Raw genomic sequence first — 142,789 nt, forward strand, 5'->3', positions numbered from 1 at the left:
ATCTCTGTGCATTCAAGGCCAGCCTGGTCTGCAGAGTGAGATCCAGGACAATCAGGGTTACATCGTGAGGCCCTAAACGAACAACTTTAAAACAAGAACAACACCAACAAAACCAACAAAAAGGCAAACAACCAACACGGGCAATGAATACTCAGGCCTACTCCAAGGATTCCCTGCCCCCAACAACAAAGCCCTCCAGAGGGCTTGGAACATGAAAACACACACCCAGACCAAAAACACAAAACCAAAACCAGAAACTGTTGACCAGGATCAGGAACTCTTGGTCTTTTGGTTGCCAAATAACTAGCTTCCTCATCCTACAAGGGAGGTCATTGAGTGCTGAGTGACAGCAGATGAGTGGGCTCAAGGCTGCTCACATGTAGGGGAAAATGACAGAAACCTTCATGCAATTGCTGGGCCCCTGAGGAGCTGTCCCTAGAACCAGAAGAGGGAGATTGTCGCCCCCTGGTGGCAAAGTCAGCAAGAAATAGAAAAAAAAAGTGTGTTTAAGGTTGCAGGCATTACTGGCACTCAAGGAATCTACAGAGATGGTTGTGGGCTCTGATGCCTGTGGGAACTGTCTCACATCTATGTTACTTCTTCCTCGCGTTGCTTCTGGGTATGAGCTGGTTGGGTGGTTTTTTTGTTTGTTTGTTTTTTTGTTTTTTGTCAACTTGACACAAGCTATAAGGTCATCTGGAAAGAGGGAAGCTCAGTTGAGAAAATGCCTCCATTAGATTGGCCTGTATTTTCTTGATTAGTGATTAATGTAGGAGAGCCCAGACCATAGTGAGCCATGCTACCCCTGGGCAGATGGCCCTGGGTTTTTTGTTGGTTTATTTGTTTTTGTTTGTTCAAGATAGCTTTCCTTTGTGTAGCCTGGCTGTCCTAGAACTTGCTGGCCTCAAACTCACAGAGATCTGCCTGCCTCTACCTCCCGAGTGTTGGGATTAAAGGCGTGTGCCACCATTGCCTGGCATGGTCCTGGGTTTTATAGCAAGCTGAGAGAGCCACGGAGAGCAAGCCAGTAAGCAGTGTTCCTCCGTGGCCTCTGTTTTAGTTCATGCCTCCAGGTTCCTGTTCTGCTTTCCCTTCATGATGGACTACCTATCAGCCAGATAAGCAAATCCTTCCCTCCTGGGCTGCTAAGGTTATGACATCTCTGGCGGCGATCCTTCCAGAACACGTCTTCTGCTACTGTGGCTTTGCTGAGAATGTTTAGTGGTGAACAGCATATCAGGAGTGCAAACAGTCATGTGGAAGCCGAGGCTGTCAGGAGGAGACAGGAAACAAAAATGCTGCTGGAGAATGGACTCAGTTTAGTTCCACAGCTGGATCTTGGGGTAAAGTCTGGGGCATCATCCGGTGGCAGGCAAGGTAGCGCTGTCCTCTAGCTCAAGTTTCTGAAGTCACTAGGATAAGAATAGTCTCCGCTTCAAAGGGTCTGTGTGAGGCCTAAGTGAGGTCATTCTAGAACAAGGCCCTAGGTAGGTACCTTCACAGAGACACAGTGGGTAGTAGTAAGGTGGGATCAGGGGCTGTTTGCAGCCAGGATCAGAAACCCACCGGGGAGGGCTGATGGGTGTTTCCTCACCCAAGAATGCAGGGGTCACGGGGCTGAGAGCAGGAGCCACGCCCCAGCTACTGCTCTCCTGGCCATCTGGACGACCTTGGGAACACCTGAGAAGGGGACATGGCCAGGGGCTGGCCACAGTGCTCTCCACGAGGCAAGTCTCCGCGTTGCTGGGATTGGGGCTCTGCGGGAGGGGGAGGGGCCCGCAATGAGAATGCTAAATCCCTCTGGAGCCAGGGAAGGAAAAGGTCACCTTTTGTGCTGTGTCCCAGCAGAGAAGCAGCCACCCCCACCCGTGCTTAAGCACGTGAGGCCTGCAGGTGGCACTCTCCAGTTGCCATGGGGCTGTTATTACACTTGATCACCAGCTCCTGAGAAGAGCCTCCCTCTGTGGTGGGAGCTGTGCCTGGAGCCACTTGTGCCCGCTCAGGAGGGTTGATGCTCCGGTTCACCAGAAGTCTGACTGCCACGGGGTGGTGCACACCTTTGATCCCAGCACTGGGGAGGGAGAGGTCAGCCTGGTGTGTAGTGGGTCCCAGGACAGCCAATACATAGTGAGACCCTGTCTCAAAACAAAGAAGTCCGCCTGCCTGTCTTTAAGCACCTGTGCTGTGGCTGATGCTGGGGTGACTCACTTTGACTGTCACCCCCACTGTGAGGTGCTGAGATGGGATCAGAGGGGACCCTTGAAGGGTGAGTGGGCCAGGTGACATGTGCCTGTAATCTCTGCACTCAGGAAGGTTCACCCGGGAGAGTGTGAGTTTGAAGGCAGCCTGGGCTACAAAATGAGACCATGTCTCAGAAGAAGTGGGGAAATGGGAGGAGGGGGTGGGAGGAGGAGGAGGAGGAGGAGGAGGGAGGGAGGGAGGGAGATGGATTGGGGAGGATGGAGAGGAGGGCAAAGGACAGGAGGAGACAAATGGATTCCAGGTTTGTCTTTCTGCTTTCTCACAAGTTTCTGTGTTCTCCACCTGCCCCGGGTGGACAGGCCTTTGGGTATCCCCACTCCAATGTCCAAGTGAACTGCAGAGAACGTTCAAATCTTACCGCTCCTACACTGCGCAGGGAAGAATGATGAAGTCCTGACTGATGGTAGAGCCCTGATTGATGATAGAGCCCTGACTGGTGATAGAACCCTGACTGGTGATAGAGCCCTGACTGATGATAGAGCTCTGACTGATGATGGAGCCCTGACTGATGATAGAGCCCTGATTGGTGATAGAGCCCTGACTGATGATAGAGCCCTGACTGATGATAGAGCCCTGACTGATGGTAGAGCCCTGACTGATGATAGAGCCCTGACTGATGATAGAGCCCTGACTGATGATAGAGCCCTGACTGGTGATAGAGCCCTGACTGGTGATAGAGCCCTGACTGGTGGTAGAGCCCTGACTGGTGGTAGAGCCCTGACTGGTGGTAGAACCCTGACTGATGGTAGAGCGCTGGCCATGCCCTCCTTGTTGAAGCTTATTTAATTCTCACATACTTAGCATATGGTTGGTGCAACTTATTACTCTATTTTATACATGATAAAGTGAGCTGTAGAGAGGGTAAGCAAGTCTCTACAAGACAACCATCTGGTTGAGGCTGGAGTCCTCTCTTAGCCATTAGTTCATTGATGAAGAAGGTCATAATCTGATCCTGACCTCTGGGAAGCAACTCAGCCACTCTCCTTCCTGAAGCTTTCATCTAGCGCATGGTGTTGATCTTAGTCACATGCAATAAAATTAGTGTGGCCTCATAAAACATCCTGGGGCTGGGGAGACGGCTCAGCTGTTAAGAACACTTGTTCACGAGGAGGACCTGGGTTCGGCTCTCAGAACCTGTATGGCTCACAACCCCCCATAGCTGCACTTTCAGGGGATCTGATGTCTTCTTCTGACCTCTGAGGGCACCAGACAGAATGTGGCACACAGACATACATGCAGGCAGAACACTCATACACATACACATAAAATAGATAAACTGCCCCAGGGGTTAACAACGCTAAACACTACACCTAAGACACAGAATAGGCCCTGACTCGAGACCTTTTGAAAACTTTTTCCCTTAGTTTTCCTTATTTATTTATTTATTTATTTTTGAGACAGGGTTTCTCTGTGTAGCCCTGGCTGTCCTGGAACTCACTCTGTAGACCAGGCTGGCCTCGAACTCACAGAGATCCGCCTGCCTCTGCCTACTGAGTGCTGGGATTAAAGGTGTGCGCCACTATTGCATGGCAGTTTTTAATTTTTAAAGGGTGTGCATGTGTAATGCAGGTGCACACATATCATAACACGTTTGTGGAGGTCACAGGACAACACTCCAAAGTAGGTTCTCTCCTGTTACCTCGTGGGCTCTGGGGATCAAACTCCAGTCATCAGGCTACATAACAGCACCTCTACCAGCTGAGCCATCCCAGCAGCCCTAGGAAATTGTAATGAATATACAGTACTGTCCTGGAGTTAATGATCCACTGTGTCATTGAGGTGACACTTGTAAATTAATCAGTTATTAATTAGGAATTGAGATCCAGCTATGGCATCGACTCAGCTCAGACTGGTGCCTAGCTGGGTGAGCTGGGTACAAGCCTGGAGTCCCAGACACGGAGGAGGGAGGGTCAGGGGTTCAAGGCCATCCTCAGCTACAGGGTGAGTTTGAGATTTCAAGAGAGCTGGGCAGTGGTGGTGCACGCCTTTAGTCCCAGTGCTCAGGAGGCAGAGGCAGGAGTTTGAGGCCAACCTGGTCTACAGAGTGAGTTCTAGGACAGTCAGAGCAACACAGAGAAACCCTGTCTCAAAAAACAAAAAAACAAACAAACAAACAAACAAAAAAGAGAGATATTCAAGCCTAGTCTAAGCTACATGAGACTTTCTTAACAAGCAAACCAAAGGAAAAGAAAAATGAAAAAAGCTTCACAGCTTTTTGCAAGATGAAAACAGTTACTAGTCAGCTTTGCCTTACTCAGGAGCTACTGCTACTCAAGGGGAGGCACGTGATGACGACCAGGCTGTATTTAAAACAATTTCAGGCCCAGCATGGAGGTGCACGCCTTTAATCTCAGCACTCGGGAGGCAGAGGCAGGTGGACCTCTGTGAGTTTGAGGCCAACTTGGTCTACAGAGTGAGATCCAGCTTAGCCAGGGATACACAGTGAGACCTTGTCTCAAAACAAATCAACCAACAAACAAATAAATAAAACAATAAAAGTTAAAACATCTAAGGCTGGGCATTGAGATGCATGCCTCAGTACTCACTAGGCAGAGGTGGATTTCTCTGAGTTCTAGGATAGCCTGGTCTACATAGTAAGTTCCAGGCCAGTCAGGGTTGTCTCAAAGAAAATAAAATAGAACCATCTACAGAGCAGGGTATCTTGGGAGACTGAGGCAGGAAGACTGTTATGAAGGTAAGACCAGCCTGGGATAGATAGTGAGTTCTCTGCCAGCTTGTGCCACATAGTCTCAAAACAAAACAAAATAAAACAACCCCAACCAAAAACAAGCCAAGCTTTCAGGTAATGGATATGTTAATGAGCTTCAGCAATTATTCAACTTGGTACTAGAAAATAACATCACTGTATAAATGCATTCAACTATAATTTGTCGATTTCTAATTTTTTTTTTTCCGAGACAGGGTTTCTCTATGTAGCTTTGTGCCTTTCCTGGAACTCACTTGGTAGTCCAGGCTGGCCTCAAACTCACAGAGATCCGCCTGGCTCTGCCTCCCGAGTGCTGGGATTAAAGGCGTGCGCCACCACCGCCCGGCCTGATTTCTAATTTAAAAAAAAGTCAATGACTAGTAGAAGACTGTTAAAGGAACCCAAAGGGAAGCCACACGAAGGCCACAGAGGAATGGACAAAACCATAACCAGGCCTGGGGCTAAGAACCCTGCCAGCCAGCCCCAGACCATTCAAACCCATGTCTGCTCCTGAGGCCACTCAGACTGCAGGCACTTGCTGTGGCAGTGTGGTACATTAGCACAGTCGGCAGCCCAGGGTGAACTCACCCTGCCCCGATGTTAGGCTGCTAGGCTAGGCTTCTTTGCAACAGATTTTATTTGTTTTTATTTATTTATCTATTTATATTTTTTGAGACAGTCTCTCTACATAGCCCTGGTTGTCTTGGAATTCACTATGTAGACCAAGCTGGCCTTGAACTCAGAAAGCTCTGCTTCCCAAGTGCTGGGATTAAAGGTGTGGACCACCACTTCTGGCTGCTATGCATATTTTTAAAGATAAATTTATTGATACTGTGAGAAGATTCAGTGGATAAAGGCCTGGTGATCTGAATCTGATTTCCAGAACCCATATGTAAAGAGAGACCAACTCTACAAGATTGTCCATATATCTGCCATGTCATGAATTCCTCCATCCCAAACAAGAAAAATAAACAAACAAATAAAAAAGCTAGGCCCAGGCATGGTGGCACATGACTTTAATCTCTGCATTCTGAAGGCAAAGACAGGTGGATCTCAAAGAGAACTCTATGAGTTCAAGGCCAGCCTAGTTTATTTACCTGTTCCTCCCACCTTCCTCTTTCTTTTTTTCCAGGACAGGGCTTCTCTGTGTAGCCCTTGGCTGTCCTAGAACTCGCTCTGTAGAGCAGGCTGACTGCAGAAACCTAAAAGGGACCACTTGATTGTGGTGCAGAATTCCAAGGTGAGCCAGGGTGCGGCACAGCCATTAAGTAGATAAGGAACACAACGAGCTTCATATTCTAGCACAGGCAGAGGGGGCGGGGAGAGGGAGCAAGAAGGAGGCAGAGGGGAGGAGGAGAGGGGGGAAGGAGGGAGAGCCTTAACATAGGGACATTATTATACAAGACTTCTCAAGAGAGTTTCAATTTTAAAAATTCTACTTCCAAGTTGGGCACGCCTTTAATCTCAGAACTCAGGAAGCAGGTGGATCTCTGTGAGTTCAAAGCCAGCCTGGTCTACAAGAGAAACCCTGTCTTGAAAAATAAAACAAAATAAAACAAAACAAACAAACAAAAAACTTGGGCTGGGGATTAAGCTCAGCAGTAGAATACTTGTCTAGCAGATATGAGACTCTGAGTTTATCCCAAGTACCACAAAAAAACAAATGAAGGAATACCACAACCAACTCAGCTATATGTGCATACACACAGAACATGTGATCAAATAAAAGAAAGAAAGAAAGAAACAAGGAAGAAAGAAAAGTGCCAAACACACTGTCTCAAAACGAGAATGAAAGTAAAAGGCTTGAAAACAAATGTTCAGTTTTTATAAAATAATTTTTTAATTTTTACTTTATGTGCATTGGTGTTTTGCCTGAGTGTGTGTCTGTGTGAGGGTGTCACAACCCTTGGAACCTGGAACGGGAGTTCCAGACAGTCTTGAACTGTCGTGTAGGTGCTGGGAATTGAACCCAGGTCTTCTGGAAGAGCAGCCAGTGCTCTTAACCACTGAGCCACTGAGCCACTGAGCCATCTCTCCAGTTCCCCCAAATTTTCTGTTTTGATGTTTAACACACTCTCCTTAGATAGCCCTGGGTGGCCTTGAACTCATGATTCTCAGGGTTGGTTCCCAGAGTTATGGGATTACAGATCTGAACCACCGCAACCAGGAAGGCTTTGAAAAGCCCCCAAGGAAGCTGATGTATCAATACGATGTAGTTCACAGTGATTAGAAACAAAGGCAGTTTCTTAGCAGCTAAGAGCAGAGTGCTCCGGATGGTTAGCCTCCACTCAGCTTGCTTTGTGGTTCCTGTTTCTCCCCTCCGAGGCTGAAATTCCGGCAGACACCACACCTGTTTGGCCTTTTATGTGGGTTTTGGGAATTCAAACTCTGGTCCTCACAAGTATACAGCAAGCCCTTCTAACCACTGGGCCATCTTCCCAGCCCTCTTTCCTTTAAAAAAAATTTTTTTTTTGAGGATTTCATACAGGGTTACTTTATTTATATCATCTCCACCCTACAGTCTGCCCCGTCAGCTCTTTCTATGTCCCACAAATCCCTTTCAGCTCCAAGACTTCTTTAATTACACACACACACACACACACACACACACACACACACTCACACACACACAACCTGAGTTCATTGAATGTTGCTGATATGCGGCGTATGTAGTTAAGGCTTCCCACTTGGGACTGTATAACCTATGGGGGACTCTTACCTGGAGAAGACTGATTCATCGTCTTAGCATCTAGGGGTGGAGTCTGGTGAGATTCTCCCATCCATGTTGGCATGTTAACCAGTGTTGTCATTATCTTTTTTTTGGTGTGTGTGTGGGGGAATTTGAGACGGTCTCTCTGTGTAGCTCTGGCTGTCTGGGACTCATTCTGTAGACCAGGCTGGCCTTTAACCCACAGATCCACCTGCCTCTGCCTACCAAGTGCTAGGACTAAAGGTGTGCGGCGCTGCCGCACCTAGCTTATGCAGATATTATTTAGGCAGCCATATTGTTGAGATTTCATGAGTGCTGCTTCCTGTCATAGACAGGACATCATTTCACAGCAGACATCCTGGTCCTCTGGATCTACAACTTTTTTCATCCCCTCTCCCATGGAGCCTCTTTTTTTTTTTTTTAGGTGACTATTATTATTGTTTGTTGTTGTTGTTGTTGTGTGTGGTCGGGCATACACAGCACACAAGTAGAGGTTAGTGGACAGCTTTTTGGAGTGATTCTCTGTTTCCGCCTTGGTTTCTAGGAATGGAACTCAGTCTGTTGGGTTTGTCTTTTTCTTTCTTACTTCCCCTTTCCTTCTCCTGCTTTTTTAAATAGAATCTCATATAGCCCAGAACTCAATACATAGCAGAGGATGACCTTGAACTCTCCATCATCCTCCCTTCTTTACCACCTGAGTGCTAGGACAGCCTGCTCTTTTTTTTTTTTTCCTGGGCTGGAGAGATGACTCAGTGGTTAAGAGTACTGGCTGCTCTTCTGGAAGAACTGAGTTCAATTCCCAGCACCAACATGGCAGCTCACAATCTGATGACCTCTTCTGGTGTGCAGATATACATGCAGATAAAGCACTTATGAAATAAAATACATAGATAAACCGGGCGGTGGTGATGCACGCCTTTAGTCCCAGCACTCGGGAGGCAGAGGCAGGCGGATCTCTGTGAGTTCGAGTCCAGCCTGGGCTACAGAGCGAGTTCCAGGATAGGCTCCAAAGCTACACAGAGAAACCCTGTCTCGAAAAACCAAAAATAACATAAAATAAAATACATAGATAAGTAAATCTTTAAAAATTATATTGTGCTGAGTGGTGGAGGTGCACGACTTTAATCCCAGCACTCAGGAGGCAGAGGCAGGTGGATCTCTGTGAGTTCGAGGCCAGCCTGGTCTACAAAGGGAGTTCCAGGACAGCCAGGGCTACACAGAGAAATCTTGTCTGGAAAAAAAAACAAAAAACCTAAACTAAACAAAATTATTTTATGTTTGTGTGTGTTTTTCCTTGTATGTATGTATACCATGTGTGTTCCTGGTGCCCATAGAAATCAGAAGATGGCATCAGATCTCTTGGAACTGAAGTTATGGATGTTTGTGAGCCACCATGTGGCTGCTGGGAACTGAATGCGGATCCTTTGCAAGAGCAATAAGTGCTCTTAACCACTGAGCCATCTCTCCAGCCACTAGGCTAGTCTTTAATTTTTTTATTCTATTCATATTATTTTAAATTTTTGTATATATGTGTGGGTCTGTACATGTGACTGCAGATGCCCTTAGAGGCCTTGTAGCTCTTGGAGCTGGAGTTACAGGTGATTGTGAGGCACCTGGGGAAGGTGTTGGGAACTCGGAACTCTGCAGGATCAGCAAATGCTCTTAACCACTGAGCCATGCCTCCAATCCTCTCTCTCTTTTTCCCTTTGGTAACAAAGTATAGGAGTGATAGCTTTCCTGGTTGCACTGTAGAGTTTGAAACAGTATCCACACAGGGCGTTGTCCCCCCCCCCCCACCACCCGTCTTGGGTTTTTTTTTTTGTTGTTTTTCTTTTTTTCTTTTTCCTTTGTGGGGATTGAATCCAATCAGGGCCTCATACATGCAAAAGCTCTGCCATGAAGTCTTCAAACTTGTTCTCTGTGTACATGTGTGATGGTGCACCTGTGTATATGCCCAGGTGTGTTCGTGTGTGTGTGTGTGTGTGTGTGTGTGTGTGTGTGTGTGTGTGTGAGGTCAACTTCAGAAACTGATTCTCTCCTTCCACCTTGTGGGGCTGGAGGCTCACATTCAAGTTGTTAGGCTTGACAGCAGGCACCATGACCCACTGAGCCTTCTGCTAACTTTCTTTCCCTTCTTTTCTTTTTCCTCTCTCACTGAGTCGCTCAGACTGTCCTGGAACTCCTGGTGTATCCTAGGTTGGCCTTGAAGTTTTGCTAACCCTTTGTCTAAGCCTTACCAAATCCTGAGATTACAGGCCTGTGTCCCCTCACCCGGCCTTCAATCCCCATTTCCCTATCACATCACAAACAGTGGCTTTGAGTAACCTCACGTCCTGCGTCTCCTTACACCTGGTGCTCATTCCTGTGGCAGCGGACGCTGCAGCCGAAACTGCTGGACGGGAGGTCTACGCACTTCGTAGTGGAGGACTGTTATGGAGTTGCCCTCAAGACGCTGCTGCAGCTGGCACTCTCTGCCCCATGTTCACTATATTTTAATATATAATAACTGCGTACGTGTCCCTCTCCCCCACACCCCTGAAGGTTAAGGTCCTCTCAGGAAGGAATGTGCTCCATCCCTATGTCAGCCTTGGCAAGTCACCGAGGCCCAGCACATGTCCTCTGTGTAAGAGGCAACATTTCAGCACTGCGCTGGAAGCTCGTTAGCCCAGGAACTCCTCCAGTAGTTGGGACTGTTACTCCCCATTTGCTGCTAGGGAATCGAGGTTCCCAGAGGCTGTGACTCCAGGCAGTGAGACCCTAATGATACAAATTCCATCTGCAAGCTGGCAGAAACTCCACTCTCTGAAAGTCTCCTGCCAACTTAGAAATGTTGCATCTGGCCCATGGTGATGGCTGTCAACTATTTCTCTTTTTGACTCTTGCTTGCTGAATTTAGGAATGTTTAGGATTAGTTTAAACGACAGAACGTTCATGGAATTCAACAGTATTTCAGCATCTTCCAGCACGGTGTGGAAGCAGGAAGATCAGAAATTTGAGGCCTTATCTCAAAAAAAAAGTCGTCCTCATGATGTAATTATGTCCCCAAAACACCTCCTCCTAACAGCATCACCGGGGGAATAATCGCGCAGCATCCGAATTGTAGGGGTGCAAGATCCAGGCCAAAGCATCCACCAAGCAGACCAGTGCTGGATTGGGCTGTGAGAGGGTAAAGCAGCCATTTGACTTGGAAAGAGGCAGTGCAGGCACAGACCACAGAGCTTTCCAGCTGTTATTGCACTGGTCCATGGGAGAGCTGCCGCAGGAATCTGAGCTGCAGAGTGACTCCTGGAGCCAGGCTTCAGGGAGAAGGTGCTGGAAACAGGCACAGGACAGACTGGGAGATCACCATAAATAGCTCGCTCAGCTATCAACATTCGCCTCCTGTTTTCCACTTTCTAATAATGGCACTGCCATTCTTCAGCCTTCCAGAGGGAGGTCTGACTCACTCCAACTCCTCTCCTGCCAGGCAGCCTGTGTTCAGGCAGTTGCTGCTCTACCTCTGCAGGCCCGTCCTTTTTGGAAGTCCTCCAGGACCCATGTCAGACTTGTCTTTGGCCCAGGGACTTAGGTCTCTTCCCAGGTGAGAGCCCCTGCCTCTCAACACGCCTTTATCTCTGTTTTGGGGAGCCTACACTCTGCTTACAAGCACACCACAAAACGCATGCCTGGAGTGTAGGTTGGATGAAGCTTGAGGCTCCCCCTCCATCAGCCTGTGGTCTGGACTCCTCACGTTCTTAGTGGATATTCCACCCACATACACACTCCCAGGGATGCTCCTCCAGCACAGGGGACTTTCTTCTGGATGTCTCATATGCCATCAAATCTCCTCTTGGAAGTAGAGTAATCTCAGTCCTGGGAAGTGGACTCAGGGGGGCCAGGAGTTCAAGGTCATTCTCCAGTACATAGTAAGTTGGAGACCAGCCTAGGCTGCGTAAGACCTTGTTTAGAAGCAACAACAAATAACAATAATAAAATGAATAAGGAAGGAAGCTCTTGGGATTCTCTTCTTGTCCCTGGACCCGTGATGACTGTGTCTATACACATCGAGTTCTAAGAGGGTGGAGAGGGAGCAATACAGGCATTTTTGCCCCTCCTTAGAGAACTCGTAAATAACTTCAACTCGATCATGAAGTGGAGTTTAACTTTAAAAACAGGGGGCTGAGGAATGGCTCAATGGGTAAAGGGCTCGCTATACAAGTGTGGGTACCCGTGCTGACTCCATAGAACTCACCTAAGGCCAGCACCGTAGTGCATGTCTGGAATGCCAGGGCTTCTGTGATGAGATAGGAGACAGAGGCAGGAGAATGCCTGTAAGCAGAAACAAATAAGAGATACCCTGCCTCAGATAAGGTGGTGGGAGGACTGACATGCAAGGCTGTCTTCTGATCGCCATGCTCATGATGTAGCATGTATACGCCACTACTTACACACAGGTACAAGCACACACACACACACACACACACACACACACACACACACACACACGCCTAGTATCCCAACTCTTTGACTTCAAATTGCAGACTCTAACCCCATTTTCTTTAAATATCATCACAGGCAAAACTTTCAGGGTCAAAAGTTACCATGTGGGGCTGGAGAGATGACTCAGAGGTTAGGAGTACTCCTTCCAGAGGACATGGATTCAATTCCTAACACCCACATGACAGTTCACAACTATCTCTAACTCCAATTCCACACTCTCTCTGGCCTCTGAGGGCACCAAGCACACATGTGGTACACAGACATACATGCATCAAAACATAAATACACATAAAAAATAGTAATAATAGTAATAATAATAATAATAATAATAATAATAATAATAATAATAAAGCCGGGCGGTGGTGGTGCACACCTTTAATCCCAGCGCTCCGGAGGCAGAGGCAGGTGGATATCTGGGAGTTTGAAGCCAGCCTGGTCTACAGAGTGAGTTCCAGGACAGCCAGGGCTGTTACACAGAGAAACCTTGTCTCGAAACCACCCCCCTAAAATTTTTTTTTTTTAGAAATGACCATGTCTAGTAGCTGCTAACATGAATAACAGAGGTCCTAGTTTCTCTCTTGTATAGTTAAGCGAATAGTGGACTGTCAGTCAGGTATTTGGGTTTGAACTGGAGTTCTGCTACCCCTTGACATAATGGCTTTGAACTGGGACCTAACCTCTCTGAGCTCTGCTACCATGAGCTGCCTTACAGTCACTGTGTGGAGAAAGCTGGGAAGGAGTTGGAGCAGGCAATGAGGGGCAGTTTAAAAAGTGACCTTGCCTCAGCGGCCCCCAACTGATCTGTGCTTGTAAAAAACACAAAGACTCTACTTTGATCCCTCAGCAAACAAACGTCAGAGTCCACAACACACTGAGGCTGCAGGAGTGACCTGCCGGGCCTCTGAGATCCTTGTCTGCTGAGTAGGGGAAACAAGAAGCCCCTTGTGGAGATGGATAGCAGTGGCAGTATGGGCAGATTGCATCTGATTGGTCTGTTCTCCAACCTTGCAGATGTGGATCCGGAAGCCCAGGGACTTGGTATTGCCAGAATGGCATGAAGACCAAAGCCAGCAGCCTCTCCATGGTCTTTACCATTTTATGCAAGAGAATTGGGAACCCAGCGAAAGAATTGGGAAACCCGCTGTTCTGGAACATGCTGCCCCAAACCAGGCCTTCCTTTGACTGAGGTCTCAGACTCTGGAGGGACCCAAAGTAGCTTCTCCTGGCCTACACTCTCTCTACTGGCTCCTAGAGCTAAAGCTGTAGCTCAGCCAGCCTGAGACTCCAGGAGGGAAGCTTTGATGTTAGCCGTTCAAGGTCACTCTCCTGGCCCAGCTCCACCTGGCAGTCAGGCTGGGGTGAGGACCGGGAGCATAGGGCAGAAAGGTTGCTCTCCTTTGGTGTGACGGGAAAGCTGGGGTGGCTTTGTTAAGATTTTGAGACACAAAACCAAGCCTTCAAGAAAATGGGTGCTGATGGATTTAGGTTGTCTGCGCTAGTTTTCTTGTTTGTTTTTTCACGCAAACCAAGCAAAACAGGAGCTGTTGGGCCGCAGGGTAGCTGGACCTTTGCCTAGGATGTAGGAAATACGGGCTCTCCTTCCGGACTGCGTACCTACTGCCATAGAATGTAATTCACTTGAACAGCGGTTGTGCTGTGAAGGGTGCCCGCACTTCAAACCTTTTACACACATAATGGCACGTAAGCCTCCTGGCAGCACTCTCCGGCCCAGGGGAAGCAGGTTCTGGCCATGCTGAGGGACTCTGGGGCTAGAAGTCCTGTCTAGTAAGGAACAAAAGGGGGATTTCAAACTTTTGCTTTGTTTTGTTTTTGTGACAGGGTCTCAGGTAGCCCAGGCTGGCCTTGAACTCCTGAGCAGAACTCAGGATCCTCTTGCCTCCACCGCACTCGGAATTTCAACTCTCGATCCTGGTTAGTCCACCCAACTACCTGGAGGAGACCCAAGATGCCATGGCCTTGGCTCAAGAGCGCAAAACTTGTCAATCGGCTAGACGAATGCGCCTGGGCCGATCAGTCAGCCAAACTCGAAGGACGCAGGGGATTTAAGGCGACGTGTCCACCGCTGACATCCTGGTGGAAGCGGGGGGAACTGTGACCCCCCGCGGCCCATATGAGTCTCTCTGGCTCCTGACGCTTCAGGGTTGGACTGAGGCACCCAGAAAGCGCGGGCTCAGCGCTGAAGCGCCCGGGGCTCTGGAACAGGCCCAAAGGTGGCGGGCAGGCTCCTGCCCCGGCCCTGGACCCGCCTTCTGCCGGGTGAGACCCAATGGGGCGGCGGGCTCCGCAGCTCCGCCCCGGTTGGGTCCCGGCCACCCGGGCCAGCCGAGTCCCCGCCGCACAGCCTGGTGCAGCGGCGCGCTCGGACCTCGCGTGTTCGGGATGGCCGGCTACCTGCGGGCCGTGCACTCGCTCTGCAGAGCCCCGGGCCCGGCGCGGGCCTGGGCACCCGCCGCCCTGACTGTCCCCAGCTGGCCGGAGCAGCCACGGCGCCACTGTGAGTGCCGCAGCGGGGGTGGGGGTGGGGGCCGTGCAGCGCCGCGACGTGGCGACGTCCCGGGAGGGGGACCCCGGAGCGCTCCTAGCACCACGCCGGCGGCCGGGGAAGAGCGGTGTGCGGGTCGCAAAGGGCCGGGCGGTGGCCTCGTTCGGGGCACCCGCACTTGGCGCCCCCAGGCTGCTGCAGGCGCAGGGGTTGGGGCGTAGGGCACAGTGGCAGCTGGTGGCCTGGGGCATGATTGCCGGGTCCCGTCAGGGCTGGGGCTCAGCAGGTATTCCGGAGGAGCGTTTGGGGGGGGGTGTGCCTGGGCGCGGAGTGGGGTATCCTGGCTGCTCTGCACCCTGGGAGGGGGACAAGCAGCCCGGAGGGGAGGGAGCGGCCTGCTGTTGCCCTAGGCAGGGGAGGGTCACCTCGCGGTCCCGGCTCAGACAAAGGCGAGGAGGAGAGGCCTCCACTTCCCCTTCGCTCCAATCCCCGCTCACTCTGGTCCCTCCTCTTCAGCAGGCCCACGTCAGCTATTTTGGGAACCTTTACTCGACAGCTGGAGGAATGTCCTTCTATTTTTCCCGCTTTTGTTTGGCTGCCACTCCTCCACCCTCCGCTGCCTCGGAGGCTCAGTCCCGCCCTTGTCCTGGCCTTTTCTTGCCGGGCCCGCCACGCGCCGCGTGCGGGTCGGTCCTGCCTGGCATACAAGCTGTGGAGAGCAGGCTGTGCGTGCACTTTGTCGTTTTCTGCAGCCAGACGCTCCCTCGAGGTCTGCATCGCTTGCCTTCAGCTTCCTTCTTAAACGGGAAGGTGCATCTTGAGGCAGAATAAGCAGGGTTTAGCTGGAGTCTCCGTTACCAACAGGCTGCCCGGCCTGGCATGTGGGCATCTTTTACACCCCAGCTACTCAGCGCCCTGCTACAAAAGACGGGGAACAATGTAGAGCGCTTGGTGGCCTTTTTTTTTTTTTTTGATGCCTGTTGCCACGGAAATTCTATCCTGACCTGGCCCAAAGCCCCTTGGGGTTAGCCAAGAGAATGAGGAAGAGGGGGTGGGTCTGGCCATGGGGTTTGTTCTGGCTAGAATGGTAATCTTTAACTGAGTGTGAGAGCAGCTGACTGGAGCTGGGGGCCAGGAGGAGGGAGAGGGCGGGGCCCCTGACCCTCCCCTTTGCCAAGGAGAAAGGGACATTTCTGCTTTTGTGCTTCTGGGATCTGTCTCTGAGTCCTGAAACCCGGTCTAGTGTCCCCGGCCTCATACGGCAGGCCTGCATCAAAATATGGTCGAAGTTGGAGGCATCCAGTGCTCATTTTCTTTTTCAACTTTTCCCTTTTTTTGGGGGTGGGGGTGGGGGGATCTGCGTTAATGATAAAAATAAAACAAACAAAAACTACCCTGAGAAACCACACTAACAAGAAAACAAGGTTCCTTTGGGATCCTAAAGTTGGATATACATTTTAAACAGCAGCCAGTGGAAGGTTCTTCCCAAAGGTCTCCAAGTGTGGCGGTGCTTAAAAAACAAAAACAAAACGACAAAACCATGCTGTAGCTTTGCTGGCCCACAGTTCTGCATGCGTTTCTTTCTCTCTTGTATCCTCCAGTAACTCCTTGCTGGCAGCTCTGGGAAGTGAGAACTTGGGAAGGTCTGGGACAAGCACTTAGGTAGACTCCCTTTATTGCTCCAGGCTAGAAACTTTGTCATTTCCTCATCTTTCAAGATGAAGAAACGTGGTCAGTTTGTCACCTTAATAACATTCATAAGGTGTCCTGCTAACCCTGCACACTTGGAAGGGACGAGCAATCCCAAGTGTCTCAGATCCCAGAATAAATTATTCAATGGCTGATCATCAAATTTTTTTTAAACTTTGTTATGTATTATGTGTGTGAGAGAAAGAGATAGATAGATATGATGTGTGCATGTTCCAGTACATGTATGGAGGTCAGAGGACAACCCTGTGGAGTTGGCTTTTTCCTTGTACCTTTACCCGCCATCTCACAGGCCTTTCATCAAGTCGTGCAGACCCAGGAGTCAGTTCTCATCTTTTTTTGCCCTGAGCCTTGTTTCAGCCACTTCAGAGAAGTCCCGCAGCTGTCCACACCCACCACAGCTTACCTCAGAGTTGGTTTGGGTGTTAGTGTTTGACTCAGTAGGTTTTGAGGGGAAATGCTCTAGAACAGTGGTCTAGAACAGGTCTCAACCTGTAGGTTTCTCTAGAACAGGTCTCAACCTGTAGGTCAGGACCCTTGGGGTTGCATAGCAGATATTTATATTACGATTCATGACAGTGGCAAAATGACAGTTGTGAAGTAGCACCAAAATAATTTTATGGCTGGGGGTCATCACAACATGAAGGACTATGTTAAAGAGTCTGGGCCGGGCGGTGGTGGCGCACGCCTTTAATCCCAGCACTTGGGAGGCAGAGGCAGGCGGATCTCTGTGAGTTCGAGGCCAGCCTGGTCTCCAAAGCGAGTTCCAGGAAAGGCGCAAAGCTACACAGAGAAACCCTATCTCGGGGGAAAAAAAAAAAAAAAAGAGTCTGAGCATTAGGAAGGTTGAGACCCACTGCTCTGGAAAGACTTGGCTGTCTCTAAGTTTCCACCCTAGCTGGGCCCTCTTGGGCTCATTCTGCTTCCTCTGTGGTAGGCTCAGGGACCAGCTCCTTGTATGAAGCCAGGCCCTGTGGCTTGCTTTGGAGTTTATACTGTGTAAAATGTGTCAGGGCCTCACACATGACTTGCAGCCTCCAGCTCTTTCTAAATGTTATTTTGAGCCAGTCTCGCAAATCGTTCTGGTTAGCTTTAAAATTTGTGAACCTCCTGCCTCCACCTTCTGAGTAGGTAGGATTATAGGCATGCGCCTTGACACCTGAGTACAACCCCTCCCCCCAGTGCCGGGAGCCCCAACCCAGGAATTCACAGATGCCAGGCAGGCCTTCCATCACCAAGTCACACCTCCAGCCCAGATTACAAATACTGTTCTACTCTGTGAGCTGCTCTGGGCAGGGTGCCCATCACATGAGAGAGTTCCCTGCTTATGTGTGGCAGTGGCCCTGGACTGTGGGAAGGGGAAGAGCACATTCATCACAACAGAAAGTGAGCCCAGGCAGCCCTGATGTACACTTATTCTTCACTGACACCGTTAGCAGATTGTATTCCTTTTATGGCCAGACGCCATGCAAGGTGTAGGGGACAGAGCTGGGATAGGAGTGGAGAAGAGTTCTGTCTGTGGGCTTTAATTCTGTTGCGGAGGGAACAGGCATTAAGGTAGTTGGCCAGTGTGACACAGAGTAATGATCTAACGAGAAGGGTCAGAAAGATGCACAGTGGCCAAAGGCACCGAATGCCGAAGCTGGTGACCTGAGTTCGACACCCAGGACCCACGTGGTGGAAGGAGAGAATGGACTCCCACAAGTTGTCCAGTCGTCCTCTGACCTCCAAAGGTACAGTGCAGTGCACGTGTGTGCACAGAGTAAACAGACGTAGTGCTGAAAGCTAAATTGAGAAGGTGCGAGGTAGCCGGGCGGTGGTGGCGCACGCCTTTAATCCCAGCACTCAGGAGGCAGAGGCAGGCCGATCTCTGTGAGTTCGAGGCTAGCCTGGGCTACAGAGTGAGTTCCAGAACAAGCTCCAAAGCTACACAGAGAAACCCTGTCTCGAAACACCCCTCCCCCCAAAAAAAAGGTGCGAGGTGTATGGGAGGTTTGAATGGGGCAGGCAGAAAAGACCCAAATAAATGAAGTCCGAGCAGGGGAGGAAGCCAACTCTCTAGATATCAGAGAGAGTGGGGCAGGGGAGGGACTTTCAGGTGCCAAGGCTGCTCGCGCTGTGTGATGAACAGGAGATGAAGTGTGTGGCAGTGGCAGGATTTTTTTTTTAAGGGAACACATTCATGTAACTTAGAGTGTATTACTATGATTGTTCTATTTTATTAGTTATTGTTAATCATTAACTATGCCTGATTTATAGGGTCAATGTTATCATAGTATGTACGTACAGGAGAAAGTACATTACACTTGGAGTTTGGAACTATTCCACTATTCACAGTTTCGGGTGCCACTGTGGGTATTGGAGTATATCCCTTACGGAGAAGTGGGGATCACTGTGTCCTCATTTACATTCTTCCTCAGTAGGACAGGAGCATGGACAGATAGCTTTGAGGGATCCGTCTTGTACCATTATTTCCCCCACCATTAGTGCCATCTTTTAATAGGTCCCATCTTTTAGCCATCCCATCTCAGCACTGTGGTGGAGGGGCAGTTTCTGGTTTCAGTTCATGATCTTACACATATGGTCTCATGTTTCTCAGGCTAGCTTTGAACTCTCTCTGTTGCTGAGGATGATCTTGAACTTCTGATTCCCTCCTCCTCCACCCTCCTACATGCTGGGATTACAGCTGTACACATATGCTCAGTTTATGTAATCCCGGGCTTGTGTATGCAAGGCAAGCCCTCTACTGAGTCACACCCCCCAGTTTCCTCTCCTCCCTTTTATTTTGGTGTGGACAGTCATATAAATGTCTTGCACTGGAAGACATGAGCTTGTCACCTGGGCCACACCCTCAACCCCTAGGCCATTTTTGAGGACTTTTTTTTTTTTTAATTTTGAGTGAAAGGGAAAGTTCTGCAGGATTTCACAATGTGTACTGCAATCAGATGTATGTTGGTTTTTGTTTTTTTGTTTTTTTTTACAGATTTTTTTTATTTAAGATTATCTTTATTTTATGTTTGCTGGTGCTTGCTTGTATGTACACCATGTGCATTATGCATGTCTGGTGTCTGTGGAGGACAGATGAGGGAGTCAGATCCCCTGGAACTGGAGTTACAGATGGTTGTGAGCCACCATATGGGTGCTGGGAATCAAACCTGTGTCCTCTCCAAGAGCATCAAGTGCTCTTAATTGTTGAGCCATCTCTCCAACCCCTAAATATTTATTTGTGTGTGTGTGTGTGTGTGTGTGTGTGTGTGTGTGTGTGTGTGTGCCATGCATGTGCTGGTGCCTCTGAGGCCAGCAGCGAGCATTAGATTCCCCGCAGCTAGAGTTCCAGGTGTAATGAGCTGACAGATGTGGGTGCTGGGAATCAAGCTCAGATCCCAGGAGTACAGCAAGTGCTCTCAACTTCTGAGCCATCTCTTCAGCCCCCTGTTTTATTTGTTTATCTTTTGCAATGCTGGACATGGAACCCAGGCCCTCGGGAGATTCAGTGGCTGTCGCTTTGGAAGTTTTCAGAAAGGCTTGGGTGTTGATATTTGTGCTTTAATGACACATCTTCTCTTCCTCTCCCCTCTACACGGGGACAGAAGCTATGGTATACATTGTGGAGGTCAGAGGTCAACCTTGGGTTTTGGCCTTCCCTTTCCACCTTATTTGAGTATGTCTTACAGTTTACCACTGTGTGACAGACACCTACTGAGTCTTGCTCTCTGGGGTTTTGAATTTGGATTCTTAATCTCCTGTGGTAGGCAGCCCTAGCCCATTACTTGTGGTTTAGATGGTTTATCACTCCTTGTCTCTGAGACAGGCAGAGCATGGTTTGTTTGCAAAACTAAACAACAGAAAAAAGTCTCAAATCCCTATCATCTGGGGTGCTCTAGAGGGTGCAGGCCAGGCCTGGAACAGAGAGGCCCTCCCTCAGGCTGGCTCTCCTTGTTCGTAGTGAATGCTCGCTCACTGTGTCAGGGGTAAGTCATTCTTTAGGACAGGCTGTGATTTGTGTGTGTTTGGGGGGGAGCGCGTTAAATTCTTACTATTTTTATTTTGGTTAAAATATTAACCTCGACAAGCTTTCCTTTTTAGAATATCTTTTTTTACATTGATTTTGTGTGTGTGTGTGTGTGTGTGTGTCTGTGTGTCTGTGTCTGCCGCAGCACCGGTATATCAGAGGACAACTTGCAGGAGTTGATCCTTTCTGCCCACCAGGTAGAATCCAGGGATTGAACTCAGTGGTTAGGCTGGGCTATCTCTGACCCTGGAATATCTTATTTATTTTTTGGCAATTTCTTTCTTTTTTATTATTTTAACGGAATTTTAAAATTGATTCTTTGACAACTTCACACATTCATACAATGCATCTTGATCGTTTGTACCCACATCCCCTTACACTATCCACTCACTTCTGCAGCGGGTCAGCATTGTTACTATGAAGCCGTCAGCCCTAGCCGTCTGCAGAACCTTTTCCTCTTGCAAAACTGAAACTCCGTATCTATGAAACAGTAACTTTCTATTTCCTCCTCCCTTAATTAACCCTGCCCCCCACATTGTGCTTAATGGTCTAGGCCAGCTGTTCTCAACCTGTGGGTCTTGACCCCTATCTCCAAAAATATTTACATTATGATTCATAACAATAGCAAAATTACAGTTATGATGTAGTAATTAAAATGATTATAACTTGGGGGTCAACACAACATGAGGAACTGTATTAAAAGTATCGCAGCATTAGGAAGGTTGAGAACTTTCGGGCGGTGGTGGCGCACGCCTTTAATCCCAGCACTTGGGAGGCAGAGCCAGCCAGGCAGATCTCTGTGAGTTCAAGGCCCACTTGGTCTACAGAGCAAGATCCAGGACAGGCACCAAAACTACACAGAGAAACCCTGTCTCGAAAAACAAACAAACAAACAAAAAACAAAAAAGAAAAAAAAGGGAAGGTTGCAAACCACTGTTCTAGGCACCCATGGAAGTAGAAACCACTGTTCTAGGCACCCATGGAAGTAGAAACCACTGTTCTAGGCACCCATGGAAGTAGAAACCACTGTTCTAGGCACCCATGGAAGTAGAAACCACTGTTCTAGGCACCCATGGAAGTAGAAACCACTGTTCTAGGCACCCATGGAAGTAGAAACCACTGTTCTAGGCACCCATGGAAGTAGAATCCTACAGTATTTGTCTTTGGTTTTTGTTTTGTTTGCTTTCTTTTTTTCTTTTGAGACAGAGTGTCTCTGTGTAACAGTCCTGGCTGTCCTGGAATGTTTTGTAGCCCAGGCTGGCCTCAGACTCACAGAGATTGGCCTGCCTCTGCCTCCTGAGTGCTGGAACTGAAGGCATGCGCCACCCTTCCTGGCATAACGGTCAGTCTGTGTTATATGCTGTCCTTAGGGCTCACCTATGTTGTGGCATGTGACAGGCTTTTCTTTCTTTTCTTTTTCTTCCTTCTAAATCTGAATAATATTTCACAGATGTGCAGAACATATTTTGTTTATTCATTCACTCATTGCTAGACACCACCTTTTGGTTGTTGTGAATGATGTTGCAACGAACATGAGTGTGCAAGCATCTTTTTCCAGTCCTTGCTTTGAATTTGACCCTGGCTTTTGTTCTCTTGGTTTGCTTGTTTATTTATTTATTCTGGCAGTACTGGTGATGGAACCCAGGGCTTTGTCCAGGCTGTGCAAATGCTGTACCATTGAGCGCATTCCAGGAAGTGCTCTTGCCTCAGCCTCCTGAGGGTTGAGGTCACAGGAGTACAGCATCACACCCGGTTCAACCCCCTGACAGTTTGTTTACACTTGATCCTAACTAAAAGGCTGAGAATCGATCTCTCCTGGTTGGCTTGTTGGTTGAGGTGGGGTCATTTGGAGCCCAGGCTGGCTTTGAATTCTATATGTAGTCAAGGATGACCTTGAGTTTCTCATCCTGCAAACCCAGTTTATTTGGTCCTGAAGGCTGAACTTGGGGCTTGTGAATTCTAGGCAAGCACTCTACCAGCTGAGTTACACTCCCAACCCCACTCATGATTTTTTAAGATTTATTTTATTTTGAATTATGTGTATGTGTAGGGGTATTGAGCACATACTAATCCTTATAGGAGGTTATGAGTTGCCTGAAATGGGTCCTGGGAACTAACTCAAATCCTCTGGACAATGGATAATTAAAAAATACCAGCCGGGCGGTGGTGGCGCATGCCTTTAATCCCAGCACTTGGGAGGCAGAGACAGGAGGATCTCTATGAGTTCGAAGCCAGCCTGGTCTACAGAGCGAGATCCAGGACAGGCTCCAAAGCTACACAGAGAAACCCTGTCTCAAAACAAAACAAAACATAACAAAAAATACCACTACATGAACCAGGCATGGTGGTATTGATGCCGATAATCCCAATACTCAGGAGACAGAGGCAGCAAGACTTTGTATTTGTGGTCATCCTGGGATACAGAAAGAGTTAAAGCTTGAGCTTTACAGTAAGACCCTGTCCTCCCCAAATCAAAACCCAAACCAAGCAACAACAACAAAAATCTACTAATGGATGGGGTAGAGGGCCTGCTTAATAACACGGATGAGGCCTTGAGTTCAATCTTTGGCCCCAAATAAGAGAGAAAAAAAAGGAACAGAGCCACAGTGGCACACACCTTTAATCCCAGCACTCTGGGAAGCAGAGGCAGGTAGATCTCTGAGTTTGAGGTCAGCCTGGTCTACCGAGTGAGTTCCATGACAGCTACATAGAGAAACCCTGTCTCAAAAAACAAAACAAACAAACAAAAAATTCTAGAACTACATTTAAAAAAAATCATGAGGGGCTTGCTTACAGTTTTAGGGGCTTAATGCATTATCATCATGGCAGGGAGGCAGGCAGGCGAGGCACAGAAGTAGTTAGCAGCTACATCCTCATTGTAGGCTGAGAAAGAGAGATTGGGCCTGACACGGCTTTTGAAACCTCAAAGCCCACCTCCAGTGACTCACTTCCTCTAACAAGGCCACACCTCCTAATCCTTCTCAAATAGTGCCAGTCCCTGATGACTAAGCATCCAAATATATGAGCCTATGGGGGCCACTCTTATTCAAACCACCCTAGGCGTGTAGTTCAGTGGATGAGAGTTTAGGGTGAGTATACAAGGCTCTGGGGTCTGTCTTTGTGGGGAGGGACAGGACATCAATTTTTAGGGCAACCAAAAGGGCCTAGCTGGCTTGGACAGGTCCCTGCCAGCTCCTCTGGGAAGCCTCAGCGACCTGGAGTGGACAACAGTGTTTGCTCTGTTACCTGTTCTCTCACCCTCCCTCCCTGGGTGCTTCCACATCTTAATATCCCGGTGTCAATGGTGCTTACTTAGCACCAGGTTGCTATGTGAATAGATAGGCCCGTGTTCTCTAATTCCATTAACACTCCCATGTACACCAGGGTATAATGGTGACTTTGACCCCGTCCCCTGCTGAGGGGTGTGGCACCACATCAAAGCTGGCATAGGGCTGTGGTAGCTGCTGCTGAGGTCGAGGCTCTGAGAACTGGCTTATGACATAGCTTGAAATGTTTAAAAACATCTGACAAGCTGTCTTTAGCTCTCAGAAGAGCTGTCTAGAAGCTAAGCAAGTTCTGCCCAGCAGACTCTCTCAGGCCCTTCTCACTAAAGCTTCAGACCAAAGTGAAAGAATTCTGTGGTTTGCGTTGAAGGCATCATGGGTATGGTAATGGAGTCAGCCATCTCTGCCTTTAGTCCCCAGGGAGAGGGCTAGTTCATGTCTGTGCTTTTGGCTTCCTGGCATCTGACCCACAAGGACAGGCTACAGTGAGCTAGGGACCCGACAGCAACCACACTCCCTAACTCTCCCTTTTCTCCCTAAATAGTCGCTAAGGTTCTCTCTCTCTCTTTATTATATAAAATCACTTGCATGTCTTTGGGCAGTGAACCACTTTGCTCCCTTTGGATGAGGTTTACATTCAAGGGTGTTGTGAGTCAGAACTGAGGTGTGTCATAGGGCAATGATTTGTTTAAGGCCGATTAGGCTTTTCTTTTCTTCCTTCTTTTCAGACAAACTTTCAGGTATTCCAGGCTGGCCTCGAACTTACTATGTTGTTAAGGATGATATCGAACTTACCTTGAAGTTACCGACTCCTGAGTGCTGGGATTACTGGCGCTTGCCACCACATCCAGTTTATGGGATGTTGGGGATTGAGCCCAAGGCTTCATGCATGCTAGACAAGCATTATATCAACTGAGCTGCAGCCCGAGGCCAATTTGTTGAGGTACTTTAAAAAATATTTTTAAGGAGCTGGAGAGATGGGTCAGCAGTTGGGAACACTTACTGTTCATACAGAGGCCCGGGTTTGGTTCTCAGCACCCACATGGCAGCTCACAGCCATGCATAGCTCCTGTTCCAGGCAATCTAATGCCCTTTCTGATCTTCTCAGACACTGCATGCATGTGGTGCATATACATACATGCAGGCAAAACACTCATACACATAAATAAATGTTTAAAAAAATTAACATTTGGGGCCGGAGAGATGGCTCAGAGGTTAAGAGCACTGGCTGCTCTTCCAGAGGTCCTGAGTTCAATTCCCAGCACCCACATGGTGGATCACAACCACCTGTAATGAGATCTGGCGCCCTCTTCTGTCCTGCAGGGATATGTGCAGACAGAACACTGTACACATAATAAATAAATCTTTAAAAAAAAAAAAATTAACATTTATTCGTGTGTGTGTGTGTGTGTGTGTGTGTGTGTGTATGTGTGTGTAGGTCAGAGAACAACTTGAACAAGTTGGTTCTCTCCCAACTAGAGATTGAACTCAGGTTGTTGGTCTTGGTGACAAGCTCCTTTATCTGCTGAGCCGTCTTGCCTGCCCTTGGTGGGGTTATGGTACTTTCTCTAGAATGGCCGACTCACCCGAGTCTGCTTGACCCAGCAGAGGCTGAGGTCCCTTCTCAGGCGCCATAAGCCTGTGTTCCCAGAGAGGAAAGTCCAAGTCCTCTGGGCTTTGTTGTGTTCCTTCTCTGTAACCTGAGGCAATAAGCCGAGCATATCTGACCCTCAGCTTCCTCATCATGAGGGTCTGGAGAGATGGCTCAGAGGTTAAGAACACCAGCTGCTGCTCCAAAAGACCCAGGTTCAATTCCTAGCACCCACATGGCAGCTCACAACTGCCTATAACTCCAGTTCCAGAGGATCTGACACCCTCACACAGACGTACATGCAGGCAAAACACCAATGCACATAACAATATTTTAAATAAACAAACAAACAAATAATTGCTCATGAAGCAATGAGCATTGTAGCATGCACCTGTAATCTTAGTATTTGAGAAGTGAAGGCAGAAGGGTCATGAGCTTAAGGCTAGCCTGGTCAAACAGTGACTGTCAGGCCAGCCTGAGCTACATATCCAGATGCCGTGCAAAAAACAAATAAGCTAGTGTGGTAGTGCAGGCAGGTAACCCCAGACCCGAGGAAGTTGAGGCAGGAAGATCAGACATTCAAGGTCATCCCTGGCTATACAGAGAGGTCAGGAGCCTGGGCTCCATGTGACTCTGTCTCCAAAACACCTACCAACCAACCAACCAACCAACCAACCAAAAAACAAGATGGCACGGGGGATGCTCTCCTTGGGGTTGCTTTGCAATGAGATGGTGATTGGAACAAGCAGGCTTGGTCTGTTGTCAGATACATCTTGGGCTCGCTGTGGGTCTGCACATGCCTCTCCTGCTTCAGTCTTTTGAGAGCTCGAAGCTTGCAGACAAGTCAAGCTTAGTGTCTTTGAGAGGGTTGTATTGGAAGGACACACAGGGAAAGCAAAGAGCCGAGACTTGGAAAAGTGGTGAGTCTGTCCACCTGAGGATTTGTGGGCAGGAACCCTGGACAATCTTCCCCTGACTTGGTGCTGGACCGGGTAGGCCCAGCTGGCTGTGGTTCTCTGTTGGTCTCTTCAGTTTCCAAGGGGAGAGGATCTGGCTGGCCAGGCTGCCCCCAGCCCCTTACGCTGGGTGTGACGGGTTAGCTCTATACGGCCATCCTCCATGTGCGAATGCAGGTCTCGAAAGCAGGAGAGGGGGCGGTTGTTGGGCTCTTGGAGCCTTTGGATGTGACGTGCTATGTGCCCATTTCCAGATGCTGGCAAGAGGATCAAGGTGGAGAAGCCAGTGGTGGAGATGGACGGCGATGAGATGACCCGAATCATCTGGCAGTTCATCAAGGAGAAGGTAACGCCCCTCCCTCAGTGGGCGGCAAGTAGACGGTCAGTCCCACACGGTTTCAGGTCCGCATGAGTCCCATGGTTCCCTGGTGGACAGCAGTCCTCCTTTTCACTGTCCGCCCCACCCTCCTCATAACAACATTAGTAGTTGTTAGGTTTTTTGCTGCCGGCCAGTGCCTGTCCTGAGCAGTCTGGGGCTCTCACTGGTGCTGAAATATGCAAGCTTTTCAAATCTTTCTTTTTCATTTGAAAGCTTTTGTTTGTTTGTTTTTTTGGTTTTTCGAGACAGGGTTTCTCTGTGTAGCTTTGCGCCTTTCCTGGAACTCACTTTGTAGACCAGGCTGGCCTCGAACTCACAGAGATCCGCCTGGCTCTGCCTCCCGTGTGCTGGGATTAAAGGCGTGCGCCACCACCACTCGGCTTGAAAGTTTTTTATTACATTTGTTTGTTTGTTGGTGAGCATGAGTGTGCCGTGGCACACAGGTGGAGGTCTGGGGACTTGTCAATTCTCTCCTACCGTGTGAACCCCGGGGATTAGACTCAAATTGCCAGGCTTGGCAGTAAGTGCCTTTACCCACCGAGACACCTATCAATCACAAATCTGTTCTTTAAAAAAAGAAAAGAAATTGGGGGCTGGCAAGATGGTCCAGTGGGTAAAGGTACTTGCTGACAAGCCTGAAGATGTTTGGGTTTTGTTGTTTGGTTGGTTGGTTTTTTTGTTTTTTGAGGTTGGGTTTCACTGTATAACTGCCCTGGCTGTCCTGGAGCTCGCTCTGTAGACTAAGCTAGCCTCGAACTCACAGAGATCTGCCTGTCCCTGCCTCCTGAGTGCCAGGATTAAAGGCATACACCATCACCACCACCACCATCGGACCCAAGCCTGATGATGTAATTTCAATTCCCGAGACCCATGTGGAGAAGGGAAAGGACATATTGCTACAAGTCATCTTCTGCTCTCCACACACTAGCCATGGCACACGCACACCTCCACACGTACCCACACAATAAATAATAGACATAATAAAAATTAATTTGTGTGTGTGCACAGGGGTCAGGAGAGGGTGTTCGGTGTCCTGTCACTCTCCACTAGTGTGCTGGGGCAGTCTCTCCCTGGACTGTGTTTTCTCTGGTAGGCTGGAAGCCAGCAAGCCTCAGTGGTCCTCCTGTCTCTCCCAGATCTGGGGTTACAAGCATGTACAAGATGCCCTGTGGGTGCTGGAATCCAAACTGCTGCTCACGATTTTGTAGCAAGTGGCTCCTAACCACTGAGCCATCGCTCCAGCTTTTTTTTTTTTTAATTAAAAACATTATTTGAGATTGGTTTATTTTGTATGTATAGATGTTTTGTCTTCGTGGATGTGTGGTACCACATGTGTGCCTGGTGCCCTCATAGGTCAGAAGAAGGTGTCGGATTCCCTGGAACTGGAGTTACGGGTGGCTGTGAGTTGTCATGTGGGTGCTGGGAACTGAACCCAGGTCTTTTACAAGAGAAGCGAGTGTTCTTAACCCCCGAGCCATCTCTCCAGCTCCCCTACCTCCTTTAATTTTTTTTCTTTTTTAAGCCAAAGTCTCACTCTGCATCCCAGGCTGGTCTCAAACTCACAGTGGTCCTCTGCTTCAGACCTTTGAATCAGGAATTACAAAGTCATATGAGCCATACCTGCCTGTAAGACAGGGCTTATATATATATATATATTTTAGCAGGGCTGGAGAGATGACACAGGCATTGAGAGCATTTGTTGTCCTTGCGGAAGACTCAGGTTCAATTCCCATCACTGACATGGTGGTTCACAACCGTCCATAGCTTCAGTTCCAGGGGATCCAATACCTTCTTCTGATCTTCACAGGTACCAGGCACGCACGTGGACAGACATACTGCAAGCAAAACAGTCATACATGCACTGGGCATGGTGGTGTATGCCTTTCATCCCAGCACTCAGGAGGCAGAGGCAGGTGGATCTCTGTGAGTTCCTGGCCAGCCAGGACTACATAGTGAGACCCTGTCTCTAAATAAATAAATAAATAAATAAATAAATAAATAAATAATTTTAAAAAAGATTTATTTTTAATTATGTGTAAGTGTGTATGCCTATGTGTGGGTATGCCAGTTCCCACAGTGGCCAGAGGTGGCAGATTCCCTGGAGCTGGAGTTGCAGGTGGTTCCCTGATGTGGCTTCTGGGAATTGAACTTGGGCCCTCTGCAGGAGCAAGACACACTCTTAACTACTGAGCCATCTCTCCAGCCAGAGACAAGTCTTAACTGTGTAGCCCAGGCTGGCCCCAAACTCCTGATCTTCTTTCCTCAGCCTCCCAAGTGCTGGGATTGCAGGTGTGTGTCACCATGTCTGGCTGAAGCTGCCCTTTCCCTGTTAAGATCGCAGATCACTTGGAGGAGAAGGGGGACCCCACTGTATTATAGACTTGGGGTTTAGCTGACTTGATGGGTCACTAGAGTAGCAGGAGATGCTCACACCTGGCTCCCTTCTGCGGAACCCAGTGCGGCTTACCTCTCAGCATTCAGCCTCCTGCCACCTCTGCCTTGCTGAGGAATGGCTCCTTCCTGTGACCTCTCATGCCTTGTCATCCTGCCCAAGTCAGTCTTCTGGCTTGACACTTTGCTCGGGCTCTCTTCCCTAGCTCATCCTGCCTCACGTGGACGTCCAGCTCAAGTATTTTGACCTCGGCCTTCCACACCGTGACCAGACCAATGACCAGGTCACCATCGACTCTGCGCTGGCCACCCAGAAGTACAACGTGGCTGTTAAGTGTGCCACAATCACCCCTGATGAGGCTCGTGTGGAAGGTATGAGGTGTGGCAAAGGCTGGCAGCGTCCCTGAGGCTGATTTCACTTGGAGCCTGGGTTGGGGTGATGGGGACTGAAAGGTCAGTCCAATCTTGCTGTGCAGCAGGACCTTTGAGGTCACTATGGTGCCGCTGGGGGAGGTGTGATTGGGGGCCAGCCTCATGTTCACGGCCAGGCCAGGAGGGTAGCCCCGTTGTGGTGCATGGCTTACACCAGTGAGAGGCATCGGCAGTTACAGGGAGGAAGGAGACAGGGCTGGCGCTCTCACTGTGGTGAAGGTCTTTAACAGCCTGGCCTTCTGACCTCTGGCCTGTTGGCAGGCTGGTCTGCAGAGGCTGTGCGGGAGCTGGGGGAGGGTGGGTATCCTGACGCTGCAGGGCTGGCTACAGGCTAAATTTGCTTTCCCTGGAACTCTTAACGTTTTCACTCTTCTAAAACCCGCCTCTCCTTTGCCATGTGACTGCTTAATCACCTCACTGTACCCACCATGACCTTCTCTTCCTTTCTCCGTATCCCTTCTTCTGGCCGCTGCTGAGATGGACAGCCTGCCTGTCTTGTTACTTTTCTCTTAAACTCCAATAAAATGGTCCCCAAGCTTCAAAAACAACAACAGGAGAACATGGTTTAGGACTTTTCCTCCCTAATTTCTGCAGCATGAGGAAGCTAGAACAAGCATTCCAGATGGTCTTCAGAGCTGGGGGTGTGTGGCTCCCGTGGTGGGGTACTTGCTTAGCGTGCATAAGGCCCTGGGTTCAACCCCCAGCTCTGCAAAGCAACAACAAAGAGAAACTCAAGAAACCTCAGCCGTCTCTAGACCACCTGCCTATAGCACATGGGAGTGAGTTTTAGTCCTGAGCTCTTTTCCTTGATGTTCCTAAAGCCTAGAATTTAAAAAAAGCGAGTGAAAATCCCTAGAGAAAAACTGAGGCCCTTGTGCATGCTAGACAAGCATTGCGTCACAGAACTGCATCTCCAGCCTGGTGCTGGGGTCTGTAGCTCGTCCTTTTACGGACAACGTTAGTGTCTTGGGCAGGATGGGGTCAAGGGAAGCTGCCCTTTCTCTTTGCTGAGTAACCTCGGTGTGGACCTGGGAAAATGGCGGCCAGGCAGTGTTCCGGGCACTTTACAGACAACTCATTTAGTGAGAAGCCAGCACACTTGGCATTTCATCAGTGATTTCATTTCACAGCTCAGGCTAAGGCCCGTTGCAAGCCTCAGTCACAACTGGTTGATTCCAGGGGCCACGTGTTTATACTCTAGACCACCGGTTCTCAACCTTCCTAATGCGGCCATCCTTTAATGCAGGTCCTCATGTTGTGGTGACTCCCCCACCCATTAAATTATTTTCGTTGCTGCTTCCTAACTGCAATTTTGCTCTTGTGAGTCATAATGTAAATACCTGTGTTATCCGATGGTTCTTAGATGACCGTAAAGGGGTCGGGACCCACAGGTTGAGAACGACTGCTCTAGACCCTTCTACCTTCTCCGGGATAACATCTGGGTCCCCTGTCTGGCTGTGTTTTGGCTCGGGGGGCATTCTGGTGGCTCTGTGATGGGTCTGTCTTATCTCTGTCCTCACAGAGTTCAAGCTGAAGAAAATGTGGAAGAGCCCTAATGGAACTATCCGGAACATCCTTGGGGGCACCGTCTTCAGAGAGCCGATCATCTGCAAAAACATCCCCCGCCTTGTCCCTGGCTGGACCAAGCCCATCACCATTGGCAGGCACGCCCACGGCGACCAGGTAGGCCGGGCTTGGAGACAGTCAAGTCTGTTGACTCATGCTCCCCATGGGAAGCCCTGGCTCGAACTACCTGTTCTCTGCAGTACAAGGCCACAGACTTCGTGGTAGATCGAGCTGGCACGTTCAAGATGGTCTTCACCCCGAAGGACGGCAGCAGTGCCAAGGAGTGGGAGGTCTACAACTTCCCTGCCGGTGGCGTGGGCATGGGGATGTACAACACCGACGAGGTAAGGCCCTGGCCAGCCTCCTCCCCAGCTCATCTCCATCTCCGCCATTCTGTAGCTTTCTTTACTTCCGTTGGCCTCATTCTCATACCTGGGAGAGATGGAAGAGACCAGAAAAGAGCGCATGCTTGCGCCGGCCACGATTGGGTCACATGACCACCGTTGAACCAATCACAGATGGCCATAGAGGACGGCTCTAATTGGAGAAGTTGGAGATGCATGGTCAAACCCAGCCCTAGCCGTAGGCAGCTTAACCAGATCTACACCCAGGCCTGCACCAGCTGTGAGGTCTAGGAATTGTGAGGTAGAGAGAGCTGTCCAAAGTCGGTGGTAGGGGTCTGTGCTCCCGAAAATTTGGAGGGAGAAGATAGGCCAGCCAAAGCAACAGGGTCTCACTCCATGGTGGTAGGGGTTGAGGAGTCTTATGGAGATGGTGCTGGCCCTGGGACCGTGGGCAAGACTGGCAGTCCTCAGGCTGGGGGCCATGCTATGCCCGCTCTCCCCACAGTCCATTTCGGGCTTTGCGCACAGCTGTTTCCAGTACTCTATCCAGAAGAAGTGGCCGCTCTACCTGAGCACCAAGAACACCATTCTGAAGGCCTATGACGGGCGTTTCAAGGACATCTTCCAGGAGATCTTTGACAAGTAACAGCCTCTGACGCTTTCTGAGGGCACCACAGCCTCCCAGCTCCCCTGCGCCATCCCTGCTCCGCCTGGGGAGGTTGTGCTCCCGGTGTGCTTGGTTCAGCTTTGAGGTTCAGGGAGGGGTCCTGAAGCTGCCAGCCTCCTGTCCGCTCCCCGAAACAAGCCCTTTTGCTCCCAGGCACTATAAGACTGACTTTGACAAGAATAAGATCTGGTACGAGCATCGGCTCATCGACGACATGGTGGCCCAGGTGCTCAAGTCTTCAGGTGGCTTTGTGTGGGCCTGCAAGAACTATGATGGAGATGTACAGTCTGACATCCTGGCTCAAGGTATGCTGGGATGACCCACTTCCGGAGGGAGGAACTGTTGGTATTCCATGGCTGGAGTGACTTTTTATTATTATTATTATTTTAAAAAATTTCAATATGATTGTGAGCACAGGGTTAAGTGAAAGAGAGGCTCTTGGGGAGAAAGTAAGATACATCCAAGTTAGACTGGGCCTAGTGGCACACGCTTTTAATCCCAGCACTTGGGAGGCAGAGGCAGGCAGATCTCTGAGTTCGAGGCCAGCCTACAAAATGATCTACAAAATGAATTCCAGGACATCCAGAGCTGTTATACAGAGAAACCCTGTGTTGAAAACAAACAAACAAACAAAAAGATACACCCAAGAGCATGAGTGTGGACTCCTCAAAGAGTCATCTAGAGGTGTGTGTGTGTGTGTGTGTGTGTGTGTGTGTGTGTGTGTTCCCCCGTGGAGGCCAGAAGTTGGTTTTAGGTGTCTTCTGTTGTGCTCCATCTTATTATATATATACACACACACACATATATATACATATAAAATACATATATATTGTATTTTATATATGTGAGTGTTGTGTCTTCATGCACACCAGAATCTGATCCCATTACAGACAGTTGTGAGCCACCATGTGGTTGCTGGGAACTGAACTCAAGACCTCTGGAAGAGCAGTCAAGTGCTCTTAACCACTGAGCCATCTCTCCAGCCCCAATATATTTTTTTTTTTTAAATTTACATTTATAAGGTCAGGTACGGTGGCATTATGAACAGAGGCAACTGGATCTCTGTGAGTTCGAGGACATAGTGAGTTTTAGGACAGCCAGAGCTACATAATAGACCCCGTCTAAAAATGTTTGTGAATTCATTATTTATCTGTCTGTCTGGCAGTACTGGGCATTCTACACAGGTCCTCATGAGAGCCAGGCAAGCGCTCTACTCCTGAGCTGCCTTTATTTGTGCTCGTGCGTGCGTGCGTGCGCTGCAGCACATGCGTGGGGCTGGGAGGACACCGTGCAGGAGGTGCTTCTGTCCTTCCACCACGTGGGTCCCAGAGGCTGACCTCAGGCCCTCAGGCTTGGTGACAGGAGCCTTCACCATCTGAGCTGTCTTGTCTTCCCTCTCTCTTATTTTTTGAGACGGTTTTTTCAGTGAACTAGAATTTAGACTAGGTGCCTGCTGCGTCCAGGGGATCTGCCTATCTCCGTCCCTGTGACTGGTGTGGGACAAGGCTGTTCTAATAGAAAGGAGTGCGGGATGCGGGGCACAGGGGCTCACGCTTGTGATCTCAGCACTCAGGAGGCTGAGGTGGGCAGATGGCTGTGAGTTCGAGGCCAGCTTGGGTTAAATAGTGAATCCCAGGATAAACAAAAATAAAACCAGGCAGGAAAAGAGCTCTTGATGGCTCAGCGAGTGAAGGCCCTTCCGCCAAGCTTGATCCCAGAACCTACATGGTGGAGGAAACACTCTTGCAAGCTGTCCTCTGACCTCTACTTGGGCACGTGTGCACCGTCCCCTACACAAAATAAAAGCAAATAAATGTGAAAAACGAAATCCGAGCTGAATCTTTTCCTTCGGTAAAGGGCCCACTTTTGAGCCTGCCCATTCCTTGTGGGTCTGGGGGAGTTTTTTGATTCCCCAGGGCCCTTGACAACAGGCATTCCAGCTGAAATCTGGATCTGGGGGACATTTGGAAGTAAAGTTTGCAAGTAACCTCACAGCAGCCGAAACTGTGAGGGTTGCCAAACAGCTGAGGGCAGCTTGTTTTTGCTCGAAATGGTCTTCTGGGGGCCGCAAGACTGACAGCCCCAGGCTGTGGGGTCTGGGGAGGGAGCATACAGAGCACACAGAGGTGTGTTAGCACATGGATGACAGCTGCCCGTGAGGCCTGTATGGTCCTCTCAGCTGCAGTGGGCTGGGAGCTGAAGCATGCCCTTGAGGGGACATCTGCCCACCCCCAGGCTTTGGCTCCCTCGGCCTGATGACGTCTGTGCTGGTCTGTCCTGATGGGAAGACAATTGAGGCTGAGGCTGCCCATGGGACCGTCACCCGCCATTACCGAGAGCACCAGAAGGTGAGTGTGCACCTCAAGATCCAGTGCCCCATTGGCCCTGGTGGCTGGGAGGATGCGCCTGATCTGTCAGTCTAACGGTGGATAGCTCCATCTGGGGCTCAGCTGTTGATGCCATGGCCTGTCCCCAGGGACGACCCACCAGTACCAACCCTATCGCCAGCATCTTTGCCTGGACACGGGGTCTAGAGCATCGCGGGAAGCTGGATGGGAACCAGGACCTCATCAGGTGAGCACATGGGGAGCCCGTGGTTCTGCCCAGCGTGCCGCCCGTGGTTCTGCCCAGCGTGCCTGGGGCCTCACCGCCACATTCCCTGCAGGTTTGCACAGACCCTGGAGAAGGTGTGTGTAGAGACTGTGGAGAGCGGAGCTATGACCAAGGACCTGGCTGGCTGCATCCATGGCCTCAGCAAGTGTGTGCTTTGGGGTACAGGGCCTGGGACCTCAGCAGGTGGGAGGAAGCCAGGGGACCCCGCTTAGGGTCCCTCTCATGAGCCAGCATAGCTGCCTAGGGTTTGGGGCTGAACAAGTCCTGAGCAATGGCTCAGGCCACGCCTCCTGAGGTGGTCCCCACTGGCAGTCGCCCTGTTTCTTCTTCAATCTCTTCTCCAACTGTCTTGCGGCTTCTCTTCCGAGACCTATGTCAGCGGCTTGTCACTCTTAAGTTTCTGCTCAATTCACTGTGGCCCTCTGGCAGTGGGCTCCCGGAAAACTTGGACCTGTGCCTGGTGGCATGAGATGGCCATTCTGATGCCTGAGGTCTGATGTGCCTGGGAAGGGCTTGGTTGACGGCCTTCAGGAGGCCTGAGTCGCTCCCAATGTTCTCTTGGCAGTGTGAAGCTGAATGAACATTTCCTGAACACCACGGACTTCCTGGACACCATTAAGAGCAACCTGGACCGAGCTCTGGGCAAGCAGTAGGGGCAGACACAGCCTAACTGCAGTGGGTGTTCCATACATGGTAGAGGGTGAGCCTCACAGCCCCCCTCTCTCTGGTGGCCTTTCTAGGGGACATTTTTTCTATGATGAAGATTTTTTTTTTAAAGTATGTGAGCGGCTTCCCCTCATGGTGGACATGAGGCAGGAATGGTGTGCTTTACCTCAGCCAGCCAGTGTGTTTTGCATACTGTAATTTATATTGCTCTGAATCACATGGTGCCATATTTAGCTACTAAAATGCTCTTCGCAAAACGGTCTTGCTGTGTTTGTCCCTGAGTGGGAGGAAGCAGCTGGCAGGGTGCCCCAGGGACAGGGTTGGGGTGCCTTCGGCTGTTAATAGGTCAGCTAGGAGGCCCAAGGCAGCTTGTGGCCTCATGCGCTCTCAGAAGCTGCCTGAGTTACTAGACTTTTGGGGTAAGGCAGGCCCTGGATTCTTCACAAAATTGTCTGCAGTCTTTGTCCCTGAGCGGGAGGCAGCTGGGGTCTAGGGGCAGAGGCTCACACAGAATTCCCAAGCAGGATCCCTTCCGTCTAGGGATTATCACTTTGTGATACTGTAATTATTATTAACATGTGCACCTTTTGTAGTGCTGAGACTCGGTGTTTTGTATATACTAAGGAAGCATTCCATCACTGCATCCCCAGCCCTATTCTTTTCTTTCTTTCTTTGAGACGAGGTCTCACTGTGTAGCTCTGGCTAGTTTGGAACTCACTATATGGATCAGGCTGGTCTTGATCTCACAAAGGTCTACCTGTCTCTGCTTCCCGAGGGCTGGGATTACAGGCCTGTGATAGTGTGCTCGGCTTTATTTGCCCTGTTATACTCTTAAAAACAGGTCCTCCCAGGTCCTTTAGTGCAGGGCTGCCCAGGCTTTCTGAGGTCTGTGTATATGGGCCCCCGTTCTTAGCCTCAGGCTCGTCTTCACTGCTTTGGTACAACTATAAAAGCAGGCAGAGGCAGGTGGATCTCTGTGAGTTCAAGGCCAGCCTGGGCTACAGAGTGAGTTCCAGGAAAGGCACCAAAGCTACATAGAAGAGAAACCCTGTCTTGAAAAACAAAAAACAAACAAACAAAAAGCAAGGTGTTGAAAAGCTGCTCCAAGCCATACGTACATCCATTGCAAGCACTGTCCTCGGGCAGTGATTTCTCTTTCTGTTTGTTGGTCCTGCCGGGTAAAGTCAGCTCTCTGTGTCCACAGCAGTCTTTTAGCCGTGCTGAGAACTGAATTTAGCTAGGCAAGCACTTTATTACTAAGATCACGAAGCTGTATTCTCAGGCCCCCATCACCCGCCCCACCCTTTTTAAAAAAATTGGTCTTACATTCCCTAGACTGGTCTCAAGTTGCTTATGTAGTTGAGGATGACCTTGAACTCCTTAGCCTCCTGTCTCCACCTCTTGAATGCTGGGACTATAGGCATGTGCCACAATACTGTTTATGCAGTGCCTCGGATCAAAGCCAGGGCCTCCTGCACGGCAGGCAAGAACTCTCACCAACCAAGCCTCATCCTCAGCCCTAGCCGTGGGTTTTAAAACCCTTTTATTTTACTATTTTATGTGTATGGGCGTTTCGCCCTGCATGTGTTTCTGTGTACCACGTGCATACAGGGCCTGCTGAAGTCAGAAGAGGACACTGGATCCCCTCGAACTGGAGTTAGTTAGAAACAGATATGAGCAGCCATGTGGGTGGTGGGAATTGGACCCTCTGGAAGAGCAGCAAGTGCTCTTAACTGACTACCCAGCCCCTAGGCACAGGTTTCATATTTGCAGATGCAACTAACCTCAGAGTGGGAACATTTGGTAAAGCAGTGCGTGCCTGTAATCCCAGCACGTGGGAGGCCGAGGTTGAAAGATCACCAGGAGTTTGAAGAGCCTGTCTCAAAAATCAAAATCAAAACAAAACAAAAAAATCTGAAAGTCAGGGGTGCACGCATACTTGTAATCTTGGGTCAGGGAACTGAGGCAGGAAGACGGTTGAGTTCCAGGCCAGCCAGGGATGGATAGTGAGACCCTGTCTCAAAAAGCCTCAATACTAGAAAAACAGCATTGAGAAAGAAACCGGACGTGGGGGTGCACATCTGTAATCCCAGCCTTCCGCAGGTAGATTTTGGGGTACAGAGACCTTGTCTCAAAGCAAAACAAAGCCCCCCAAAAACCACCCTTGGGGCTTGGAGCATGTCCCCCTAAGTATATGGCAGGTCAGGTGGCTGGGACAGTCTTGCACTTCCAGAGAGGGATGCTGTCTGGTTTGTGACTGGGGAGCCTTGTTGGGACCTCCTGGGAGAGAAGGGCCACCAAGAGCAACAGGAAGAAGCATGTCCAGTCACCTCACTAAAGAATATTCATTTATTTATAATTATTGCTAAGTAAACTTCTCTTTTAAACAGGAACATAAAAACACAGTAGGGCTCTGCACAAGGGGAATCGTTAAACAGTTGGTTTGTATACACGTCAGAATAAGTTAGGGTGGAATTCGGCCAGGGTTTCTGAGTCACCCTTTGCAGAAGGCTGGGAGGGGTGAGGCCGGAGCCTGCCAGGACCGCCCCCAGCTCCAACTGTGCACTGTGGTGGACCTTCCTCTCTGCATTGCCCAGGCACAGGCGTAGGGAGGGGGCTTTTTGAGCATGGTACCCCTCAGAGGGTTGTGCCAATGGCGGACTGGGAGGCAATGAGAGACCCCACCCAGGCCAGACTTCTCCCTTCTGTTTCCAAGACCAAGGCCACTGCGTTGGCAGGAGAGGAGGAGGTACAGGGTGCTTTTTGGTACCAGGGGAGAAAGTCATTGTGGGAAGAGGTAGTTTGCAGGGGTGATGCCTTCTGCTCAGCAGGAGAAATGTCTTGTACAGTGACACCTATTCACTGCCACCTGAGGGTCATCATGACGGGCACCTGGGCGGGCCGGGAGCCTTGGGAAACCACACTTGGGTCATTGTGTCCACCTCCCCCCGGTTCTGAACAATCACCCTGAGGCCTGGCTTGGTGTCTCGCTTGGGGACACAGGCTTGGGGGCAGCTGCACTTCAAATCAGCACCTCCCACCCCAGCTGGTCCCCCTTGGTTTCTCAGCCAAAGCTGGTGGCTTCATCTGTGCCCTTTGCAGGGGTGCTCTGCCTGCTCCTACCCTTGGGGGCCTTGGGACTTACGGGCAGGGGGTTGGGTGCTCTGGAGTTTCTGAATGTGCTAGTCACTGCCTGGAGGATAGAGGGCAGGAGAGCGGACAGGTGAGGAGGGGCAGCTGGCCCCATGGAGTCAGAGCCTTGGCGGCCTGGATGGCACAGAGCCACTGGCTGGAGAGGGCCAGGTCGGCTCTCTGCCTCCTCCTCCCTCCCGCCTTAGCCTTCTGAGGCTCCCAGCTAGTGGCACACCCCCTGGGCCCAGGTCCCACCATGCCTGGCTGCTGTAGGGAAGCAGGAAGTGCAGAGCACACAAGAAAGCTTCGGCTTGCCTCTCCATCACTCCAGTGAAGATGATAGACAAGAGAGTTGGAAAGGAAAACATAAATTACCTTCAAAATATCCTCACTTGCTCAAAACACATTCCCCCCACCCCACCTATGGTCTTCAATTTCCTTTTAAATATGTTGCTCTTCCCTGGGAGTCTGCCGAGTCTCAGCTCACCCACTCCTCACAACACCTGCCTGCTCATAAAAAACAAAACAAAAAAACAAAACCGAACATTCTAGTCCCCCACTTCTCATGGTGGCCGTCCCTGAAGACAGTCTCTCCCGGTCCCAGGGATATGTCTGCTCCTTCCCTTGGCTCACGGGGCCTCCACCTGTCCTTGTTAATGTGTGCCAGATACAAGGTATGCCCTGATTTTGTTTGCTGAGGACACTATGGTCGGTACCTTAGCTTGGGACAGAACTGGATGAAATTTGTCGAAATGCGCGTGTTAGAGACATTCTTTCAAACAGGGCTGAGGGCAAGGGTGCTCCGCCAGCTGGCTGGGAGGGTGTTCTGGAGGCTGGGCTCCCTGGCTCTGCTACAGGCAGGGCCAGGCCAGGGCTAGGGCCGTGCATGTGTCTGACTGGAGCAAGGGGAGGCCCAGGAGGTAGAAGGCAGAGTGCCCTGCCTGGCTGTTGAGTGACTGGGGAAAGAAAGAGGTTCTTGGGTCTGAGCAGGGTGGGGGTGGGCAGTGCTGACCCGTGCAGGAGCTCAGAGTAGGTGCAGAGAAGAGACAAGACCCGGCTCAAGCATTCTCTTCCTCAAGAAGCCCTATGGGCCTGAGGTGGCTTGGGAGAAGACCTCTTAAGTCGGTGCCCCTGTGCCTGTAAGAGACTTCACTAGCATTTCCCTGCCCACCCACAGCAGCAGGCCAAGGAGAACCAGATCTGGCCTCCTGGTTACCTTTCCCTCACTGGGATGGCTAGGCCTGCGCCCAGCTCCCTGTAAGGACAGTAGTACAGTCTCCATTTGGTCTAAAGATCCCTAGTGGTGCAAATAACTGGGGGGTAGGGGGTGGGAAGGGGGGGCTGGGCAGTGGGCAGTAGCTTGGTTCTGGGCTGCAGAGGCGCAGCCCTCAGTACGTGGGTCTCCCCCTGCGCCCTCCCCGCCCACTCGGCTGGCCCGCTATAGCACATTGTAGTAGGCCATCTCTTTCATGGCCTGCTCAGTGAGGGCGCTGGCCTCCGTGCTGCTGTTCACACTGGTGTAGGTATAGGCGTTTTCCTCGAAGTCCTCCATCTCCTGTCGGTTGTCAAGTTCAGAGGGGTCGGGGCCTGCCAGCTCCATCATGGGGTCTACAAGAGAGGGGCACAGTTAGGCCTAAACACTGGCCATCCCCAGTGTCCTTCGGGAAGTGGGGGACCTTAAAGTCCAGCCATTGTTTTCGCAGTCTTTGAATCCAGGCATTTCTGGACCCTACTGCTGGGTGTCCAAGGGCCTTGGGCAGCAAGAACAAATCCTTGGCCTGGCCTTGACTTCTGGGTCATGTTCCCTTGCCCTCTTGGGTCATCCTCAGCAATGTCTGTCATTGGTCCCCCGTCCTATGAGACTCATTTAGTATCCACTGTATGCCTAGTGCTTTCTGGAGTTCATCTCATCCAACGTCAGATCAGAAGGCTGATCAGCTCCCCAAGGTCATCCACCAAGTACTCCTGTGAACTTGCAAAGCTCTACCTCAGCACCGGAGGGTGCAGTTGCCCCACATTTAGTACACCAAACCAACCCCACCCTGGGCCTGGGTTCTCAGCCAAGGTAGGTTGTCAAAGCACCTCTGGGGACAGAAGAATGTCTGAGAGGTACCTGGTGTCAAACTGAAATCTCACTGTTGCAGCAAAGCCAGCACTCCTGAGGACTATGAATTGGTATGAGCTGGCAGCCCAGAGAGACTGGCTGGCAGAGACTCAGGCTCACCAGCTAAGGGGGTTCTGCCCCTGACCACTGAAGAAATTTGCTGTGTCAGGGGAAACAGACCCAGCCCAGGGCTCACCCTGATAGGTCCAAGGTGGGTTTCCTAACATTACCTACATCTGGGGCTCTGATGCTTTGTGGTGGGGCCACCTGTCCTACTGCGGGACATCATAGTCTCCTGCACCCCATCCATCTGACGCCAGTAGCATCTTCCCAGTTATGACATCCAAATGTCACCTGGGGGGTCAAATTCACCCCCTCCATCTGCCAGTGAGTAGCTCAGGAACTGGCACGTGACCTAAATCTGACCACTGGGTCAGAAGGAAATGGCCTATTGGTTCTAAAGGGGAGCACTTTCATTCTTTTCCTGGGTGAGTTCTGGTGGTCATCTGAGTCTAGGAGAAAACGTTACTGCTGTGGGGTCCTATGAGGTAACCTAACCCTGATGTCACTGTTGAGGAGTTCACCCATCCACCTTTAAAAATGGGGGGGGGGGGGAAGAGATAAGGTTTCTTTATATAGCTCTGTCTATCTTGGAATTTACTATGTAAACCAGGCTGGCCTTGAATTCAAAGAATTGCCTATTCCTGCCTCCCCAGCGCCGGGATTAAAGATCCTCTCCACCACGCACAGCTTTCTTTCGTGTTTAACTAAATCTCATGTAGCCCAAACTGTCCTTGAACATTTGGTCCTCCTGTCTCCACCTCCAGCATGCTGAGATCAGCGGTGTAGCCCCGACCTGGTTTATGGTCGCTGGGCAAACCCAGGACCTTGTGTATGCTAAGCAAGCACTCTACCAGCTGAGCTACCTCCAACACAAGGTTAAGTGTCCCAGCAAGCCAAGCTGAGGTTGTTCACCATGCCACTGGCTATTAAAACAAGCCAAACTTCCACCTCCCCACTTTATCTCCATTATCTCCAACTGGCCTTGAACTCTGTCCCAAGTGCTGGGATTATAGGCGTACACCAGCCTCATCAGTGTTTGCGTGCACATTGACCCACCTCCCTAAATTACAACCACGTCTACGAGGTGGTTTCACTTAGAAAGAAGTTGCCTATTCCAGCTTCATAGAAGAGTGTGGGTACATAGGCAACCTAGGACCAATGGCCGCTTCTGGTACAGTCAGGGAGGGACCAATGCTAAGCATTCCCGGAAATGAGGAGAGATTGTTCCTTTCATCCCGGAGAACCAGATTTGATAGCTCTGATCATTTGCAAAATAGCAAGGTTGGCTTGGCCTCTGCTGGTGAGCAGCTACAAGGGAAATTCACCATACTAAAGCTCACAAATGTGTGCACAGGGAACAGTTCAAACCCCAGCCCAGCCCCTCTCGGGTCCAGACTCAGCCATCAGCACTGAAAATATCTCAAAGTTTAGCTCTACTCTTCCAGAGGCCCCAGGTTTGACTGCCAGCACCCACGTGGTGGCTCACAAATGTAACCACAGTTCCCATCAACTTGACAGCCTCTTCTGGCCTCCACTAGGCAAACACATGGTACACAGACACACACGGAGTCAAAACACCCATAAACATAAAATTAAATGTTCAAGAAAATCCTCAAGTGACTCCCATAGGCAGCCAATTTGAGACCTCATCCTGTAAGGTCTATATCAAAGGCATTCAAAGAGCCTATCTGAAATGCAATCCCCTCACCCCATCCCAGAAACTGCTGGAAGCCCAGCAGTTTAAGCCAGTTCTGGGGAGATTCTGAGGAAGTGCATTAGGCAAGGAACAGAGAACCTCTGGTAATGCAGACTCCCACTCAGCAGGTCCAGGGCAGAGTTAAGCTGGCACGTCCACTCCAGACAATGTGTATCCAGGGACTACAGAGAGCATCCAGATGCAGGCTGCAGGGTTCCTTCTTACCTACCAACACAGCCTGGTAAAACTATGGAAAAACTACCTACAACAAGCCACAGTATCACTTGCTTTGACAGAAACTCCAGGCCATTTACTGGCCAGATGTTCCAAAACCAAAGTCACTCATCATTTATAGTGAACAACTGAGTGTGGCTAGTCAACTCCTCTGGCTGTTGCCAAGGCACCGTTGCTGGCAGGAGCCTCTGGGATGCACCTTCCGCGGCCTCAGGCCCGTACAGCTGAAGCCACCTCCCCACAATGGAGCTGTAGACCAATGGTCAGCTCTGCTGCAGACAGAAGTGGGCGTGTCTCATAACAGCTTGAGTCTTCTACCAGTTGCCGAGATATCGGATCCTCTGGAAATTTCCTTTCTGTTTTCAGGTTTTTTTGAGAGACAGGGTCTCATTATGTAGCCTGGCTTGACCTCAAACTTGTGGTAATCCTCCTGCCTCAGTATCCCAAGTGCTTATACTATAGGTATGTGCAAGTGTACCTAGCCCCTCTGGAAATTCTTTAAATTAGTATTATTATCTGATTCGGGGTCTCACTGTGTCCTTAAACCGTAGTCTAACTGTCTTAGTTTCCTGGGTGTTAGAATCGCAAGTATGCATCACGTCACACCTAGCTCTCTTCTGTTTTAATTCTTTTTCCTACATTTTTACTTATTTACCACCCATCCCTCTCCTGAACATGTGGCTTTCCTTCTGTCCAGCAAGTACCACGGCTGGTTGATTGTCCAACCTCTCCGAATGTCTGAGAGGCGTGGCCTCGTATTTTCCCCTCTCATGACTTCCCCATTCATTTATTTGAACTTATCACGGTGTCTCGTGATAAAGACGGGAGAGATGGCACATGTACGGCTCTTGTGTGTTGTGATTGAGTTGCCTGATCTCTCTGTCCTGCGGTTCCTGCTGTAGGAGTGATCCCAGAGCCAGCAGCCTCCCTGTGAGGGTCACATGAGTTACACAGCACTCAATATGTGTAAGTTATTGTTTTTATTATTGTTTTAGTGAGCCCATGGAAGTCCTTGGAAGACGACATAAATACCCCCGTTATTGCCACGATGGCTCCCCAGGCTCCCCCTCTCTCCAGACCTGAGCCCACCTCAGTGAGGTATCGGCCTTGGCCAGCCTCCCTATGCCCCTGATTGGACAGGAGACTCCTGAGTGCGCCATGCCGCTGTCATTCCTGCTCTGTCCACTGCGCACAGCCCACCCACCTTGGCTGTCCAGGCTGATGTCCATGACGCCATGCTTGACCTTCATATGCCGGCTCAGGTTTCCCTTGAGGTTGAACTTGCTGGAGCAGTAGGGGCACTTGAATGGCTTGCTGCCTGCGTGCAGGTGCATGTGGCCCAGCAGGTTGTACATGCGGTTGAAGGACTTCCCACACACCTGGAATGGGGAGGGCAGCAGAGGGCTGTAGGGAGCCTGCAATCCTGGCCAATCTATTCCCGCTTCCTGAGCAGAGTCACCCGAAACCCACTACACACAGCACACTGTCTTTTCCTGTGTGACCACAGAGGGAGGCAAAGGACAGCCTTCTTGCTGGTCGCTGCTCGTTACATCTCCTGCCTGCTCTGAGCTGGAGGAGGCAGGAACTGCGGCTCACATCTTACTACAGGGCCCTGACCAGGCCCCTTCAGTGGCTGGGCCACAACCTTCACCCCCTCTCAATTCAGAAGCACAGCTTCACCAGCTTCAAGGTTCTGATCCCCAGCTGCTCTCCCCACGCTGGCCGTGGGACAGTCCCCTACCTTGCACTTGAATGGCTTCACGGGCGAGTGCACAATCATGTGGGTCTTGAGCGTCTGCTTCTGCACGAAGGTCTTGAAGCAGATGTGGCACTGGTAGGGCCGGACGCTGGTGTGGATCAGCATGTGGCGCTTCATGTTGGCCTGCAGGGTGAACTCTCGGCCACATACCTCACACTTGAACTCCTTCACGCCCTGTGGGGGTAGAGGAACCACTCAGGGTTGGGGCACTAACAGGTGTGGCTCTGGAAAATTCCTTTTTACAAAAAAAGTATTTGTGTGTGTGTGTGTGTGTGTGTGTGTGTGTGTGTGAACTTGGTTCTCTCCTTCCACCATGTGGGTTCTGAGCAGCAAATTCAGGTTATCAAGCCCGGTGGCAAGCACTTGTACCTGCTGAGCTATTCTGCTGGCCATCTCTGGGGTATGGCAGGCTGTTGTTCCTGGATTCTTTCCAGGATAAGGCAGGCACAAACTGTGTGCCTTCCCATCACTGCCTGAGTGTGCAAGGAGGTCCGCTGCACCAGTATGCAGAGATATGAGGGGGGTCTGTCCACCCATCCATCCACCTGTCTGTCCATCCATTCATCAGCAAACAGGCACATGTACCTGCTAGAAGCCAGCAGCACAGGCCTGTGGTCAGCAGGGCAATGCCTTTGTCTGGACAATTTTCATTACATCAAGGATGTGTTCTTCTGTTTATTTTCAGTTACATCTCTTTGGGGGACAGACCCTTTGGAGACATGACTGAAGCTGTGTTGCTGGGGACAGAGCTCTGTGGAGGAGAGTCTTTCTAGCATGTAAAAGGTGCCCTAGGTTTGAGCCCCAGCACTGAAGGGTGGAGGCTGAGGTTGAGGCATTGAGGAGCCAATCTGAAGAAGTTAGAACTATACAGTGAGAACCTGTTCATAAGATAATAAGAGTTGGTAGGGGTAGGGAGAAGAAAACAAGGAAAGCTGTACATTGCCAGCCATGGTGGCACAGGCTGGTAATCCTAGATACTTAGGGGAGGTTGAGGAAGTAAAGTAGGGTGGAAAATTCAAAGGTAGTCTAGGCTACAGAGCAAATTCAAGGCCTACACAGACAACTTATCAATAAAAGCCAGGGGGTGGGATGGGGCTGGAGAGATGGCTCAGTGGTTAAGAGCACTTGCTGCTCTTTCAGAGGACCCAGGTTCTGTTCCCAGCACCCACATGGTGGTTCTTTCACTCCAGTTCCAGGAACTCCGGCAACCTTTCTGGCTTCCATGTGATGTGGTATACATACATACACGCAAGCAAAACACTTCTACATGTAAAAGTAAATATATAAAAGCTGGGTATGGGGGCACAGAAGCAGATAGATCTCTGTAAGTTTGAGACCAGCCAGGGAAAGACAGTGAGACTCTGTTTGGGGGGGGGGGGGCTGGGAGTATATCTCAGTAGAGAACTCATCTACCAAAGGTGGTGTCCTGGGTTCAATCACCAACACTTAGAAAAAGGACAAAAATCTTCGTGCACCCCCGAGGATAAATGACTGATACTCAGGCTTCGTGCTCTCCCACAGCCCCCTTGAGGGTGTGTCTCCCACCTCGCTGGAGAGGACAGCCACCTAGCTCTCCAGCCAACAGCCTGAAGCCCCTCCCTAAAGAGACTCATTCACTGGGGCCTGGAATAGCCCAGGAGTTTTTAGTTGCAACAGTCCCCTCAGGTGATTTTTATGGACGTTCAGCCCCAGGAGACACGGGCTCCAGAGCAAACTGTCGTCTGGAATGTCGCATGCCTCGGCCCAGAGCTGACATTCACTCAGCAAAGAAATAAGGTGCTGTGTGTGTGTGTGTACACAGGGGATGCTGGGAGAGAAGGGTCACAGTTGGGAGCAGCTCTTCTCCTGCTGAAGAGAACTTCACTGGGACGGATGCATGTCTCCGGTCCCAGCTGCTGTCCCAGCTATCTAATATAAAATGTTTGTATGACGTGCTTTTGTGCGTATGTCCTGGTGACTGAACCCAGGGTATTTATGATACTCTGACAGACCCTGTGCTTTTTCTCTTAGCAGCCAGGTGCTCTTTAGTGCACACCCTCATTATCCTTGGGACAGGGCAGGCCACATGACCACCAGGGGGCCCCACTCAAGAGCTGTAAGCACAGATGAGCGGAGGGGGGTACAAATGAAGACACTGACACATGCCTTCGGCTTTCTTCACATACCCTTTATCTCTGAGCACGTCAGTAGGATTTTAAGTCTCTGAGCAGAGGAGAAAGATGGCGAACACACAGCATACAGATCATCACTCACTCCCACCCGTGCAGACACTGATAATCAATTATACAGTTTGACTGATGAGCCCAGATTCAGTGTCAGAATCCTTAACACCATACGTTCGGTAGCCGCTGCTACCACCGCAGTGGGACCTGCCTGCCAATGGTCCCCGCCCTATCAGAAAGGTTCTGGGCTGGAGAAGGTTCAGGCTCCTGGCCTGGCAGGCTCACTGCAGTGTCCACTGTGAGCAATATCGATGAATCACCATAGATCGCCACACAGAGAAAGCGCCACCCACGGCTTTGAAAGGTTAAGTCAGTTGGGGAGTTGGAAGGAAAGCGTGCGTCAGCCAAGTGCCAGAATGGGATGGTTAGGCCTAAGAGGCTCCATACTGCCCTCCAGGGTGTAAGGGCCTCGTGGGGGAGGTGGTGATGGCTAAAAGGGGGGTGGGTGGGGATGGGGACCGGTGCCCTGGCACCAGGAATAAGAGGAAAATGGGTGAAGGTTGGGTCTACCAACCTGGTGGATAAGAACATGGCTGCTCAATTGTCCATCTTGACAAAAAGTGACTTTGCTCAGGTAAGCCACGTTGTCGGTCACTTCTACTTTTAAGACGCACATATTCATTTTACGTACGTACGTACGTACGTGTGTGTGTGTGTGTGTGTGTGTGTGTGTGTGTGTGTGTGTTAGCCAAGTGTTTGCCTGTGCATCCTGTGCGTGCTGGGGCAAGCAGAGGCCACCAGAGGGTACTGGATCCCGCTGGAACTGGAGTTCCAGGAAGTTGTGAGCTGCTGGGTGTGGGTACTGAGAACCAGACCCGGGTCCTCTACAAGAGCATCAAGTGCTCTTAACTGCTGAGCCATCTCTCCAGCCCCCTTTCCTCTTGGTGTGCATGTGTGTGCAAGTGTACATACGTGCACATGTATGTGTGGAGGCCAAGTCAGCCTCAGGAGCTGTCCAAGCTGTTTTCTGAGATAGAATCTCTCATGGGGACCTGGAACTCAATGACTGGGCTAGGCTGGTTTGCCGGAGTGCTCCAAGGATCCCCCTACTTCCCCAGCACTGGGGTTCTGAGTGCACATCATTGTGCCTAGCTTTTCACACAGCTGCTGGGGGTGACCTTAGGCATGCATGCACGGCCCCATTTTTTACATTTATTTACTGTGGGTATATGTGTGTGTGTGTGGCTCAAAGGACAGCTAATGGGAGTTGGCTCCCTCCTTCCAGCACGTGGGTGCTGAGGATCACTCAGTTTCTCAGGCTTGGCAGCAAGTGCCTTTACCTCCTGAGTCATCTTGCCGGCTTTCCCAGCCCCATCGATCCCTTTTATAATCATGTATAGTTTGCCTTTTTCTAAAGGGAAATCAAAGGTTCTGTTATACGTCTGTGATGACAAGAACTCCAAGCTATCCTCCCCATTTCTGGTTATTGCATCCAGCTGCATGTCCTCATGTGGGAAACAGGGAGGGACCCTTGAGTCCTGCGGGAGTTCCCAAACACCTCACACAAAAATCTTTCAAATTCCTCTTCTCTGTGTGTGGTGTATGTGTGTACGTGTGTGTGTGTGTCTGCACAGGTGTCTTCCTCCATTTCTTCTCCACCTCATCTCTGACCCTGACTGAACTCATTGTTTTGGTGATGCCGTGTGGCCAGTGAGCCGATGGGACTCACCTGTCTCCTCTCTCCACTGGTGGGGTTATGTACATCAGTCGCCACACCCAGCATTGACGGGAGTGCTGGACCTGAACTCAGGTTCTCAAGTTTACACAGCAAGCCCTTTACCCACTCAACCACCTCCCCGGGCCTCAGAAACATTTCAAGGTAAGTTTTACTGCTGAGAAAAACTAATTTCAATTATGTTTCTAATACTTTTCTATTTTTGGCGGGGGGAGAGGTTTCTCTGTGTAGTTTTGGTGCCTGTCCTGGATCTCACTCTGTAGCCCAGGCTGGCCTCAAACTCACAGAGATCCACCTACCTCTGCCTCCCGAGTGCTGAGATTATAGGCGTGTTCCACCACCACGCCCGGCTCTAAGATAAATTTCTAAGCATGAAAATAAGTAAAGTCTGGGCTGGAGAGATGGCTCAGTGGTTGAGAGCACCCAGGTTTGGTTCCCAGCACCCCTGTGACAGCTCACAACCACCTGTAACTCCAGTCCCAGGGGATCTGATGCCCTCTTCTGGCCTCCATGCACATCAGGCTCACACTGTGGTGCACAGACATACGTGTTAACACTCAACACATTAAATAGAAGTACACCCAAAAAAAAGTTGACCTGTGCGACTCTCATCCAGGACCTTGGGGTGCCAAAGAGAGAGAGTGAGAGGCGGAGAGCCAGGGCTGGTCGCCTTACCTTGTGGGTGAGGGAGTGCTGCTTGAGGTGATGGATCTGGCTGAACTCCATGCCGCACTCGGTGCACACGAAGGGCCGCACGTTCTGGTGCTTGAGCATGTGGTTCTGTAGCTGGCTGCGGTAGTGGAAGGACTTGTCACACTCGAGGCACTGGTAGAGGGTGGGGCCTTGGTGGGAGGCCAGGTGGCGCTTGAGCTGGGTCAGGGTGGAGAAGTCTAGGCCGCACTCCACGCAGACGTGGCAGCGGCCACTCTCGTGCTTCACCTCGTGGGCCTTCAGCTCGCTGGGGTAGGCAAAGCCACGGCCACAAAAGTGGCAGCTGTAGGGCTTGACCTCGGAGTGGAGCAGCATGTGGCGTTTGAGGTGGCTGGTCTGAGTGAAAGCCTTGTGGCACACCTGGCACTTGTGCGGCCGTGTGCCCTGGTGTGTCAGCAGGTGCGTCTGCAGGTGGCTGGGCTGCTTGAAGAGCTTGCTGCAGTGTGGACACGAGTGTGGCTTGATGCCGTTGTGGCCCAGGATGTGCGTCACCAGATTGTACTTGGACGTGTAGGATTTCTCGCACATGCGGCACTGCCAGCGTTTCTGGCGGTCACCCGCCTCCACCAGGTAGGAATCGTCGATCTGCACATTGATGTCCAGCCGGTCCAGCTGCGCCTTCTTGTGCCGCTCCACCGTGGAACCTGCTGCGTCTGCCTCGAACTCGCCCGACTCCTGCCACACGAAGCCCTGCTCTGGCTTGACGAGCTCTGGTGACGTCATGGTGGGAGGCTCAGGATTGCTCATGGGGGCCAGGTGGGGCGGCTCAAAACCACATTCGGTGGGCAGAGTCTCCGGTCCCGGTAGTGCCATGCTGGGCTCAGGGAAGCCATCCCGGGTCGGGTCGGGGAAAGGAGGATCGAAGGCGGCCATGTCCAGCTCTGGCCTTGGAGTTCGAGGCAAGTGCCGGAGTGTCCGGGGCTTGCGGCTGAAGGCGCTGAGGTCGATCATCTTGACGGCACTGCTCTGCACCAGGGCCTCACAGCCACCACTGGCCACCTCGGCAGGGGCCTCTGCGGGGCCCGGGTCCTTGTCATCACCAGGCACAGATACTTCGTACACTTCCTGATCCTCTTCCTCTTCGGCCTTCTCAAACTTGACCTTGGGTACCAGCCGCACAGGGGGCCGTGTCTTCCTCCGGGTGTGCTTCTCAAAGGCTGCCTCTACTTCCAACACCTCCTCTTCCGGGGGCTCTTCCAGGGCCCGCCCATTACAGGCCAGCTGATAGATGTCGGGTCCTGGTGGTCCCGGCTCCCCCATGGCTGTCCCAGACAGTTCTGGCCCTAGGTCTGGGTAGAAGGCCTCAGCACTTATGGTGGCTCCAAAGAGCTCATTTTCTGAGACCAGGCCCAGCACAGCGGCCTGAGCCAAGGACAGCACCACCACAGCGTCCGTCTGTGTCCCTGAGTCCATGAAGCCCTCCATCCCGTGGCGGCTGGCTAGGAGGGCATTTCTGTGGGAGGAAAAGGGCATGTTAATACTGCTAGTTGCATGCTGAGCAGGCAACAGACTCTGAGGACAAGGGCCCAGCTAATTTGGGGTGTGTGTGGCTCTGACGTCCTGTGTGTGACCCCTGCCTTGAGAACAGGATATGCCTGTAACTATGGGGAGCAACAACAACCTCTGTGTGTCTAGCCATCTCCTCCATCTCTCTGAGAGGTCCTGGGTAAGCCCCACCCCCTGAGTCTTTCCATCTGTTAAGGTGGATTGCATCTGTGATTCTTTCTCTTTGAGACAGGGTCTCACAAGGCAGTTGCAGCTGGCCTACAACTCATTACCCTCTTGCCTCAGCCTCCCAAGTGCTAGGATTCCAAATGTGTGCCCTCACACCCAGCTGTCCAGTGATGCATTTCCCCTCCCCCTTTCCTTTTTTTGTGGTGTATACATGCATGTGCAGGTGTATGGTGTGGGTGCATGTGCCATGCGTACACCTGCATGAAGGCCAATGATGTCAGGTTTTTTGTTTGGACTGCTCTAGCTGGCCAGAAGACCCAAGGGATTCTCCTGACTCTGCCTTCCAGCTCTGGAGTTACAGGTATGTGCTGCCACACTTGGATTTTTAACTGGGTGCTGGGGACCAAACTCAGGGCCTCACTATAGCAAGCACTGTACCCACAGAGCCATCTCCCCAATCCATGTCCAGTGGTTCTTAAACTGCGCCTTACAGGTTCTTCACGGGCCCTCAGAAATCTGTTTCAAAATGCACAAAGATGACCGCTCTGTTTTGAGACAGGATCTCAGTATATAGTATATAGCTGAGGCTAGCCTGGAATTTTCTGTCTTAGAGCCTTAGCCTCCTGAGTGCTGAAATTACAGACATGTGCCTCCAAGCCTGGTGATTTATGAATGAAGTTGAATAGCTTTTTAATTTTCTTTTTTGCAGAGCTGGGGATTGGACCCAGGGCTTTGAGCATGCTAGGCAAGCGCTCTTCTACTGAGCCATAGTCCTGGCCCTTCTGTTTCAGAAATTAATTACTCTATTATTTTAAGAACTGATTAAAAAAAACCCACCTACTCAAAATATAATGTGCCACATTCTAAAACACGCCAAGAGTCCCATGGCTGTGCTGCTGGGGTAATTAATTCTGCACAGACCCTGGGATGTACTGAGGTGTTAAACAATTGTTGCCATTAGTGATGGCATGGCTGCATGAATGAGGATTTTAAATATGCATATATATATATATACAGATATATAACACAGAGTAAAAATAATCAACATACAAAAATAGATTAGGTTTGGAGGCTGGTTTCAAACATGGGCTACCACCGGTCAGCCCTAAGGCTAAACTGTCTATCATAGGAGTCATTGTTTCTCTTAATTAACTAAATGCCATATGCATAGATATCCAAACATCCAGACAAAAAGACAGCTTTAGCTGACACTGGCGTTGCATGTCAGATCGTACGGCTAACGCTTGCGAGACCACTGTCTAACCTGAATGTTAAAACTGGATCCCAGGTTCACGGTCACTGCACCCCGGTCCAGCTGGAAAACCAGCAAAAGCACCCTCTTTCTCCCTGGCTCTGTGAGGACTAGGAACCCCACCTCTGCACAAGGTGATCCCTGCTCTGGTGCCCCTTCCCAGCCCTGCCACCAGTTCCCTGGCCCCGTCTGCCTGCTCTCATGCCCATGCCAGCCTTCCCAGGTCTGTGCTGTGGGGGCCTCCTTCTGGGCTTCACTCATGTCCCCATGCCTTGCCCTGGCTCCGTTCCTGACACACTCCAGAAGACGAACCACTCGAGTGGGTGACTCCTGTCTGCTCTACCCCCAGGGCCAGGGTCAGCGCATGGCCAGTGGACAAGCCCTTCCTCAGGAAATCAGTCCAGGCCTGGTGCTGCCCTCCCCCCACCCCCAGCACTCAGTGGAGCTTCCTCTTCCTGAGGCTGGCTAAAAATACCCCAGACAGGAATCCGGCCTCCTTGCAACAGACCCGAGAGATTAGACCATTAAGCTCAGAGCAGGGCTTGGGTGGAAGGGGTCAGCCCAGAGTCCAGGGGGGCTTCGGGGTCCATCTGGAGCTGCCCAGGCGGCTAATCTCACTTCTCGACACCTTCTACTCCATGTCCAGCTGCAGCACTTACTAGGGATTGATTTCCCACTTCAGTCACTTCTAATTGATTACAAAACATCACTTCTGTGCCTCAGTTTCTCCATCTGAAAACTGAGAATGAAAATACACAAGAAAGGTACAGGATCCCAAAGGGCAAAGCGCAGGACAAGGATCTTAGTTAATTACAAAGCCCTAAAAGAACAACCATCCTAGATCCCCAGAGAGAAGAAAACCATAGGGCTGAAAACACCTTCCATCCTTGGGCCCCAAAGGCAGCACAGCATTGGTGATTGCAAGGATGACCGTCAGGAATTAACAACATCGCTAAATCCCAGCTGGGTGGCAGGCCTGGTGCCTAGAGAGAGCAGGTGAACAGGACAGGGGCTCTGTCCCCTCGGAGCCCGCAGAGTCCTGCTGCGTCCATCACAACCACGTCAGTGCCCACTAGCCGCTGCGGGCTTTCCTCAACATACTAGGAAATGTCACTGCCTGCCACAGCAGCCCACCCCAGACACAGCACCAGGTAGCAGCCCCAGTGTATGTGGTGACTTTGAGCAAACAATACACTCAGCAAGTTTTCTAGACTTCCCCAAAGGCAGAAGCCATGGGGAGGAGGGAAGCTGGGTGTGATAGCACACGCCTGTAATCCCAGCACTGGGAAAGCAAACTAGGTTTGGGAGTTCAAAGTCATCCTCAGCTGCATACTGAGTTTAGAGCGAGCAAGAGTAACAACAAAGAACTTGGGTTGAGTACTAAGGTCGGTCCTAGGTCTGGCGCGTCCTCATGGATCCCAAGCCTCAGCTCCTTCATCTCACTCCTACGGGGGGCTTCTGACCAGAAACAGATGGTGTAGCTTTCTTTCCTCAGAAGCCCGGTTACCACATACAGCCCTGCCACCAGAGAATGGTGCACACAGCCTACTTCCCATGTAGACAACGGAGTGACCACCGACCACGGCCAACCCTGCCCGAGGGAGCAGGTCTGGTTCCCTATTATGAGAGAAATCATGCAATCAACCATCCAAACGGGGGACCCCGTCCAACAAGAAGACACCCCTTACCGTCACACAGACAAGACGCAAACCAAGCCTGCCCCAGGCCACCCGGACTTGTTCTTCCTCCCGAAACAGATGGTTTTGACTGGAGCCTGTTCTGGCTGTCAAAAAGGGGCTTGCCCAGAGTCAGTGCTCTTCAAGGGCCAAGGGTGGGGGCTTAAGAATTGTCAGTCGGCCGGGCGGTGGTGGCGCACGCCTTTAATCCCAGCACTCGGGAGGCAGAGTCAGGCGGATCTCTGTGAGTTCGAGGCCAGCCTGGGCTACCAAGTGAGTCCCAGGAAAGGCGCAAAGCTACACAGAGAAACCCTGTCTCGAAAAAACAAAAACAAAAACAAACAAACAAAAAAAAAAATTGTCAGTCATGAGCTACAGGCCTGGTAGAGGCTCCACAGCTCATCATTACTGAGGGCTCCAGGCCCCATTTAACCCTACAGCAACCTGACTCCACAGGCCGGGGAATGGGCCTAAGCCACAGTGACAGGAGTTCTTAACGAGCAGGGCAGAGCTGGGTCGCACCAGGCCTCTCTAGTACCCAGGCGGACTCCAATTCCAAGGCTGCCAGATCTGGAGACCACATCATAACTGAGTGCAGGAGCTGCCCAGGGCCAGCAGAAAACTGAAACTTGGTGGCAAGGGCTGGGCTCTATGTTCATGTGGTCTGGTCTCCTGGGACAGCCATGTGTATGCATGAGTGTGTATCGTGTGTGCCCAAGTGTATGGTATGTGTGTGTAGAAGGGGCTCTATTAAGATAGAGGTGGAGAGAAGGACAGATTCTAAGTGACTTGCCGCTCTGCTTGTGGGCTCTGATGGACAGGGATAAGTGGAGGGGAGGTGGCCTCCAGTCCAGCATCCCTTTCATCCCCTTGGACCAGTCTTTTGGTTTAGTTGTCCCCAAGTCCCCTGGCTGCTTCTCATAGGCTACAGCCCTTCTGTTTGATGCCCTGGCCCAGACTGCTCAAGGCAGAAGAGCCCACACAGGACCACCACATCACTTGTGGCACAGGGATGCTACAGGCCCCCGGGGGCCCCCGATGGCTCCTTCCTTCTCAAGGCAAAGCCTTTCTTTATCACTTGTGCCGGGGACTCACTCAAAGCTCCTGACAATGTCCACGAGCAGGGAGCTTGGAGGGCCCTGTGTTCTTCCAAACTGCATGGCTAATGACGGAGGCCTCCATTAGTGTGTGCACCTCTGCTAAGCTCCCCCCACTTCCCAGCCTGTCTCCCCTCTCCCCAGGGTGTGGAGAAAGTAAATGTTAAAGGCGCGGATAAAGAGTGCAGTAATGCAGGGAGTGGGCTAAAGGGAAAAAGAAAAGGGGGGAGGGGGAGAAAGAAGGCGCGGAGGAGACAGTGAAGGGGATGGAAGAGGAGTGAGATGGAGGGGGAGGGGGAGAAAAGAGAGAGAGGCTGTGGAGGACAAGAAACAAAGGCGGGGAGGGGGAGGGGACCCACAGTGACACAGAAGCCCAGGGCTGCCCTATTTCCCAGGGCTCAGCATCACCTCTGGGCCAGAGGGTCAGGCCTGATGCTGGGGAGGGAGCAAAGTCTCCCCTTTGAGGCCCAGCAGCAGGCTTCCCCACCCCAAGAGGGGCCCCAGGCTTCTCACTGTTACTCCAAAAGTGCTTTGTCTCTGTTCTATGGCTCCAGTGAGGACAGATAAAAGCCCAGGGACCATGGGCAAGTCACCTGACACCCTGGAGTCTCAGTGTCCCCATCTATAAAACAGACACAAGGGCCTACCAGGAATCTCAGGATTATCATCATCTAAAGCCCACATCCGACTTGCCTGCCCAACAGGGTCCCCTCATTACAGAGCTTTTCCTCATTCACACAGGGCCCTAACCGCTCCTATCCTCCATGGCAACCCCCCCAAACCCCTGCTAAGGATTAGGAGGCTTGGCTGGGTGGGGGTGGCACACACCTTCAATTCTAGCACTTGGGAGGCAGAGGCAGGTGGATCTCTGAGTTCGAGGCCAGCCTGGTCTACAAAGTGAGTTCCAGGACAGCCAGGGCTGCACAGAGAAAGCCTGTCTTGAAGGAAGGGAAAAAAAAGTGAGGCTGGGACAAAGGGTGGCCTGATTTGTTAAGAGTCATTTTGAAGGAAGAAGCAACAGGACCTGGTGACCACATGATATTCCTTGACTCTCTCACCACCTTGGGTTTTGAAAACCAACCAAAGGAAGCGAGTGTGGTGGCACATACTTTTAATCCCAGTGTTTGGGAGGCAGAGGCAAGAGGAGCCCTGTGAGTTGGAGGCCAGCCTGGTCTACAGAGTGAGTTCCAAAATAAAACCAAACAACAACAAAAATAAAATAAATAAAACCAGCCAAAGTCAGGGGCATTCTGCAGGCTTCTTGTGCCCACTAACCGCAACTGACTTAATCTGGTGATTATGTCCTGGGCGCAAGAGGACCCACTCCCCAGTGCAGCCTGAGCAGTAACCAGGACTGGTTACTGGTACTGGGAGGCCCAGTTTGGCCCTTGGGCTCTTCTCCACCTTAAATCATGAGGTTCCTCGGAGGCTTTGGGCTCCAGTTGTTCACTAGGACCAACTGAATTAACACAGTCACCAAGCACTTCCCAGTGTATACAGCAGGGGGCAAAATAAAGCCCAGCCCACAGGTGGAGCCTGAGATCTGCAGGAGGTGCAGCCTCATGTGGAAGGGCTAGGCTCTCAGGGAATACCAGGGAGGAGGCCTCAGGGGCTGGCACTCAGACCTCCAGAACGTGGTCCCAGCTTCCCTTTCTGGCCCTTCTACAGAACTGTGTCACTGGAAGGAGAGGGGGCCCAGGCCCTGGGGGCTGGAGAGATAGGTCCCAGGGTGGGGCAACACACGTAGCCTGAAAGGGAGGAGCTGAGGAAACACTCCCGGGAATCCACCTGGTAGCAAATCCTCCCTCTTGGCTTCCCTCCTGTGTTCACGTGGTAGACTCAAAGGTAAAGTGCTCGTATCCTCAGAAGAGGAAGTGAAAGCCCAAAGCCGGGTGCTTGTGCAAACCTTCAGTTCCTTGCCACAGTCTTGCTTCTGTCAGCCACGGGGCCACCCACAGCATCGAGGGGCCCAGCGGAAGTGTAGCTGGATTCTCTCTTCCTCGGTTTCCCCTTTTCTCTGTCTGAGTCAACTCCATGAGCTAGCTACGCAGGAGCTGGGCCACAATCCACAGACTGCACAAAGGTCTAGTATATGTCAGCCCTGCTCTGTTTGGATAGTCTGTTACCCAGGTGATCTCCAACTTGTGGGCTCAAGAGATATCCTACCTCAGCCTCCTGAGCGCAAACCATACCTGGCTCAGACCTCTGCCCCCAACCCCCAGAATCTTACCCCGTAGCCCAGCCTAGCTCCCAGCTCATGACATTCCTCCCAAGCGTTAGGATTACAGGCGTGCACTCCAACACCAGGCCCTCCTCACCTTCTCTCTCTCTCTCTCTCTCTCTCTCTCTCTCTCTCTCTCTCTCTCTCTCTCTCTTTAAAAAAGGGCACCGAGGCCACAAACGGAGCCTTGACAGTAGAAAGGCAAGGCTGGACTACAGGTCTCCAGCCTGGATGCCCATGTGGGCCTGTGGCCTGGAGGCTAAGTACCCACGCCTCCGCCCGCTGCCCAGACAGCACATGCACTTCACTGCAGCCTTTAGTGGAGACCCGTTCCTCTAACCACCTTGCCCGGTTTTAGGGTCTTCACTGCAGGGCCGGAACTTCGGGGCCCCTCCAGCCAATGGTGTCATCTCACAGAGGTGGAAGGTGAAACCCTCAGGCCCCTGTGCCACACTACAGGACTGACCTGGGGATCTGATCCCTAGCATGCTGTCCACCAACATATTAAACCTAACACTCCTGCCCCAGAGTTCCGGGCACAGCACTGCTTCCTAACATGGAGGGCTGTAAGGGCAGAATGTGGGAGGGAGGGTCTCCATCATTCGGTCGTCGATGTCGATGACGAGGACCCAAACAAGTGACATGGATCGGGCAGGGCGGGATGCCAAGCCTGATCTAGATCTACGTTTACTTCACTTTGTGCTTGCAATCAAAGGACCCGTGAGCCTGGCTTCTCTGTGCCCGCGTGACCACCTCACTGTACACGGCCTGGCCTCTCTGTGCCCACGTGACCACCTCACTGTTCACGGCCTGGCTTCTCTGTGCCCGCGTGACCACCTCACTGTTCACGGCCTGGCTTCTCTGTGCCCGTGGGACCACCTCACTGTACACGGCCTTCACTTTCCACCACAGACTTGCCTGCATCGTAGTCCCACACGCCAGGAACGTACTTTCTTATTCCTCGGCCTTCTACTCCTAGCAAGTGCCACATCTGTAGGGAATCTCCCCCGTGCCCCCCCACCTGCTGAGGTGCCACCCCCTAAGTTCTCAGCGAGTTCAAGTTTAATCCTTTTCTAATACTTTTCCTTGCCAGGCGTGGTGGTACACACCTACAGTTCCGGCACCTGGGAGCTCAAGGGTGGCCCCTGCCTTCCGTATGAACTCCAGGACAACAGAGCTACTGTGTCTCAAAAAAAAAAAAAAAAAAAAAAAAAATCAAGTAACGAAAAAACCCTTCTTTTCCTTCTTAGACCTTACCATGATTTTTGTTTGTTTGTTTGTTTTGTTTTGTTTTGTTTTTCGAGACAGGGTTTCTCTGTGTAGCTTTGTGCCTTTCTTGGAACTCACTTTGTAGACCAGGCTAGCCTTGAACTCACAGAGATCCGCCTGGCTCTGCCTCCCGAGTGCTGGGATTAAAGGCGTGCGCCACCACCGCCTGGCTGACCTTACCATGATTTTTAAGGGCTTGTTAATGATGTACCTCCCAGGAGGTGACATCCCGGTTAGGTGACGCTGCCCACGGGCAGACACCTTGCCCATGTGCTCACCCCAGCACCCCAGCAGAGCCTTGTGAGAACACAGACTCATGGAGAAAGAGGCTGTTGAGGAGGAGGACAGCTCGGAAAGCTGCTATGTGCAAAGCCCTGCCTGGCCTCCCTTCCCCTCAGTGGCAAGACCAGTTCCTCTCCCCAGGGGGAGGGACAGCAGGCCTCCTGTTTCTGGAAGGCTCCTTGTCTTCCCTCTAATTCCGGAAGTAAAAAGCACACATGTTCTCACCAACAAGGATGCTAGCTTTGCCAGACCCCCAATCTCCTGCTAAACGGGGGGAAAAACCCACAAAACTTTGGTTCACACGTTCAGGGGGCAAAGAAAAGAACCACAAGTGAGGGAGAGCATGAGCACTCACTAGGTTTGAACCGTGTCAGGCCCTTCAGTGAGGACATGTGAGCAGTCCTCTAGGAGCAGGGGACATTTCCACCTTCCAGATCCAGAAACTAAGGCAGTCCCTGCGGGCAGGGTGAACGAACCAGGCTTCCCAGGGTCACTCTGCTCAGATCTGGACAGGACTGGCTCTCAGGGTCAGTCTCCCTCCTTTGCCAGTCTATCTGGTCCAAAGGACCTCTCATGGCTTCCCTTCCTCTTCATCTAGCCTGTCAGGCCCCTCCTCTGCAGCGTCCTCTGCCTTCCCCATCCTGTCTTCCTCTCCCTCCATTCCTCCCCTCTTCCGTTTCCATGGCAACCCCATCCTCTGCTCTGCCACTCGGTCCTGCGTTCCCATCTCATCTCTTCCTCTCCTCTTTCATCTCTCCCATCATCGCAGTGTAGAGTCCAGAGCTCCCCCCTGTCCTTTGCTGCTGGCCTTTGGCTCCTTTGACCCTCCTTTCCTCTCCCCCAATGTTCTCCTGTCATCTCAGAGTGACATTTATTTGTCTCTTGCTTAAAAAGAAAAAGAAAGAAGGAAAACGGAAAAGAAACCTTAGTCTGTTTGGCCTGACTCTTCCAGTTCAGTCCCAGCCTCCCTTCCCAAGAGCCAAAGGGTCAAAGCCCCGGGACAGCCAGGAGGAAGGACACCTCCCCAAGGGACCCTCTGCCTGCTGGAGTGTTCCCTCTTTGACACACAGTTGGGGGTGGGGCTTGCTGGGAGAGGCATCCTAGAGTGGCCTGAGGTACCCTCAGGACAGAGCAAGGCCCAGACAGCCCCAGAATCCCCCACGATGCTGCCCAAGCTGGAACTCACTGTTCTTCGGGAAACCCAACCGTAGGACAGCCCGAGGCCCCTCTCCCAGGCCCACCTGGCCTTAAGAACTGGTGCACGCCTTTAATCCCAGCACTTGCGAGGCACAGGCCGCCAGCCAGCCTGGGATACACCGAGAAACCTTGTCTTGAAAAACAAACATCACGAAAGAACTGGATCCTCAATGGACCCAGCACAAACAGGTGAGAGACATCCCCAATTCTTCAAGATTCACTTGTTTAGGGCCTGGGATGTGGTCGAGTAGAACACTGGCATGCAGGATGCCTTGGGCTCCTCTCCCGGGGGGAAGGCGGGATTGAGGGTTGTCTTCCTAGTGTCCTTCCAGCTCCTACAAACTGAGCTCCTAGGGGCTAGGCAGGGAGGTGAACATTTGGGTTTTTATTTTACAGACGGACAAACTGAGGACTGCTGTTTGTCTGAGTCATGTGGCCAGTGTGGATAGGCTCAGGCCTATTAACTAACCATGCTCTTCCTTTACAGACTCCACTTCTCCCTGCACTCCAGGACACAGCAGTCCCTAGCCCAGACTCCTCCAGGCCACTACTACACTGCTGTGTTTAATCAAAGTGATCTGAAACAGAGGTCCAGGAATGGATTTACCACAGGAAAAAAAAAAAAGCAAGCCGATTATGCTGGTGAACCTGGAGTCTCAGAACAACACAGGATCGATAGGTTGGTAGAAATGGTACCAAGTCCCCTGGTGACCTGCAGTGGGATGAGGCCTAGGAGAGACCTTGGCAGCAGCTGAGTAACATTGTCTGGCAAGGAGGTGGCCAAGATCCTTCAGCCTCTGAGTCCTGGGCTCCCGGGGCCCACATGGAGTCCTCTCCTGACCTCTCAGTGCAGTGGCAGGGTTCTCTCTGGCACTCAGTGACAGGGTATGGCACCCACAGAGGTGACAGGGACACTACCATTATTCCTCTAAAACGTAGAAGTTCTGGGAGGAGCCCGGAAGGCCAGGGCCTGCTTCCCTCTGCAAATGAGCAGAGCTGTATGCATTCTCTGGCAGGTGGCTCAAGATCCTGGGGGTGATTGCCTAGGCCAGGTGTCTAGCTTCTGCGATCACAGAGGTGGAGACCGGCACCTCAGTAACAAAGCCCGTTTTACAAGCGGGGCATGATGGGGCATACCTGTCATCCCAGCACTTGGGAAGTTCAGGCAAGAAGATTGTTGCAAGTTTAAGGCCAGGCTGGGCTACGAAGTGAATTCCAGGCCAGCCATGGTTCTGTAACAAGGCCTTGTCTCAAAAAAAAATAAAACCAGTCAGGACAGGACAGGAAAGGTAAAGAAAAGAAGAGGCAGAAGAAAGCTGAGAAAAGCCCATTTCATGGAGGAGGAAATGGGGCAGAGGAGCTGAGGGACCTGGCCAAGGCCCCTGGATGAAGTGACGGCTGGGTCTAACCTCATGCCTATGCTTTTAAACGAAAGCCATGAGGGGGACGCTGCGTCTGCAGTTAAGGCTTGTGTGCATGGAGGACTCCGGGAGGGGGCCACTGCTATAATTATTGCTGCCAATGTCGTCATCTATTCCAAGGGACAGGCGGGTGCTGGCTGAGTGCTGGCAAATCACAAAGATCATCAATATCAGGGACCTCACAGTTTACTAAAGACAAGGTTAAGAGCCACAAAACAGAAATGCAAAGTAGACGGGAGATGGGTATGGGGTACCACAACAAGACAAAGTAACTTTGTCCCCGCCAATACCCATTTAAGGGATTGGAAATGTTCTTCCATGGAAACCAGCACTATGGAAGACAACAGAATTGACCTGAGCTGTGAGGTAGACTGAAGTCCGCTCCTTCCTGCCATGCTGGCTTGTGTGGGCCTCATCACCTGACCTATGGCGTGGGACATGATTTCTGTTCTCTAGGTGGTCAGGAGAGGCTTGGGGATGGATGTTTAGGGAACCACCAGTCAGACAGATGCAGCAGGCACAAGGGCTCACTGAGGCTGGAGGCACAGGGTGGAGAACGGTAAGAGTACAGAAGCAGCAGCAGACAGACAAGTGCTGAGGTTGGAGGACAGGCGAGGAGTGTGGCCTGGCCCGGAGCCCTACGCTTTCTCACGGCAGCCAGAGTGACTCATGGGGGGGGGGGTTCCCTCCACTCTCCCACAGCCCCTGACAGCACGGCCTCTCCAAGCCGAGCCAGCACTGGAATCAACATTTATTTTGCAGTCGCCCACACGTCCAAGTCAGGTCTGGGTTTATGCCAGGAGAAGCGTCATTTGGGTCTACAGGGGGAGGGACAGCTGGAGTCTACACAGGCAGAAGTCAGACACACACACACACACACACACACACACACACACACACACACACACACACACACTGGCCACACAGGGAACCAAGTGCACAGACGATCTTTCACCTGGTGCACATACAGGGAGATGAGGGGAAGCCCTGTGCAAGAAGTGCAGGGCCACTGAGTCTGCGGAGGGACACGCAGTGGCTCACTGAAGGAGCAGGAGGAAGCTGGGGGTCATTAGGGCATGCGCACTGCGAGCTGCCGCTCTGCAGGTACCAGATGCTAACAGAGGAGGAAGGGGCTAAGGGAGCCTGGCTGCTGCAGGCTGCAGAAAGGTAAGCAGAGCCGCAAAGTCCGAAGTAGGCAAGCCCCAGGAGATGGCCTGAACCTGAACGGTAGGTTCCTGAGGAAGGCAGGCTTGTGTGTGGGATGCCCAGAGAGGGAACTGGTTTCTTCTTCTATCTGGATCACAAAGGATGGCACACAGGAATTTGTGAGGGAGAGCAGCGTGGTGGCTCTTCCTGTGGGTGTCCAGATGCTGACTTTGAGATGTATGGGTGGGGCCTACATGCCAACCGACGTCACTGTCAACATCTTAAGCCAAGTGAATGCCTGGCCTTCCCTGGAGGTGGGAGGGTTTCTTCCCAGCTCTCCTGGCTGTGGAGTCTGAGGGCCCTTGGGACAGCCTGAGGGTTAAGTTAGCTCCACTTCCAGTCCTCGGAAAGGGGGCAGCTTTACTGGGGAAATAGTTTAGTCTGTAAAGTAGTACTTGCTGCGCAAGCAGAAGGACCTGAGCTTGGCTCCCCAGAACCCACATTAAGAGCCAGGCATAGAGGTGGGCACCTGTAACCCCAGTGCTGGGCAGGTGGAGCCAGGAAGGTCCCTGGGGCTTGCTGGCTACCTAGTCTAGCCAGACGGGCCAACTCTAGGTTCATTGACAGACCTTGTCTTAAAAAAAAAAAGTGGAAAAAACAAATCGGTGAAGAGTGATTGAGGAGGCCTACACCACACACACACACACACACACACACACACACACACACACACACACAAAGACAGATGGAGAGATGGAATAAGGAACGAGCATAGCCATTCACCTGGCACAGTGCTCCACAGTCCACAGTCCCTTCCGGCCTGACACCTTTGGATTCTCCCTACCAGGGGCTGTATTGGCCTGGCATGGACTGCACACACACTGCTCTTGTTCTTACGGCATCATGAAAGATGGTAAGCAGACTGGCTGGCTGCCCCGAGAAACACAGTGCCAGCCCGTGCACTCCAGATGCATTATTTCACTTAATCCTGACTAGTCTGTGCGGAAGCAGAGACGCGGAAGAGTTGAGGAGAGTTTTCGCGCACTGCTTCTCAGAGCCCGGGCTTCCAGGCGCCTGATTCCAGGGATGTGGGCAGCTTCCAGGAGCCTGTGCAGCCATGTGTATCGGTGGCTCTTTGTATCAGTGTCTTCAAGGGAGGGCTCAAGGAACAATGGATTGAAATTAGTCAGGGGGCTGGTAAGATGGCTCTGTGGGTAGGGGGGTTGTCAATAAGCCTGGGGACCTGTGTTCGATTCCTAGGACCCACCTGGTAGAAGGAGAAAACTGATTTCTGCAAGTTGTCCTCTGATCTACACACACACACACACACACACACACACACACACACACACACACACACTCGCACTCACAAAATAGTGAATATAATAAAAGCTGGCTTTATCTTCCTCTCCCGAGGGTCACCTGCGCAAGGTCAAGCTGACAAGGCTTAGTCAGCATTACAGCAGGCGGCTCTAATTCACGGAGTGTGTTTCCAAACATAAACAAACTCCAACAAGAGGACAGGAGGGCGGGAGGGGGCATGTTAGGGGATGTCTGAGAGGAGTCAGGGATGAATATGATCAAGGTGTATGTGCGTATGAAATGGTAAAGAATTGTAAAAAAAAAAAAAACTGTAAAAAAAAAGATATTCCTTTAAGTCTGTTTTATTTATTTATTTTTTTTTAAATTGTTCTTAAAGGTTATGGAGGAAGCTGGGCATGGGGACTCACACCATACTCTCGGCACTCAGAAGGTTGGTGCAGGCTGCCGTTCATACACAGCCAGCCTGGGCTACCGAGACCTTGTCTCAAAATAGCAAAAAGCGAGCGTGGTGGGAACTGTGATCCTAGCACTCTGGAGGCAGAGGCAAGAGGGTCTCTGTGAGTTCGAGGCTATCTACTGAGTTCCAGGTGAGCCACGGCTGCACAGTGAGACCCTGTCTCAAAACAAACAAAACCCCACAACCAGACCAAACAACAACAGAAAGTTCAAGGTCGTCCTCAGCTACATACTGACTGAAAAGATGGCTAGCATGGTGTGCTTGAAGGCCTGAGGAGGAAGAGGAGGGTGAGAGATGCCATTCTGCTATCAGACGTGCGCCGTGTACTTAGGCCTAGATGGCTGCATCTGTACCACACACAAGCAAACTCTTTTCCTTGTCATTATCCCCTAAACAGCACAGCCCCAGCGACTCACGCAGCATTTACACTGTTAGGTATTATTATAAGTCATTTAGAGACGCTTCAAATCATATGGAGGATGTGTGGGCTGTGTGCAAGTACTACGTCATTCCTATAATTCCCCACAGAGACGGGGACATGACTGTAAAAGTCATTTAAAAAAGAAGGTTGGAGCCAGATGTGATAGCACACCCCCACTTACTTGTAGTCCGAGTACTCAGAGAGCTACAGCAGAAAGATGAGTTCAAGGCTAACGTGGGCTATACACTGAGTTCTAGGACAGCCTGGACTACTTAGCTGGATTGTCGATGGATGGATGGATAGATAGATAGATAGATAGATAGATAGATAGATAGATAGGTGGATGGATGGATGGACGGGCAGGCAGACAGACAGACAGAACCAAGCAGCCAGCTGTGAAGCATGGAGCCCTAGCTTGGAGTGGAGTCTAGAGTCCCTGACCCCTTCAGCACTCCTGCAGCAGGCCCATCAGCAGCATCTGCTTGGCGGCCACTGCGAACAAACCCCAGTGGCCCGTGAGTATTTGCAATTATTGACTTTGGTAATTCCACGGCCACACAGCCAGTTCCTGGAGGAGCTGTCTCCTTGGTGCCAGTTCTTAAAGAGGCAGGGAGAGCTAGTGAGATGGCGCGGCTGAAAACACTGGCAGCCTCAGCCCAAAGAGGGGAATTTGATCCCCACATCCCAGGATGGAGAGAACTGACCCCCCAAAATTGTCCTCTGGCCTCCACAGGTGTGCCACCCCCCCCCCCCCACACACATATACACACACATCATGAAAGAGGCACCCTGCTGGGATGCCAGGAAATGTTTTTGCCCAAACCGGAATAACTTGAAGGCCACCCACACCTGCCCTGGCAGGTAGGATTTGCCAGCAGGTGTCCCAAGAAGCTGGTAGCACCAGGAAGCAGTGGCGGCCCTACTTCGTCCCAGGCTGCAAAGCCCACCGGCAGAACTCCACTGGGGGAAGGGGTCGCCCGCCCTGGCCACACTTGTCTCTTAACAATTCCTTGAGGCACAAAGCCTGAGTATCCCTAGGGAATAGTCTCAGAGCCTGCACACAGTAGGTGCTTCACGGTCCCCGCGGTGACCTCCTCCAGTGCCACCCTCTGCGAGGCAGCATCTCAGGGATGCTGCCTCCCCCAACGCCTGCCCCTCCACGCTCTGTGAGGCTGAGGCTCTCCGGTGCCCGTCTTCTCCCTTCTGCTACCCTCCACCTTCCTGGGCCCTGCTCCAGTCTCTGCTGATTCAAGGCCCGAGGACAGAGACGGGCCTTACACCTCACGGGACCCTGTCACTCACACACCGGTCATGCACGGTCAGTATCCAGGTATCCATGTCTGCTTCGCTAATGATACATTCAATTCACACTCCAACCCACACAGGCTGGGAGGCACACGTGGGGTTGTCTCTGAGTGGTTCCTGGTTAGCTGGGACCCACAGGCCTGGCAGTACTGTGTGTGGCATCCTGGCCAAGGCCTCCCCTCATGTCACCTTGGCTTCCCCTCCAAACAGTTCCTCTTTCTGGCAGGCTGCCTAGACTGAGTCTCCCACCACCCACATGCACCCCAGGTTACAGGATCCAGGACCGGTAGCATCTTCAGGAAGAAATGAGTTCGGGTCAGCGGGGTAGGCTCCGCCTGGAGAAAGCTGGCCTCAGGTCTCTGCCAGATGCTTTCCCACGCCTCAGTTAGCTTGTTTAACTCACACCCCACCTCAGCCCCCGCCCCCTCCCAACGCCATGTCCAGATTCCCTCTACCCCATGTCCAGATTCCCTCTAACGCCACAACAGGCCACAGCCCAGGCAATGCCCACTTCCCTTCTCTCCACCGCATGCCCAGGGGCTGCCCACTGCCTCCTGCACTGGGCTGTGACCTCTGCCCTCCTTCTGGAAGGTCACTATTGTTTGTCAGCAGACTTTGCTGCCCCCTCCTCCGGCCCTCTGCCTCCCACATCCAAGGCCCCCTGGCCCAGGCCTTTGCCTCTGTCCTGCTGGGCGCCCTCCCAGAGGGCGTCTCTGCAGCCTCCACGCCCACCCCTCTGCGAAGGCCACTGAGCCTCCACCCCAGGCCTGCCACTGCTCCAGGTGTCATTTCTCTCACCCCACCCCCATCTTGCCCCTGTCCTTGAAGCCATACACCACTTCCAGCTTCCCAGACACAAAACTTTTAAAAAGTCTCTTTGGAGCGGGCTGAGATCGGGCACATGTGGACAGCACAACCTTCCTTTTCTTTTGAATTCAGACATGACAGAGATGGCAGTCCCGCCCTCCCACAAGGTGCCACGGTAAAAGGGTGACGACGACCACAGCTAGCTGGTACCTATAAGAGACTCTAGAAAGGGAGACGTGATTAACACTACCTAGGGAATCAAACAGGGAGGTGGTGCCTAAGCAGGGTTTTGTGGGTTCTATAGGAGTCCGCTGGTGGATTAACAAGCATGGAGAGGGAACCTTCATCTTAGGGAAACAGAGGCCTACAGAGAGGAAACCCAGGGGGAACCAAAACTGAATGCTCACTCGCTCCTGGAACACTGCTTTATTTGGGGGGAGGGACATCAGGCAGAGCCACCCACCCAGAGGACAGACCCTCTCCACCATCCCAGTCTAGCCAATATGGGGCCAGAGATGTGCCAGTGTGGTGGGGGCTCACGGCTAGACAACTGTCATGCACATGTGGCATGGCCTTCTTGAGTCTCATGGCTCCACCGAGGCTCCTCTGGGCCAGGAAGACTGAAAGTAGGCTCCCACAGGAGAGAGGTTTGGGGAGTCTGTATTGACCTCTGACCTCTGTGTCAGGGCCATGCTGGCCTTGCCCCGCTGAAGGACTTGGGGTTCCTTATCTGTGAGAGCAGGGGCGTCTTGTCCAAGGGGACCTTTCCAGACCCCCTGCCCTCTCGGTGACGGGGTTGGCACACACCGACGTCGGCAGCGGGAGGTCTGTGCACACGGTGCAATGGAGGACAGACCCTCACAGACTCACTCCTCTACCTTCTCCCGCCCCTTGAAAACAGAGGCGCTATTCAAAAGGGAAAAGAAGACTTAAAAGAAGGAGAGAGAGGCAAAGGAAAAGAAATGAGGGACCGAAGAGAAGAAAAGGGAGGAAGAAAGAGCGAGAAGAAGAGAAGAAGAGAGCGATCCCCAGGGAGGAGGGGAGGGCCCGGAATGAAAGGCCAGAGCCAAGGGAAGGAGGGCAGAGACAAAGCGCGGGGGAGAGAGAGACACAGGCTTTAAAGAGAAAATGTTCCAGCGTGAATGCAGCGTGCCGGGGAGAGAGGAGCGCTTGAAAAAGAGCAGCCCAAAGCGGTGACCCCTCATTCACACGAGGTGCCAATCACAGGAACAATGCCAACCCTTTCTTCTTTTCTCCTTCCCTCCTTCCCGGGGCTGGAAGGGCTGAGAGCTGCAAGTTAATTTCTGAAAGTGTGAGAACACATTCCGTCCCGCCGAGGAAAGGAGAGCTGCAAAGGTCCCCCCCCCCCCGAACTCACAGCACCCCCCATAGAGCTCCCTTAGGCCCAGCAGCCACCAGTTCTAGCGCAGGGTTGGCTGGCCCTGCCCTCAGCCTGGGCCCTGGCTGCGGTGACCTCTATGGCATCCTGGGCGAGTGGGACCGAGGGTAAGATGTGCCTCCTGGGTAGCCCTGCCCATGAGTATCTGTGGGCACTGTCCGCTGCCCCAGGATCCAGGAGGAGGGCCTGAGGGGCAGCTGCTCCATCGGGGTCCTGTCTCCCTGCTCCAGCCATGGGTAGCACTGTCCAGGGTAACAGTGTGGAAGGGCTGAGAAACAGCCCTGGGACCCCAGCTGATCAGGCTGGGCCTCAGTCCAGGAGGCTAAGAAGGTGGGGCAGGCTAGGCAGGGGTGCCTTTAATCCCAGCACTCAGGAGGCAGAGCCAGGCGGATCTCTGTGAGTTTGAGGCCAGCCTGGTCTACAGAGCAAGAGCCAGGACAGGCACCAAAACTACACAGAGAAACCCCATCTCGAAAAAACAAACAAAAAAAGGTGGGGTGGTTCTTTACACTGAATACCAACTGTTGGAACAGCGTCTCAGGATGGAGGAGGCCCTGTGGGCAGAGGCTTGCTCTTCATGCACCATTAGAGAGCTACACTGTGCTGAGTCACCCAGAGACCCTTAAAGAACAGAGTACACCAGGCCAGGTGTGAGGTGTCTAAGTCCCAGCTACTTGGAAGGCTGAGGCCTAAGTTTTGCTTTAGCACAGGAACTACAGGCCAGTCTGGGCAACACAGCCAGAACCCACTCTTGGCAGGAGGGAGGAAGCACGGCTGGCCTGGGCTTGGATCGGAACCTCCCTCTTCCCTGGATCCGGCCACTGTCATGCACTGGGTGGTGCCTGGCCCGTGTCCAGCTCCAGGGAGACGATGCTCACACACTGGTGGCCAAATGGCTCCCCAGCTGTCCTCAGAGATGGCAGGTGAACGTCCCTGGCTCCCCTTCTTTGTCTCGTCTTCTCTCCCTCCTCCTGTCTTCCAGGACCCAGTGAGTCATGAAACCTGGACGGGGTCACCTTTACACAATGGCTGTTTTCTCTTCTGCTCATCCTAATGCTGGCAGTGGAGAGGCGGCAGGAGAGAACTGACTGGCCTACTGATTGATGATTGATTGATTGATGATTGAGCAGGCTCTGCCTTCCTCTCTATTGAGCTCCCGGTCGGTGCAGGGAGGCCGATGGCGTGGGGGTGGGATGAAAATAGACCAGGGAAAGAAAGCCTTTCCTTACCACCTCCACCAGGAAAGACTCAGTTGGAATAGGCCCCAGAAGGGCTCCAGACCCCAAACCCAACAAGGAAACTAGCAAGAGCAGGGACCTGAGGCGAATCCAGGCCCGCAGCGCGGGGATCAACGGAACCACAGCCCGCACTCACCCTTGCACTCTGCCAGGACATGCAAATGCTGGCATACATTTGATGAGCACCTACTGTGTGCTAGCTAGCACCAACACACTCCTAGGGTGATAGTGAGCAAGACCCTTGTGCCGCAGAGGAGGCCGCAAAGGAGAAAACTGCCGGGTATACTGTCATGAGGTTGGTGAGCATGAGATCAAGGGGCGGTGGGCCCCCAGGCCAGGCGTGGGGGTGCCTTTTCAGAGGGGTGCACCGAATCATCTTATTTAAATAAAATAGCATACGTTAAACAGTGAAGCAAGCTAAATCTTTATTTGTGGGATGAACGTGGTGCCTGTAATCCCAGCATTTGGGAAGAAGAGACAGGAAGACTGAGGTGTCAAGGTCATTCCTTGGCTACATAGTGAGTTCAGGCTAGCCTAGGCTACAAGTGAGACCCTGTCTCCAAAACAAACAAAATAAAACAGGGCTGGGGAGGTTGCTCAGTGGTAAGAGCTGTGCCAGCATGAGGACTCGAATTGAAAACTCTAGAACCTACATACGAAGCTGGGATGGTAACCTGTGCCTGTAGCCCAGTGCTGGGGTGAGAGGGACAGAGAAAGGAGGGTCACTGGGGCCTGCCAGGCTTGACTCAGGCTCGGTGAGAGACCCTGTCGAGGAAATAAGGTGGACAGTGACAAGGCAGGACACCTACGCACCTAGGTGTGTACACAAGTACATACACACATACACACACACACACACACACACACACAAGACAAACACACATATACCACACATACACACAGACAAATACACACACATACACACAGACAAATACACACATATATCACACACACACACACACACACAAGACAAACACACACACACCACACACACATACACAAATATACACTTATACCACACAGACAAATACACACATATACCATACACACACACACAAATACACACATATACCACACATACACACAAATACACACATATACCACATACACACACACACACACAACACACACATATACCACACATACACACGACAAATACACACATATACCACACTCATGCACACAATAAATAATAATTAAAAAACAACAATGAAGTTCCCCCTTTGTTTTGAAAAGGTTTTAAGGAATTCTGCTGTCAAGCTGCACCAGCGCCAGTGTCTAGAAATTAAAACACAATTACTGCTGAGGTCACAGAGCAAACACCCCAAAGATGGTTCCTGGCCTTCTGGTATACTGGGAGTAATTTGAGACAGGGACAGAAATTAGCCATTTGGGGGAGACCTGCAGAGACCATAATTAACACTTCAGGAAATTATTTTATTATTTCTCATGTATGGGCAATTTGCCTGAGTGTGTATCTGTGCACCACACGTGTGCCTGGTGCCCTCAGAGAACAGAGTGGGCATCAGATCCCCTGGAACTGGAGCTACAGACAGGTGTGAGCTGCCATGTGGGTGCTGGGAACCAAACCAGGGTCCTCTGGAAGAACAACCCGAGCATCTCTGCAGCCCCTAATCCCTTTTTGAAAGAAGTGATGAAGTAATCATAGCTTGGTACTCAGTTCAGCACTGAGCAGTATTATCCTAAAAGTGTGACTTTAGGAAGAGGGAAAACATGATGGGATGCTATGGAGATTCCTCATCTGTCAGAATCTGGGGCAGGGGGTCCAGATAATGAACAAACAGTAAGAGATATTCCTTCTAAACATGGAGGTGAATGATCCAGGAGAGGCTGCAGTTGCTGCAGGCTGGGGTCAGGGGGAGCTGCAGGCTGGGGTCAGGGGGAGCTGCAGGCTGGGATCAGGGGGAGCTGCAGGCTGGGGTCAGGGGGAGCTGCAGGCTGGGATCAGGGGGAGCTGCAGGCTGGGGTCAGGGGGAACAACAGGCAGGCTGGTACCTTTGTATCTGACACAGCTTGGTTCTTAAGCCCATGGGTTTGATGTAAATACAGATGCCTGTGCGTTACTTTGATTAAAACAAACCTGGAGCCGGGCATAGTGGCGCACGCCTTTAATCCCAGCTCTCAGGAGGCAGAGGCAGACGGATCTCTGCAAGTTTGAGGCTAGCCTGGTCTACAGAGTGAGTTCCAGAACATTCAGGGCTACACAGAGAAACCCTGTCTGGGAAAAACCAAACAAACAAACAAAACGCCTGGGATGTGGTGGTACACACCTATAATCTCAGGACTTGGAAGGTGGAGCGGGTAGAGGCAGCCTGGGCTACATGAGACCTTGTCCAAGAAAGAAAGGGGGAAGGGGAGGGGAGGGGAGGGGAGGGGAGGGGAGGGGAGGGGAGGAGAGGAGAGGAGAGGAGAGGAGAGGAGAGGAGAGGAGAGGAGAGGAACAGGGGAAAGCCTTGTAGAGGAGTCGCTCTTGACTCAAACCAAGATCACTCTTAACTCCTTGGGATATCCAGAGCAGAAGCCAAAGGGGCCGCCCATGGCTGGACCTCAGAGGCCCCTGCCCCAGGAAACACAGAGACGAGCTGCAGCATAGGCCGGTGCTCTTAGAGATCCGAGCACAGGGATGCACCCGGGAAAGAAGATGTAGGACCAGAGACCATGGACCTCAGTTCCTAATGGGACCAGATCCTCAGGAACGCTGGGAGGACTGGAAACACGGTGGACCTCAAAATGACACCTGCCCAAGATGAGCTGTCACACGTGTGGGCCGCAGGGCTGGGTTTCCTCACCAGCCCCAGCGGAGCTTGCCTTTTCACTTGGTAGCATGGCCACTGTGCCCAGGAGGCTCTGGTTCTCTGGGCCTCACCCTCGCACATAGGCACCCACCCTTTAAGCTTGAAGCATACTTAGTGCCACATTCCACTCGAGTCTCGTCTCCTTCCCCACACCCCTAAGTTCTGACAAAGGAGTAGAGAAACGCAGAGTGCACCGAAAAACTCAGGGAGAGGAAATGGCGGACGGCACCTGTGTGTCCCTCATGGGACCCAGCCCTGACCAGGAACCTTTGCACCCTGCCCTAACAGGTGTGGCTATCTAACTTCCTGGATCTCAGCTTGTGCAAGGTGCGGGTCAGAAGGTAGAGAAAGGCATGGAAGGGGTGTGGCAGCTGATGGACAAGGCAAGAGCAGGGTTAAAAATGACAAAACGGCCTGACAAGGCCATTCAACGTAGGTACAGTGGGTTCAGTCACTTCAGTCACTCAAGCTCAAAACCATGGCTAGATTGCATTAGATTACACTCAATATTCTTAGGCTCAGGACTATACTGGGGTGACTCTATCCAGTCCCCAGCTGCTCCTGCAGGGACCTCCACCTTGTGTCACAGGGCTAGGGCATGGTCCACTTCTGCCTTGTCGCCTGGATGTGGGCCCAGCTTCAACCTCTTAGGATCTATCCATGAAATGAAGACAGCACATACCCAGCCATCCAGGTTTGCTGTGGATCCAGCAAGACAACCTTTACGGCCAGCTGGGGCCAGTTATAAATAAGTTACTAAAGCAGGAGGGAAGACCCCATGACTCACAGGAGGTAAGAACGAAGGCCATGCCTCCAAACGTAGATGCCCCTCCCCTTATGATTTTCCTGGCTGCAATGATGCTCAGCAGAGTTTTGAGTCGGTCAACAACTTAAAGGTATTCAATCTGACAAATCCAGAGCCCATTCTCTAACACAGCTGGTCTGCACAGACTCTTCAAAGTCAATGTCACACATACACACCCCACACACAGAGCAGGGGGACTGTTCCGAATTAAAAGCCAGAGAAACAAAACCAAATGTAGGGCGCAGACAGGAAAAAGGCATAAAAGACACTTTTGGGGGATAACTGGGAAAATTCAAATAGGATGATCTAATGGACGGCATCACTGAGTAACCGTGATTTTCAGTTGCGATCATGATACCTAGAGGGGAACCCTGGCTCCTAAGAGATCCCTCACTTGTGGGTGAAGCCTCACACAATTCACTTTCAAATGACTCAGAACCACAGGACAAGGGAGCAAGGGACAGCCAATGTGCCGGATCCATGAGGCTGCTTCACTAGTCAGTCAAGTTTGGCAATTTCAAAATAAAACTTTCTGAATAATCAGACCTCGTGGGCAAGCTGCAACTTGTCCTTCCTCCGGTCTGCAGGACTTCAGTGTCTTTTCCCAGCTGCCCATTGTGGAGAGCAATGTTGTGTTAGGCAGACCACTCTGCATGGCAGATATCAAAAAAATGCTACAAGGACTAACCAGTGGGGTGACTAGGCAGGGACACTCAGACCTGCTAGGGCACCAGCTGTCCCGGGCCCGCCCAGCCCAGCTGCTGCAGGCAGAGGGGAAGTCACAATGTGGGCACAGCTTGGGAGCTCTGGTGCTCGGCTCAGCGTGTGCACTGGCCAGCTACCTGGGGGTAGCACCTGCTCTCACACGGCCCATCTCTCACGGCACGAACACGGTGTACCTATCTCCATACTGTTCGTTGTTCTGTGGGGTCCTGGGCACTTTAAGGGTAGTGTCTCTGGTCAGAGTTTACCCCCACCATAACAGTGCAGCCTGGCCCTCATCTCACCCTAGTCAGGTGGCGGGCAAGACTGAACACTCCAGTTCTTCCTGGTGATCAGGCCTCAGCCTTCCCCTTTGGAACAGGAATCCTTCCTGCTGATTCTCTCTCCCAGTGCCCCTGGACAAAGCAGTCTTCACTATCCCAGTGCACTGGGGCCATGGGTAAGTTCTGGGGCAGCTGGGCCACCTTCCCCAAGCCTCAGTGGAGGGGGGGGGCGGTGAGGGGCAGGGGATATTTCTAGTGAACCCAAGAGAATAAATGCAAACGCCTAGGCTGGGCCTACCCCAGACCCCAGAAAGTCTGAAATGCCCTTCAAATAACAAACCTGCCACCTGTCCCAAGGGTCTAGCTAGGCCTGCCATCCTGAGCCAGGCTTCTGACTCACCCAGTACCCCCCCCCCCCAGCCGCCGCCACTCAAGAGCCTCCTCCCCCTTCAGCCTGCCCCATAACCTCACTTCCCTTATGCTGAGACCTCCCTGTCCCCACGACCCCCGCCCCCACCAACCCAGATGCCAGCATTCTTCAGGGCAGGGTTCAAGTGTCTTTTCAGGAACACAAGCCACCTGTCCAAGAGGGAAGACAGAGAATTCCCTGTTGTGTGGAACTGAGGACAGAGCTGGAGTTAGAGACACTAAGAAGCCAGCACCTGTGAGGTCATGCTGAGAGGCTGGATACCATCCTCAGAGGAGAGTTTTAGGCAAAAGTCACCTAACGTTGTAATACACACACACATTTTTAAACAACCTTGAGGTGCTAGGGATAAAACCTGAGGCCTTGTATACGCTACACAAATATCCTACCACAGCCTCACCGTGAATGTTTGTTGTTTTTGAATTTTGTTTTTCAGAGTCTCCTATAAGCCCCGACTCACTTCCAACCTGTGGCAATCCTCCTGCGTCCACCTCCCAAGTGCCGGTACTCTAGGTCTGCACCACTATGCCTGATGCCATGCATGTTCTGAAGATCTCTCTGGTTGCTGCGTGAAAACGCAAGGAGACCAGGACAGCATCCCAGGTTACTATGGAACCTTCCACATGCCCTGCTGCAGCTCCCAGCCGCTGCACGGCCTTCAAGGAAGCCGTGAATGAGAATGATGGCCAGGTCTGTTCTGTCACCAGGGCTCACGGGGTGTCACCAGGGAATGGAACAGGCTTTCTTCCCACTGTGGCCAGTCGGGTTGACAGCTGAATGCGGGGAGGAGGTGGGCAGTGACTGAGTGCTAACAATGAGAATTCATCCCAGGCTCCCAATGGGCAGAGACCATCTGGACAGAGCCAGAGGCCACTGAAGGGACACCCCTTGGTGAGGAAGACATTCACTCCAGCCACTTCAGAGAGGCTCTGGAAACCCAAGGAGCCTGGTGTCACTGAAAAGAACATTAAAATCGAATGGCACCAGATGAATGGCTGGGAAATGTTACACATCAATCCGCTCAAGGGTTTTCACCCTTAGATAAAGTAATGGAAAGAGGAAGAATGAGATGGAGGAGGAGGGGGTCAGGCAAGGGGGAGGGGAAGAGAGGAGAAGAAGCAGAGGCCAGGAGAGGAAGCTGGGAGAGGAGGGAGGGGAAGGAGCCCCAAAGTCTGTGAGTTTACAGAGAAAGGGGGAAAGAGACAGAGAAAGAAGAAGAAGTTGGAGTTCTTTCCCTTTAGAAACGGAAGTATCAGGGCTGCAGAGATGGCTCAGCGGTTAAGAGCACCGATTGGGTTCAATCCCAGCACCCACATGTGAGCACCCAGCTCACAACTGTCTATAATTCCAGTTCCAGGGGATCCAACACTTGTAACACAAATTTTAAAATGGTCTTTTAATTAAAAAAAAAAAAAAAACAGTTGCCAGATACTGGGGTAAATGCTGAAAGTTCAGAGAGACAAAGGAACAGGCCACTGCCATGTCTTACCTCTAGGACTCCTCAGCTTCCATTCCTGTCTCCTCACACCTTTTATATCTTTCTCTGCCCAGCCATCACTTCCTTCCTAGTGCTGGGATTAAAGTGTGTGCTTCCCAAATACTAGGATTAAAGGCGTGAGATCTCAAGTGCTGGGATTAAAGGTGTGTGCCACCACTGCCTGGCTCTGTTTCTCTCCTAGACTGAGTCAATCTCAGTAGTTCACCTCCTGAGTGCTAGGATTAAAGGTGTGTGCCACCACTGCCTGGCCTCTATGTTTAATCTAGTAGCTTGTTCTGTCCTCTGATCTTCAGGCAAATTTTATTAGGGTACACAATATATCACCACATTTCCCCCTTTTTGTCTAAAATAATAAAAGGTTATAACTAATATTAGAAAAACTATATACAATAAGTACAATAAGTATATACAATATATACAGTCAAGAATTACATTAACAATGTACAGTCCATTAACATTGGACAGATTCAGAGAAAATACCCCTATTTGGTGAGTCCAAAATGTTGTACCTAGGGGGCTGGAGAGATGGCTCAGAGGCTAAGAGCACTGACTGCTCTTCCAGAGGTCCTGAGTTCAATTCCCAGCACCCACATGGTGGCTCACAACCATCTGTAACGAGATCTGGTGCCCTCTTCTGGCCTGCAGTTATACATGCTGTATACATAATAAATAAATAAATCTTTAAAAAAAATGTACCTAATTCACTTTCTATCCTAACTTGTATTACCAATCCAAAATTAATTATCTTTTGATGTCTTTCAAACTTATACACTTTACACCTCTTGAGTTTCTTTCTCTCTCTCTCTCTCTCTCTTTCTTTCTTTCTTTCTTTCTTTCATATGTATACAGTGTTCTGGCTGCGTGTTTGCCTGCAGGCCAGAAGAGGGCACCAGATCTCATTACAGATGGTTGTGAGCCACCATGTGGTTGCTGGGAATTGAACTCAGGACCTCTGGAAGAACAGCCAGTGCTCCTAACCACTGAGCCATCTCTCCAGCCCCATGTTTTCTTTTCTTTTTTTTTTCTCTGTGTAGTTTTTGGTGTCTGTCCTGGATCTCGCTCTGTAGACCAGGCTGGCCTTGAACTCACAGAGATCCGCCTGGCTCTGCCTCCCAAGTGCTGGGATTAAAGGCGTGTGCCACCGCCGCCCAGCTTCTCTTGAATTTCTTTTCTGAATTTGTTAACAAGGAAAACTGTAACTATGTAGCCTTCAACTCCCTCAGAGACCCGAGAAGGAAATAATATTTACTGAGTAAGCAGGAAGTACAAATAATGACAGAAACAGCTGACTTCCTGGACAGCCACCCAAGGTTCCTCTGCAACGTTGGGGCATCCATCTTCAGCCTACAGGCCGAGCATACCTGACAGACTCATCTGTGAAGCAGGATTTTCTAAAGGGCCTTCCTACCTTGTCTTGGCAAAGATCAGCAGTCCTTTCTTTTGTGTCCTGCTTGTCCATTTTGGACAGCATACTGTCAGCAGTCGAGGTAAGGGCAGTTTCTTGCCCAGTGGCTAACTTTTGCCACAAAGAAAGTAAACTCCAAAGGTGGCGCACGCCTTTAATCCCAGCACTCGGGAGGCAGAGGCAGGCGGATCTCTGTGAGTTCGAGGCCAGCCTGGGCTACCAAGTGAGTTCTAAGAAAGGTACAAAGCTGCACAGAGAAACCCTGTCTCGAAAAACCAAAAAAAAAGAAAAAAAAGAAAGTCAACTCCATATGGCGTTTCTTTGATGCCCATCATCTTCTCTGAAGTAGATTGGTGCTGCCAGGACCAGATGTGTCTCATTGTTAAAAAAAAAAAAAACTATGTTTTTAAAACATCTTAAATGCCATATTCTGTAGATCTCTGAAGTGTTTGAAGATGGCCTGTTTATCTAAAATATATTTGTTTGACCTTGAAAACATACCTAATATGACTACAAGTTTGATTGTAATAGGTGACTAACTACTGACTTGCATTTCTTTATATCCTAATTAGTTGGTAATAATTTAAAATTGCATTACATTGTTAAATGAGTTGTATAGGTACAATACCTTGAACAAGGTTAGAAATGTATGTACAGAATGTTCTAACAAAAATAATCTCAAATTTGTATCAATATACAAAATTTGTACACAATATTCAAAAACCCAATCCAATGTAAAATATTTAAAACAACTAGTTGCTTTTTAAAAGTAGATTCAATAATCTACCTTTTTATCTTATCATATCCATATTTTTCCCTTTTTTTCTTTTCGGAGTAGATTCAAGTCTACCCTTTTATCCTATCCTATTATTTCTATATTTCTTAGAGTAGATTCAATAATCTACTTTTTTATTCTATCATTTCTATATAATATATTTCTATATATCAGACACCCATGTGTGTGTGTGTGTGTGTGTGTGTGTGAGAGAGAGAGAGAGAGAGAGAGAGAGAGAGAGAGAGAGAGAGAGAGAGAGAGAGATGGAAGTATCTAGAACAAAGCTGTCCGTGGCTGGGGTGGGGGTGGGGGGAGGTCAACCTCCTCTTCTACCAGAGAGGCCCACCTGGGCGGCTGTGCCTCTGAGCTGTCATCTGTACCACCGTCTGGGACCCTACACTCATGTTCTGCAAGACCGTCCTGAAATTCTTACTCATTTTCCAACATAGGGTCCATGTTTTCATTTGTCACCTGGTCCTGAAAATTATGTAGCCAGTCCTGGTTGACCTTTCCAGGGGGCATTTCTGCAAGCAGGGCAAGAGGGGGCTGGCTGTGGGCAGGTCCAGGCTGCCGCTGCTAGACGTTTGCTATCCAAACACTAGTCCCTGTGCTCTTGACTCGGCCACCAGGTATTAAGAAACACAGGGCTTCACCCTCAAGCTGAGGATCTGGGCCCGGTTCTGCTGTGGGTGCTAGACTCTGCTGGGCGATTCACACTAAGTGGGCCTGGCCTGTCCCTGTACATAGGAAGCACACCACAGCACCCATTTCTAAGGGCTTGCCACTACGCAAATGACCCAAATCTCTGAGCAGGAGATGAGTTGGCAGAGAGACCATCAACCTCCCGCAGGTGTGCAGTGGAAACACCTGCAAGCAAAACCCGAGCAGCTGGAGCCCAGGTGAGGAGAACAAAGCCAGGCTAGGAGGCCTGCCAGGCTGTCACCGGCCCAAGGTGGCAGGGGCCTAGGGAGGACTCTGAGAAGGGGTGAAGAGAGTCAATTCCAAATGTGATGAGGCGGAAGCTAGGGAGGAAGCCTGGCCGACCCGGGCCTAGTGACCAGGCTCCCTTTGGCTGCTAGGGAGGGCCCTCCAGGAACTGAGTTAATCATCAGGAAACTGCCTGCTACTTCCTGACAATCCCAGCTGCCTCCAACACAACCACCGCAGGGAACACACACAAGAACTTGGAAGCAGGATGGTGCTGGCAACTTCCTGCAATCCACAGTTTTCAGACAACTTATAAACACAAGGAATTCTCCCTCTGCTGAGCCCCAAACCTAGTTCATGTACTACTTCAGAAACATTTCACACAGGAACCCCTCCACAAGTGACAAGTCATTCTTATTCTAAACTCAAAGGCCCAGGGAAAGACCCAAGGTCACACACCAGGATTTTCAAGGTCACCTCAGGCTTTCTTGCTCCACCCATGGGTCCCCTCAGTGTTCGAAGAGTTCAAAGCCAGTCTCAATGGGACAAGGCAGGAGAGCTCAACCCAGTGGCCTGGGAACCAGTCCCTGGGTGTGAAGGGGCTGCCAGGAGTGGGAGCGCAGAAGGCAGGAGAGAAGTCTGCTGCTTCCTCTGTGCTGGACAGACACTTCTTCCGCATAACTGCAGGCGCGCGCAACACCGCTTCTCAGGCTCTCCGCACTAAGGTTAGCTTGTTTATCTTTGCAGACCTAACACTGATGGGCAGTCCTTGGTCCTGAGGCTTGTCCCGTGAAGTCAGCGGAGTCCACACCCAGTTTAAGCAGTGCTAAGAATGGTACCCAAGGCTCCCTGCATGCTAGGCAAACAATCTACCAACTAAGACTAGACATTCTCCTTTTCTTAATAGTTCTTTTTTTTTTTTTTTCTATTTTACTTTATGTGTTTTGCCTGCATGTATGTCTGTGCACCATGTGTGTGCCTAATGCCTGCAGAGGCCAGAAGAGGGCAGGAGATCCCCCTGGAACTGGAGTTAAATTTGTAAGCTGCCATCTGGATGCTAGGAATCTTCTAGATCCTCTGGAAGAGCAGAAGAAGTGTTCTGAACTACTGAGCCATCTCTCCGGCTCCATTTCTTACTATTTCAAACACACATTTTTATCAGCCTTGGATAAGAGGTGTTTAATTTTCCAAAGCCATCTTTTTGCTCTCCTTTCTCTTAAAAATAGAAAATAATAGCCAGGTGTGGTGGCACACTCCTTTAATCCCAGCTCTGGTGGCAAGCAGGCAGATCTCTGAGTTCGAGGCCAGCCTGGTCTACATACCAAATTCCTGGTCAGCCAAGCCTACATAGTCAGACACTGTTTCAAAAAAAACAAAAGAGGGGCTGGAGAGATAGCCCAGCGGTTAAGAGCACTGGCTGCTCTTCCAGAGGACCCAGGTTCAATTCCCAGCACCCACATGGTAGCTCACAACTGTCTGTAATTCTAGTTCCAGGGGACTTGACACCCTCACACCAATGCATATAAAATAAAGTTTAAAAAAATATAAAAAAAGAAAAAGTATATTTAATTTTCTTAAATATTCTTGGAATTTATATCTAGCTATACGTGGCCTGCTGTACTCCATGGAGCAGAGGTTTGAGGCGAAGGAGTTCATGTAAGCTCTGTGTACAGTTGAAGCATGGAGCAACCAGGTCCATAGTTCCACTGGGCTTCTCCAGATGATAACCAGGCAACTGCAGGTCCCACCTGTGCAGAAAAAGCCGCCCTAACAGCTCGTGGGTAGCCATAGCAACTGTGGCACTTAGGATTCACTGGTGTGTTTCAGGATGATCCAGTGGATCTGGGGCTAGGCCCAGGTAATGGTATTTTTATAGCCCCTCTCACCTCCAACAGGAATGATAAATACTGTGGCCACTGAAGATGCCCCACTGCCTAAGAACTAAGAGGCATGGGACAGCCAGTAGCTTTGCAGAACCAAAAGCAAAAGAAACGCAAAGAAACCAAGTGGGTTTATTCTATTGGGCCAGTCTACCTGATGAAAGCCTGGTGTTGAATGGCCAGAGCTCTGTTTTCTGAAACTTTCTGGCTATCCTCAGGTACGAGTCACTTCAACTATCTGGTTTTCTGATCTCAGAGATGGGATGAATGGATAGGAGTATTGCTTCTCAGCTATTCCAGGAGTCACTCAGGAACTGTTTAAATACAGGTTCTGGATTGGTGTGGGGGTGGGGTGGGTTCCCAAGTGATGTTGTACCCTCAGTCCCCCATGCATCCTGATCTCTAGAGTCCTGCTATGCTCCCATAACTTTTCTATTCTTCATCATTCAGTCCAGTCCATGTGTTGTATTATATCCATGACCATTATTCTTCATTCTAACTATGAATGAAAACATCACTACCAACAGTCAGGTCCACACCTCATGAGGTAAGTCCAAGCTATCAATTTAAATGATGGTAGTTTTGTTGGTATCCATTTGTTATAAAACAATCCTGTTGTACAATATTATTTTAAGGTGTGCTACTTTTGTTTATGTTACATTTGTTTAACTCTGTGAAGCCGTGTTACTATGCCTGTCTAAAACACCTGATGGTCTAATAAAGAACTGAACGGCCAATAGTGAGGCAGGAGAAAGGGTAGGCGGGGCTGGCAGGCAGAGAGAATAGATAGAAGGAAAAATGTGGGAGGAGAAAAGAAAGAGTGAGAGAAGGAGGCCACAAGGAGCCAGCCACCCAGCTACACAACCAGACACGGAGTAAGAAACAAAGAAAGGTACACAGAAATAGAGAAAGGTAAAAAGCCCAAAGGCAAAAGCTAAAGCTGGCTAACAACAAGCCAAGCTAAGGCCAGACATTTACAATTAAGAATGGGAAGTTGGGAGCTGGGTGGCAGGCCCCACTGACCCCAAAAAAAGGCCAAAGGCCAACCAACAACACAATCTATTCAGCAATTTTATCTATCTATCTATCTATCTATCTATCTATTTATTTATTTGCCAGAGACAGAGTCTCACTATGGAACAGGGGCTAGCTTAGAACTCACAGAGATCCACCTGCCTCTGTCTCCTGAGTGCTGGCTGGGGTTACAGGTGCTCGATACCACGTTTGGTCCACTCAGCGATTTTATAAACATTTTTTATGTGTATGAGTGTTTTGCCTACATGTATGTCTGTGTACTGTGTGCCTACAGAAGCCAGAAGAGGGCACTGGACCCCCTGGAACTGGAGTTACAGGTGATTGTGGATGTTGGGAACTGAACCTGCGTTCCCTGGGAGATCAGCCAGTGCTCTTAACTGCTGAGCCATCTCTTCAGCTCCCACTCAGCAATTTTTACAAACCTAAAAGGATGCTCTCTGCAGGACTACACACTTAGAGGAGTGCAGTCCTGTCCTATGGGTGGTGTGACCTTCCTTCCTGTGGGAGAGTAGGCACCACACTCCTCATTGCTGGCTGGCTCTGCTCTCTACCTGGCTCCCTTCGGCTTTGCTAATGCACCAGGAGGCCGCATGCAGGGTGCAGCTGGAGCTCAGCACATAGTAAGCACTCCACCAACGCCAGCTGCTGCGCACACAAGGAAGCTACAGTGCAGAAGGCTTGTGATCTGTGGAACATTCCCAGGAAAACTAAGACTTAAGCCAAATACCTCTTCCTTCCCTGTCTTATTCCAGCATCAAAATGGAGATGGTAACAGTTGCTAATCCTTATAGATTAATTAAGAGAATGGTCGTAAAGGTATGTAGCCTGGCCTCTAGTGAGCACTCAACAATGACTTTGTGGAATCACTATTATCAAGGTGTTTTGTTCCTTTTTAATATCTCTTTTGCTTTTTGTTTTTTTCTTTGAGTCAGGGTCTCATGTAACTGAGGCTGGCCTTGAACTCCTGGTTCTTCCTGTTTCTACCCCCTGAGAGTAAAGGTGCAAATTGCCATTCCCAGCCCTCAAGTTTAAAATCCAAGACGCCAGGTGGTGTGGCACACATCTTTAATTCCAGCACTTGGGAGGCAGAGGAAGGCAGATCTCTGTGAGTTCAAAGCCAGCCTGGTCTACATAATGAGTTCCAGGATGAACAGGACTGTTACACAGAGAAATCCTGTCTCGTACCACCCTTCCCCACCCCACCCCCCAAAAAAATAAGCTCCAAGAAGAACACAGAATCTAATCTGAGCTGGAGATGAGCTCCTGTGGTACTAAAGTGTGACGCCAGGCCAGCCCTCCTTCCGCCACCCCCTCCCCCTCCCCCACACCCTCGGCCCTGCATTGAGGCTCAATCCTAGACTCTCCTGAATGCTATTCCCGAGCCACACCCCAGCTTCACACCAAACAACCAGAACGGTGTCCACACTTTGCTAGACCTTTCGGTTGGACCAGGAGAGCTGACCCTGTAACACACCCCCAGGCGTGCGCTTGCTCCTTGAGAGCCCGGCTGAGGAAGCTCTCTGCAGACGCGTTCCTGGGCCAAACCCCTTCTTGAGAAGTTTCCCAGTGGGCGCCCATCCAACACTCACATTAATTACATCCACAATATGCCAGGCGCATGCGGCTGGACACTGGAAGATAAAACAACAGCAAGGAACAGGGCAGAGCCTCCCCACCATGACCTCAGAACTGTGGAGTGGGCGTGAGCGGTTCTTCTAGAAGAACTAACGAAAGTACCCATTAAAAACGTCTGGAAAGAAACCCAATCAATATTCCTTCTCACCCTAACCTCCCTGCTACTGAATATGTTTTTGACGACTCAGATCCAGGTTTGTACAAGCCATTGCCCTGATTATTTTTCCATCATCAGTGGAAGCCCCATTACACGCTCACAATCAGTCATTCACATTCAGAGCTGTGGACTGTTCACCAGGTGCCTGCCCACCTCATTCAAACTGCTTCCAACTTGTCCAGCTGCCCAAGTGACCACTTTCAAGCACTTGGGGAAGGAAAGAAGACAAAAAGGGATATGGTTTGTTGGGTTTTTTTAAAAAAAGATTGATTTATTTATTATGTATACAGTGTTCTGCCTGCATGTATGCCTGCACGCCAGAAGAGGGCACCAGATCTCAGTATGGATGGTTGTGAGCCACCATATGGGTGCTGGGAATTGAACTTAAGACCTCTGGAAGAACTCTTAACTTTTGATCCATCTCTCCAGCCCTGGAATATGTTATATAATTTGATGGGGTCAGACCAGCCCAGGTTGAAAAACTGCACTGTGAATTTAAGCAAGTTACTTAACCTCTCTGAATCTCAATTTTGGTCAAACGGGCATAATGTCCTGGTGATGGTTGGTTTTAATTAGCAACTTGACACAATGGAGTACCGCCTGGGAAGGGAGTCTCAATGAGGGTTTGTCTAGACTAGGCTGGCCTGTGGGGGATGCCTGTGAGGTATTTTATTAATTGGGTAATGGAGGTGGGAAGACCACCCTGAAGATGGAGACAATACTTCATGGGCTGCCCCTGGACTGAATGGGAAGGAGACAGAAAGCTGAGCATGCATGCATGCCTTAACTCACTCACTACTCTCTCTCTACTCTGGACTGTGGATGCAATGACCAGCTGCTCCTACTCCCTACCACCAGCCACTGTGGTGGAGCACACCGTTAATCTCCCAGTAGGCCAGAGGCAGAAGCAGGCAGATCTCTGGGATTTGGAGGCCAACCTGGTCCACACAGAAGTTCCAGGCCAGCCTCTAAATGGGCAGATGGAGTCAACGTGGCAAACGCTAGCATCTGTCCTAACATCTGTCCTGTCGAGACCATAGTGTGTGGATGTTTACCATAGAAGTATATCAACTTTTCAAAACATCTGAAAATTTTTCATCATAAAACCTTGGTGGGAGGGAGTCTTTTAGGGCTGAGGATACAACTTAGTGGTATATAGCTGCTTGCCTGGCATGCAGGAAGCTGTGGGTTTGATCCCCAACACTACAAAAACAACTAAACAAGCCTTCTCTCCAAAAACAAAACAAACCCTCCTACCCTTTCTAACTTGAAATAAAAATAGCACGGTACTTTAACTAAAAGTATGCATTGTAGGGCTAGGGAGATGGCCCCGTGGATAAGAGTGCTTGCCAAGAGTATGAGGAACTGAGTTCAGATCCTCAGAAGTCATAGTACAGTTGGGGTGGCATACATCTGTAACACCAGCACTCCCATGGTGAGATGGGAGGAGGAGGAAGTCCCTGGAAGCGGCCTAGCATAGGCACCAGAGAGTGAGAGACTGTCTCAAACAAGAGGGGAGGCAAAGACCAATACCGAAGGTTGTCCTCTGACTCCACGGTGCAGACACACACACCGCAAATGTGTGTGTGCACACTCAAGCACACACATGCAAACACCAGATAAACAAACCAAGTTCACTGTATTCATTAACTTACTCAACAAATATTAACTCGATGCAGTGTCTGTCACATACTGAACTGACTTGGTCCCTGAGTTCATCAAGATCGCCACTTGGCCATTTCTTTGTGCCAGGTACTTTCTTGCTAATCATGGGGTCTATTCATATTGCTTTCAAAACTTTTGTTAAACTGGGTGGTGGTGGTGCACGCCTTTAATCCCAGCATTTGGGAGACAGAGGCAGGTGGATCGCTGTGAATTTGAGGCTACAAAGCAGTTCCAGGGCAGCCAGGTAAACACAAAGCAACTCTGTTTCAGAAAACCAAAAACTTTTATTTATTATTTCTTACTTATTCAGTTAAGGTTTTACTCTGTAACCCAAGACAGCCTCAGATTTATGGCTATCCTCCTGCTTCAACTTCCTGAGATGCTGAGGTTTTAGACTTCGGCCACCAAGTCTGACTAACCTTAATTTATAACACAAAACAAACCTAAGCTGCGTGTGGAAGGTATACTCCCTAATGGTAACAATGTAGAGGCGAAGACAGACAGAAGGTATACTCCCTAATGGTAACAATGTAGAGGCGAAGACAGACAGAAGAATCTCAGACTGGCCTGGCTTCCTCTGTCAAACACAAAACCAGTAACCTAAGCCAAAAAAAAAAAAAAAAAAAAAACCCACAACGACATCATCAACAACCAAACAGCAAATCTGTATGTATTTATGATAAAAATCTTTTCTCCATCGTTTTACAGTCTGCATACAAATGCTGCAAAGTTTTCAGAGCCAAGTCTGTTGGTTCTTGGTTTTGTGACCTTGGGGATGGAACCCGGGCCCCCTGCAGCTAGGCAGGGGCTCTCCTCCCACTGAGCCTCACCTCCTCAGATGACTTTTTTTTATTGGTTCTGAACTTTAGAAATCTACCCCCAGCCTTAGCTGTGACGTCGATTAAACTGGGTTCCCTGTTACTTTCACTCCTTCTTTATGTTATCTGCTTCACGAGCGATTACTGAGTTGACTGAATTCAAGCGCCATGCTGAACAGGGAGAGCGATGTAGGCCTCCTGGCCTGCTGCTGTTGGCTGATTTCAACACCATGACTGACTGTTGCTGGTCACTTGTAACACCCGTTAATAGCTTAACAGGTACCTTGAATCATGCTAAAATGGCAACCACACTTCTGTTTCTCTTTTGGCATATTGATTAGGTAGAAATGTAATCAATTCTCCCGCAGTACATATCCCGGTTAATACAATCTCTCTGCTTTAGCTCATTAGCATATCATAGTTACTATATTAAGCTTTCCTGATACTAACTCTCCTTCCTTCTTGCCCCACTGGGTTGTGGAGATGACTTGTTTAATATGTTATTGAATTCTATTTCCTACCTAGCGTTTTTTATTCTTTAATCTGGTCTCTTTGGCACGTTTAATATCAGTCTTATTTTGCTCCGTAGAACGAACTAGAGACTTCTCTCTCTTTTGCTAAAGCCACAAAATAGCGTAACACTATCAGCACCATCAAATTTGAAATTAACCAGCCAAAGCACCAGGGACTGGTGTCTTCGGGTGGGGGGAGGCAGCTTTCTGATAAGAATCATGATTTTTTTTTCCTCCATTAGCAACATATACATTTTCAGAGGAGCAAGCATTTAATTGAGATTTTCAAATCTAAGCCTATTGCTGTGCATAAATTTTCCATTTGAAAATCTCTACATCTATTGAAATGCCCCCCCCCCCCTCCTGGTCCTATTATTGTTTTCTTTATTCCTTTCATTCTCAAATAAATCCGCCAGGTTTGGCGACTTTGTTTAAAAACAGAATCGGCTCTTGGACGCGTTTGTTAATTTCAGGGTTTGGGTTTTGTGATTCATTTACTTCTGCCTTTATCTTTTGCTGGTGTGTTTCCTTTTACTTTCCTTGGGGACTGTTTTGATACACCCACCCCTCCAGGATCTCAAGCTGAATGCTTGGTTTACTCTCTCTTTTCTCTCTTTCTCTTTTTCATCATAAAGGCATCTGATGCTATGAGACTAGAACCAACTGTCTTCCATAGGTTTGGATATGCAGTACTCTGGTTTTAATGCTTCTCTAAATATTCGTCACTACATCTTTATTTCTTCCTTGATCCAGCAGCACCTCGGAAGCACGCTTTACAGTCTTGTTGAGTGGCTGGGTTTGGGCTGTACCGTGTTTGAATGTGTGCAGTGTTTTGGCTGGGTTTATTGCATGGTGATCAAAGACCCCCTGGGCTGGCACGGTTTCTGTTTTGGGTAGAATGTGAGTTCTTGCCTTTGGTTAAGGGAGCCGACAGCGCGTCTGCGGAGCGTGTGCTCACTCGCAAAGCCCAAGTGCTTGGAAACTTTTTGCTTGCCATAATGGTATGTCAAAAGTAGACGAGGAGGAGGCGAAGTTCGATGTGCCTATGGTCATGTTCAAGTGCAGTGTGCTGCAAATGGGGGTGGGGTGGGGTGGGGGCTGCGAGGACTACATGCTGGTCATACTTTCTAGTTTAGGAGATTATGAGCAATTTTTACTGTTAACGTTTTCATGTTTATCAAATTCCCTTCAGAACCATAAAGCTGACTAATATGGCTTTCTTTCTCTCCTCTTAAGGTTTGGTGACAGATATAACACTGTTGAAAAAACAGGGTTTTAGCAACCCTCCTTTAGCAATCAGAGTTAAGGAAGCCAACAAAAATAATTGGATTTGGACACACCTGAGGATAGTGGCCTGTGAGGGAACTGTGTGCGATCACTCTGGTTCTGGAAAAGGGAATGGATGCTCATGTTGGATAGCCCACTAGCCATTCGAAAGGGCAGCAGTTAGAGAGGGTGGCCAGACACCTTAGGGAGGTCTCCCCAGAAAGAGGGGGAGAAGTGTGCGGAAGCCGCAATAGGGGAGAAAGGTGGTCCCTGGCTGTCCCAGGAAGGCCCATCATTTACACTAGGTGACCCAGCTCCTCCGTCCTGCCAGCTCCCTGGGCTCCCTCCCTCATCACAGTTACTCCAACTTCCTGGAGTCCTCCCCGACTGAGATCTACCTCCTCCCCCTACCCTGCATTCTCTCTGGCCTGAGCTCTGTGCTGGGGCCAAGAGGATGGGGGTGGGGTAAACAGTTGTCTCAATCAGGGTTCACGAAGCACCCCCCTCCAGTGTAGTGGTCAGACCCCATCCAATGTGGTGGACAGTCTAGGCCCATGGAGTCAGAAGGAACGTCAGGGAAATGGACTCCTGGCCCTTTTCTGTAGAAAATGGATTAAGATGGTCGACCAAAGACAGCGAGATGTCAGGAGGAGGAAGGAGAAGTCAGCTCCTGCGAGTTGTCCTTTGACCTCCAGCTCTCATGTGCTTGTCTGTCTGTCTGTCTGTCTGTCTGTCTGTCTCTCTCTCTCTCTCTCTCTCTTTCTCTCTCTCTCACACACACACACACACACACACACACACACACACACAGAAGTAAACAAGTCTGGCCTGGTAGTGGGCATACAGTGAGTGCTCAAACTGGCCCCCTCCCTCGCCTTGCTAGAGAAGCCCAGCTCCAGCCTATGCCACATTTCAGAAGCTCTTGCTACATTCTTAAATGCAGAATCAGGTATGCAGAACACGCCCCAGTGGAAAAATTTTAGTTTGGGTAATTTCTCAACAAGCTTTAAGAAACACAGCCAAGTATAGAGGACGTACTTTTGTAAATTGTCTGTTAACACCAGGAGGGAATTCTGGGAGGAAACAATAAAGAATTCAAGCAAAAGTACCCTATGTATTCCCGTGAGGGGTCCTCCACTCTCAGGCCAACATTCCAAGGGGATTTCCACGCACAGCTCTGGCCAAGTGCTTGGCCACGGTCATGCCGGAGTCATCTCCACACTGTCTCTTTGCTCAGAACCCACTGGTGGTAAGGACAAGGCTCTGGAGGGTGTCTGAGAGTGACACATTCTCAATTTACCCCACCTGTATCTGCATCTCCATCTTCTACCCCATACTCCACCTCCCATTCACACCAAGCCACCGCCACCTCCTCAGTGCCCTGGGGTTGTGCTTTGCAGGTCCCTTTGTCTGCAGACCCTATGGCCATCAACCCATGACCCCACCCTTCCCCACCCCAGGGCATTCAAAGAGCCAATTTCCAGGCTGGGGAAGAAGCTTAGCATGCTTCCAGCACGTGAGCAGCCCCAGGCTCGCCGCTGCACTACCAAAAACAACAAGCCAGGTGTGGTAGCTCTAGTCTGTAATTCCAGCGTTTGGGAGGCTGAGACAGGATGATTCTCCACAAGTTCAAAGCCAGCCTGGGCAACACTGCAACACCCCATCTCAACAAAAACAAAATACAAAACAACAAAAGCCACCCCAGAAAACAAAACAACCCAACTGCAGCCAGTTTGGCAAGCTGTGTGTAAATCCGATGTCCAGCATCACTTGCAGATTAGGGACAGAGACCATGACAATCACCTTTATATCCCAGAGTTGGGCCAATGGAAGGCACATGGTAACAGTTTGCTGATTACATGAAGACATGGAGATGAGAAGGGAAAATCTTAAGAGAACAGAAGATTCGGGGCAGCACACAGAACCGCTGACTTCACAGCCCTGAGATCCACGGGAAATAACGACCGCACTGAGCATCGATACTAAAAACAGAGAGTTGCCTACGCCCAGTTCACAGGCTATGAAACTAAGGCTTGGGAGGCTGGGGACCGTGAGTGGACTGAAAAGCACACTTGTTCAATCCTGAGCCCTGTGACTCTCTGTGGGTCCTGGCCTTCGCTGAGCTCAGGTCTACAGGGTCTTTTGGATCAGAGCTTGCCTGGGTAAAAGCAGCCAGAATTTTCGTTTCATACAGTTTCAGCCTACAAAGGATACAGTAGGTAACAAATGTCCAAAGCTGAATCGGCGCCAAGTCAAAAGTTAGATCACGCTGACTCCAGCTCCAGCTCCCCACAGCAGAGACCCTCCCCCTCGGACCCACGGCTCCCCACGGTGCTAAGGGTGGGTCAGACCACCTCTCACAGGACACTCAGGTGGCCTCGGGCTGGTACCTTTGGTGGGTCCAACACCATTAAAAGTAGTCCGTTTTCCCCAAGTCTTGGCTGGCTAAGGAGCAGAGTGACAAGTGCCATCCGCATCTAAGGTCGCAGGAGGGAATCCATCATGTTCTGTCACAAGTGGGGGAGGGAGAGGCTGTGGGATGGGGATGCGCCACGAGGAAGAAAGGGAGGACAGGGCAGATAAGGGATCTCAGCCACCAGCAAGATAACAGGGGTAGAGTGACAAAGGGAGCTGGGAGCCTGGCTGGTGCTTGGAGAGAAAGGAAGAGCATATTAAAATTTAAACAAAGCCCACCCCAGGGGAAGCATCCAGGCTCCCTCTCCCAACCTGCGCCTCTCATTTCTAGCTCCAGCCATCAGGTTCATATAAACCGAAAGGACGCTCTTCTCGCAGGGCTGGGGTTGTAGGCTTTTGTGTTTTGTTTGTTACCCATTTGGGCAGCAGCAGCTGGCATATTGGGTCTCTGGGGGGGGGGCGGGGGGAGGCAGTTTGGGCCTCCTCAAGCCTGTGGCTGAGACAAGACAGCAGGCTGGGCTGAGCCTCAGCTGGACCAGTCCTGTCAGGACAGAAGGGTCCAGAGGGTCGGGGAGTACTCTGATGTGTGGACAAGGCCAGCCACAGGCCTCGATGTCAGTGAGAATAAAAGGGTAAGAAAGAAGCTAAGGAGAGAAGGCCCTAAGAGCCCCCACCAACTACCACGACAAATGTACCACGTGCAACAGGGAGAGGAAAAGGAGGAAGAGCCGGGCAGGACAAGGAACAGGAAGGCCCAATATAGCCCACACAAACGCTACTTCCTCAAGAAAGTTCGTCTAACTTCCCCCTGTTCCCTTACCAGCTGATGGAAGGATTAGGGTGGGGGAGGCCCAAGTCTGGACAGAAGCCCACACAGGATATCAGGAGCCCCCTCCACCCGAGGCCCAGCAGGGCCAGCCTCAGCATTTTCCCACAGTGGTCTCTAGATTTTGGACAGGGTGTTGGTTTTAGGGCTATCTTCCTACCAAAGAGACAGGCCTCAGTTCCCTGACAGTCTCCCTTCTGCCCTAAGCCCTAGGAAAAGGTTTCCCAGGGAACCACAAACTGACTATTGCGTGAGGTTAGAAAGGGCAAGACAGGGCCTCTGAACTCAGACCTGGAGCTCATGGTGCAAAAGAGAGGCACCAAGAGAGAATTTTCTTTCCCAGGCTAACGAGGCTAGCATCTCCAAGGCTTCTTGCTAGCTATGTACGTGGGAAAGACTTGGAAAAAGAAGTCTTAAAACTTATAATCCTTCCCAAACCAAAACAACCAAAACAAACAGTCAACAGTGTTAAAAGAAAAGCTGGTGTTCAGCGAAAAGAAACCAAAATACTATGTGCATTTCGGCAAGGTGATTAAACCACCTGTGTATGTCCTGGAGGGGAGAATAGAGGATGTCTCACATAGGGTTTCTATTGCTGTGAAGAGACACCACGACCATGGCAACTCCTATAAACGAAAACATTTAACTGAGGTGGTGGCTTACAGTTCAGAGGTTCAGTCCATCATCATCATGGCGGGGAGCATGGCGGCCTACGCAGACATTGTGCTGGACACATCTTCATCAGAAGGCAACCAGAAGTGAACTGACCCCCTGGGTGGTGCACTGGGTGGTATCTTGAGCACAGGAGACCTCAAGGCCCGCCCCCACAGTGACACCTCCAACAAGGCCACGCCCACTCCAACAAAGCCACGCCTCCTAATAGTACTCCTCCTTTGGGGGCCATTTTCTCTCAAACCACCACAGAGGCTAACAATTATAATCCCTGTACTTGGGAAGCTGAGGCAGGAGGATTGCCAAGCGTTTGAGGCCAGCCTGGGCTAGAGAGAGTTCCAGATTAGCCTAGACTAGAGTTCCAGACTAGCCTGTCTCCAAAAATCCAAACAAGGAGGACAAAAACCAGAACACAACCTAACTGCACAGAACTGCGTTAAATAAATCGCAGTCCTGGGGCTGAGGGATGCCTTACTTGGTAAACTGCCAGCTGTGCAGACATTAAGACTTGAGTTTGGAGCCGGGCAGTGGTGGTGCACGCCTTTAATCTCAGTACTCAGGAAGTAGGGGCAGGTGGATCTCTGTGAGTTCAAGGCCCACCTACCTGGTCTACAGAGTGAGCTCCAGGACAGGCTCCAAAGCTACACAGAGAAACCCTGTCTCGGAAGGAAAAAAACAAAAAGACTTGAGTTTGATTCCCAGCACTCAAGTAAAAAGCCAGGCTGCAGTTACCCAACACTGGGCAGATGGAGACAGGGGGATCCCTGGGGCTTGACCAATCAAAGCCAATTGGTGAACTCCAGGCTGAGAGACCATGTCTCAAAAAATAAGGCAAACAGCAACTGAGGAAGACATACCAACTTCTTCTGATTAAAAAGCCCATCCATTGGTTAAAAAAACAAAAAAGCTATAAATCCTTTACAGTGATTCGAAGGAGAATGTTTAACCCAAGGAGGATTTTAATTAAAAAACTAATTTAACATTGTTAATTAAGTAACAAGATGGTACAAACAGTACAATCTCAATTTTTGAATTAAAAACACGCTGAAGGGGTATACATATATTCTCCTTTTAAAATATTAATAATTATAGATTTTTGTTGCCCATTTATAATCCTAATTTTTCTGCAATAAATCTCTTTGTAATAAGAAAAAAAAGTCATACTGGGTGGTGGTGGTGCTCGCCTTTAATCCCAGCACTCAGGAGGCAGGGGAAGGTGTGTCTCTGAGTTCAAGGCCAGCCTGGTCTACAGGGTGAGTTCCAGGACAGCCAGGGCTACACAGAGAAACCCTGAAAAAGAAAGAGGTCAATCAGAGATCATTTTTTTACTATCTCTGTGTGTAGTGTATATATGTGTTCCTGGGGGGGGGGGGTGCACTTGTACATATGCACATGAATGCACTTGCATGTAGAGGCCAGTGATCAATGTTGGGTGTCTTTCTCAATCGCTCTCCACCTTGTTTTTTTTAAGACAGGGCCTCTCATTGAACCTGCAGCTCCCCAGATATACTGGCTCTGCCTGTTTCCACCTTCCCAGAGCTGAGATTACAGAGGTGTGCCACTGTGACTGGACTTTTACATGGGTGCTGTGAAGCAAGCAAGCGCTTCCCTAACTGAAACATCCCCCAGCCCTCTTTTTGTTCTTTTCTTTCTTTCTTTCTTTCTTTCTTTTTTTTTTTTTTTGGTTTTTCGAGACAGGGTTTCTCTGTGTAGTTTTGGTGCCTGTCCTGGATCTCACTCTGTAGACCAGGCTGGCCTTGAACTCACAGAGATCCGCCTGGCTCTGCCTCCCAAGCCCTGGGATTAAAGGCGTGGGGTGGCGGCTCTTTTTGTTAATTTTCAGACCTGTCTCACTCTATTGTTCCACACTGGCTTGAGATACAGACTGGCCTTGAACTCCCGGTGATCGTGGTGATCCTATCTCGGTCTCCTGAAGAATTACAAGTATGTACCAACTTGCATGGCTAATGTTATTTTGAGAGAAAGGTGTGAGGGGGATGCTGGCTCCAAGATCCAAACTTTTCATTCCTCAAATACATGAAGGAGTTGATTTGAAAAAAAAAATACTGGACAGGAACATCTTAAAATTATATTTATGAGTCTTTTCAAGGACTAAGAAGTGCGGTCCAGACAAAAGGAATTAGAATCCTCCAGAAGGCTCCAGTCAGTGCATTCAGGGTGAACCCTCTAAAACAGAGCCACACAATCCCCCAATGAAGTCTTCCAGTTCTGAGGACACAGCCTCTGTGCAGGCCCTCTCCATGAGAACAGAGGAAGTGGAACTGAGGGGCTGACGGGGAGAAAGCCAAGCCCTTTTGTCTTGGCCCTTCTTTGAAGAAAGGGCAGTGGCCACCACAGGGGACCGGAAATTCAAAAGGAAGGGGAAGTAACCAATTTCTAGCTAGGTTTACCTGTAACCCCACTACCAGGAGACTGAGGCAGGAAGATTGATCGGTATTAGAGGCTAGCCTGGGTAACATTGTAATAGTTTATCCTGCGTGGGGGTGCGCGCGTGCACGTGTGTGTGTGTGTGTGTGTGTGTGTGTGTGTGTGTGTGTGTGTGTGTTTTCTAGAAGTGGTGGCTCACACCCATAATCTTAGCACTTGAGAGGCAGAGGTAAGCGGATCAGGAGTTTATGGCCAGCCTGGGCTATACAGCCAATTTAAGACCTGCTTGGGCCACATGAAGACTTCATCTCAGAAAGGTTAGGGGGTCAGTTTCTATGCTGAGATTTGGGGGCACAGAACTAATTTTTACAATCGAGGTTTTTAAAAAAGCCTCCAAAGTAGGGGTCGGCAGTGAAATTCCCCTAAGCTCTGTACACCATATTAGAAGTGGTCCTCATTCAAACCAGTGTCCCGGAGCCCAAGGGAACATAACTCCACTCAGCACAGACTTAATTATTCAAGTATCAGGAAAACCCCAGGAGCAAAGGAGGAGGCTGGATGTCTCCAGCCCTTGTATGGTCAAAAGCCCAAAGCTTGAAAGTCTATCTCAAATATCAAAATGCATCTATTTGGAGAACATTTATTGGGCACCTCCTCTCCATTCACACATTCAACCCCCTCACCGGGCAGGAAATTTAGATGGTGACGAGATGGTCAATCAGACACATGAAAACGGGAAAGGCGGGCTGCTGGGATGGGTCCCTGATGAAAGGGTCAAGGGACAAGGTATTGTGCACATCAGCTCAGACACACAAATCCCAAGAACTTCCTACCCTGTGACCACCACCTGCAAGGCCCCTGCCTCTTTCTGAAGAAACAACTCTATCTCAGAAAATAAATGCACCACCTACCAGGACAGCTGGGACAGGGTGGCTTTGTATCTCTTAAAGACAAACTCTTTTCCCGAGTGAAGGTGGACCCTATAAATTACAGTCTTGTGTTATATACGGCCAACACCTGTAGCTTTGTTCTCTACAAACCATTTCTCTTCGGCATAGGGGAAGCAGTCAATACCCTGGCTTTGGAAAACAATGCAGATATTTCAAATAAAAAAAACAAAAAATATAACTCCCCCCCCCCTTTAATTAAAGGCATAAAGGCATGCCATCCAATTTCCACCTCTGCATAGAAAAATGTATTTTTAAAACTATTCTGCTGGAATCTTCCATGGACTAAGTGCTTTCAGCTCTGAAAACTCCTTGACCATAAAACAGAGTAAAGACATCAGCTTCAGAGAGCAGGCAGTGGTCTCCCTGGGCATTTGGAGTGGCCGGCACCCGCCTCAGGCCAGTCCACCAACAGTAATAAAAGCTCCCTTGAAATAAAGCTGAAGTTCAGACATTCTGATGAAAGCCGGCCACTTCAAAGATGGGACTGCGGAGCCCATCTCTAATCTTCCTCATTGTGTCGGCTGCAGCCGGCAGGGTAGGGGGCTTGCCTGCACCACCTACTGCCTGAGCTCTGCCCTGGAGATGCAGCCCGCTGGAGAGACAGGAGCAGAAATGCACACACGTTCAACTGGGTCTAGACCAAGGTAGATGGATGGAGACAGGGCTCTTGACCAGTGAAGTGTCGGTTAAAAAGAAGGGCGTGTGGAGCTGGGCATGGTGGCTCACACCTTTTAATCCTATCACATAGGAGGCTGAGGCAGGTGGACCTCTAAGTCGGAGGCCAGCCTGGTCTACACAGTGAGTTCTAGGCCAACCACACAGAGAAACCCTGCCTCAAAAAAAAACAAAAAACAAAAGAAAAAAACCCAAACAAACAAAAGGAGAGACAGAGACAGAGACGGAGAGACAGAGAAGAGCTTGAGCTGGAGAGATGGCTCAGTGGTTAAGGGCACTGGCTGCTCTTCCAGAGGTCCTGAGTTCAATTCCCAGCAACCACATGGTTAGTTCACGGCCATCTAGAGTAGAATCTGATGCTCTCTTCTGGCATAAAGTTGTACATGCAGATAGAGCACCAGATACACAAAAATAAACAAATAAATCTTTAAAAACAAAACGATAAGCTTGCACAAGTCACAGGAAGGGGTGCCTGACAATGCTGGGCACACCTGGGAGTCTCCCCTCCCTGTCCCATTTTCCTGTCCTTCCACACCAAGTCCTTCTTTATGAATATTTGTTACCAGGCAGTATATGCACAAGGCACAAAATTCAAAATATAGACGGCAGCTCCTCTCCCCAGGGAAAGCACGTGTAAGTTGAAGTGCGGAGTCCTTGCTCAGCCAGGCATTCTACCCCCAGTTTTCTCACTTAGACCTCAGATCACCCCGAGGATACATCGGCACATGATGGGATTTCATTCTTCCTGTGACTGCAACTGCATGGTGGTTGGAAAATGTGTTTCCCAGTTCTCCACCAATGGAGGCTTAGCGTTTCTGCCTTTCCTTTTCTTCCCTCCCACCTCTTTTTCTTTCTTTCTTTCTTTTTTCTTCCTGAGATAGGGTCTTACTGTGTAGCTCTGGATGTCCTAAAATTCACTCTGTAGACCAGCTGGCCTCAAACCACAGAGATCTACCGGCCGCTGCCTCCCAGAGTGCTGGGATCAAAGGTGTGTGCCACCTTCAGCTGACATATAATAATGTGTTTCTTGTCTTTCCTGGACTCTACTGAGGCCTTGTGCATGCCAGGCCAGCAATCTTATCCCAGCCACTACATTATGGAAGCTCACTCTTTCTTCCTTCCTTCCTTTCTTTCTTTCTTTTTTTCTTTTTTTGAGATAGAATTTCACTGTGTATCCCTGCCTGTCCTGAACTCACAGAGATCCCCCTGCCTCTGCCTCCTGAGTGCTGGGATTGAAGGCATGCGCCGCCACAGCCCAGCTCGGTAGGTCATTCTCAAGGCCCTTTTTCCTTTCTTCCAATTCATGTCCAGTTCCCTCTAGGTCATGCTCTTTGCACAGTCCTCCCATCTCTTCACACCATTTATGAGCCCAGGGTTGACACCTGGTGTTGCTACAACATTCATAACTGCATTGGATGTCAATCCCTCAGTGGGAGGGAGACTTTAAGAGGTGCCTTTCAGTGAATGGCCAAAAAGAGTGAGCTGGACTTATTCACGATCACAGGACAGGTGGTCTTATAACATTCTTATTATTATTCAAGAAGAGTAATATTGATTTTACCATAAATTCTGGTCAATCAATAGATATCTATTAAGCAATGACTCTTCCCAACAGTGAGCCAGGCACTGGGGCTCCAGAAATAAAGAACATGGCTGCAAGCTTTCAAAAAGCTTTGAGTCCCAGTGTGGGGGTCTGAGCCTCCCTCCCCCCATCTCCCGCCAACTAACAGGCAAGGCAATGGCGGCTTAGAAAGAGAACAAGGCTAGCTGGATGCACAATACTATAATCCCAGCACTATCAGAGGAAGAAGGATCATTTTAAACTGGAGGCTATCCTGGACTATTCTAAGCTGGAGGCTATCCTGGACTACAGTGAGTCCCTAGCCAACTAAAGACGTCAAATGAGACCCTGTCTCAAAAAGCAAGCAAACTGCCAGTCCTGGTGGTGCAGGACTTTAATCCAAGCACTTTGGAAACAAAGGCAGGAGGATCTATGAGTTCTGGGCCAACCAGGGCTACATTGTGAGCCAGGCACTGGGGCTCCAGAAATAAGAAATGTGGCTCCAAGCTTTCAAAAAGCTCTGAGTCCCAATGTGGGGGTCTGAGCAGGTCATCAGCTCTTGCTGTAAGGTCCTAATGAATCCTTGGTACAACAGCATGAAATCCAAAAGCACAGAGTACTCCCTGGGCTCTCCCCACCCCTAGAGCAATTAAGAAAGGACAGTCACTGGGCCGGCAACTCCTACATCCACAATGAAAGGACCAGGCGTGGTGGCACATGCCTTTGGTCCCAGGCAGAAGTGGGAGGATCTCTGTGAGTTTGTGGCCAGCCTGGTCTACAAAGTGAGCTTCAGGACAGCCAGAAAGTGAGACATAGTGAGACCCTGTCTAAAAAATCAGACAAATGTGGGATGTTGCCTGTAAGTACCAAGAGCAAATAACAGTCAAGCTAATATTTTATACCCAGTAAAACTATTCTCAAACAGGAATAAAATAAAATTTCAGCCAAATAGAAACTGAAACTTTCTGACTGAAAAAGCATCACCATACAATGTTATAATCCTAGAAAGAGCTGAGATGACAGGAGAAACCTGAGGGAAAGGAAGCCAAGGCAGTGTAAGTACATACAGCACTTAAAACAGCATCCGGCTGGGGAGACGGTTCAGCAGCTCTGAGATGCTTGCTTCCAAGCCCAACAACCTGAATCAGAGTTCCGTCATCAGATCTCACAGGGTTGAACAGAACCAACTCTCATAAGATGTCCTTGGAGCTCTAATATGAGTGAGCAAGTGCTCGAGTGTGCACACACATGAATACACACACACACACACACACACACACACACACACACAGAGAGAGAGAGAGAGACTTGTAAAAGAATATTTTTAACAGCACCTGTCTTATTTTGGGTTTCTATTACTATGAAGAGACACTATGACCACAGCAACTCTTTTTTTTGTTTTGTTTTGTTTTTTGGTTTGGTTTTGTTTTTTGGTTTGTTTTTGTTTTTGTTTTTTGAGACAGGGTTTCTCTGTGTAGCTTTGGTGCCTGTCCTGGATCTTGCTCTGTAGACCAGGCTGACCTTGAACTCACAAAGATCCGCCTGGCTCTGCCTCCCGAGTGCTGGGATTAAAGGTGTGCGCCGCCGCCGCCGCCGCCGCCGCCGCCGCCGCCGCCGCCGCCGCCACCACCGCCGCCGCCACCACCACCACCACCCCACCACCACCCCCACCCCACCCCCCTGGCCGACCACAGCAACTCTTATAAAAGAAAATTTAATTGGGGTGGCTCATTTACAGTTCAGAGGTTTAGCTCATTATCATCACGGAGGGAAGCACAGCGGTGTGCAGGCAGACATGGTGCTGGCTACATCTTGATCAGAAGGCAACAGGAAATGGTCTGTGACAGTGGGCCATTATCTTGAACATAGGAAACCTCAAAACCTGCCCCCAGAATGACACACTTCCTCCAACAAGGCCACACCTCCTAATAGCGCCACTCCCTGAGTTTACAGGGGGACAATTACATTCAAACCACCACACCACCTAATTAACTTGTGGGATTAAAGACAGAAAAGAAGATTGGAATGGTGTTGCAGCCTTTGATCTGAGTCCTCAAGAGATGAGGCAGGCAGATCTGTGAAGGTCAGCCTGGTCCACACAACAAGCTCTAGGTCAACTAGAGCTACATAGTGAGACCCTGTCTCCAAAAGAAGCCAGGCGGAGGTGGTGCACACCTTTAATCCCAGCACTCTGGAGGGAAAGGCAGGCAGATCTCTGAGTTCGAGGCTAGCCTGGTCTACAGAGTGGATTCTAGGACAGCCAGAGCTGCACAGAGAAACCCTGTCTTGAAAGAAAACAAAACAAAAACAAAAAGAAAGACAGACAGGAAAGAAAGACGGCTAAACTACTGTGACAAATGAGTGTGAACAGGGACAGTGGTGACTGTATTGTTTGGGAGAAGAAAAGCAGGGCGTGGTGGTGCACGCCTTTAATCCCAGCACTGTGAGTTTGAGGCTAGCCTGGATTACATACTGAGTTCCAGGACAGCTAAGGGTATGTAGAGAGACCCTGTCTCAAACCAACAAAAGACAGACACCAAGTATCTTTAGATCTTTTGTAGTCTGTTTACATACAAAGAAAATAGGTACAGCCGTGGTTTGGGGAGGCGCAGACCGGAAGACCTCTACAAGTTTGAGGATGGCTTGATCCTCACACAAGTTCTAGACTAGCCAGGTCTAGACAATGAGGCTCTGTCTCAAAACAGAACGAGGGGCTGGGGGTGTAGTTCAGTTAGTAGAGTGCATGCTAGCGCAAAGTGCAGAGTTCCACCCTCAGCACCACATCTGGATGTGGGGGGTGGGGGAGGCACATCTGTAATCCCAGCTAAATATATAAACCAAACCAAATGTAAAGGCCTGAAATCACTGTTCCAACAGCATAGATGTCAGAATGGGTCACAAACCAAAGGGAGCCCGGATGGGGACTGTATATGGTGGCATGTGGCCAAGACAGAGCCTTCACCACTCAGGCTGAACTAACCAGACATGTGGAAGCAAGCCGAATGCAGAGGACTGTGGCCAAGACGCCACAGACGCCACAGTGCAGCAAGGACAGGAGAAAAGGCAGAGAGGGCAGGATCAGAGAGAAGGACCAGTGAGAAGCCAGACCCCAGTGGGCTAGGCCGTCCCTGATAGTAACCATGTGGAGAAGTCGGGCAGAGAGGAGAGAGGGAATGAATTCTAGCATGAAGGAAGGGGGTGACACAGAGTGGAGACAGGAGACTGGCCTGTTCACAAGTACAGACAGAAACGTGGAGCCCAGCTTGAGGGAAGCCCACTCCTACAGAGGCGGCCGGGGGTGGGGGGTTCGGGGTAGGTCACGCCTAGGGAAGCAGGCACAGGTTTCCAGCTTGGACAGGGGTGCACAGGCCCACTTCAAGCCGGGATGTAGAGGGAGGTCAGGGAAAGGTGTTTCTACAAGGGGTCTTGAGGTCTAAAGCTAACAGAGTCACAACGATGGAACAAAGCATGTGTCAACAAGACAGTTTGTAAGCTCAGGGTCCAGTGTGAGAATCAAAGTGAGATTAGCCAACCACACCACTGGCTTCCACGGGCACCTGACAGTTCTAAAAAGAACAGCTGGGACGTGGTCCCTAGGAAGCCATGCTGGCATGACACATAATACCAGCAATCAAGTTTGCCTGTTGTGTCTTCCCAGGCACGCAGAACTGCCTTCACCACCAGGAAACGATGCCATCCCCGTCCTACTGGAAATGAGAGGGTGTCCCGGGTGGCACCCAGCTAGACAACCTCCCCCGCCCCCGGACGATCCACACATGAGCGAGTCGCCGCCAGGGTTAGTTTCTCACTTAAGTCTGGGCATCCTTGTTTTCTGTCGCCATCTTTCCAACCTCATTTTGACTCTGTAGTTCCTAAGCAGGGGTAAAGAGAGAAGACAGTTGGGCCACAGTGATCTCTTAGGCTTAGTTTTGACTGCTCAGAAAATCCTCACATTTCCCACAGCTCTCTGCGCACTCCCAGAAATAAACACACAATAGAGCATATATCTCTATATATGTGTGTGTATATATATATTTAATACCAGAAAGTCGTACAATGGCGGGTGTGAAAAAGACAGAACCAAAACCCTCTTAGAGGCCAGCCTACTTCTGGTAGTGATTTGACCTCGTTTGCAAACACACGCATACATGTGATAAAGGGAAAATCATACGAACGAAAACTCAGATAGCGTAGGAAGGGGTAAAGGAGGGGGCGAAAGCCTCGGTGCTGGGACAAGGCACTGGGGGTGGGGGAGGGTCAGGTCCGGGAGCACCGCACACTCATTAGGAGGTAATAAAACCAGTTATTTCACCTTATGATGCTGCTGACATGCATTTGGCCCAGCTTTGGCTCTAACACCCTTTAATCTGTTCCGTTTGGGGATCTACCCCAATTTCCTCTCACAACCCCCTCCCCTAATTCAAGGGTGCAGCTCTTCAAAGGCTCGCCTTCCAGAATGTTTAGTCTTCAAGGCTGCAGTAATCTTGTTTGCTAAGTCTTTGCTTTGCAAATAAGAGGAAGTTGGACCCAGTGGTGGTGTGGGGTTTTCAGAGGCAGTCTGGGAACCTGGCCCCATCCCACTCTCTGTTTCCTTAGGAAAATTCTTCTGTCACATACATGAACAATCAGGAGACTCTTACTAAGTGTGTATGGGGGGGGGGGTGCCTCTGCAACATCAATCTGTACCACTAAAGGATCTCACCCCCACCCCACCTGTGTCCAAGGATGCTTGCTACACGTGACTTCAGGAAAGTCATTCTATTTAAAGGAGCTCATTTAAATATTTAAACAGAGCTCCCCACAGCAGCACATGCCTGCAATCCCAGCACTCAGGAAGTGTAGGAAGGGGGATTTAGAGTTCGAGGCCAGCTTCAGCTACATAGAAAGCTGGAGGGCAGCCTGGACTATAGGAGACTGTCTCAACCTCCATTCACCACAAAAGGAAAAAAAAAAATGAGTAAGTAAATGAGTTAAAAGACAGTATGTAAAGTACTTAGAATTGTGCCCTGGATATAATAAGTACTGTTGAATCAAAGAGCTGGGTGATACCTACTCAAATTCTGCCCTGGACATGGAGCAAGGCAAGTTCAAGCCAGCAACTTGGTAAGACCTTGTCTCAAAATAAAAAGTGAGGGCTAGCAAGACAGTTCAAAGGGTAAGGGTACTTACCACCAAGTCTAGTAACCCAAGTTCAATCCCCAGGACCCACGAGGTGGCAGGCGAGAACTGATGCCCACAAACTGTCCTCTGACAGCCACATGCACATACACCCCCTCCCCCACATGATGATTTTTAAAAGCGAAAGTGAAAGGAAAAGGGCTAGAGATATAGAAAGTGGTAATACTCTAGCCTTGCAAGCATGAGACCCTGGGTTCTATCACCAGTACTGAGCTTAGCCTAGACCAGTGGTCCTCAACTTTCCTAATGCTGTGACCCTTTAATACAGGTCCTCATGCTGTGGTGACCCCCAGCCATAAAATTATTACATTGCTACTTCATAACTGCAACTTTGCTACTTTCCAAGTCCTAATGTAAACATCTGATATACAGGATATCTGATCTGTGACCCCTGTGAAGGGGGTCATTCAACACCCCCAAAGGGACGAGACCCACAGGCTGAGAACCACTGAGCTAGAGCCAAGGGCTCCTCTGAAGCTAATGAGGAATAGTCTCCTTCCAGAATGCCACACACATAACCTGCATGGCTTCAGGTAAGAAGCCCACCCCAATGGCGAGGGTAAGGTACCCCTATCTAGTCCTCCCGGCAGCGACTTCAGGAGTCCAGGGACAAAGATCCCACCCACGGAACTACTGAGCAGGTTCCCCGGCCCCCTTTAACTTCCACTTCTCCTCCCTAAAGCCCTGTGACCTTGCCAGTTTTTCTAAGGCTACATCCCCCTGTGTCCAGTCTGTGCCACAAAGCTCCAGTACTTCTTACAACGTCCTCTGACACTTCTCCAAAGCTCTAATGGTGTGTGAGTGCTTACTCGGGTGGAGGGAGGGTCCACATGAAGGCAGTGCAGGGGTGGATGCTGCAGGGCGCAGGCCCTGGCCCTCAACAAGCTTGGAAGTAGCATAAAGCTCCAGAAGCTAAAGGTCAGAGACGCCAGGAGGGATCTGTGACTGTGCCTGATTCCCTGCTACTTGCTGGAGAAGTTGTTCCAGGTCACACCACTCCTTGCCTGCACAACTAACCTCCCAGTTCAGGACCTGTGTTCACCTGTGCCACCTCCAGAGCACTCTTGTTAAAATGTAGGCTCGGCAATCTACGGAGGGGCCCAGGAGTCTGCATCTCTGCCTGGCTCCCAGGTAATGGTGATGGTGCTGGTACACCAACCACATGGACAACAGCAAGGTTCATATCCAAGTGAACAGATCGAGCCAGGCCTGGAGATGTGTGCCTAGCACTGGGGAGGCAGAGGCAGGAGGATGGCTGTGAACTTAGGGTGTGGTATGGTGGCACATGCCTGCAGTCCCAGCACCGGGGAGCAGCTAAAGGAAGGTCAGGTGTTCAAGGCCTGCTGCGCAGAAAGTTGAGGCCAGCTTTCGTGACTAACAACAAACAAACAAAACCCCCCAGGAGGGGAGAGGAGCTGTCAGCAGGAGAGCTTGGCAGGCTCAGGCACCTGCTGTCAAGGCCCGTGACCTGAGTTCAGTGCCCCAGGAGCCCCGTGAAGGAAGGACAAAATTGACTCTTACAAGTTGTCCTCTGACTCCACACAAGGCACCAGGGCATCCTTGTGCCCAAACACATACATAATAAATAAAGAAATTAAATGTCTGTAAAGGCTTCTGAGTTAGACCTGCACCATCTGTCCAACCCTGTCCATTGTTACCAGGGCGCCTTTCTCTTCTTACTGTCTCTGTTTCCAAAGAAAGAAGAAAACGACGACGACGTATCCCACCCCACCCCAGCCCACCCCGGTTAAAGCCCTCCTTCCAAGTCGAGAGGCTGCTTCAAATGCCCTTTCTCCAGGACCTGTCCCTTCTTCACTCCTCCTTCCCTAATTATTGGCTCCTATGCCTCTGAACTTTTCCCTTTGAAGCACTTATAACAACTGTAATTAAAGACTATTTGTGTAATTATTCATTTAATGCCTGTCTCCCAGACAGACTGCAAGCTCTAGGAGGACCGGACAGCACAGTGTCTAGAACACCACAGACTGCCCGTAAACAAGCAGCTGCCATGGTCTGTGCCTTGCTGGGCAAGCAGACTGGACTGGACGTGTGGGACATCTGCTGGAGACCTCTAGGCCAACGGTGACCTTTTGTGTGTGTGTGTGTGTGTGTGTGTGTGTGTGTGTGTTCTTATAGATGGGCGCCATTTGTGTGTGCAGGTGCACCTATACAGGTTTGCATGCAGGTGGAGGGCAGAGCGTCATTCTTCAGGAGACATCCACCTTGCTTTTGAGATAGTCTCCTGAATTAGTTAGGCTGGCTAGCCAGTGAGCACGAGAAATCCTCCTGTCTCCATCTCTCCAACTCTAGAGTTACAAGTGGGTAACCACGGATTTCACGTGGGTGCTGGTCATCTAACTCTGATCCTCCAAGCACTTTACCGCCTGAGCCATTTGCCCCAGCCCTCAACAGGACCTTCCTTAGCTTTAAAATTCCCACCAGTGGAAACGTATTCCAATCGAGTAGGGATGTAGCTCAGCGGTACTGCACATGTGCAAAACCCTAGATTCAAAGCAGGCATCACCTGTGTTCAGATGTGTGTGCATGCATCCTAAATTCTTGTCAAGTACAAAAATAGTCCTGGATCTGGTACTGCTAGCAGGGAATAATGAGACCCTGGGAAATAAGCACACCCTGTCAGTCCTCGCTGGCTGAACCATCAGCAGGCCGTGTGAGGACCCTCACTCTGCTGCAGGCTGACAATTTCTTTTTTAGCTTCTCTTCCACTATCCTTTCAGAAGAACCCAAAGGCTGAATACCCAGTTCCTTTGCATGAGAGGCCTGACCACATCATTACTGTGGAGAAGCAGACACCGGCTCTGAGGCCCCAGACAAGTGACTTAACTCCTCTGTGCTGTTTCCCAGGCTACCAAATGAGAATAGCAAGGTGTTTGCCAGCACCTGCAAGGACTATGGGAGATGATGTATATACTTTAGCATAATCCTGGCCTGGAACACCTGATTATATTATTCTCCCAGTGTCTGAGTCCAATTCAAAACCTCTCTATTGTTTTGCAGAAGTCTCCACCCTGTGGCTCCACCCATTCAGGATCCACTCTTCCCAACCCCCTCCCGCCTTACCTGTCTGGAGCTTGTTTGAAACAATGAATCACAGCACAACTCTGCAGCGCCCATCAATCACCTCCCTGTCCCTGCCTCTGTGTGTCATTTCTGGGCTCCTCCTGGGAGGGAAAGGCTTTTCCCAATGTCCAGTACATCATTCAACAAGTATTTATGAAAGGCCAACTATATATTAGTCTTGAGGGGGCTTAGCAATGGACAAAGCAAATAAGCAATCAATAAATAATAAATATGTTGGTAGGGGAAAATCCATAGATAGCCAAGCTCTCTGCCCCCACTAAACAGACATTCTAGCAGCTCTAAACCCTGAATGGAGATCAGCTAGCTGAAGCCCTTTCCTTCTGTCCCCATTCTTCCCCTCTACCCAACCCTAAATAAACCACACACAAGTACAAAGTATGAAGAAAGTACTCCAGATCAAAACCCGGTAATTTAGGAACATCCTGATGACTAAACTTCTACCCTGCTGAAACTGCTAGGCTTTAAAGAGACTGGTGTTAAAATAGCAAGCTCTCCCAATAATTGCCCTGGCCTGCCCAGTCCTCCGGAGCAGCATGTAAGGCATACCTACAAAATAAGGCGATGTTACCTCAGCCTGTACATGCATTACAAGCCCATGGCTGGTTTCATGGCCTCACAGCCATGTTCTTTGAACTATGTGTGGCTGCGAATCCGTAGCAGCAGTAAAGGTAGAGAGGCCTTGTGGAAAGAGACCCCAGGGGCTCAGATTGAGTGATTGCCCTGCTAGTGACTGTTAGTCAATGGGGTACTCTTCCTGCCTTGGATGTTTTCAAACAGTCTCTAAGATCTTCTAGTTTTGGAGTCAAAGGAATGGCTCCACTGTCCTTAACAGAGACCTAGCAGAGGAAGAATTCTTCCTTTTGTAAACTGAGTAAACCTGCTTAGGGTCAAGCCCTAAGGCCTGAGGGATCTGTGGGTGATCAAGCCAAGGGAGGAACCAGCAACAAACATCCCCATCAGACTCTTCCTTTTAGTTCCCTACTATTCCAGTGGTTCTCAACCTTCCTAACACTGTGACCCTTTAATACAGTTCCTCATGGTGTGGTGACCCCCAACCATAAAGTTATTTAGTTGCTCCTTCATAACTGTAATTTTGCTACTGTTATGAATCTTAATGTAAATATCTCATATGCAACCCCCAAAGGGGGTTGTGACCCACAGATAATTATTCCCTTCTAGAAAGAGACTATACCACAGCCAGGTGTGGTGGGACATGCCTGTAGTCTCAGCACCCAAGAACTTGAGACAGGAGGATCACCAGTTCAAGGCCAGTCTGGACTAAGTAATGAGACACTTCTCAAAAGAGAAGGAGATAGTAGTTAGCTACTTCCCAAGAGCAGCCTTGCTAGAAACATCTCTAAGCCACAAGGCAAACCTAAACCAGAAACCATACAAAATCTCTGGTGATCCATTACTCTTTCCTCCAACCAGAAGATAGTCTAGACCTTGTCTGTCTCCTTGCCTCTAGACAGAGAGCCTAAAATAAAATGCCTGGTTGTGATAGAAGGGACCTGAGCACAAACAAATGCCTCCTACGCCATGAGACCGAGGGTCAGCTCAGCACAGCTTGAAGACGACAACCGAGACACTCCAGAAGTCAGTCTGACCCCTTGTCAACTCACTGAAACTCTTGGCACATGGTCACGCAGGAAACCAGACCAGACTAGAGGAAGAAAATAGGTTCCCACTGTCCTTTGCCCCTACCCTAAGCTCTACCCAGTGCCCTCAGGCAGTAAAGCCGGCTCTGCAAGGTGGCTGGAGCTGGAAGTGATCAATTCAAGGTTGTGCTCCAAGAGCAGCAGGTGCCTGGCACAGGGTTACTGCGTGTGGGACGGGAGGAGAGCAGACAAAACCACTAAGCAAAGCTCTCAGAGGAAAGAAGTGAAAAAGTGATGGTCATACTACCTCTCAAAATAAAAGCCAGACAGGCCCGTCAGCTTTAATCACAATACACTCTCTTAAATCTAAAGACGGTGAAGGACCATTTCCCCCCTTCCCACACTAGCTCCCTGAATCTTTGAAGGGCCCTAGTAGGTGATACAAGCCCTCCCCCGCCGTCTCCTTTTCCCACACATCAGCTCTTCTCTTTGGCAGAAATGAACTTTGGCTGCTTTTACTTACACATGTACAAAGGCAAGGCCTGAGAGGGCAGCGTCAAAGCTGGCCGGATTGACCCCCAGCGGCACCAAGTCCCCCGCACACCTGTGGGGGAGTTTTGTGAGCTTCCGAGGTATCCACGGGGACTAGGTACGTCTTCAGGTGGACAGTGGCGGACAGTTTCCATTGTGAACGGAAAGAAAGACGCCCAGGGTGCCCTTCGAAGATAGGGCACTGGGCCCGCGGGTCAAGTGTCCCCTCACTGGCAGGCCGGCCGCTAAGACCGTGAAGGAACTCCGCAGTGTCCGGGTGAAAACACACCCAGGCTCCTGCTTGGCCTGGCCGGAACCATCTCGCAGGGCGTAGAGATACATTAATGACCGTTTTGGATTAGTTAAAGGCCACACAAGCACCTCCCTGGCCTCTTAAATCTTCCCAAACTACAGTTTAGACTGGAGGGAAGCAGTTGCAGGGACCATAAAAGTCATCTTAAAAGGCAAGTTGAAAAAAAAAAAAAAACAACCAACAACCCGCTACGCACGAGTTAGCAAGTCCGCAGCTCGGGGTGGGGGTAACACCGAGGCCGGTTCGGTGGGGTCCGAGAGTCGGGGGGAAGGAAGACCACCGGATTCGGGGGGCTCCTCGAGCTGACGCCGGCGATCACGCCCCACAGCTCCGTCCAATTAGGAAAATGACCGCGAGGAGAGGGAGAGGGGGCGGCGAGGAAGGGAGGACGAGCCACCGGAGGCTCCAGACCAGCCATGGGGATCTGCCCACCCTTTCCCTGCACCGGGCGAGCGCCGTCAACAGGTCCGAGCCGGGGCCATCGGGGGGGGGGGGGTGTCCCCCGGGGCCCGCGGCCCCCGGCTGGAGATGCCCGCTGACCACGAGGGGCACCCGGCACCCCAGCAGCGCGCTGCGCCCTCGCCACCCCGCGGGCCCCGCCGCGCGGCCACCCCACCCGCTCCCGGAGTAAAAAGTTTGTGGGCAGCCGCAGGGGCGGGGCGGCGAGGGGTGAAACTTTGAGTCCCGGGCCGGGTGCGGGGGGGAGCGTCCCCGTCCCCGAGCGCCGCGACACCCACGTGCGGGCCGGAGACCGCCGCCGCCGCCGCCGCCTCCCCGGCCTCCCGCGCCGCCGCGCTCTCCTTTCATTTTCTCTCTCTCTCTCTCTCTCTCTCTCTCTCTCTCTCTCTCTCTCTCTCTCTCTCTCTCTCTCTCTCTCTCTCTCTCTCCCTCTCCCCCCCCCTTCGCGCGCTCTCCTCCCTCTCTCCCTCTCTCCTCTTTTCTTCCCTTCCCCCTCTCCTCCCTCCCCCCCCCCTCCAGACGCCATCTCTCCCTCTTTTCCCCAGCTCTCCCTCTCTCGCTCCAGCTCTCCGGCATGAGGGAATGTGGAAGTGAAAGGAAAAGACGACATGTTTGCAGCGCGGCTTGCGGGCCTGCGCGCCGCCGTCCCCGGGGAGAGGCGGGGGGCGGGTCGACCGCGGCCGCAGCGACCCACCCCCGCGCCCCCAGCCACCCCGCCGCGGGCCGCCGGGGGGCTGGCGGGGCCGCGGGCCGCGCGGGACACTCACCCTGGGTCCGGGCGCGGCTCCTCGCGCGGGGGGCCCTCGGCTGGCCGGGCCGGGCCGGGCGGGCCGGGGGCTCCTGCTGCCCACCGCCCGGGTTGCTGCTGCGCGCCGCCTCCACGCGCGCCCGCCCTGCTCTGCCACCCTCCCTCCGGCTCCTCTCTTTCTCTCTCCCCCTCTCTCTCTCCTCTCTCTCTCTCTCTCCCTCCTGCTCTCACTCGCGCTCGCTCGCTCGCGCTCTCTCCCTCCCTGGAAGAAGGGAATGAGGCAGGGCTGACGTGAAGGGATGCTAAACAGCTCCTCCTAAGCCAGCTCGCAGAGGAAGAGAGAGACAGAAAAGCAGCCCTTTTATCTCTCTTTTGTTTTCTCACTTCCTTCCACCACCCCCCCCCCAGCACCCCCCTCTTGCCGGCCCAAGTTTTCTTTTTCTCTTTCTACCGCAGAGAGGATTTTTCTTCTTTTCTTTCTCTTTCTTTCCGTGCAACTCTCCTACTCGAATTGCAAGCCTGGAGGCTTCTCTTTTTTTTTTTTTTTCTCTTCCCCTTTCCTCTTTTCTTCCTCCTTCCTCCTTTCTTATTTCTCTAAAAGGGTTTTGTTTGCTGTGGGAGTTTCGTTTGAAAATCGAGTCACGCCTTTTTCCTTCTTTTCTTTCTCCCTCTCCTTTTTTTCCCCCCTCCTCTCAGCAGAAAAGGGGAACAAAGATTAACAAGCGGGGGAGAAGGGAGCCTCAGAACCTCGAATGGAAATGGGGGGCTGTCCCTGCCAGGCACAAAGGGGGCCCGGGAGAACAGCCCCCCCCAGGAAGCCTGGGGTGTCCTATCCCAAAGAAGAGCCACTGGGATGGGGGTCCGGGGGAGCCCCTGGGTGCCCAGTCCTTCCGAAATACGGGTAGGGGCTCTGAGTCCGCCCCCTCCCAGCCAGGGGTGGAAGCTGGGGGGTGGGGGGGTGCTCTTCACTTCATATATTTTTTAAGTGGGCAGATGGGCTTGGAGCAAACGCAGCCGCAGAGCCCTGAACACTAAAGCGCCTTTAAACAGCTGTTCAGAGCCCTGGACGGTCAGACTCGAGGGAACGGCTCCGGCTGTGATCGCCGGGACCCGTGGGCGAAGGGGTTCAGGGGAGTTCAGCTCCTCGCGGCCTCCCCAAGCCCAGGGCCTAGGTTCGGCCCCCGGGGTGCACGGCTGGGGGGCGCCGAGGCGTGGTCGTTCGCTGAGGTCTGGGCCCTTGTGGCTCCCTGCGGGGCCCGGGGTTCAGCCTAGCCTGGCCTCCTCCCAGCTCTGGGACAGGCCGGACACCCCGCCTCCAACCTCCCGGACACCCGCCACTCAGCTGCGCCGCTCGACTCCGACGCAGGGCGGGTGCCGAGCCCGCGGACAGAGCCGGGCAGTGTCGCCACCAAGGGTCAATTATTCATGGGGCGCCTGGGCGTGCTCCCAAGACCAGCTCTGTCCTCGGCTTCTCCGGAGGAGTGGAGACAACACGGGGGAAAAGTTCCCAGAGCAAAGTTGGCCACATTTCTTATTTTCCCAAGTAAGTATTGAGCACCTGCTGGATGCCTGGCCCTTGGAACTGGGGCTGCAGCTGGGCGAGAAACGTGAGGTCTCGGCGGGCCCAGACAAAGCGAGGGAAGCTGCGGCTCCGGACCAGGTCACCGAGCAGAAGAGAAGCCTGGATCCTCTCCCCTCCCTGCGCTCTTCCTTCCCCTTCCCTCCTTCCTCCGGGCTGCATCTCCTTGGCTCCACCCCTTCTCATCAATTCCTCCCACACTTCCCTGCTCTCCCTGGCTTTTCACTGGAGGGTCCCTTCTCCCAGCTAGGAGCAGACGCTGAGCCCCATTGTCTCTCCCCCAATGACTGCAGCCTCCCAGGGATAGGACCAGCCACTCCTTCCCCTCCCCCCAGCCCAAAGGCCTGGGCCTTTACTGACAGGAGCCCCAAGGCCACTGCCCCCTCGCCCCACCCTACACCAGCTCACGGAGCTGTGAGCAATGACTCCAGTCACTCAGAACATGATTTATTTCTGGCAAGGAGTGAGAAAACAGAAGCCAGAGAGTTTGGTTCAGCAAGAACGACCCCACGATTTCAGGCTCAGCTCACTGGGCCTCTCTAGTGACCCCAGCGGCTTCCCAGTACACCCTTTTAGTAGGGAATGCAGGAAGCCACAGCCCTGTCATTACCTGCCCCTCTTCAGAACACCCAAGTCATGTCCTCCAAAAAAGAGACAAAGTCATCTCTGAGAGTCGAGTATTCATTCATTCAACTACATTCACTATGTACCTGCTGTGTGCCAGCTCCTCAACCTGGTGCTCCGGACTTAACCACCAGCCAGTCTGGTTCCTTGTTCTCTGGCTTTGCAAACTAGTAGAGGAGCAGGAGACAGCTGGACCTCAGAGCCAGGCATCCTGGTGCATACTTGTAGTCCCAGCACTTGCAAAGCTGAGGCAGAGGATTATCAGGAGTTTGAGGCCAGTGTAGGCTACATATTAAATACCAGGATAGCCAGGACCATTATTGCAAGGCCTTGTCTCAACAGAACTAAAAAGAGAGGCACAGTTGTGCATGATTATAATCTCAGAGTCTGGAAGGTAGAGACAGGAAGATCAGAAGTTCAAGGCCGGCCCAAGCTACATAGCCAGTTCCGGGCTGGACTAAGTGAGACCCCTTCTCAAAAAAATAAAAAAAGCGTGGGGGTGGTGACAACAGACAATTAGAGTGCAGGGTGTGGCAGCACCTCAGAGGACAAGGGTGGTCAGTAGAGGCTTCCTGAAGGTCATCTAGGTAAGTAGGGCTATGCTAGTCTAAAGCATGGGAGGGAGCCAGGTGTGGTGGCACAGGCCTTTAGTTCCAGCACTTGGATGGCAGAGGCAGGCAGATCTTTATGAGTTTAAGGCCAGCCTGATCTATGTAGTTCCTGGACAGCTAGGACTACACAGAGAGACCCTATCTCAAAACCATAACAAAAAAGCGTGGGAGGGAACAATGTGTCTGCAGGGCAAAAGAGGACATTCTAAATTCTAAGAACTGTTGAGTTCTAGCAGCCAGGCCTGGTGATGCACGCCTTTAATCCCAGCACTGGGGAAACTGCAGAGGCAGGGGGATCTCTGTGACTTTGAGGCAGCCTGGTCTACATAATGAGTTACAAGCCAGCCATGATTATATAGAGAAGTCCTGTCCAAAAGAAGAGAAAAAACAACAACAATTCAAGTACTTGCAGAAAATACAGAGTACGTGCTGGGGAAGAGGATGGTTGTGGACACAAGCAGAAGACAGAGTTAGTGTCAGGGAAATGTTCAAAGTTTATCCCATTTCACTTGCCAGCTTCCTCAACATAAGTGACTAATATGTTCAGTAAATAATGTAGCCCCAGTTTCCGGCCATATAAAAATGGAGGTAACTGAAGTCAGGTGATGATTAGATACACCTTTAACACCAACGCTCTGAGGCAGAATCTGGTAGAGCTTGTGAGTTTACAGCCAGCCTGGTGTGCCTAGAAAGTTCCTGTTTGAAAAGAGAACAAGAATCAAAATAAGTAAGTAAAAGAGCTGTAATTCTAGCTACCTGGGAGACTGAGGCAGGAGGATCAAAATTTGAAGGCCAGCCTGGGCAACATATAGAGACCATGTCTCAAAAATGTAAGAAAGAGGGCTGGGAATGTAGCTCAGTGGCAGAGCACCTAATCTAGCCTGAGTGAGGGCCTGTGTTGAATTCCCAGAGCTACCAACATAAAAAAATCCAAGTTCAAGGCCAGCTTGGGCTACATGGTGAGACCCTGCTTCAAAATATTAAACAGAGGATATAAAAGTGGGGGAAGCCGGGCTGTGGTGGCACATGCCTTTAATCCCAGCACTCAGGAGGCAGAGGCAGGTGGATCTTTGTGAGTTCGAGGCCAGATTCAGGAAAGGCACAAAGCTACACAGAGGAACTCTGTCTCGAAAAAACCAAAAGTGGGGGGAAGGGGATAGACCTATGGGTTGTCGAGTATCTTGTGTTCAAGTGCCCAGACTTACGTGGCATAGATCTGTGGCTGAGTCAACCACTGATCTACTCATTTCTAAGGATGCACATACCTGCTTCCCAGTGTGCAGTGCGGCTTAGAAGAGCCCACACCCCTTGTGCTATTTGGTGCATGAGCACCAGCAATGTATAGTAGCTTTTATCCACCTTTACTGTAAAATGAAGGCGTGTCAGGGAGGCGTCCTTACAACCTAGAAATGGGAAGATGGGCTGCAACCAGAGTGACTCACAGGCTACAAAGGCAGAGAGCCAGCTGAGACATTCCTTCAAAGATGCCTTGTCCCAGTGGGTGGCTGGCATGGCGAACACCCACATTTGATCGAGATGGCCAGGATGTCATCTCAGGAGCCTGACGGGAACGAACTGGCTACAAAGGCCCGGCCTGATCCCTGGAGTTCTAGCCTGCCTGAGGAACTAGTAGGAATCAGAGGAAGATGGGCCCTGGGACATCCCCAAAGGCTCCTAGGAGCAGGATCAGAAACAGACTTCAGTTTACACATGGTGGGGAGGGATTTGTGAGTTCTCCAGAGTCCCGCCAAGTCTCTGTAAGACTCCTCGTTCATTACATGGGTCTTGATTCACCAGGCACACTGAAAATGAACACCGCAGCAAGATGCCCTGTGACTCCAAGGACCCAGGCAGACACCTGTGTCCCACCCTTCCATAGTGGACACTGTGCACTTCTATATTGTAGTTTATCTTGGTACTGGGAATAGAACCCAGGGCCTCCTACATGCCAAGTAAATATCTCCAGACTGCCTCTTCCCTCTTGTCTACGTGCCTCTCTCTCCCCTGTCTCCAGGGTCTCATGGAGCCCAAGCTGGTGACCTTGTATCCCAAGTGCTAGGATTACAGATGTGCACAGCCCCACACCTGACTTCTCTTATCATTAGCACAAATACATTGTGACCAGACTAAAAATCAACTAGGAACAGCTGAAAACCTCGCAGAGAGGCATTCCATTTTAGTGTGTAGCTGTGGGCATTCCATCTCCCCATATTTACATGTAAATGCATATAATAAAACTACACAAAATAAATATTGTTCAATAACTGGCAATATATATATAAATGTTAGCCTGGAATGGTGGCTCAGCCATTAAGAGGGCTTCCTGCTCCCATAGAGGACCCAAATTTGATTCCCAGCACCCACATCTGCCAGCTCACAATCACCTGCAACTCCAGCTCCAGGAGATCCAATGCCCTTTTCTGGCTTCTGAGAACATGTACATGCAGGTGACATATACATTAACATTAAAAAAAAAAGTTGCTGGGAGTAGTAGAGTGCCTTTAATCCCTCTGAATTCAGGGCCAGCTCTCTGGTCCACAGAGCACAGAGTGAGTTCCAGGATGGCCAGAGCTACACGGAGAAACCCAGTCTAGGGAAAAAAGAAAAGTAGAGAACTGTAGAGGAAAACAATTGACACACACACACACACACACAGGCACACAGGCACACGCACATGCACACGAACGCGCACACACGCACACACACACACACAAAGAGCACATGCATAGACATATACACCTAGAAATAAATAAAATGACAATACAATAAATAAATGGGATTTTAAAAATAAATTTAACAAAATTGCATCACATAAGTCAGCTGCAATCAGTTTGATCAAGTAATATGTCACAAATACCTTTTCCTGTCTGTTAACATCCACAGTATCATTCATAAAAATTACACTCTTCCATAGTATATATGTATACAAAATGTTGGAGGGTGGGATATATGCAGATTTTCAGTGTTATGAAACTGCTATTGATAAACATGCCCATTTTTTGCTATTGTTTCTGTTTTAAAAGGCTACAAATGTCCCTTATTTTATATTAGCATTATTTATTTTCTTGGAGTGTGTGCAGGCCATGGTCTTCTACGACATAGGTCCCAGGGATGGAACTCAAGGCATCAGGCTTGGCTTCAGTCACCTTTAGCTGCTGAACCACCTCACCAGCCCTTGGGTGTCTCAGGCTAGCCTTGAACTCACTAGTAACCCGAGCTGGCATGGAACTCTCCAGATCCTCCTGTAGTAGCCGGATGCACATTCTTCTACAGCCTTCTTTGACAGCACTTTATCATAACTAAGCCAGAATTTACAGCCAAGGTTGGGATTTCTGTGCCTGGTCTGGTTTATCTCTTCACCTAGGAGCCGGTGTCCCTCAGGATCTTCCCTGCCTCTGTCTCTGTCTCTCTTTCTCTCAGACAAGGTCTCCTGTAACCCCGGCTAGTATCACACTTGCTGTATAGCTAAGGAGAGCCTTGAAATCCGATATCACCTCCCAAGTCCTTCCCCCATCACAAGCAGCTTCCCACTACCATCCTTACGTATTGCCTCCCAGAGAGAACCTGTCTGGGCAGATGCCCCGCCTTTTACTCTGACATCTTATTAACTAAAATAATTAATGCCATATCCTGGAGTTGCTGGGAAGAATGAAATCAGGTAACTAGCAACAGAAAACACAGGATACTGTATCGGGTAGATTGTAAAGGCTCTTTGAATGTCAGTAGATCCCAGTGAGGGCCCAAACTCAAGACATTACCATTTAGTCAAATACCCTGATTTACTCCAAGCAGAAGAGATTCTTCCATATTGACACGAGAGAGCAATTAGCTGTTTTCTATTCCAAGTGGCACATGCAGCCCTCTTCCCAGCGATTCAGAAGCCTCAAAATGGTCTCCCTGAACTAGAATTTGAAGGTAGATATGTTTTAAGGTGATGATGGTGCACACCTTTAATCCCAGCACTCCAGGAGCAGAGGCAGGGGAATCTCTGCGTTTGAGGCCAGCCTAATCTATAGAGTGAGGTCCAGGACAGCCAGGGCTACATAGAGAAACCCTATCTCTCAAAAAAAAAAAAAAAAATGTGTGTGTGTGTGTGTGTATGGGGGTGGGGGAGAACCATGAATCCTCATTATTTCCCTGGGGGAGGAACATTTGTGTTTCCATCTCTGAGAGTCTGAGGGATCCTGTAAGCCAAGAAAAGGGATGAAGTGCAGTCCCACCCCCATCCCCTGATTCTTTCTGCTACAGTGATTCTGTGGGGAGATTAACTGGTGCTTATTAAGACCCCTGTCTTTTGCCAGGCATGGTGGCATACACTTCTAATCCCAGCACTCGGGAGGCAGAGGCTGGAGAATCTCTGAATTCCAGGCCAGCCTGGTCTACAGAGTGAGTTCTAGAACAGCCAGGGCTGCACAAACAAACAAAAAGACCAGTGTCTTTCACTGGATGAGCCAATTGAACCTTTTGGAGGATATCAGCAAGTTTGCAGTATCTAATATTCATAATATTCAGTTTTTATTATTTCCTTTTTGTTTTTTTGTTTTTGTTTTGTTTTTTGTTTTTTTTGTTTGTTTGTTTGTTGAGACAGGATTCCTCTGTGTAACAGCCCTGGCTATCCAGGACCTCACTCTGTAGACCTGGCTGGCCTGAAAATCAGAGATCCACCTGCCTCTGCCTCCTGAGTGCTGGGATTAAAGTGCTGGGATTAACCAGCTCACATGGCTTGATACTTGATTTTTAGTATCAGACCTCCCAACTAGCATCCAGCTGAAGATCGGAAGGAGCTCAGGAGTCCCACGGGGGCTGCAGAGAGCACAAACTGGTGCTGTGCTCCTGGCCAGATGTGCTGCTTCAAACATCAGGAGAAAAGGCCAAGTGTGAAGTGGTATACCTGTAACCCCGGCCCCTTGGGAATTGGAGGCAGGAGAATCAGTTCAAGGTCAAGGTCACCCTTAGCTAAATGGTGAGTTTGGGGCCAGCCTGGGCTAAAAGAGGCCTTTCCCCCCCCCCCCTCCTCCCCCGAATAAAAGAAAACTAAGAAAGCCAGATGTGGTAATGTGGTGCATGTCTGTAATCCCAGTACTCAGGAGGTGGAGATGGGGAATCGGGAGTTTGAGGTCACCCTCAAGTACATAGTGAGTTTAAAGCTAGCTAGCCTGAGCTAATGTCACACCCCACCCCCCAGGAAAAAAGAGGAAGAAAAATTTGCCACAGAAAAGTTTCATAATAGCTATAAACAGGTGACAGCTAGCTTCCATAAACATGAGAGATAAATAAGACCATGAGTATACAAATTATTATGCAAATTGATGCAAAGCCTGGGCAATAATTAGATAGTACAGATGAAGGGAAGTTTGGACTGGAGAGATGGTTCAGTGGTTCAGAGTTCTTGCAGATCTTCCAGAGGACCTGGGTTCAAGTCCCTGCACCCCCCTGTGTTGGTCTGTGACCTCAGTCACAGGGGATCCACTGTAAGCATATGGTACACAGACATACATGCAACCAAAACAATGTCACATAAAGTAATAAAAACAAATCTTTAAAAGTATATTTTAACTCAGAGAGCTGGGGGGGGGGTGCAGACCTTTAATCCCAGCACTCTGGAGGCAGAGGCAGGAGGATCTCTGTGAGTTCAAGGTCAGTCTGGTCTATAGAGTGAGTTCCAGGACAGCCAAGGCTACACAGATAAAGCCTGCCTCGAAAAAACAAACAAACAAACAAACAAATAAATAAATAAAGTGAAAACAAGAGTAAAAATAAAAAGTATATTTAAAAAGGGAAGAGTTAATAGTTTCTACCTCCTGTTCCCCCCTCCTTTGGTTTTTTTGAGACAGGGTTTCTCTGTGTAGCCCTGGGTCCTGGAACTTGTTCTGTAGACCAGGCTGGCCTTGAACTAACAGAGATCTGCCTGCCTCTGCATCCTAAGTGATGAGATTAAAGGCTTGTGCCACCACCGCCCGGCCTCTTTTTTTTTTTTTTTTTTAAGTGAAGTTCTAGAATTTTTATTTTATTTTTTGTAACACTGGAATTGAACCTAGGACCTTGCACATGCTAGGCAAGAACCCTAGGTTAGATCTTTAGCCCTCTTTTTGCTTAATATATATATATATAATATATATATATAATATATATATATATATATATAATGTGTATGTATGTGAACTGTGTGTGTACAGTGCCCAAGTAGGCCAGAAGAAGACACCAGATCCCCTGGAATTAGAGTAAGAAGTACTTATTAGAGTTAGAGCTGCCATGTGGGTGCTGGGAATCGAACCTGGGTCCTCTGCAAGAGCTATGAGTGCTCTTAACCACTGAGCTTAACCACTGAGCCATCTCAGCTGTTGCCTTTCATCTTTAAGATTCTTTCGTTCCTCCCTATTTACTTCCATCCATGTACCAAGCAGGCCTGGCCCTGCTTAGCTTTGAGATCAGAGAAAATAGGATACATTCAGGGAGATATGGCCAGAGACACTGTGCTATCCTTTAAATTGAAACTTTATTTTTTATTTATCTCTTTTATCCCAGAGCTACTTGGAGAATCCTCAATAACCGATTCATAACATTCATTTCCAGTTGTAGCATTTTGGGAACAGGGAACATGGGTCAGATGACATCTGCATTTTCAGATTTATTAGGATTTTTCCCTGTGGTGGAAAATAAGATCCCTGTTTAAAACTGTTTTTCAGCACCAGGAAACTTGTCTGGGTAACTTAAGGGTGGGAGCCAACAGCAGAGCTATCTAGAGGAAGTGGAAAGAAGAGAGAAATGGGAACAGGAAGTAAGTTTCTGAGAGGAACCGGTCTTGATAGCCAAGGGGCTGAAGCCACTGCTGTGCACCTGATGCATGCTGGGAGGTGGGATTCTAGCCTGTGGAGGTCAAGTTAGTTGCTTCCCAAGTCGTTCTCGCTAAAGAGTCCTTCAGTCTTCCTAAGTAAAGCAAGGATTTTTGTCTATTTGGTTTTTTTGTATTGGACAGTCTAAGGAGATCCCGTGTCAAAGCAAAAACAAACAAAACCCGAACAGCAGAAACAACAAAAACAGACCACAGTTTCCTTTAGCTTCAGCTGGCCTTGACTCCCAGGGTGCCCAGGCCTGGACTTAAACTCAAAGCAATCCTCCTGCCTACCAAACCTAGCTTACTTTCATTTGAGAGAGGAGGTGAAACCTAGCCTCTCGGTCCTGTGGTTCCAGGACCGGTGGGGTGAGGTACTGGGTTCATCTCCTGTACCGTAAACAAACAAACAATCAATTATAAGGCCAGGGGCAAGGAGTCCCATTCTTGAGGCCAGCCTGGGCTACAAGAGACCCTATCTCAAACAAAAACAAAATACAAGGCAAAGGAAGGAGCCAAAAAAGGAAAAAAGAATAGCTTGGTTGTAGAAAATGTGATTATAAAAAGAGAATTTAGCCGGGCGGTGGTGGCGCACGCCTTTAATCCCAGCACTCGGAGGCAGAGCCAGTCGGATCTCTGTGAGTTCGAGGCCAGCCTGGGCTACCAAGTGAGTTCCAGGAAAAGGCGCAAAGCTACCCAGAGAAACCCTGTCTCGAAAAACCAAAAAAAAAAAAAAAAAGTAATAATAAAAAGAGAATTTATATCTAAAGCATCCACAGGTCAGGCACGGTGATGTATGCCTTTAATTCCAGCATGCTCTGGAGGGAGAAGTGGGTGGATTTCTGTGGGTTTGAGGTTAGCTGGGTCTACATAGGAAGTTCCAGGGAAGCCAGTGAGGGCTACATGGTGAGGCCTTGTCTCAAAACAAACAGAACCAGTACGGCATAAGCACAGTAATCATTGGGGGCAGAGGCAGGCGGATCTTGGCAAGTTCAAGGGCAGCCAAGACTGCATAGTGGAACTGTCTCACAAAGAAAGAATTAAAAACTGCAAACAAAACACTAAAGACTCACACAGATAAGTCCTAGGCATTGTAAACGCTTTCTAGAGATCTGAAATCAGGTTCTTCTTCTTTCTCTCTGTCTCTCTGTCTCTCTGTCTCTGTCTGTTTCTGTCTCTGTCTTTGTCTCTGTCTTTCTCTCATAGAATTTCACCCCGTGGCCCAAGCTGGCCTAGAACTCACAGCGATACTCCTGCTTCAGTCTCCTAATTGCTAGGATTGGATTATAGGTGTGAGCTACCATACCTGTGTCTCCAGATTGTTTACTGAATGACTTAAAGGAAACTCAGAAGGATAATCCTAAACACACAGCTTACTCAGGCTTACCATGATTTTCAAGGACAATGACTGTTTACTGAGCCTGTATGAAGGTGGCTTTGGGTACAGGGCTGGTCATGGACTCACAGACCGAGGGACAGGCTAAGGAGGACGACTTGCTGGGACTTTTGGGTGGCCCTGCTCGAAGTCTGCCCACGGGATGGTTCCGTCTCAGGTCCCCTGAGCTATCTGCCAGCCCTGTCTCCTCCTCCCCCATCCTCCCTTCCCACCCTACAACCTCTTTATCTCTCTTCACAAAAAGCTCCATTCTCTTCTTGCACAATACACTTCCACAATAGATACTCTATTCCACCCAGAGCTTAAATCAGCAACCAAAAGGCTGGTTCCTCTTCCCACCCAGTTCTCCAAACATTTCTAAAGGAAGAGAAGTAATTGCATTGCGCAACATAACCTCCATTTGCCTGGCTGTTTCTCCTACAAACTGGAAGCTCCCTGAAGGCTCTGTGTGGGGCCTTTGCCTCGGACTGGAGAATGCAAAAGAAGCCTATGCCTGTTTTCAAAATGTCCAAGCAATTGTTTCGGAATAATGTAATTATTCTGGCCATGAAGACAAAACTAGGTTAACCAGGAAAGTTCTGGAGGGGACAGATGTGCTTGTGAATCCCCTTGACTACTGTGACGTAACATATAGCACACACATGTGCAAACTCACCAAGCTTATACATGGATTATATGCAGCCTTTACACACCAGTTAGATATGTTTTAGCAAAGCTAGATAAGGGAGGGGAGAAATATGGTTTGTTCAAGGAAGAGAAAAAAATTGTATACTCATTAAAGAAATTTGACAAATCTCTCTAACCGATAGAACATAGAAACCAAAGGGCTGGAGAAATGGTTCGGCAGTTGAGAGCACTTGCTGCTCTTGCGGAGGACCCAGGTTCAGTTCTCCGGGGATCTGGAAGATCTGAATTCAGAGGACACCTGCATTCATGTGTGCGCACACAAACACACACACACACACACACAATTACAAGTAAATTATCTTTAAAAATAAAAATAAATTAACACCTATAATCCCAACAAATAGAAATAACTGACAACTTTTTAAAAATTATATTTGTTTATTTATCTTATGTATGTGTGTGTGGGCACAGGTGTGGTGGAGGTGTGAGGACAGAGCCATTCTCTCCTTTCATAATGTGAATTCTGGGGTGGAGCATGGTTAGTTAGGTTTGGTAGCAAGAGCTCTTACACACTGAGCGATGGGGCCAGAGAGATGGGAAAATCATGTGTGGTTTGGATGAGAATGGTCCTCACAGGCTCGTATGTTTGAATACTTAGTTCCCAGTTGGTGGAACTGTTTGGGAAGCATTAGGAGGTGTGACCTTGTTGGAGGAAGTGTGTCATAGGGGGTGGGTTTGAGGTTTCAAAAGCCTATGCAATTCCCAATTAGTTCTCTCTGTCTCAAGCTTATGGATCAAGATGAGAATTCTCAACCACTGCCCTACCCCACGCTTGCCTGCCTGCTGCCATATTCCCTACCATAATGGTTGTGGACTCTAACCCTCTAAAACCAAACTGTAGGCCCCAAATTAACTTTTATAAATTGCCTTGGTCATAGTATCTTTTTTTTTGTTGTTGTTTTGTTTTGTTTTTCGAGACAGGGTTTCTCTGTGTAGCTTTGGTGCTTTTCCTGGAACTGACTCTGTAGCCCAGGCTGGCCTCGAACTCACAGAGATCTGCCTGTCTCTGCCTCCTGAGTGCTGGGATTAAAGGCATGTGCCATCACCACCCAGCTCGTTCAAAGTATCTTATCATAGCAATAAAAAAGTAAATAAGACAATACATCTTGTAGTTGGACTTTCCTTTGGGCCACCAGCCCACAAATAATAACATGGAGGGTTATTAATTATGAAAGCTTGGCCTTAGCTTAGGCTTTTTCCCAACTAGCTCTTATAATTTAAATTAACCTGTTTCTATTAATCTCCGTTCTGCCACGTGGCTTGGTTACTTCTCTATACCGTATGTCTGACTTCTTAAGTGTCTTGTTGGCATCTCTCTCGAGCCTAGATTCATCCTGAGTTCATCTCTCTGCCTGGAAGTCCCACCCAGTCTCTCCTGCCTACCTATTGGCCATTCAGCTCTTTATTACACCAATCACAGTGACACATCTTCACACAGTGTACACCAATATTCTGCAACAACATTTATTTTTAAAAATAATTTTGAAAAAAAAAAGAAAAAGAAAAATAATTTTGTATTATATGTGTTTATTTATTTTCAGGGGAAACACATGTACCAAAGCCTGCATGTGGAGGTCAGAGGACAACTTTCAGGAGTCTGTTCTCTCCTTCCAATGAATGGATCTCAGAAACGGAACTTTGGTTAAATCTGGGCATGGCAGCAAATGCCTTCATGTATTAGCTATCTTGTAGTGGTCCCTCTTTTGTTCTGGGGACAGGGTTTCCCTGTGGAGCCTAGGCCAATATCAAATTCATGAGATCCTCCTGGCTTAAAGCTATCATGATCAGAAGTAATGACTCTCCCTCACCCCCAGACTGGCTTCATCACAGAGACCCACCTGCCTCTGCCTTCCAAGTGCTGGGATTAAAGGCATGCGCCATCATGCCTAGTGGAAATAAACTTTTTAACATACATTTTCCAGGTATTTTATGTGTATTTTTCTGGATAAAATGAATGTATACACAAAATATTACAAAAATGGAATTCTGATTCATGTATAAACATCCCCACTGTTAAGTATTTTTCAAAAACTTGGTGGTTAAGACATGTGGCTCAACGGTAGAGGATTTGCACAGCATGCTCAAACTGTGGAGTGTTAGGTTCTTTCATCCTGGTGTGCTACAGGCCGAGGATCCTAGCTATTAGGGAGGCTGAGGCAGGAACGAAGACAGCCTGGGATGTAGAGGGAGCTCAGGGACCTCTGGAGTAAGCTGGCATGACAGCATCTCAGGATTTCAAAGCAAGTGGCTGGAGAGCCGATGCAATGGGGAAGAGTGCTTGCTCTTACAGAGGACCAGAATTCAACTCCCAGCACCCACGCTGGGCAGCTCACAACTGCCTGGAACTCCAGTTCCAGTGGATCCGAAGTCTTCTCGTTGCCTCCCAAAACATCTGCACACATGTGGTACACACACAGACACTCACACATACACACATAAAACAAAATCTTTTTTTTTTTTTTTTTTTTTTTTTTTTTTTTTTTTTTTTGGTTTTTTGAGACAGGGTTTCTCTGTGTAGCTTTGCACCTTTCCTGGAACTCACTTGGTAGCCCAGGCTGGCCTCGAACTCACAGAGATCCACCTGGCTCTGCCTCCCGAGTGCTGGGATTAAAGGCATGCGCCACCACCGCCCGGCACAAAATCTTTAAAAACAAACAAAATGCAAAAAGAAAGTGATGAAGAAATGCCTCCGTGGTTAAGAGCACTGGCTGCTCTTTTGAGGATGCAGGTTCGATTCCCAGCACCCACAGGGCAGTTCACAACTACTTCTAACTCTAATCCCAGGGGATCTGGTGTCTTCTTCTGGCCTGCTTGGGCACTGTACACACATGGTTCACAGATATACAGACACCCACACATACATACACATAAGATAAATATATTCTTTTTTGTTTGTTTTTTTGAGACAGGGTTTCTCTGTGTAGCTTTGCGCCTTTCCTGGATCTCTCTCTGTAGACCAGGTTGGCCTCGAACTCACAAAGATCCACCTGCCTCTGTCTCCCGAGTGCTGGGATTAAAGGCATGCGCCACCACCACCCGGCGATAAATATATTTTTAAAGCAAAAAGAGGGCTGAGGATCTAACCCAGTGTTAGGGTTCTTGCCTAGCATGTGCAAGGTCCTAGGTTGAATTCCATCTATTCACAACCATCTGTAACTCCAGTTCCAGCCTTCTTATCTCTTTGGGCACCAGGCACACTTGTAATGCACATACACACACACAGGTAAAACATCCATCCATCCATCCATCCAGGAATGCATGTAGTGCAAATAAATACATGCAGACCAAAAAAAAATCCATACATAAAATTACACACACACACTATAATATATATATACATACACGTGTGTATATATATATACACATACATACTTATATACATACACACATACATACCTATATACACACAACACACACACATGTATATGTGAGGGTCTGGAGAGGTGGCTCAGCAGTTAAGTTTTTTTTTTTTTCCCCGGAGCTGAGGACCGAACCCAGGGCCTTGTGCTTGCTAGGCAAGCGCTCTACCACTGAGCTAAATTCCCAACCCCCCAGTTAACAAGTTTTTAACAGTTAATAACAGGGCCTCTTTTGGGGGCCCTCGGATCAGTTCTTAGTGCCCATATGATAACTAAGAACCTGTAACTTCAGTTCTTGGGGATCCAATGCCCTCTGCTGGCTTCTCTAGGGAACTACATGCATACAGTGCACAGACGTAGACACAGCCCGAACATCCATAGTACAAATAAAAATAAACACACATTTAAAAAACAGTTTTTGTGGGCCGGTGAGATGACTCAGTGGGTAAAGGCGCTTGCCATGAAAAGCTAGGGCCTGAGTTTGATTCTTAGGACTCATGTAAAGGTGGAAAGAGAAAATGGATTCCACAAAGTTGTCCTTTGACCTCCACACTGGTCACACACACACACACACACACACACACACACACACACTTTATTATTGTTATTATTATTTGAATAAAAATGAGTTGCTTGGTGGTGGCCCACACCTTTAATCCCAGCACTCAGGAGGTAGAGGCAGGGGGATCTGTATGTAGTTTGAGACCAGTCTGGGCTACAGACTGAGTTCCAGGACAGCCAGATATGCACAGAGACACACTATCTTGAAAGATAAAAATAAAATGACTCAGCCGGGCAGTGGTGGCGCACGCCTTTAATCCCAGCACTCGGGAGGCAGAGCCAGGCGGAACTCTGTGAGTTCGAGGCCAGCCTGGTCTACAGAGTGAGATCCAGGACAGGCGCAAAGCTACACAGAGAAACCCTGTCTCGAAAAACCAAAAAAAAAAAAAAAAAAAAAAAAAAGACTCAGCAGTTAAGAGCACTTGTTGCTCTTCTAGAAGACCCACATGATGACTAACAACCATCTTTAACCACATTTCCAGAGGACCCAACACCCTCTTCTGACCCTCATGGGCACTGCATGCATGTGGTGCACAGACATGCATGCATGCAAAACACCTGTACACACATAAAATAAAATAAAAAAATTTTTTTAAAGAGTCAAGGCTAACCTTGATTACATAGAGTTTGAGGCCAACCTGGGCCCCATGAGGCCTTGACTCAAAAAAAAAAAAAAACCAAACAACAACAGAAAATAAATTTATTAAAAAATAAATAGGGCTGGGCGGTGGTGGCACATGCCTTTAATCCCAGCACTCGGGAGGCAGAGCCAGGCGGATCTCTGTGAGTTCGAGGCCAACCTGGTCTATAGAGTGAGATCCAAGAAAGGGGCAAAGCTACACAGAGAAACCCTGTCTCAAAAAATCAAAATAAAAAAAAATAAAAAAATAAATAGGAAGCCGGGCTGTGGTGGCGCACGCCTTTAATCCCAGCACTCGGGAGGCAGAGGCAGGTGGATCTCTATGAGTTTGAGGTCAGCCTGGGCTACAAAGCTACACAGAGAAACCTTGTCTCAAAATAAACAAAGAAAGAAAGAAGAGAAAAGAAAAAGAAAGAAAGCTGAGAGCGATGTCCCATGTGGTTATCCCAGCCCTTGAGAGGCAGAGGCAGGAAGATCACAAGTTCAAGGCCAGCTTGGTCAACTTCAGATCCTGTTTTAAAACAAGAGGAGGAGGAGGAGGAGGAAGGAAAGAAAATAGAAAATAGGGTAGAATTAACACCCTTGTCCTTGGGCTGTTTTATTTCTGTAAAATCTAAGTCTAATTAACACAGGACTTAAGAGAAAGGGCTAGATAGAATAACAAAGAGAAAGATATTAGAAATTTAAAAGAAGTCTAGCTTTGATGGTACACATCTGTAATCCCACAACTCAGGAGGGCGAAGCAGAATTTCAAGTTCAAGGCCAGCCTGGGCTACACTAGGAGAGCCTGTTTCAAAATAAAGTGAAAATAAGAAGTATTGTGCTTTGGATCAGAACCGTCTTCCGCAGGCTCACGTGTCAGAACCCTTGATTGCCAGCTAGCAGCACAGTTCGGAGAGACTGAGCCTGGCTGGCGGAAGTGGGTCACCGGGAGTGGTTCTGAGTTGCAGCCAGGCCCTGCTTCAGCTTCCATTCTCTCTGCTTCCTGAGCTGTCAAGATGTGTGACATGCTACGACTGTCCCCACACACTGCCACCTCAGCAGAGCTGTCTCCCCTGCCTTCCCGGACATGGTGGACTAAACATCCGGGACCAGAAACCCAAGCCAATCCCCCCTCCCTCCGGGTGCTTCTGTCGGGTGCAGGAGAAAAGGACCGACACAAAACACCATCAGGCAAAGGTGCCGACTAATCTTAGGACTTCTATGAAATAATTTCCTAGACACCGTAACAGAGAAGTTTTTATGTTGCACAGAGCCCAAAAAAGGAGATTAAGATCACCTCCCTCCGATTCCGCCCTTGTGCTCCCTGGGCAAGAGGCCTCCCCACCAGCCCCACAAAGCCCCCTCTATCGGGAGTTCTCCTCGGAAGCGCCTCCCAGCACTGATGCGCTGCATATGCTTCTTCACTCAGTTCCTTTTCTTACCGTGAGATTATGAACTTCTGAGAAAAGGTTTTCTTCTTAAAGTTTAAACACTTTTTTAAACTGTGAGATTATTCTCAAGTCATTGTAAGAAAGTCGTTTGCTGGCTGCTGTGTTTCCCTAATATCCAGAGCTGTGGGGTTCCGGGACAGAATGAAAGTTTAGGACTGCGGGAGCTCAGAGGCAGAGCCCTTGCCTAGCACATGCAAGGCCCTGGGTTGCACCCCCAGTTCTGCAAACACGCACTTTTTTTGCTTTGGGGAATGAATCGAGGAAGAGTTCAACAAAAGCGTTAGGAACACTGAGGCATGCTCAAGGAAAACCCTAGACACGGGTATCTGGCTTCCACATACAAATGCACACACATGCAAATGCATCTGTATGCAGCCATGCACACACCCACAGGAAAGGTACATATGCCATGTATACATAGGTAAACACACCCAAAGCTGGGTGTGGTGGCGTGCACCTGTAAACACACCCAAAGCTGGGTGTGGTGTCGTGCACCTGTAATCCGGGAGCTGGATAAAGGCAGGTAGATCCAAAGTTCAAGGTCAATTTAGGGTACATAGAGAGTTCAAGGCCAACCTGAGCTCCCTGAGAGCCTAGTAAAAATTAAATGGATTAATGAATGCTAGTAGAGTAGAAGAGCATGCATTTAGCATGTGAGAAGGCCCAGATTTGGTCTCCAGAACCCACACCTCCCACAAAAAGGTAGCTCCAGATTTGACAATGATATGAATATTAATATGTGATGGAGGTACCAGTATGGGGACAGAAGTGTTCTATTTGGGGCTGTCAGGCATGCTGACACACACCTGTATACTACTCAGGAGGCTGAGGGAAGCAGGTCCTTTGAGTTCACAGGTTCGTGCCAGTCTGGGCACTAGAGAACCCCATTTCCAAATGAAATAAAGAGTCGGACAGTGGTGGTGTGCACGCCTTTAATCCCAGCACTCGGGAGTCAGAGGCAGGTGGATCTCTGTGAGTTCAAGGCCAGCCTGGGCTACAGAATGAGTTCGAGGAAAGGTGCAAAGCTACACAGAGAAACCCTGTCTCGAAAAACAAAAAACAAAAAAAATCAAAAAACCAAATGAAATAAAGACACTCCATCTGCTTTTTTTTTTCCTCCTTTGGAGACAAGGTCTCAAGTAGCCCAGCCTGACCTCGAAGGTGCTATGTAGTTGGGAATGACTTTGAACTTCTGATTCTCCTGCCTGTTGTAAAACAGTGGGAGAGAGACCTTGGTGAGATGGAGCCCAGAAGCCCCATGGTGGGTGAGAAAGAGATACGCCGTGCAAATATGGCCGGCGGCCAAGGGGGCAGGGTGGAAAATCACCTACACCATGCAGATGCGGCACCCACGTGGAAAGTTTTATTATTAAAGGGGAAAGGGAGAAGGGAAGGGAGGGAGGGAGGGAGGGAGGGAGGGAGGGAGGGAGAGAGAGAGAGAGAGAGAGAGAGAGAGAGAGAGAGAGAGAGGAGAGAAGAGAAGGGTTTTTTTTTTTTTCCTCTTAAATGGGGCTTTACACAGGATGACATCATTAGGACGCTGGGAGGGCCAGGGTATTACCTGCTTATTGGCCAGGACTCCAAGAAGTGGGTCTGAATGCTAACACTGCCTCTACCTCCCCAGTATTGGGAAAACAGTACCAGCACATCTGATTTATTCAGTACTAGGGAATTGAAACCGAGGTTGCTTCATGCATGTTAGGCAAGCACCTCACCATCTCAACTACATACACAGCACTCTTCCCCCTTCAGACAGTGGCCCTGGCTCCTCACAGTCAGGGCCATCCCTTTGCCTCAACCTCTTGAGTGCTGGGATTAAAAGCATATGCTCCCATGCCTGGCTTCCATCGCCATATCAACTAAAACAAAACAACACAACACACATGCACATAACAACAAGAAAACCTTGAGCTAACTGGCTGGCAAGTTATGGGAAAATGTAGTGTCTCACATGATCCAACAAGTAAATTCCATCCACACTAAATAATCATAAGAAAGATCAAAGGATGGACAATGTTGTAAGTCAAAGAAAACAGACACTTTCAGGCACCAGGTAGAGCAATGGCTTTTGAAGCTTAGAACTTGTGGAAATCAGAAGAAAGAGGGTGTTACTGGTAAATCAGTCACGCTCAAAATACTAAGAAAATAAATTGCCTTCAATACATATTTTTGTGTGTGTTGCACTCATGCGTGTGTGTGTGTGTGTGTGTGTGTGTGTGTGTGTGTGTGTTAGGTGCCCCAAGATGCCAGAAGAGGGCATTGGATCCTCTGGAACTGGAGTTATGATTATGAGCCTCCTGATGTGGGTTCTAGACACCCAACTTGGGTCTTCTACAAGAGCAGCATGCACTCTTCACTGCTGAGCCATCTCTCTGGCTCCATCATCAGATATTATTATTACTAATATTTTTTTAGATTTATTTATTTATTGTGTATACAGTGTTCTGTTTGCATGTGTCCCTGTAGGCCAGAAGACAGCAACAGACCTCATTATAGGTGGTTGTGAGCCACCATGTGAGTGCTGGGAATTGAACTCAGGACCTCTGGAAGAGCAGTCAGTGCTCTTAACCTCTGAGCCATCTCTCCAGCCCATCAGAAATTGTTAAACCAAGAAAGCACGAGCCAGATGTGGTGGCGCAGCACTCTAGGGACTGTGGCAGGGGAGTTCAAGGTTGCTTTGGGGCTTCCTAAGGCCTGTCTAAAAGGAAAGGAAAACAGAAATACAGTATTCTCATAAAAATTAAAAACACGTTGGAAGCCGGGCGGAGGTGGTACATGCCTTAATCCCATCACTCAGGAGGCAGAGCCAGGTAGATCTCTGTGAGTCTACAGAGTGAGACCCAGGACAGGCTCCAAAACTACACAGAGAAACTTTGTCTTGAAAAACCTGTGTGTGTGTGTGTGTGTGTGTGTGTGTGTGTGTGTGTGTGATGACATATACCTATAGTCTAAGCACTAGGAAATGGAGACAGAAGGTTCAGGAGTTTAAGACCAATCTTGGCTACATGATATCCTATCTCAAAAGTCTGAAAAGAGGGAGGAGGAGGAAGAAAGAGGAAGAAGTAGGAGAATAAGAAGAGAAGGTGGCAGAGGTTATCTGGGTGTGGTAATGCATGCCTGTAACCTCAGCACTTGGTGGGTAGAGACAGGAAGACAAGGACTTGCAGGCCACCCTCAACTACATATAAATTTGAGGCCACCCTGGGCTACATGAAACACTCTCTTAAAATTTCAAAAGAAGCCTGGCCGTGGTGGCGCGCACCTTTAATCTCAGCACTCAGGAGGCAGAGGCAGGTGGATCTCTGAGTTCAAGGCCAGCTTGGTCTACAGAGCCAGTTCCAGGACAGCCAAGGCTACACAGAGAAACCCTGTCTGGAGGGGTAGGGGCGAGGGAGCCCCAAAGAAAAAAAATGACAAGATAAGCAGAAAGTCAGACTACTTTAAATATTTCTACAGCTATTTTTCTATTAAATGATTAGATGCAGGCTACACGTTACATATAGATTTTTTTTTTTTTTGAGACAGGGTTTCTTTGTGTAGCTTTGTGCCTTTCCTGGAACTCCCTTTGGAGACAGGCTGGCCTTGAACTCACAGAGATCTGCCTGCCTCTGCCTCCTGAGTGCTGGGATTAAAGGTATGCACCACCACCGCCTGGCTTAGATTTTTTTTTTTAACTGTAAAATCTCAACAGATAATCAAAAGATACCACAAGACTGGTTGTTCAAGAGAAAATTCCAGAAAACAAAAATCCAGAAAATGCCTGCACTCACTCTGGGTCATTTAGAGCAATCCAAAAGTGTGAGTGGACACAGGGCAAGAGAAGTTTCTTCTCTGCTCCCACCTTCCGTCTGGACCCTAGAACCCACCTTACCTGGGAAATGGTCCCACAGCAGAGGGGAAGGGCAAGGGACAGTAACAGAGGGAGTCCCGTGTCCAAATCCTCTAAGGAGAGAAGCCTAATGCAGTCTGATTGGCCCCCTGCTCTGGTGGGTTGTCTTGTCACCCACCCCTCACTTCCCCCGGCCTTTCTGTGACAGGAGTGTACTGGGGAACTGAGGCAGAACAGGGTTCCTTATCCAGCACCCCCACACAGGTGTCCCTTCTGGGAAGAGATCTACTTTGTAGCTTCCTTGAGACCACAGAAGAAATGAAGGCAGATAATTCATGGGATTCATTTCCTTAGTAGTCATTCATTCATTCATCTCATGTATCTCATCTTAAACTGGCCTCATATTCACTACTTAGCCTTGGCTGACCTTAAACCTCTGGAGTGCTGGGATTATGGGTGTGTACCACAGAGTTTAACTGACAAATGAGGTTTTTAAAAATTACATTTTGTGTGTGTGTGTGTGTGTGTGTGTGTGTGTGTGTGTGTGTGTGTGTGTAAAATATCAGGGCACACAAGCACCACAGGGTGTGTGTACAAATATCAGGAGTCATTCTCTCTTTCCACCTGTGGGTCCCAGGGATCTAAGTGAGGTTGTCAGTAAACACCTCTACCTGCTGAGACCCTCGCCAGCCTGACAAGCGGGCTCTAACGTGCTGGCGGTGCAGCGCAACCCCTGGAGACTGGCACCTTCCCTCAGGCTGCGCAGATCCCTACTGTTTGCTCACACAGAGCGAACAGACTGCAGAAGGCTTAGCTCTCAGTTTCCAGACACCTGGGACTTAAACCCCACATCTGCCTACTACCTGCTACGTAGAAATCATGGAGTCTCTCTGAATTCTGTTTCTCTTTCTAAAGGTCTGTTATGGGCTGCTACAGTTAGGGCTTAGGCACCACACAGGGCTTGCTACCGGATGGGAGTGGGCCTTCTCCAGTGGCTCCACTCAGCAGCGGCTAAGCACTTACAGGGTTTGAATTGTGTGGCTCGTGGCTGCTGGCCCACCCCACCTGTACACTGTCCTGATGAGTCACTTGTATAAAAGAGAGCTCCCCACGCCCTGCCAGCTTGCACACCAAGCCTGCCGCACATTGGGCTTCATCCAATAGTACCAATGTCCATTGTGAACCAACTGAAAACCTGACATTCCCTCTCCTCCACCTCCATTCTCTAAAGCATCCAGGACTAATTAGTGTTCCCCCTTAAATCTAGGGCCCAAGTAATGCTCACTCTGCTTTCAGCCATGTCCAGCCTGTATGGTGATACTTTATTTGTGCTACAATGTGATATTTTATTTGTATGTTAATAAATAAAGTTTGCCTGGAGATCAGAGGTCATAGACAGCCATAAAGAGAAGTCAGGCGGTGGTAGCACACGCCTGACTAATCTGATCACATGGCAGGCAGAGTCTCTGTTCAAGGACACAAGCCTTTAATCCCAGTACCAACCATAAAGACCTGGAGGTCTGTATAGACAGGCAGTGAGGAAGAAGTGAGGTGCTGGGTTAAGAGCTAATGAGAAGGCAGAACAGCAAGGCAATAAAGGGTCAGGTTAGACAGGAAGAAGTTCTCTTGTGAAACTAAGGCAACTCGGTGAGCTAAGGTTAGTTAGTTGGTGGCTATTGCTGTGATCTCTGCGGCTTGCACCCCTGTATCTGGCTCTGTGTTTCTTATTTAATAAGACTGTTTAGAAATTCGTCTACGGGCTGGAGAGATGGCTCAGTGGTTAAGAGCACTGGCTGTTCTTCCAGAGGTCCTGAGTTCAATTCCCAGCAACCACATGGTGGCTCACAACCATCCATAATGAGATCTGGTGCCCTCTTCTGGCCTGCAGGCAGACATGCAGACAGAACACTGTATACATAATAAATAAATAATTAAAAAAAAAAAAAAAGAAATTCGTCTACAAGCCCGCATCATCTCCCTCCCCTCTAACAGACTGGAACAACTTTAAGTGTGTGCTCTGAACTCCTCACACCACTGTCTTTGTTTCTGTCAGTTTCAAGTAGTCCAGGCTGGACTTGAACTTCTGATCCTCCTGTCTCCATCACCCAAGTGTTGGGATTACAGGCATGGGCCACCACGACCCATTTACTTGGTTCTGGGGAGTGTGCATGCTAGGCAAACGTTCCACCAACTGAATCACCCCCTGAGCCCTAGACCTGTGCTCTTGAAAATGTTCTCCTAGGATTCAGCAGGTGCAGTGGGGCTCAGCGGGTGCAGTGGTGCTCAGCGGGTACAGTGGTGCTCAGCGGGTGTGGTGGGGCTCAGTGGGTGCAGTGCCCGCTGTACAAGCAGATAGCACTGCTTCAGCTCCCCAGCGCCCATGGAAATGCTGTGTGAGGAGCTGCTGCTCCGGACCTCCAGGAGTGGAGATTGGGGTAAGGATAGGTTTCCAGGGCTGCCCCAAACTGAGAGTCCCAGCTTCAGCCAGACCGAAGGTGGACAATGATAGAGGAAGATAAGATACCCAAAGTTAACCTATGGTCTCCACAGGTGCACATGCAGATGAGAGTGTGAGTGCACACACTCGTGGACAAGGACCATGGACACATGCACACAAATAAACATATTCTCTCACGTCACTTCTCAGTCTCTTGGCTCAGAGCAAGCGTAAAATTAGGTCTATCAGATTAAAGCCCCCTCATCCACGTTTTTTCTTTTTTAGAGGACTGGACAATCACCCAGGGCCTTGAACATGGTAGGTAAGTGTTCTACTGTTGAATTAATACCCTCAGCCCCCCTCCTCCCCTCTCCTGCCCCCCTTTTTTTTTTGGCTTTTTTGAGACAGTGTTTCTCTGTGTAGCTTTGGCACCTTCCCTGGAACTCACTCTGTAGCCCAGGCTGGCTTTGAACTCAGAGATCTGCCTGCCTCTGCCTCCTGAGTGCTGGGATTAAAGGCCTGCGCCACCATTGCCCGGCCCCACCTCCCTTTTTGATTGTATTTGATTTTTGTTTTTGAGACAGGGTCTTACTCTGTAGTTCAAACCGGCCTGAACTGGCTGTGCAGACCAGGCTGGCCTCAAACTCTTTGTTAATCCCCTCTGCTCTGTCTCTGGAGTATGGGAAGGTGTAAGGATTCTGTCCTTAATTACGTCACCAGCCTGCGACAGCGTCGTCACCAGCCTGCGACAGCGTCCCAGCCTAAAAAGCGGACCTGCAGTCTATGCTCTCTTTCCACACTCTCTCCTTCTGTACTCTTCCCCTCTGTGCAGTCTCTCCCTCTCCCTCTCCCTCTCCCTCTCTCTCCCTCTCCCTCTCTCTCTCTCCCTCTCTCCCTCTCCCTCTCTCCCTCTCCCCCTCCCCCTCCCCCTCCCCCTCCCCCCCCCCTCTCCCAATAAAGCTCTAGAAAGGTAACCATGGCTTGTGACATCCAGCACTCTCCTCCGTCCGCATGGCCGCCGCTTAACCAACAGATGGACCGGTGTGTGTTGCCATGTCCTGCCAGGCTTTGTTTGTTTCTTGAGTTTCCTGTTTATTTGTTTTGTTTTGCAATAGGGTCTCACTTTGTTGGTCTGGAACTCTCCAGGCTGCCCTCCAACTCACAGAGATTCACTTGTCCTTGTCTCCAAGCGCAGGGTTTAGAGGTGTGCACTATCATGCTTGGCCGGCTTGAAACAGGGTCTCACTGGCAGCCCTGGCACACCTGGTCACCTGGTGCCCACCAGACAACCCATCTGGTCTCAAACTCTTCCAAGTTCACCATGCCCTCCAGATCTTGTTTTGTTTTGTTTAAGACAGAGTTTACTTTGTAGCTTGGGCTAACCTGCAACTCCCTGTTTTGCCCAAACAGGCCTTGAATTTTTTTTTTTCCTAGACAGGGTTTCTCTGTGTAACAGCCCTAGCTGTCCTGGAACTCACTCTGTAGAATCAGGCTGGCCTTGAACTCAGAATTCTGCTTCTGCCTCTTAGGTGCTGGGATTAAAGGCCTGTGTTACCACATTTTTTTTTTCTTTCTTTCTTTTTTTTTTTTTTTTTTTTTTGGTTTTTCGAGACAGGGTTTCTCTGTGTAGCTTTGCGCCTTTCCTGGAACTCACTTGGTAGACCAGGCTGGCCTCGAACTCACAGAGATCTGCCTGGCTCTGCCTCCCAACACATTTTTTTTTTCAATGACCTTTTCTTTAAAAGAAAAAAAAATTGCTGGGCGGTGGTGGCGCACGCCTTTAATCCCAGCACTCAGGAGGCAGAGGCAGGTGGATCTCTGTGAATTCGAGGCCAGCCTGGTCTCCAGAGTGAGTTCCAGGAAAGGCACCAAAGCTACACAGAGAAACCCTGTCTCAAAAAACAAAAACAAAAACAAAAACAAAAACAAAAAAAAAGAAAGAAAAGAAAAGAAAGAAAAGAAAAAAAATTAACTGCCAAGCCACCTCTCCAGCCCCCCCCCCCCCCCCCCCCCCCCCCCCCGTTTAGAGACAGGGTTTCTCTGTGTAGTTTTGGTGCCTGGATGCAGGATGGCCTCGAACTCAGAGATCCATTTGGCTCTGCCTCCCGAGTGCTGGGATTAAAAGCACGTGCCATTACCACACGTGGCTCCAGCTCCTTTTTTAATGGTCTTAATGTGTAGTCCAGGTTAGCATGGAACTCCTGATCATCCTGCCTGTAACTCCCACATGCTGGGATTATAGGAGTGTGCTACCATGCCTAGTGTGACCAAGCCTTTAATGTAAGAGCCTTGTGGGGACACTGAACATGGAAAGTGTTCTTGGAGGCTGAAGCAGAAGGATCAAGAGTTCGGGGCCAGGCTGAGCTACCCATAAACACACAAATCCAAACTGAGGCAGTTACTGAGACGCAGAGGTGCATGAGTTTGGATGTCTTTTACAGCAGGAGCATCACAGCTGCGACTCTTTTCTCGGGCAGACACAGGCCATTCCTTCGAGAACAAGCCCTACGCATTCTCCTGATTCATGATTTATGAAGCTCTCCTTGACCCCAGCCCCTCTCCTGCCACCTCTTAAACCACTCTTGGCTCAGGAGCTGCGGGACAGCCTCTTGCTCTGCTCGCCCTTCTGTGGATCCCATTTGTGGGTCACAATAGGAGTCGTGGTATTGTTGCAAAAAGTCACGTCTTCTTCGTGCACCTACAAAGAGAAGATACGAGGAATGTTCTGGATTCATCTCCACCTAGAGAAAGCAAAACCACAACATAGGAAGGGAAATTCTGCAAAACAGAGAGCCCCATTGTCAAACTCTGAGACCTTGGAAAGGCTTCGAAGCCCCCTCCGGGTCCCCGACGGAGCCTCCATCTGCCAGTCCGTGCTCATTAATTAAGCCTTCTTTCAATCAGGCGCCAGCGCTCCAAACACACAGAGACAGTAGCTTTCTGAGGGGCCATCTAACCTTGTACATTTGGATTTCTAGTTTTCATCGCAAATATCTAGTATCTTCACTACATTACAGGTGAAATAATAAGTATTTCTTAAGGCTAGCTTGGGATATTTACAATGACTCCCCTGCCCTCCCCCACTCTCTCTCTCACACACACACACACACACACACACACACACACACACACACACACACAGAGGTAAAAACGTACTGACTTCCAAACAGATTAATAATGAACTTTTGAGCATACCCGTCCTTGGAAGCTATTTGCCACTTTGCTTTTAATCCCAAATGGAGTTTTCCCCCAGTTTTTCTGTCTTCCTCCACCCTTTCTTTGTTCCTTCCTCCCTCCCTGATTCTTACCTTCCTTCTTTCACTCCCCATGTCCCGTCCATCCTGCTGCTTCGGGCGTGTATATGGTGCAGGGAGCAGGGTGAGAGAGAATCGAACCCAAGGCCCCACGTATGCCCCTTGAGCATTCTGCCACCGACCTACATGCCCAGCCCTCCTTCCACTTTTTATTTTGAGAGGATCTTGATCAATTGACCAGACTAGACTTGAACTCCCTCTGTTCAGGCAGGCCTTTGACCTGTGATCCTGCTGCCTCAGGCTCTCAGGTCATCTGAGTTACAGGCCTGCTTCACAAGCCTGGCCGACCCTGCTTCTTGGAATGTATCCCGCTAATGTCTGAGAACATTCCTCCTCATTCCACCCACGTCTGTGAGGCTGGTGCTGCTGACCCACCCACAGGTACCCAGGCCAGCAAAAGAGCTCTCTTTTCTTTTCTTTTCTTTTCTTTTCTTTTCTTTTCTTTTCTTTTCTTTTCTTTTCTTTTCTTTTCTTTTCTTCTTCTCCTCCTCCTCCTCCTCCTCTTCCTCCTCCTCCTCTTCCTCCTCTCTCTCTCTCTCTCTCTCTCTCTCTCTCTCTCTCTCTCTCTCTCTCTCCTTTTTTTGAGACAGGATCTCATGTAGCCCCAACTGGTCTCAAACCATGTAGACGACTTTGAATGCATCTGACCCTCCCAAGTGCTGGGATTACACACACGCACATGCTAACACATCTGGCTGACATCACGTTTTCCTGGTCCGTATTGAGCCATCGGAGTCCATGAGACTCAGTTAACTCATTGGAAACACATGTTCCTGAAGGGCTCTGGCAGGCCCGAGCATGGCAAACAAACATGTCACCTTTTTCCCGTCTCCCCATTCCCTCTGCCTTGGTAAGAACCCTTAGATTACACTCCTAACGCTAGCCACCAAGGTCTATTCCCTTATTTGGCCGCTTCCTCCTCCTGAGGCTGACCACCAAGGTCCAGCTGTCAAAGTGTTGAAGTCCAGCAATCAAAGGCCCCCTTTTGGCTGCCCTAATTAACATGCTCCATAAAACTACATAACTTCTCCAAATACAGCGCTTCCCCATTTCTCTTTGTAAACTGCCATTTATTTGCATGTGAGCCTAGTCTGTCTCCTCTCTATCCAGAGTCTCAGTTCTTTGTCCCCCAGCGACAAACATCCCTTCCCCCCTCCCTTGTTCCTTTTCCCTTCTTCCTCTTCTTTCTCTTGTCTTTGTCTCTTATTCCCTGCCCTTTTTCCCTCTGGGGCAAATAGATCTCCTTTCTGCTGAGAACTTGATCTTGGTGTGTCCTGAGTCTACCTTCCTTTTAATTCCCTTTTCCTGAGAGGAGATAAAGCTTAAATACGAAATATCCCTCTGGACTCACAACTTGACTGCTTGGTCCCTAGCTTGTGGCTCTATTTTAGGAGGTTCCAGAAACCTGAAGAGGGGGACCCTAGCTAGAGGAAGTGGGCTGTTCCTTAAGCTGGGCGGTGGGGGGGCGGTGGCAATGTCCTGTCCCCTTCCCAACACTGTCTCTGCTCCCTGTCTATCATGAGGTGAGCAGCTTTCATACCACAGGCTCTGCCCAAGCATTTATGTGAGCTCAAACAAGTCATTCCAATGTGGAGGGCCCTAAAATAGCTTGACCACACAGCAGCCATGACAGGCTTAGAGGCCTAGACACAGTTTCTGTGACAGGCTTACTGGCAACACCCAGATCCAGGAAAAGCCTTAAACTGATACCACCCAGGGATCCACCCAGGGATGAGGAAGTACCTGACATCCCAAACATTCTAACCATTAGATAAGGTGGCCAGATGCCTTTGAGTCTAGCACACACCTATTTTTGTTTTACAGATACCCCTATGTCATTTTGTAGACAATTGTCAGCCAATCAGGGTCCTGGACCCTGGAAATCCCCTCACCCCAACTTTTGCTATGATAAAAAACTCTGCCTCACCTGAGCTCAGGGTTCTCTGCTCTCACCGCTGTGTTGGACAGACAGAGGGACCAAGCTCTGGAGCTTGAAATAAAGGCTCTTTGCTTTTACATGCGGGATTCGGTCTCCGTGGTGGTCTTTTGGGGGTCCCTGCGATCTGGGCATAACATCCTCCTTGGAGGTGCCACCTCAGGTGCTTTGGTCCCCATGATGAAAGAGTACCTAACACAGCAGCCATCATGCTTTGACAGAGAAGGTGAAGTTCAGGAGCAGGACACAGAACTGGGAAGATGGGACCTGGCCTCTTGATCAAGCTGAACCTGAAGACGGGCCAGCTCCTGGGTTTTCTGCTCTGTCCATCAATGCGTGTTCTTGCTTTAACTAATTAGGGTTGGGTTTTCTGTTGTTTGCAACCAAAAGATCCCTCCCTGGTGTCCTGTCTCTAATGTTCACATACTCCTACACGAGGGAGTCCCACAGCCAACTCATGGGTCCCCGATAGGGAGTTTATGCTGTTCCTCCTCTTCTTCGGAAGATGAGTGCGGCACACACATCTCACTCTAGAGAAAGGAACTGTTTCGGAATAGTCTAGTCTCCTCTGTGCCTCCAAATAGACGTGTCACATATGTTCCCAGGGTTCCAGCAGACATTCTAGCTGTCAACTGGCTTCCATCCTGAAACACAGACAGCTCTTCTGCAGGGAAGCAAAGCCAGCCTCAGGCAGAACCATGGAGTCTGGGAAGCCAGGCCAAGCACATCAGGCCTGTGGGCTCCACCCTGCCTCCAAAAGCAGAGAAGTCGAGAAACAGTGAACCCAGCTGGCAAGGTGGGGAGGGGGGGTCAAAGGGCTGGACCCAGGAATCAGCCAGATTTGGGCTCCATCTTCCCGATACTCACAAGCTGTGTGCTGGTGGCGAGCTCCGAGGTCTCCTGAGCCCCAGGAGTTTTCTCCTCTGTCAAATGGGGGTCGGGGGAGCAGGACCCACCTCATAAAGTACTTTGTGGGGACTGAAGTACTAAGTACTGAAATACTTAGGGTTCCCATTGCTGTGATAAAACACCATGACCAAAATCAAATTTGTGGGGAGGAAAGGGTTTATTTCAACTCACAGTTTGTAGTCCAAGGAAGTCAGGGCAGGAACCTGGAGGCAGGAACCTGGAGGCAGGAATGGAAACAGGCCATGGAGGAGCACTGCTTACTGGCTTGCTCTCTGTGGATGCTTAGTCTGCTTTTTTTATCTTTTTATTTATTTTTATTTTTTAGTTTTTTGTTTTTTCGAGACAGGGTTTCTCTGTGTAGCTTTGTGCCTTTCCTAGAACTCACTTGGTAGCCCAGGCTGGCCTCGAACTCACAGAGATCCGCCTGCCTCTGCCTCCCGAGTGCTAGGATTAAAGGCATATGCCACCACCGCCCAGCTCAGTCTGCTTTCTTAAATCACCCAGGGCTACCAGTCCAGGTTTGGTACTCAGCACTCATGGTGGCTCACAACCACCAATCACTCCAGTTTCTGACACCCTCTTCTGGTGTCCTTGGCCACTGTTCACAAGTGGAGCACTTACATACATGCAGGCAAAATACATACACATTAAAAAAAAAAAAGCTGTGTGTGGCTACATCAGAGGTGTCAGGAAGAGGGGGAAGGGTTGTTTGGTGGGGGGTTGTCTGAGCTTGCTTCCTGCCAGACTAGCTCCAGGTTCATCGAGAGACCCTGTCTCAAGGGAATAGAGCAAGGAGTAACAGTGCAGGACACCTGATGGCCTCTTCTGGTTTCTGTACATATTCACAGGTGAAAGTAGGCTACCACACATGTGGATAAACACCACAGAGAGAGACACACACATTGACATAGACACAGACGCAGATACAGACAGACACAGACACACACACACACACACACACAGACACAACCATAGATACACACAGACACAACCATAGACACACACAGACACACAGACAGACACACACACACACACACACACACACGTGCACACACATTGACATAGACACAGACACAGATACAGACAGACACAAACACACAGACACACACACACAGACACACACACAGACACACAGACACACACACACAGACACACACACACACAGACTCACACACACATGCACACACACAAACACACGCACACACACGCACACACACAAACGCACACATGCGCGCACACACGCACACATGCACACACACACACAAACACACACACACACACTCACATTGTGTGAGTGGTTTGAATGAGAATGACTCCCAAAGGCTCATATGTTTGAAGACGTGGTCTCTAGCTGGTGGGACTGTTTGGGAAGGATTAGGAGGTGTGGTCTTGTTGGAGGAGGTGTGTCACTGGGAGTGTGGGCTTTGATGTTCAAAAGAGTCATGCCATTTGGAGCTAGCACTCTCTACCTATGCTCATGGCTTAAAGTGTGAGCTCTCAGCTGTCCCTGCTGCATGCCTTTGCTCTGCTGTCATGGACTCTAGCCCTTTGGAACTCCATGCCCAATTTAACACTTTCTTTTATAAGTTGCCTTGATCATGGTTCTTTATTACTATAGAAAAATCTATTAATACAATGAGTGTGATGGTGAATGCCTTTAATCCCAGCACTCAGGAGGCAGAGGCAGGCAGATCTCTGTGAGTTCGAGGCCAGCCTGATCTACAAAGTTCCAGGACAGCAAGGGCTACACAGAGAAACCCTGTCTCAAAATAAAACAAAACAAATAAACAACCCCCCCCCCAAATTAACTAATATATACACACAAACATTCACACAGATAAAATGAACAACCTTCCCTTTAAGTGGAAATGGCCAGAAAATTTAGCCAGAAAGCAATCATTCTGTGCAGGAAGCCATGTGCTCAGCCTTCTGAACCTTTGCTAACTCATCTGTCAAATGGGCAGGTGGAATCCCACCTCTGAGACCTGTGTGTGATGCAATGAACTCACAGAGTCACCTGCCTGCCATGTTGCTGGAAGTGCAGTAACTGTTGAGAACAGCTCACATATGACCGTGGGCTGGCTAGGCAAGGGAAGTCCACGGTTAGATTAGCAGGAGGGAGGCTGCTCTTATCTTTATGTGGACAAAGTGTATTACTTAGATGGGGATTTTATTTATGGTAAGAGAAGAGGAAGAGGAACCAGAAAAGAGGAAGGAAGGATCATGGGCAAACAGCAGTGGTATGGAGGAAGAAGGACATGGAGTGACCTTGCCCTGAGGTCTGTAAGCACAGACTGCTGCTCTCTGGGAGCTGTGGGACCCAATCAAAATCTCCAGCACTGGTTTGAGAAGAGCTGGGTTCGAGTCAGCACCTCTTAGGGCCCCAGAAACTCCCTTTAGTTCTAGCCAAGACATTTCCCTCGTTATTTTGTATTACCACAACAAACTACCGAAGGCTGGGCACTTTATAAGGAAGAGAGGGTTGCCGAATGTGGTGGTGCAGCCCGGTCACACCAGCAACTCGGGAGGCACAGAGAGTAGGGTGCTGTCAGTTTCAGGCCAGTCGGGTTTATGAAGGGAGTTCCAGGCATGCAGCGGAGACTGTCGGGACATGATGGATGGCACCGTGGATAAACAGCAGCGTGGCAGAAGCCTCAATGTCAGGGAGGGGGAGGGGCTGCATGGGCATAACAAGGAGCCAGAGCACGGCGAGGGGGCTGGGCTAGCTCTTCTTCCTCCTCCTCCTCCTCCTCTTCCTCTTCTCCTTCTTCTTCTTCTTCTCCTCCTCCTCCTCCTCCTCCTCCTCCTCCTCCTTCTTCTTCTTCTTCTTCTTCTCCTTCTTCTTCTTCTTCTTTTTCTTCTTCTCCCCCCCTCCTCCTCCTCTTCCTCCCCATTCTTCTCCCCCTCCTCCTCCTTCTTCACAGGGTCTCACTGTGTAGCCCTGGCTGTCCTGGAACTTGCTATGTAGACCAGGTTGGCCTTGAACTCAGAGCTGTGTCTCCTCTGCCACTTGAGTGCTGGGATTAAAGGTGTGTGCCACCATGCTTGGCTAGCTCTTTATAAACAAAACAAAACAAACAAACAAATCTTACTCTTAAAAAATTTCCTTAATTCATATTATTCTTTTTGGGGGTGGGGGTTTCAAGACAGGGTTTCTCTGTGTAGCCTTGACTGTCCTGGAACTTGCTCTGTAGACCAGACTAGCCTTGAAATCCTTGAACTCACAGAGATCTGCCTGCCTCTGTCTCCTGAGTGCTGGAATTAAAGGCCTGTGTCACTACCTGCAGACCTATTTTATTTTATTTTTTATTATTCTCATTTAACAATTGACTACTTAATTAATGTGCGTGTGTACGCACGCGAGCATGCGTGCACCCATGGGCACCTACATGTTGCAGCACCCATGGAAGTCAGAGGACAGCGTTTGGAAGTGGGTTCTCGTCAGTTGGTTCCACCATCTTGTTTCTGAGGCAGGGTCCCTCCTTTTGTGTCAGCGTGAATACTTGACTCCCCATCCCACCTTAGGAGTGTTGTGACGACAGATGCAGGATGACACGTCCAACTTCAAC

The 142,789-nt window shown here is 49.9% G+C and overlaps 2 protein-coding genes across 2 annotated transcripts; one reads left to right on the forward strand and one right to left on the reverse strand.

The window, feature by feature from the left end:
* Window positions 1-14,521: 14,521 nt before the first annotated feature.
* On the forward strand, window positions 14,522-35,526 carry Idh2 (isocitrate dehydrogenase (NADP(+)) 2). The gene is made up of 11 exons (XM_059272585.1): window positions 14,522-14,673; window positions 26,466-26,557; window positions 29,188-29,353; window positions 30,936-31,096; window positions 31,180-31,323; window positions 31,829-31,965; window positions 32,144-32,295; window positions 34,226-34,338; window positions 34,467-34,564; window positions 34,656-34,748; window positions 35,169-35,526. Exons 1-11 carry the CDS (start codon window positions 14,559-14,561, stop codon window positions 35,254-35,256), a joined length of 1,359 nt encoding a protein of 452 aa, XP_059128568.1. The 5' UTR covers window positions 14,522-14,558; the 3' UTR covers window positions 35,257-35,526.
* Window positions 35,527-39,736: 4,210 nt separating this feature from the next.
* Znf710 (zinc finger protein 710) lies at window positions 39,737-108,320 on the reverse strand. Its single transcript, XM_059272594.1, has 5 exons — window positions 107,546-108,320; window positions 48,830-50,318; window positions 44,240-44,431; window positions 43,703-43,877; window positions 39,737-40,009 (listed from the first exon to the last, which is right to left on the reverse strand). Exons 2-5 carry the CDS (start codon window positions 50,288-50,290, stop codon window positions 39,840-39,842), a joined length of 1,998 nt encoding a protein of 665 aa, XP_059128577.1. The 5' UTR covers window positions 50,291-50,318; window positions 107,546-108,320; the 3' UTR covers window positions 39,737-39,839.
* Window positions 108,321-142,789: the final 34,469 nt, after the last annotated feature.

The sequence above is a fragment of the Peromyscus eremicus genome, chromosome 1, assembly GCF_949786415.1.
Source record: "Peromyscus eremicus chromosome 1, PerEre_H2_v1, whole genome shotgun sequence".
NCBI lineage: Eukaryota > Metazoa > Chordata > Mammalia > Rodentia > Cricetidae > Peromyscus > Peromyscus eremicus.

What these genes read in the sequence shown, in the direction of transcription:
- Idh2 (XM_059272585.1), top strand. Translation starts at nt 14,559, where the DNA reads ATGGCCGGCTACCTGCGGGCCGTGCACTCGCTCTGCAGAGCCCCGGGC. An exon ending in ATTACCGAGAGCACCAGAAG is followed by an intron (nt 34,339 to 34,466) that starts GTGAGTGTGCAC and finishes GCCTGTCCCCAG; the next exon opens with GGACGACCCACCAGTACCAA. An exon ending in GGGAACCAGGACCTCATCAG is followed by an intron (nt 34,565 to 34,655) that starts GTGAGCACATGG and finishes CATTCCCTGCAG; the next exon opens with GTTTGCACAGACCCTGGAGA.
- Znf710 (XM_059272594.1), bottom strand. Translation starts at nt 50,290, where the DNA reads ATGGAGGGCTTCATGGACTCAGGGACACAGACGGACGCTGTGGTGGTG. An exon ending in AGCACTCCCTCACCCACAAG is followed by an intron (nt 44,432 to 48,829) that starts GTAAGGCGACCA and finishes CTACCCCCACAG; the next exon opens with GGCGTGAAGGAGTTCAAGTG. An exon ending in TGAAGCCATTCAAGTGCAAG is followed by an intron (nt 43,878 to 44,239) that starts GTAGGGGACTGT and finishes TCCCCATTCCAG; the next exon opens with GTGTGTGGGAAGTCCTTCAA.